Source organism: Ptychodera flava, chromosome 20, assembly GCF_041260155.1.
Source record: "Ptychodera flava strain L36383 chromosome 20, AS_Pfla_20210202, whole genome shotgun sequence".
In the NCBI taxonomy this organism is placed as follows: domain Eukaryota; kingdom Metazoa; phylum Hemichordata; class Enteropneusta; family Ptychoderidae; genus Ptychodera; species Ptychodera flava.
The window spans coordinates 5,494,597-5,638,775 of NC_091947.1; the positions used below are offsets into that span (position 1 = coordinate 5,494,597).

Consider the following 144,179-nt stretch of genomic DNA (forward strand, 5'->3'; position numbering starts at 1 on the left):
CATAACATGCTATGTACATTGATGATTATACCAGGTTATACCAATATTGGAAGTCATTTGGCACTTAAGTTTTCATGTCAGCTAATTTATAGTTTGCATATCTCATGAGCTTTCAAAGTTTGGAATATATAGTTTGAAGGACTTGAACAAAGGCAATTACACTTGCTATATAAAGTGGTGATACAATGATAGCAGTCAAAGAAATTAATTATTTTTATTTCAGCTAATTATTTGAATACTTAATGACCTATAGAGTTAATCTGTGGTGAATATTGTTTATTATGTTAACATAATACTTTCAATGAAGTTGTAAACATGTGGCAAAGGTTCAAATTTACACATAACTGCAATGTATCATGAAACATGTGAGCATTTACAGTTCATATCTGGTTAGATGCTTGGGTCAATATGGACAAGAACTACATGTAATGGTCCATAAAATGGATCCATGCACACCATGGTATACCTCAAAATTGCAAATAAAAAAGTAAAACAATGTTTCAATGAAGAAATTCTTGATTAACTTGACATTAACATGTGAAAATGTGTGAAAAAACCGTTTTATAGGATACTCCTAGGGATGTGTAAAGTGAGGTTAGGTACAATGTACAATGGTTTAGTGTTTTCAGCTCAACATTCTATCACTTGTCATCTCACACACTTCAACATTTGTATAGACAACAACAAGGGCTAAACTGTATACTATATTATCAGTCAAATTTATTGAATATTGATATGAAAGTGCATTGGTGTCCCAAGAAGCACAGAAATTGGTTTGCTTGAATGGTTGGTTGATCCAAGTGCTGCACCACAAGGTGAAAGTCAAGTGTGACTGCACTCTGGTGTATTTTACAAATGTAAAAGTGAAATTGACATACAATTCAGCTGCTATGATTCGAAGCATATATATACAGTCAAAAAACAAAACACGACTCCTTTGAAGTAAATACTGCAGTATTTATAAAGTAAAAAATGACAGTTTGGAACTTCATTTTTGTTCATGCTCATTAAAAGCTTAGCATACTCTCCAAAATCAGAGTTCAAAATATTGTTCGTTTTTAAATTAGAAAAATGACCTGGAAGCTTATATCAATGTTAAATTTAACAAACGGAGACTAAGATTGTTAGATTTGGCAAGTTTCACTATTATTAAAAATATATCAGATATTTGGATATCAGTTGAAAATATCTGAATATAAAGGGCTTATTAAGCCCTTGATATTTTTTCAGGTTTTGATTTGTTTGTATGAAGTGGGTGACACAAACACAATTTTCCAATTATAATGGTAGTACTCCCAATGGCAGAGTCATATGGCAGTATACAATTATAGGTTTGAAGGGAAATAGTTTTTGACTAAAAATAAGAGAAATATTCAAAAAAATACAATAGTTGAGGATTTCATCAAAAGTAATGTAAAACACTTTGAATTGTTTGCATGCTTTATTTGCGATTTTGGATTTCCTTGACATTAGCAAGTTTTTAATTAAGCTGAAATGATATCTTGAGCACATTAAATGTTGAGAAAAATTTGAAATAGCTGCATGATAAATTAGTGAATTTAAACACCGAGCTAAACAAGCTATATATCCAAGGAGTTGGACAGACAGTTTAGATGATTTATTGACAAAAAAAGGAAAATTACTGTCAAAATACAGTAAAACAGAATCCACCATAATTTGAACAGTCCAAAAGATGAGATTCAGTCAATATATCATATGATCAATATGGGTTGTTTCATGGTGATTTAATTTTGGGGTCAAAAGTTACAAAAGATTTCAGGTAGACTGCACCTAGGGGACAGATATTAGGACTAGATTTCAGGTAGACTGCACCTAGGGGACAGATATAAGGACTAGATTTCAGGTAGACTGCACCTAGGGGACAGATATTAGGACTAGATTTCAGGTAGACTGCACCTAGGGGACAGATATTAGGACTAGATTTCAGGTAGACTGCACCTAGGGGACAGATATTAGGACTAGATTTCAGGTAGACTGCACCTAGGGGACAGATATTAGGACTAGATTTCAGGTAGACTGCACCTAGGGGACAGATATAAGGACTAGATTTCAGGTAGACTGCACCTAGGGGACAGATATTAGGACTAGATTTCAGGTAGACTGCACCTAGGGGACAGATATAAGGACTAGATTTCAGGTAGACTGCACCTAGGGGACAGATATTAGGACTAGATTTCAGGTAGACTGCACCTAGGGGACAGATATTAGGACTAGATTTCAGGTAGACTGCACCTAGGGGACAGATATTAGGACTAGATTTCAGGTAGACTGCACCTAGGGGACAGATATAAGGACTAGATTTCAGGTAGACTGCACCTAGGGGACAGATATTAGGACTAGATTTCAGGTAGACTGCACCTAGGGGACAGATATTAGGACTAGATTTCAGGTAGACTGCACCTAGGGGACAGATATAAGGACTAGATTTCAGGTAGACTGCACCTAGGGGACAGATATAAGGACTAGATTTCAGGTAGACTGCACCTAGGGGACAGATATTTGGACTAGATTTCAGGTAGACTGCACCTAGGGGACAGATATTAGGACTAGATTTCAGGTAGACTGCACCTAGGGGACAGATATTAGGACTAGATTTCAGGTAGACTGCACCTAGGGGACAGATATTAGGACTAGATTTCAGGTAGACTGCACCTAGGGGACAGATATTAGGACTAGATTTCAGGTAGACTGCACCTAGGGGACAGATATTAGGACTCTGAATTCTTTTCTTTATCTATCACTTGTCTGTACTCATTCTCAAGCTCTCGATGTAAGAAAAATATTTCATCATCTTAGTTTTTCAAAAATCAAACATTTTATTTTATCAATAAAATTATCAAAAGGAGTCATCATTTTGAATATAAAATATCTGTAACTCTTGGGTAATTTGTTTCTCTAGTAAAAAAATTCATATGGTGATCCCCATTTTCTAATTGATTTTGAAAGAGTTTAAAGATTCCTTGATGAAAGTTAAATCCTTTCACTTTCCAGGCACACACAACCCTTAAAGGAACAAAATTGTAGATTGCATCACTTTCAAAATATCCATCTAAACCTGCACACTAAATATTAATGTTGCTTCCACAGCAGTTCTTGAGAAAATGATTCAAATTTCTTAACTAAAAATTACAAAACTCAGCGGTCATAAATTAAGATGCACATTTCAGAATAATTTTAACAAAGTTCCAATTGCTCTCTCTGAGGCATTGGACCAATGGTTTGAAAAACAACTTTTCACCCAAAAATGAAAGAAATCTCCTTAAAAATAAAATTTTGCAAAATTTAATTGTTATCATAATACAAACAATCCTTAAATCACCCCTAGGCATCTGTGTATCAAATATCAAAGCAATTGTACGGCAGTTTTGGACAAGAAGCTTGGAATGTAAAAAGTTGGTAAATGATAGCAGATGACAGAGGACAACCACTGATTTGACAAACTCTGTCTTGTTGACAAAGGAGCTTAAAACAAATGTCTTTTATGTATGTCAACAAAATAAAAATGTATGTGGCCCTCTTAACCAACACGAACATAAATGTATGAAACAAATCACTGCATATGTCTAAAACCTTGAGGAATGCTTGCAGCGCGAGAAATTAAAATTCTATTATGGTGCTTTAGGTACACCTCCAAAATATATTTGGTGATCGGATAAAATCTCTGTGTAAAATATTAGAGTTGAAATCATGGATATCCTCTTGTTCAGCACAGGGGCATAGTATCTTCTTAACATATATCATCTGCAATTCTTGAAGCATATTCAACAAGAGTCCTAGTAGGTCTCCCTGAGAGTAAGATATAAGTTCATGGGTGATAAACACTGCATTAAGATGATGGTTTGTATCCCCGAAAGAAGTGTTCAACTTTTGATTTTTGAACAAAATAAATGATTTTGCCACAATGTAGTTTCTCTTTTATTTCTATTTTCAAATGACTAGATTTGGTTTCATATTCAATATCTTTGAAAAATTCCCCTTCTTTGGGTTTTTGTAATGAAAACAATGGATAAAAAATAGCACACTGTCATCAAAATGATGGAGTTGAAATTATTTCAGAGAATTCTACAATGGACAAAGTGGCTTTTGTGACACATTACTTGTATTTGACTGAGAAGTTAGGCCTGTTTGATAAAATAGATACTGACACATACAAAGTTACTAGTGTCCCATAGAAATGATGCACTAATACTAAACTATACAACAGAAGTCTTTGACACCAATCATATAAAATGATAAGTGAATGATTGGTTTTGAGTGCTTCAACAGTCAATGCTGTAACTGACTCTGAGTGAACACACTTCATGTACTGAATCATAGAATGTGTGGAGTGACCAGCGCCCTCAATGTTCAGAGTGCAATATCAGAGACACAACACTTAGGACAAAGGTTACTGACCTGACATGCCTTTGCCAATGTATGGCACTTCATCTTTGTTAGTCATAACACCAGCAATATCTAGATGAGCCCAGTGTGAGCATGTTACAAACTCTTTGAGAAAAGCTGCAGCTGTGCAGGCACCACCATCTCTGTGAGAACAGTAATCATAATTATCAACTACTCAATACATTAATAGTTACACTTATAGAAAACTGCAAAGATTGCGTTGATTTTAACTGAAATCATGATGGCAGGTGTACCTTTTTGCCATCTATATTGGTATCTGTTATAACTATATACAAGTTTATTTGAGCTGTCTATATTCTTGAGCTGCTATTCCACAATATGGAAGTCAGAGGTTGATCTGTCTTTGGATACTGGTCAATTGGCACAAATATACACCTCAAATGATATTTGCTAACAGTTCATCTTAACCTGTGTGCACCAGAATGCAAAGATTGCATTTTATAGTTAAATTAATTTACTTTGCACAGTCATCAACTAATTCAAAAATATTCAACCAACATAAAATGTCACATGACATTGCTATGAAAGATTAAACAACAATCATACGGAAGCGGAATTGGGGAGAACATTGGATTAGTGTTACCAGAAACAGGAATTTTTGGTGCAATTTTGTAGACATGTGAAGGACTTATATCTGTCTTAGAAAGTGAATACATTACAGGTCAGGGTTTAAAGTTGTAGTCCCCATTAATCGTTGCTTCTTGCATATGTAACTGTTGATGTTGACTATTTGTTCTACTTCATATTGCGTCCAATTTATCAATTTCAGGATAAGCCATGACAAAACATACGGCCACAGTCCCTGAAGCTACTATAGACATGGATACAAAATTAAGTATTTCCTGACTGTATGAAATTATCTCACTAAGGTCATCTTAGGGACCTGTAAACTAAATATTAAAGCAGTTTGACCAGCGGTTTTGAAAAAACAAGCGACCCAACAGTTGACAGAGCTCTGCTGTGTTATGTAAAGGATAACTTTTTGTGACACATGTATTGATGAAGAAGGTGGATATCTTTGATAGCTCATTTCAGGATGGCCTGACCAAAAATGGCAAAATTAGCTGCAAAAATTCAAAATTGAAGATTTCATCATAATTTCAATATATTACATTAAGATAAAGCCTAGAAACCTTTATATCAAATATCAAAGCTATCAGATGAGTAACTTTCGAAAAACAAATATTTTGACCAAAAATGGCAAAAATTAACCCAAAAATACAAAAATTGAAAATGTCATCAAATTTCAAGATATCACACTAAGACAACCCCTAGGAACCTGTATACCAAATATCAAAGGCATCAGACAAGTAGTTTTAGAGAAACACTTTTTTTGACCAAAAATGGCAAAAATTTCACCAAAAATACAAAATTGCAGATTTCATCATATAAACAATACATCATATTTACTTCATCTGTAGGAACCTGTATACAAAATATCAAAGCTGTCAGACGAGCGGTTTTGATGAAATAAAGTTTTGACCAAAAATGACAAAAAAATTCCTTAAAAATACAGATTTGCATATTTCATCACAATTTGAACAAATCTAAGTTGGGGTTATCTCTAGGGACCTGTATACCAAATAACAAAGCTGTCTGACCAGCGGTTATGAAGAAGGAGATTTTTTACCCAAAACGCCTTTTTTGGCACTCATTTGTATATTTTCAACAATATCCTCACAATGCCTCACAAACAGACATACATACATACATACATACATACATACATACATACATACATACATACATACATACAGACTGACGCTGGACGCATACCCATCCCAACAGCTTCTATAGGCTATAGTCTATAGTAGCTAAAAATGTATTAAATGTAAAGAATGTAAAGAATGTATTAAATGTAATGTAAAGAATGTATTTCATGCAGACCTTTCATGTAATAAATGTAAAAAATGTATTAAATGTAAAGAATGTATTTCGTGCAGACCTTTCGTGTCAAAAATGTAAACATAGGGCCAAAGTCCCTGAAGCTACTATAGACATGGATACAAAATTAAGTATTTCCTGACTGTATGAAATTACATGTATCTCACTTAGGTCATCCTAGGGACTTGTAAACCAAATATTAAAGCTGTCTGACCAGCGGTTTTGAAAGAACAAGCAACTCAACAGTTGACAGAGCTCTGCTGTGTTATGTAGAGAATAACCTTTTGTGACACATGTACTGATGAAGAAGGTGGATATCTTTGATTAAAATTGTAAGTGAGTTCTGTTGAATAAGTTGAGACTGTACATACTCAGAGAAAGCACACTGAAGAGACAAATGTTTGAAACTTAAGAAGTTCAAGGTCATCAAAAGCATTATAAGGAATCATGTAACTTTCATTGCACTGTTTACACAGATTGCATAATTGCTATAAATAGCACATGAGGAATCTTACAGCCCAGCTTTACCATAAAAACCCTATCACTTTGACCACTCTCTTAATTGACCACTCTATTTTTTTCCTCAAAAAGTAATTTTATTTTATCCTTACCAAGTCAACCATAAATGGAAATTAGAACTTTCTCTATCTCTATCTCTATTGACTATTTTGAGCAATTTCTTTTAGATAACATACAGGGCACAATAAATGACGGTTCAGAATATGTCAAAGTTGGGATTCAGGAAAGTTGCCTTTACAAGTTTTAATCCTCCAAGATGGAAGCATTTCACTATGAACTGTCAAAAAAAGTTGAACTTTCTGATAATTCTACACTAAAATTATTTTGGCTTTGATGATTTCCTAATTAATTCAATTATTTAAAATCATATTAATTATTTTTTTTCTGGGTGAATTGATAGGGTTTACACAGTACAAGAATTACATACAATGTAAGTCAAATTTTGACCAAAAACAACAAAAAAATTCCTTAAAAATACTCATTTGCATATTTCATCACAATTTGAACAAATCTAAGTTGGGTTACCTCTAGGGACCTGTATACCAAATAACAAAGCTGTCTGACCAGCGGTTATGAAGAAGAAGATTTTTTACCAAAAACACCTTTTTTGGCATTAATTTGCCTATTTTCAACAATATCAAAAAATTAAAAAAAACAGTTTCTCAAAATCATATTTTTCATCTACACAACAAATATCAAATCAGTAAGTACAGCGGTTCTCAAGATATTTGAGTGGACGGACGCCTCACAAACGGACATACATACATACATACATACATACATACATACATACATACAGACTGACGACGGACGCCGGACGGATACCCATCCCAATAGCTTCTATAGACTATAGTCTATAGTAGCTAAAAAATGTAAAGAATGAATTTCGTGCATGGATAAATGTGAAAAATGTAAACGTGCAGAATTCTTGACTACTGGCCATGGATGACAGACGGACGCCGGATGGATACCCATCCCAATAGCTTCTATAGACTATAGTCTATAGTAGCTAAAAAATGTAAAGAATGAATTTCGTGCATGGATAAATGTGAAAAATGTAAACGTGCAGAATTCTTGACTACTGGCCATGGATGACAGACGGACGCCGGATGGATACCCATCCCAATAGCTTCTATAGACTATAGTCTATAGTAGCTAAAAACCTGCCCTGCATGAGTCCAGGAGAGCTTAGTCTGGTTCCCTGACCCATTTCCCCGGTAGAGGGCGTGGGGAAATATAGGGTCAGGTACCGGCTAATGTAAACATGGACGCTATTGGGTCATAATAAAACAAGCTGTGATTGGATGAAAGTAACACTTGTAACTTTTTCTCATGTTTCTTGTTTTTTGCACTTTCAGGCTCACTTGACACCAACTTCTTGTTTGTACCACAAAGCCGTGGAGGTAGAAAGAAAGACTTTTTACCTCCATGATTTAGCCACTGTGATTTAGCACACCTCTTGATACTTTTAGAACGTCGACATGATGCCTGGCATTTTTCAGGAAATTCGGACACCATTCTATCCATCGAAATCAATCGTCGTTCACAGTTCCAACGAAGTTTGCTTTCAATTAGCTGTGATATCGCAGCAGTACTTGTGGCGTGTATCGAACGTGCTCTGGTCATTGGGGTCACGCCACTGTCGGCGATGACCTCCGAGTCAACGACCCTAGTTCGATACACGCCACAACTTGCACAAGTACTGCTGCGATTTCACAGCCAGCCTTCAATCATCTCTATTTCCCCGTACTTCTGGATTAATCCTTTCAGTTTCTGTTTCCCGTCTCGTGTGCCAATGTTTTTGGTTAGGATACCATTGTTCGAACATAATTCTGATCTAGTCGAATTTTGACCGGCGTTTTCATGGTAGCAGCCATATTTGTTGTAGCATGTTCTGTCAGGTGACTAACCTCCGCCATCTTGAACAAAATTCTGTTCAAGATGGCTACCCGGTACCTGACCCTATATTTCCCCACGCCCTCTACCGGGGAAATGGGTCAGGGAACCAGACTAAGGAGAGCTCACAAATATTTAGATACAGCGCCCTCTAGTGATAAGAATGTTGCTCAGTGCCGTTAATAAGAGTTTGAAGGTCATATGCCAACCTGGTAAATGCTAAGTCTCAGCTGGTTACAGCCTGTATATTGTTGAAATATTTGTTTACCGTGCTGCCTTGCCAATGTTATTCAGATCAGCAAGCTGACTGTCTGTAATTTGTTTGGTATAATGCTCAAACAAAGGCATTCGCCAAAGTCGATCTCCAGTTTCTATTCCTGCCTGTCGTTTGAAAAAAAATGTGACGGAAATTAGAGAGAAACCATTCATTTAACAAATGAGAATTGAGATTAAAATTCTCAGTCTTGCAGAACCAGACAAACATTACCAGTTATCAATCTGGTTGAGACAAGCCCTGGGGAATAAGATAAGCATTCATGTAGAAACTCCAATTTGTAGAAATTCTAATTTTCATTGATGATTGATGCCTCGGATTGTTTTATTATCTTATACGCATGAGTATACAGACACAGTGCACTAAATTAAGTCTGCATGTAACACTCTTAATTGTGAGAACTTCTGTAACATATCTACACATCTGGCATTGTCCTGCTATATTGTATTGCAGTTAACTAAAAAGTGTATTGGTCTGTAACTGGTATTTTGACCATTTTCAACCTCAGTAGTATAGAAAGTTTCTTGTTATGCTGTGACTCTTAGAAGGGATTACAAAGCATGCGCTGTGTTTAAAATAAATAGACTTGTTGATATAATTGGAAGAAACTGTAAAATGAGTTCATCAAACTTTGTGTAAATTGGAAAAAGTGAGAAATAAGTTGGTCAAACCATGTATAAATTGGTCCACAGCTTCCTAGAGTTTGTAAATACACCAGTAGCTGCCGAACCTAATGCCACTGCCATAGCACCTGCATAAAAATTTGAAGTGGACAGAATTTGATGTATGATTGTCAACTTCATAAAATGATGGATATATCATTAATTAAGTCTTGTATCAGCACTACAAAATTTTTGACATCAAAACATTCCATATTTATTTATTGTAAAATGAAAGAATCTAGAGATGTGGCCACATGAACACCAAGAAAAACTCAATGCCCTCTCATCTCACTGAACTTATCACATCAATGAAGGAAAATCTGCTTGAAGTCAGCCATTTACCGATACATGAAATTATACTTTCTTGAAACAACATTCAGTGGTACATAAATCAACTAAAAGGACACCCTTCCCATAATGCACTGAATTTACATGTATGCAGCTGTAGAACATTGTCATTCTGCAAATTAAAGTACTAACCAGTGTCCTGCAGGGTGCTCCAACTAACCTTTATTGACTTCCTACTTCACTGGGACAGCTTGATACATCAATAATCTAAATCAAACTTCTGTAGGTACTTTGGTAAATCCAATAAGAAACCTATCAGTCTATCAAGAGTTTTATCACCCTTATGTGATCCTGATTCAAGGAATCTTTGATGAGTAGTTTTTTCATTAAGCCTATATAATGACTGAAATTTTGAAAGCTTTCTCTGTTTCTGTGTAATACTATCTTACCTGTGAGAGTTGCTGCATTGATAATAGCAGTGGGATGGAATGATGTACACCCATAATGCAATGCATCAGCCAATAAGAGGCGACCCTCGGCATCTGTATTGTCAACCTGATGTATTAAATAAGGCAAAATGAGCTAGCTGACTGATAATATTATTGATGGTATTGTTTACATGGAAGACTATTTGAGTTTCTTCACTCCCATTCTGACAGATATTTGCTCCTTAAAAACATCATTTACTATTTTTGCACCTTTTTTGAATCAAAATCTCCACATGATATCACATATATCATTTACCAAGGGTCAGGGTTTAAAGGTTAATATCATTCTTATCAATTTCATTTCATTGGTCACTGTTCCCTTGTGTATGTCATCGCAACAATGCAAATAAAATGCACTAAACATTTTAACCATATCTTCAAATATTGGTAAATACAAACTCTGCTATCACTAATTGGTTACACTAATAGTAACCTGAAATGGATGTGGGAAATATATCGTTACTAGGAAATCAACTAAATTTTAATTTTTTTTTTGACCCTGGGTGAATTTAAAAATTTCCTTGAGTCAGCCCTATACCATAACATGAATAATATCCTCCGAGGTCAAAGGGAACAATCTTGAGTTGGTGGAAATCCAACTTGGCTTGAGGTAGTACATGTTTGATTATAGCCACTGATATACTGTAACTGCAAGTTGGATGAATCAAATTTTGTGTCCAGGTTGGATGAGGGTAATGTTCCAAGTAAAGGTTGGGTTGGATAGTGTTGTGACTGTAATTTGGAACTACAATTATGATGAGCATGGACTACTACGTGAACACGGTCTCAGACAGAGTTAGGGGGAGGATCAAAAGGGACATCAATCCCATATCATACCACGAGGTGAAGTTATGAAACCATAATTTGTGAGTAATTTTTCGCTATTTCTGGTCAAGTTCAAAGGACACTATTTTCAAGGCACATTGTTACTAGCTACAAGTATTTGGTAAAAAAATGAAGTAAATAAAAACAGATTTTATGTAAGTATACAAGTGTATCAAAATGAGATACTGAATTTTTAAACAAACTTTATTTTCTTGTGGAATGAAAATTTCCCGATGCGTCATTTATGTTTCACAGAAAAAGTTTAGTATTTTTTTACAGACAGAAATATCCTGAATGGCATGACCACTAACCTGTATGGATTTTCCATTCATTGCTGTCACGACATCTCCAGGTTTTACTGCTTCTCCGTTGATTAAGTTTTCACATAATGGAGTCAAACAAACAACGTTGATGGGTATCTTGAGAGTTGCTATAGCAAGCAATGCTGCAACAACCACGGCAGCCCCACCCATGTCACCTCTCATCATGTCCATTTGTGCAGCAGGCTTTATAGAAATACCGCCACTGCAAAAGATGCAAATAACATGGTTCAATTTTCTACACCTGTGAGCTAGTTAACATAGAATGAAATGTTCATACACGAAATAATCTCTCATTAACACTTTTCAGGCAAAGACATTCAAAATAGCACAAAACTTGAAAGATCGCAGTGACACACACACACACTATTGAAGGTACAGTGTCAGTAAATTTTATCATAAATATAATTTCAGAAGTCAGAATGTAGTATTTCCTTGGAACATAGTACAAACCAAAGTGCAAGTTATCGGACAAATGGTTCTGAGAAAAGGATTTTTTGACACAGACCCGAAAACTCTGCCATATATATTGCTATGTAAAATTCTCAAGCCACATTACCACATACAAGGGGGGTTAATTAAGCATATTAAGTGACAAGAAAGGTCATGACAATGATTAAAAGCAGAAATAAATACAAAGATCCAAAACTGCAGAGATATATATATAAACTGTCTCCACTAAAATTGAATCGAAAATTTTACTTCCAGACCTAACTGACAGAAGGTATTGAACAGGGTGACAAATTAGAATTTTTTGAGAACTGACTGATTTTGTATCGTAGATAAAAATTATCAGTAATACCATATCCACAAAGATTTCTACTGTTTTAACTGCTTACAAAAATTATCACTCTTACAAGACAAATTACCATGGTGACCATTACACACACTTATGATCAAAGATATCATAAAGTAATAAAATACATACATGTCCCTGAATTTGCTTTGCCCTTTCACACTCATTAAAACTCTCTACGGGAATGTTTGTCAGGGAATCTGATAATTTCACACCTGAATATCACATCACCATGGTTACAAATTTTATAAAGCAAATTGAGTAAACTCTTGATCAGACTGAAAAACTATCAAGGGACCCGCTGGTAATTCAAATTGATTTCCTAAGAATCAGGTCATACAACAAATGTCTTGACATCAAAAAAAATCATCTAGACTTGAAAATTCTGTCGGTGAAGATTACCATAAATTATTACAAAACTTTTCATGTAAGAAAACAGTCTGATGATTATTGATCAGTTAGTAATCATTAGGTTACATGTAGGATTATAACACACATCATTCACAGTCTGTGTTCTGATTGGTCAAATGATAGTCACATGGGATGCATTCTTTTTGTGCTGATACACATAAACAACATCATCGGGCATCATTTGTTGGAACTGTTGCCTGCCAGGCATCACTTCCGACAACTGATGCCCACTAATTCAAAAACAACATTTGTGCAACAAACAAACAAAGATGTTGTCTGCAGAAGAGCAAAAGGATAGTCAAGAAATTTCTAGGTTTATCCTACTTTCTTAAGAAGAACTGAAAACTCTGGTTTTAATACGGACTTGAAACGGATGAAAATGATAATCAAAGGTGCAATGAACGTCTGGCAGAAGTATTGCTACACTGTGGGGAAAAGGTTCACTCAAATGCCGAACCACTCCAAAACCAAAAGTTTAACTTATATGCTAGCTTACATCATGATGATGGTCAACTGTTTGCTGTGTAGTTTGAATTTCCAAGTTTGAAGCATGAATTTATTATAATGCTTGAATTTCATGAAACATGGTTTGAAGTTTGAATTAACAATGAAATGTATCTGTTACATATTATATCTATAAGTTTTGTGTATAGTACATTCCTATGTATGACTATGACTGAGGTGTGTTATAAAACACATAATGACTGGCCATGAGGGTAACGGCATACATGCATCACAAGGACTATGAGTTAATTACCACTGTTTCCAGAGGCCAAAGGCCGATCGAAACAATTTGTGTTTGGGGGTGTCAATATGTGTGTAGTGACCTACCAGTCAAATGTTACACCTTTTCCAACAAGTACCAATGGAGGTGAATCTTTATTACTGCATCCTGAGTATTGAATTTCAAGAAATACTGGAGGTTGGTTTGAACCCTGAGCAACACTTAGAAAAGAAAACATCTTTTTCTCTTCAATCCATTGTTTGTTCCTAAATACAACAAAATAATGATATCAGAACATGATGTGTACATATATGTGTGACTGTGTAATCTAAACTATTAGGGTGATGGAACCATTGGCTACATCATCAAACATGAAACCAATGGAATGAACTCTATGACATTATCCTACATTCAATGTAGTCATCCACTGAGGATAGGGTACGTGAATTAACTGTTATTGATGTCATTCTTGATTGTGGTAGGAAGAGCTTCAAAAAGTTTATGGAAATTTCATTCACTTCCAAATCAAAATTTATTCTCTTTTCTGTCCAAGTATTCACACCTTCTTCCTTTGAGTGAACCAGTACTACCATATTGAACTTCAGATCCCCTGCTTTTTGAAAATGTAGTATGTTGGGTTTCATGTCATCTATGAAGAGAAATATAGCTTTGAAAAATTGAAGGTAACATACAATGCCATCTTATTTGGATTTGTACAATTTGAGGTTAGCTTTTGAAGTTATTAGATATTTCTATAGCATTGGACACATGGAATAAGTTTCATATATACAAGAAAATTTTGAAAACAATTTAGCTGCATGGTAGTAATATTCAAAGTCATATACTAAAAATAAAACAAAGTGGTTATGTGTGTATTATGGCATCAAAACAAGCTGTACATCTCAAATCCATAATGGATTGTATCATAAAAAACATAGAGGTTAATATGACTGCCATAAAAAACTGTCCATCGACAAAGATTAAACGAATGTCTTTAGGCATGTTTGAGAAGAGACTACATAGTTTCATTAGTAAAATGACATCCAGGAAGTGCATCAGATTGTCTCACAAAAATACCATGCACACACATGTCATAGCATATCAGCTTTGACATAAATTTGACTGCAAAGAATTCATTTGTATCTGAGCAACCATTCTACATTAAAAATAATTATGAAAAAGTGGCTACCTGGTCTCCAAAGGTAGACTATATTGTAAAACAAATCACAGTTGGCATAAACACCATATTGTAAGACAACATCCTCAGCCCAATATTGTCCCTGGCAGCTGTATTATATTATTTTGTGAAAAAATTGACTTGCATATGTGATTGAACAATTTTCTTGTGCAAAGTTTGCCTGAATTTGTTCAAGAATACGGTATTTGAGTAATGATTTGAGATGGCAAAGCTTGAGATAATCGACAGTTCACAAAACTTGTTGTTATAAATACTCACTTGCTTGGAGAATATTGACTGGTACATGTAGCATTTAATTGGCTACGGAGAATGTTACACTGTAGCATAATGGAGAGACTGTGATTGTTGCATTGGTACTGTTAACTGGTTTAGGGGAATGTTAAAATGTTACATTGTAGCACTGGTGGCATTTAACTGGTTGGAGAAAATGTTACATTGTAGCACTAATGTAAACTTTAACTAGTTTGGGGAATAAGCTACATTGTAGTAGCACTGGCAGCATTTAACTGGTTAGGGGGAATATTCTTTTATTGTGTCAGAATTTTTAAAGCTTTATCACAAGATCTTAAAAAGAAATGGATAATTACCGAATAGTAGTTTGAACATGGTCTAAATCAGTCATTTTGCTGACCACCTGATTTGCAAATTCTACAGGTGTAAGTTTGTTGGCTGGCATCTCCATAAGTTTCCTTGCAAAGTTCTGACAATCTCCAAGCAAAATTCCCTTCTGCCACTGATCAAGGCTACAAAAAAATCAAATATGAAAACAATGAAACTCATTTACAAATCTTTAAAATTTTTACATTGAAATTCCATGACACTGTGTTGAATATTAATACACTCACTCAGGAAAACATGCACAGACAGATTTGGTTTTCAGTCAACAGAGAATTCATGTGTTTCTGGCATATGACTGCATTTTCGACATATGATTACACTATAGGTAATTTGTGAGTCTACTGCAGAGTTGTTTGATTGCAACCTTGAGACCATTTGACCTAACATACATCTATAAATGCAATTCTAAGTTTTGCCGACATTTTCAAGAATTAATGAATGAATATACCATTTTTTCTGTAAGTTCTCTGTTGTTCAAAATACATTAAAAGGTCCAAACTGACTTGTCTCATTTTACCAACCCATTTAACAGTAAAAGCACACATTTTCTATTTTAGCTGTAATCAAAATATAACCATAGAAGGCTCCACAGAAAATCTGCAATGTATAAATTTATACATTTGTATATATCTATTTAGCTTTTATTACATTGACCTAACCAAAGTATCCTTTACAGCTTCTGTTTACATCTAAAAAATCTAATTTCACATATACTAGTACCTGTCTTGGTTGCCATGGAGACTGAGATTAACATGAGGCTTGCGTTTAGATTCTTGTTTGAGTTCATCATATGCAAATAGTCCTAGAGAAGCGCCCTCACCGGCAGCTGTGTATCAAACAAGGATTGCAATAAGAAAATATTAAATGCGATTCAGAAAATAGTTTTTAAATGGTACTTTAGGAAAAATGTTGATGTCCATTTTACAAGAAAACTTCCTACTGTAAAGAACAGCCTTGAGAAAGGTAATTTTAGAATATGTACTTTCCATTTTTTTTCAAAAAAGTATAATTTATAGTTCATTGAAAAAAGTTGAGAGAGATTATTGAAGTAGCATTAGAACAAGTGTTTTGTACTAGTATTTATTATATGGATCTCCTGAAATCAATAATAAAAATTAATGATGTTTACAGAGAAGAATTGCATTTTGACAGCACAATAAATTTTAAGTTCAGAAGATTAAATGTTAATGACAGAAACTCCAATAATCCAAGCTAGAAATTACAGAAAAATTCTGAATACAGTGAGCACATGGCCCAGCAGCATAGTGTTGTGACACAGGCCTTCTTGTGACCTGCCCAGAAAAATATCAAACAGGAAAAGGTCATGAGCTGCCAGGATTTCTATTTAAAACCATAGTTGTTTTCTAAATTTAAAATTATTGGCTCACTTTTTGAGGATTAAATATGGAATGGTAGCAACAAAATATTATTTCTAAATTTCAATGTTACAGAAACACAATGTTTAGAGATACTAGTGATCCAATTATTATCATTGTACATATGTAAATTCTTATTGAGTCGCCATGTAGCTCCAGTACACCAAATGACATAGCGTTATATTGATATAAACATTTCTTTTCCAAATTATGACATAATTTATACATGTGTGACAAATATGGTATTATTGATGACCGCACACTAATCGATGACATCACTGGTACCTCAGTGACATCATCAATACATCAATTTGGGCTAATGAGCAGCGTTGAATAAGCTGTTATCAAATACCTACATTCACGTGCCTGTGTAAAGCTATGGGAGAAAGCACCCTCAGATCCGTGCAATTTTTTACGTATCACACCCCGGCCCGGTGCCCTAATATCGGCAATCGCGTGCATTTCTGAACTATCTCGATTCTGGTTACTACGCGCATTGCTATCCGCAAATGTTCCATTCGTACACAAAGCCAGCGCTCAGATCGTAGTTGTGCGTGGCGACAGTGGAGCCGCGCTGGTGACATCGGCTTTTATTTCTAAATTCTAGTGAAATCCTGTGCATACTAAGTGCGTGCCTGTTCAGTATAAATTACCAGAAACTGACATCACCCTTTTGTCCTTCTTACACCTCGATTTCAGCCTTGATCTCTGTTGGTCCATTCTCGCGAGCCAGAGCAATAATTTCCGCTTCGCTGACCTACGCAAAAATCAAGCTCTGGTAGATTACGCCGGGAAAGTGGGGAAGTATGAATGGGGGTTAATTAATTATTCATGAGAACATATAATCAGAATTAGCCAATCACGAATCCATTTTAAAAAGTCATGTCGGGTCGTACACAACAGACAAGCTCCTCGTTGTCTGTGTGTACTCAATCGAGCTTTCAGGGTTTGAGATCCTCTGGTTCCGTTGCATCTCTTCCGATATATGTTGCATTAAATCTGACAGCTTTCAAAATTTTGAGAGTTTTTCTGTCATGATTGAGAGCAACGGCGACAACACATGAATACTATGGCTTCGGTATGAACACAAGAGACTACGGCTAACAACGAACCAAGCCTGGTCCCACTTCAAGGTCATCCCGTACACTCAGTGTGACCATGGAGGTAGTAGACATGCTGTTCGTTGTACTGACTTCGCTCCGTATTGATAGCGTTTTACAAGTCATGATACCGCAAATTAAGTCAGGTGACGCTGCTGTCCCGTTTTGAATAGTCAGTTTTTCGGTAGAAGCTATTTCGGGCGCTACAAACTTGGCGAAGTTAACACACCGTACGATACAAGGTGTCGAAAGCAACACACAGAGACAGCCCATGTCTGATATGTAAGCACCATACACATCGAAATATAGTTGCGTCGTCCATGGATTGAACGTAACTAATTTATCACAAAATTTTTACAAACAGTTTTCTAAACACATTGAAATTGAAAATCGGGGGTTTGAAGTTTCAAAATATCAATATTTAACCCCTATAATCACATTCCAAATACGACTTCCGATTACTTCGATAGCAGTGTATGCATATACGTGTTCACACCCGGCTGAACTGCAAACCCATGGAACAAACTAAATCTCTCTTGGTTTGATTCCGTTGTTAGCGTAACTTTTGTGAAGAATTAATGAAACATGATCGGACTTGAACAACTGCGCAATTTGCCAAGGTCTGTGATTTCGGCAGTGTAGAGACGATCGGGAGCCTAGCGTACATTTGTATCGCGGAGCAGATGCACCACCAGCTTGAATGAAAGGGCCCCAATACTACCATTCACACATCTTCTAGTTCCGTGTATACCCACAGCACGATAAGAAAGCTTTCAGTGTGAACCTAAATGAAGAGATCGATACGTAAACATTTATACATAACTTGTAGTAAAGTAAATTTATGATCAATAGTTTTGACCAACGGGTTTTACACAGCGGTGTTTTTCTACGCCTGGGTCGGCACTGTGCAGAGCGAGGCGTGGGGCCAGGTGCTCGAGTTATGCGATACCCTTCGATATAACGCTCGTGAAACACGATGGGGACAGCCTGCCTGGTAGCATACAGACTTGCCACTGCTGGTCCTCGTGCAAAGAAACCCATCTTTTCCTTGTAGAATAATTATCAATTACGTCTTTTTGGTGTGAATAGAGCTGTTGAGTCCAAAAACATTAAATATTTACACATTGCGCGCTCTTCGTCGACAGTGAATGCTGGTGTGGTGGTGAGCACCAAGATCAACCACGTCGTTGTGTATTGCTAAGCTGTTGCCGTAAAGAGGCGCGTGGTTTACGACGATGTGTTGGTCACATACAGTACAGATGTTGCTTTGCACGTTCTAGAATTCTGAAGGTAAACAAATGACGTCATTATGTATGTCAACCCGCGACGGGAAGCGGCCATCGTATTTCTGAAAAACTGACACAAATGGCGATGAATTTTTGATATGGCATGCATTTTTATCTGCTAAACAATGCTGAATATTATGTAAACTACATATTTATCATTCCATAAGGTATATGATAAAACCTTTACGGCCCTGATATGGCTTTTGTGGCCGTTGGTCATATGGCATACAGGCCCTCGCACGCTCGGGCCCTTCCGCCATACGACCTCGGGCCGCAAAAGCCGTACCAGGGCCGTAAAGACTATTATCCAATTGGGTAGCTGAATCTTACCAATATAACTAAAACAATACAAATAGACTCCCTAAGTCGCTGTGAATAGTGACAATGGACCAATCAGAGAAAGAGCTTATTCAACACTGCACATCAGCAGATCAATTTAAGTGACACACAATATTACCTTGGGCATCAGTGGAAGGATCAATCTCTATGTCTTTGATACCAATATCTCTAAGTTGTCTCGCGCCAACTGCTGCTGCTGTTCTAATGTTTTCTTTGCTTTCATTAATCTCTTCAAGTTCATTGACCCCAGCAGACTGCTTTCCAAGTCCAACAACAGCAACACTTGTGTACTCCTTATTGAGGAAATTTTGAAACAAATATACCAATGCTATCACCGCTTGTCCAGATTCTTACCATGCATGATCATTTAAGGATTATAATGTGAGATTCTGGATGAGACATCATTTACATTCAGAAACTGTAAATCTTTATTAATTACGCTTCAATATTCATTTCACAACTCAATTAAAATGTAATGTTCTATCAATCTTTATAAAGCTTTCACAGAAAACATATTTTCGTTGATTAAAGAATCTATTAGTAAAGCTAGAGATATTTCATTGGTGTATTGAGCAAGTCATCTATCAGTACGTCTATCAATCAGAAAGTTCAACATTTAATGAACTTTGTAGACCAAGGCTACCTTCAGATTTTATGAGTCAAAATTCAGTTATGGTAACAATTACAGAGTTGTTTATGGGTACAAAACAGTGATATAAACAAGGAATACGGTACACTGAGCTACATAAATTGCTAGTTTACTAATCATAAACTTATTCAGTAAATTATTGATTTACTTACACAATATGTGAAAACATAAGTTCTGAAATCTTCTAAATTACTTGATCTTTTGATTACATTGTATTTAATATGATACTGCCTTGAATTCATTGGGCAGGCTGTGACTAGATTTTAATACAAACCCCTGGTACTTGTAAGTTCATTAAGTTCAGCTTTCTGACCATTTTCCAAATTTTTCTTCCATATTATTTTTCCTGTACACGGTTTCATTATTTGGTGTACCAACATGTTCATTTGCACTTCCCTATGAAACACTGTTTGTTTTATAATTGTTATGTAAGTGTTTATGCAAAATATATTTTGTTTTACCATACATGTCCTTCCATTTTGTCGTTTATCTTGACTGTGTGCGCTGTACATGTACATTGTTGAAGGGTGTTGAATACTGAATTTGACCATAGAAAAAGTCTGGCTTCTACTGTCTATGGTTTTCCTACCTGTTCATTAGTTGAACATTATCTGTAGCATTTTATCACATCAATTATGTTGCACTCATCTTGCTTTGAAATCTCCTAAAGTGTTCAATTCATCTGAATACATAGTAAAAGGTTTACCATGGCTGGTAATTTGAAACCTGTAAGGTCATAGTTCATCAAAGACATACTCTGTCTAAGATTAAATTATCAAAAGTGTTTGAAATAATTTCCTACCTTATCTATCCCATAAAACAGTCTACTTTTACCCTTCTTCAATGTTTGACCAGACCTACAAATAAAAGTCAACATTACAAATTAAGACACATGTACCTGCTGATTGTTCACATGTATTCCATCACTTAAAATAAGTCATGAAACTCAATCTGAAAATTTTAAAACATCTTTTCTCATTTAAAAGGCTTTGTGCACAAAATTACAAAGGTTTAAGACTTCTGTAGAATCTGACCCTAAACTACCCTATTTCATACATGTACCTCAGTTTAAAAAATCTATTATATTTATGTTTTGAACAGTTGGATCACAAATAACGTGGAATAAAACAAAAATGATAAAATTACAGGCTGGTCTGCACGTACTTGGGAACACTGACTGTTCATGGAATACTACATGAAGTACATGTAAAAGAGGAGGTCTTAGTTTTTGAATCAATCAATACCTCTGTAAGTCTTGAAGTGGTAAGTAAATTCTCTGCTATGATACAATGTACTTACCTAGCTAATTCTCACAACCTGAAGAGGTTACTATTTCTGGTTTAATCTTGACAACAAAGTTCTCTAAATGCGGCGATTGCCAAGAACATTTCTTCCACACTTGAATGTGAATGTCATAAGAAAGCAATTACATAAGAGTTGATAACAGATACTTGTTGTGGGAATGGGTACAGCCAGCCTACTGGCACATTTAAACCTGTAAAATGTCATTTTCTCCTGACAGCATACAGTACATGTACTATGTGTACAGGAAAACAGTCATTGTTGATGACACAGTACCCACTTGTTAATTGGTACTTTGATTACAAGTCCTTGGAGAGGATAGAGTCCTGTTCATTAATTGGGTCTGTGATTAAAGATGAGTTCCATGGTGGTGAAAACATAAAACCAATGTGGGTTGCCACCTTAATTTACAAATGGTCATTAAATAAGTCAATTAGTAATTAATTGACACCACAGGATATTGCCAAACATTTTTGCATTATCACCCGTTAAGTGTCAATGAATTGTACTACAGCACTGTTAGATCAACATGGTATATGTACCAAGTTTCATCAAATTTGATGTAGTGTTTCTGAACATGTCACTATAAGTATAATTAGGAAAGTTCATTAAATATGTAAATTAAAAATTTATTAATATGACAGTGCTAAGTGTCTTTATTCAATGTTACAGCAATGTGAGCTCAACATCTGTACTAAGTTTCATGAAATTTGATGAACCATTTCTTGAGATATTAGCCTAATTACAAAAATTCATTAATATGCAAATCAGCAGTTAATTGACATTATACGACCACATATCTATGTATGCCATTACACTACGAAAAGATACACATCTGTGGTGCATTTCATCAAATTTGATGCAGCATTTCAAGACATATCAAACTAGTCATGAAAGTTCATAAAATATGTACATCAGCAATTAATTCAAATGACACATGTCGTCATTCAAATGTTAAAGCAATGTGTGAGCTCAACATCTGTACCAAGTTTCATGAAATTTGATGAACCAATCTTTGACATATCAACCTAAAACTTGTCAAATATGCAAATCAGCAGTCCTGTTAATTAACATGATACTACTACATGTACATATCTATGCATGCCATTATACTACCAAAATGTAAACATCTGTGCTGCATTTCATCAAATTTGATGCAGTACTAATCATACTAATTATGAGAATTCATCAAATATGAAAATTAGCAATCAATTGACATGATACTTCTTAATGCCTTCACAGTATTAGAGTAACGAGAGGTTAACATCTGTATAAAGTTTCAAGAAATTTAATGCAGTATTCTGGAGATAGCCCACTAATTAGGAAAGTTCATTAAATATGCAAATTAGCAATTAATTTGCACAACACTGCTATATAAAGTGTCTTTGTACACTATTATGAGACAGTGTGCTAAGGATCTGTACCAAATTTCAGCAAGTTTGCAGCAGTATTTCTAAACATATCACTCTAATTACAAGAATTCATAAAATATGCAAATCAGCAATGAATTGAAGCAATACTGACATATCTCATTGTGTGCTATCAGAGCTTTGTGTTAAAAACATCTTCACAAAGTTTCATTAAATTTAGTGCTGTCGCTCGAGAAACAGAGCACTTTTTCAAAACGTCGTTGTCAATGACATTTGCCTTTTTAATAAAATGGCCGTCACACAGCCATATTGAATCAGATCACAAAGCAAAATTCACATGCATATGCACGATATATGGAGTAATCCTTGTACCAAGTTTGAATGAAATCGCTCAAGCAATCTCTGAGATATCTGTGTGAACAGACGAACAAATGCATGCACGCACGTATGCACGGACATGACCAAACCTATAAATCCCCCTAGACGGTGTCATTGGGGACTAATAATTTACTACATTATTTTGAGCTGACAAATTATTAGAAAAAACAGAGTATGGATCACACAGGATAAACATATGCTAGGTTACAATTTTAATAATGAAGAATGAACTTACAAATGTAATAATTCTGACAGTTTTCCAGATGTCCTCTGATTGAAGTTCTCAGCACTTGGAGTGAAAGCAATTCCATCAACATCATTGTCTGTTTCAAAGATCCCAAGAACAATTCCTTTCTGGAGAATTTAAACACAATTCAATGCATGTTTATGTTATATATACCGGTGTATTGTATATATATTTATCACATGAACTGGCCCGAATTGTCACCTGTGTGACATACAGTAGAACATGACAGATAAGAAATCCGATTTACCCCTAACTAAATCATCAACTTGAACTTTTTTCCTGCATGGTACCGTTCAGACACATGCAGGTCCGGTTTGTCGTGATCGATGCCATGCTAGCTCTCGTGACTTTTTACAAAAAGGTGACCCGATAAATCCAGACATGGAAACATAGAAGTTATATTTGTCCAACGAAATTTTGAGTCGCTAAAACTATAGCTATTCCCGAGAATCAAACAGGGATACCGTCAATCGTTTTATTTTAGTGGCTCAGTAACACCGCGGCTTCAGTCGAGTCATAAGGCTCAATGTGGACATCATACCTGGCGATCTAGGTTGGCGAAACCCGAAACCTACACCTCAACGTAAGGTCAACTGAATAAATGAGTACATAGGAGGCACAAGCATAAAGTCATTTGACTAACAACGATAAGTTTCCTTCATCACACAAAAAAAATTCTTTAAATTTTCACTCGGAATCAAACCTGCAGTGCGGCGAAGCTCTGCACTGCAAATAAGAAGACTGTTCATGTGATAAATATATAATCCCATGATATTCATTGAATACTTGTGTTTTTCACAGAGCTGGACAACTTCTCACCTTCGGCTAAAAAGATATATATATGTTTATTGCATTTCAAGGCCTCCAGGCCCATTGCAAAGAGTTACATTACACAAGAGCAGTTACAATTTGGTATGAAATAAATACATGTATGGTATGAAATAAAGTATTTACAATCGTTAGGAAAATTATTTACTGAGACATTGTTTTTGGAAATTAAATGCCTTATAAATAAATATACACAGCTTACGTATCGTTCCTTCATTTGATGATTATAGCAAACACTGTAAATTTACAATAATTTGGATGAGTATAAGTTTCACTTGAAATATAAAGTACATGAAAGTCTTTATAGGCAGGACATTCTAATATAAGAAGTGAAATTCATCCTCATCTTTGTTAAGATTGCATAAGGTTCAATATCTTTTGATCGACTTTGATCGATACCTTTGATCGAGTATATCCGAGCAATATATCCCTTGTTCAGACGACCAGAACACTATTACCTCGACAGAGGGTGCTCCTACTCATAGGGATATCAACAATAACAACAACAACAACATCGCAATATTAACGCTGCAAGCACATGTGTTCTACCGGTACAGTACGTAGCCGAGCATATTGTTTTAAGAAGTGAGTTATTTAAAGCTAGGCGGCCTACCTTTTCTTTTTGTGCTGTTGTGCACCGTCGAACAAGTAGCAGAGTGAGATAATTTCTACGGACTGCGTTAGAAATGTGTGAACATTTGTATGCAATGAGCGCAGCCATCTTGGAAAGTACAATGCATTCTGGGCTACCCACAATCCACTTACAAAATGGTTCCCTCCAGTCAAAACTCTGCCGGTCGGACGTTGTGCCATTCAAATCCGTAATTTCCCTAGCTCAGGTTCACTTTCGTGGGGTTCCTAAAATTTGTGGAATGTAACCTTTATGTGCGGCAAGAAAACTTTAAAACATCTCTCTTACGATTTACGTGCTGAAGAACAACTTCGATTGCCGCTAATGTTGCCGGGAATTGTCTCAACAACGGGAATCGCCATACATCTCTTGACAGTGATGTCACTTTCCTCGATTAGGATGATGGCAGGCTTATGCGAAAAATTATATCGATATAAGGACGTTGTATGTCTCATAGCAAAGTCTTTATTCTACAATAATTTCACGTCAGGCTCTTTATTCCTGGACACCGCTATGCAACCTATATTTTTTCTCGTCGATAATATTGTCAGACGACTAGGACCTGTGAGTATTCCTATCATAAATCATTAAATGTACACCCGATTATAATAATTTCCATCATTTTGATAGGTAGCGATACAAAGCGATATAAATTTTCCATGAACTTCATTCGTAAACCATGTAAACTGTGCGACATGTGTAGGTATCTCACTCTTGTGAGATATTGATAAATGGCTGACCCATTTACATCCATATCTCACAAGAGTGATATTCTGTTAATTTCACCCCAATTGGTCTATCATCACAGTCCCTGAGCCCTCCAACCACAAGTGCGACGTACTTACACAAAAAAAAGTATTTAGGAAAGATCTTTTCATTCCATTTGTTTAAACAGCTTGTAACAAACTAACTTCCTACCAAACTATTTATTTATTTATTTTATTTATGTTGTTTATTTTGTTAACATGTTGTTTATACCTGTAAATGCTCTGTTATTGTTTACATTTGAATTCTAGTATACACCATTGTCACAATAATTCATTTGTTAACAATAACCGCTGCCTGTACATGCAAAGACTAATTACATCTCCATGTGCTTAGGCTAGCACAGTAGGATCTACTACAGGATCAACTACAGGAATCTGTAGTTGACGTACAAAACATAACTTGGAAAAATCATCAAAGTTACAGCTACTGTCTCTTTGAACAGTGATTGTTTTCATCTTCTCACATCTTATCAATCATAATTTCCTCATGCATCTTTAGCTCAGTAATGATATGTGCATCAAAAATCTCTATTATTGATTGTGTGTGTGGCGGAAGAAAAGAAAAGCCCCCAAATTTAAGGTAGCATACACCTCCAAACTGCCAGACTCAAACCTTTTTCTCAAACTTTCTGTAGGTAACTTTCAACCATAAACCTACCAAATCGGAATGAAAATCAGGGGTCACTGTGCAATTTATGTTGATACAGTTTACTAGAATAATAAAGTACCCCATATTTACCAATATTTGAATTTCAAAATGTCGGCCATCAGTTTGTGAACTTTATGGGCAAAAAATAAAGTTTTGATTTTCACAAAACTAAGACTATAAACTTTCCTATCCAAGAGCTTTAAAGTGAGCCCTCTTAATCAGTGTCTAAGATCAGAAAAAAGTATTGTAAAACTTTTGAATGTGCATATCTGTCCCTGCATGAGGTGCATTATACCTTAATTTATCTTGTCAAATCCATACTGGTATGTCACATACTCATTAGGTCAAATTTGCTAAAACTAGTGAATCATTATATCATATGATGTATTTTACCAAAAAATTGAACTCTGACAATATTGGCATTAAATCCCTAGGTGAACAGATAAAAAACACCCAGGTACCAAAACTTGTAGTCTACTACTCTAAAACGGCTTGGCCATGGCAAAGGCCAAAAATGCCGTTTAGGGTACTAGACTACAAACTTTTTTTGATATTACTTCATAAATCCCTGTGAAATTATGTAGGCCTTTTGAGTATTCTGTAAGTAAGTAGATTTGGTCAAGATATACATTCTTTGTTCCTATGCAGTGTAGAATGAATTTTGTTTTTGAAATATTGAAAATATACATCAACTGCGTTTTAATCATAATGATTTAATGTGTTATTTTCTTACAGATATTTGTAACACTAGTGGTAGGCCTAACGACTACAGTGGTACTTATATTCTACATTTACATTTTACCATATCTGTTTACATGTGGTGTCCATTGGATAATATTTCATCTAGTATTTGGTCATTGGCTATTGATGAATATAATATTTAATTATTATAAAGGAGTTTGTACACCGCCTGGCTACCCTCCAGAGGTAAGACACTCTACTATCGGTACAGATGATCATATTGATTGTATAGATATATTGGCTGAATGACCATACCAGTACAGATAATCATATTGGCTATATAGATATATTGGCTGACTGACCATACCAGTATAGATAATCATATTGGTTGTATAGATATATTGGCTGACTGACCATACCAGTATAGATAATCATATTGGTTGTATAGATATATTGGCTGACTGATCATACCAGTATAGATAATCATATTGGTTATATAGATATATTGGCTAACTGACCATACCAGTATAGATAATCATATTGGTTGTATAGATACATTGGCTGATTGATCATACCAGTATAGATAATCATATTGGTTGTATAGATACATTGGCTGACTGACCATACCAGTACAGATAATCATATTGGTTATATAAATATATTGGCTGACTGACCATACCAGTAAAGATAATCATATTGGTTGTATAGATATATTGGCTGACTGACCATACCAGTACAGATAATCGTATTGGTTGTATAGATATATTGGCTGACTGACCATACCAGTACAGATAATCATATTGGTTGTATAGATATATTGGCTGACTGACCATACCAGTATAGATAATCATATTGGTTGTATAGATATATTGGCTGACTGACCATACCAGTACAGATAATCGTATTGGTTGTATAGATATATTGGCTGACTGACCATACCAGTACAGATAATCATATTGGTTATATAAATATATTGGCTGACTGACCATACCAGTGAAGATTATCATATTGGTTGTATAGATATATTGGCTGACTGACCGTACCAGTACAGATAATTGTATTGGTTGTATAGATATATTGGCTGACTGACCATACCAGTACAGATAATCATATTGGTTGTATAGATATATTGGCTGACTGACCATACCAGTATAGATAATCATATTGGTTGTATAGATACATTGGCTGACTGACCATACCAGTACAGATAATCATATTGCTTGTATAGACATATTGGCTGACTGACCATACCAGTACAGATAATCATATTGGTTGTATAAATATATTGGCTGACTGACCATACCAGTATAGATAATCATATTGGTTGTATAGATATATTGGCTGACTGACCATACCAGTATAGATAATCATATTGATTGTATAGATATATTGGCTGACTGACCATACCAGTATAGATAATCATATTGGTTGTATAGATATATTGGCTGACTGACCATACCAGTACAGATAATCGTATTGGTTGTATAGATATATTGGCTGACTGACCATACCAGTACTGATAATCATATTGGTTGTATAGATATATTGGCTGACTGACCATACCAGTACAGATAATCATATTGGTTGTATAGATATATTGGCTGACTGACCATACCAGTACATATAATTATATTGGTTGTATAGATATATTGGCTGACTGACCATACCAGTACAGATAATCATATTGGTTGTATAGATATATTGGCTGACTGACCATACCAGTACATATAATTATATTGGTTGTATAGATATATTGGCTGACTGACCATACCAGTATAGATAATCATATTGGTTGTATAGATATATTGGCTGACTGACCATACCAGTATAGATAATCATATTGGTTGTATAGATATATTGGCTGACTGACCATACCAGTACAGATAATCATATTGGTTGTATAGATATATTGGCTGACTGACCATACCAGTATAGATAATCATATTGGTTGTATAGATATATTGGCTGACTGACCATACCAGTACAGATAATCATATTGGTTGTATAGATATATTGGCTGACTGACCATACCAGTACAGATAATCATATTGGTTGTATAGATATATTGGCTGACTGACCATACCAGTACAGATAATCATATTGGTTGTATAGATATATTGGCTGACTGACCATACCAGTACAGATAATCATATTGGTTGTATAGATATATTGGTTGACTGACCATACCAGTACAGATAATCATATTGGTTGTATAGATATATTGGCTGACTGACCATACCAGTACAGATAATCATATTGGTTGTATAGATATATTGGCTGACTGACCATACCAGTACAGATAATCGTATTGGTTGTATAGATATATTGGCTGACTGACCATACCAGTACAGATAATCATATTGGTTGTATAGATATGTTGGCTGACTGACCATACCAGTATAGATAATCACATTGGTTGTATAGATATATTGACTGACTGACCATACCAGTACAAATAATCATATTGGTTGTATAGATATATTGGCAGACTGACCATTTCTCATACTACACCATCCCTGTGGCAGAATGTTGGTCTCACAGTATTGTATCAAAACAGCCAAGGCATCACATTCACCACAGTTCCTCATTAAATATGTATGGGTCAAACCATCCATAGCAACCAATTGTTTTGTGTTCAGTTTTACCAGTTTGTATTCTCTTAAGACCATTTAATGGGACAAAGGCACTCTTTTCCAGAGCTTTATTCATAAAGCAGTGATATTGATAGGAAACATTAGGGTCGCTTGAGGGCGTTTGAACGGTCAACCTCGTGGTACAACTGCTCTGTTGTAAATACTGAATTTTTCAGTATTTTTGGAAACTTTTATCGCTCAATACTTACTACAAGACAGTTAAAGTACAAGGTAACTTTGTGAATAAGTTTTATGGTAAGCTGAGAAATGCAACATGGAATATCCACTCCAAAAGATATGCGATATCAGTGAATGGCAAGTCCTCTACCAATATGGCCGTTGGATGCTTCAGTTGCTGCACGCTACGACTGGGGTACAACTTCTACCAGTGAGTCTATGGGTGGTAGCAGCGTTGGTTTCCCTACATTTATTACTATCTGGGGATATAGAAGAGAATCCTGGCCCCAACAAGAAACAGGGTGAGTCAAAAAGCGGTCAACCCAGAAAGATAACTGAAGTTATGAATCTGAGGAGCTCATCTATACCATCGCACGAGGACAAAACGTCACCTGAACGTAGTGGCGGCCATATTGGTATGGATCCTGATAACGAAGGAGTGACTTTAGCTGATGTCATGGTTGAAATTCGGGGTCTGCGTAATGACATTACAGGTCAAATAAAGGCAGTGGATGAACGAGTGATGAAACTAGCGGAAGAGATGAAGGATTTACAAAACGAAATTCATGAAGACCGTGAAGCTATTGGTAGTCTCGTGGAGGAGAATAAAGAATTGCGCAAGAGATCTGCTAAGTTGGAAGAAGAGCTGGATAAGACACAGTCACAAATGAAACGTAATAACATTGTCGTTTATGGAATAGAGCAGCATAGTGAAGAGAGTTGGGATGATACAGAGGCAATATTAAAGACCTTCATCCAAGAGAAGTTGGAAATCAGGGAGGAGTTGGAGTTTGAGCGTGTCCACCGCCTTATCCACGCACGTAGCCATCCGAAGCCAATTATCGCCAAGTTCCTTCGATATAAACAGCGTGATAAAGTTATGCGTGTTGCGCCGAAACTGAAAGGAACTCCATATCGCGTTAGCGAGGACTTTACCCCGAAAGTTCGTGAAACTCGAAGGATGCTAGGTAGATTTGTGGAGGAAGCTCGGTCAGCCGGGAAAACGGCGAAGATAGTCTATGATAAAATTAAAATTGACAACGTTGTACACGTGTATGATGAAAGCACAAGGAAGATTCGCCCGTTGAGTGGTCAGCGAGACGGAGAGCGAAGTACAAGAGCGGTATAGGAAAATGGCCAGGGTCGGACAAATATTGAAAGGCAAGAACATGAGATTGTTGATTCTGAACGAGTTGTTGACTCAGAGTTGTCGTTTTTAGTTTGGAATGTCAATGGTTTGTTGAACAAGCTCGGTAACAGTGACTTTCGTGAGTATATTAGTTCATTCGATGTAATATGCTTAACGGAAACGTGGTTGTATAAACAGTCTGATATAAGCCTTGATGGCTTTAAAAGCATGCATGTAGAAGGAGCAAGATCGCGGAAATACGGAAGAGCATCTGGTGGTATTTCAATCTTTTTTCGGGAAAATAATGTCTGTAATTTTGAAGTGAAATTTTTCACTAGTGACCATTCTCAGAATATTTGTTGGACGTTAATTACAAAAAAGAGTCAACCTGTGTTACTGATTGGTACTATTTATAGACCCCCTGAGGGATCAGATTTTGCTGAAAAAGACTTCTTTGACAAGCTTGAAAATGATATGATCAGATTGTCTTCTTATTATAACTGTGGATTGGTGTTAGCAGGAGATTTTAATGGGCGAACCGGAAACAGACCTGATTATGTAGAAATCAGTACTGATTACTTACCTCTAGGAGAAACACAGAGTAATATATATGACTTACCTAAGAGAAACTCACAGGATGAGGGGGTAAATAACTATGGTTTACAATTATTAGATTTTTGTTCTCGTACTGGATTTAGTATAGTGAATGGAAGGATTGGTCAAGATAGGGATGTTGGAAATTATACGTATATTTCAAGTGTTGGTACAGCTGTTAATGATTATGTTTTAGCAACTGGTGATTTATTTTCAAAATTTAAGGATTTTAGTGTTAGCAAGCGCATAGACTCAGATCATTTGCCTTTGGAATTTGTTTTTACTTTTCAAAGTATCTCACATGTTTATTACCAGAACATCCAAACCCATCCAACTGATACCTTTAGGTTGAGATGGTCTCCAGAAAAAAAAGACAGTTTTTATTGTAATTTCCAGTCAGATACAGTTGGTCAGTTATGTCATACTTTTTATGACAGTATAGCTCAAGGAAATCTTGAGGATGCTGCAATGTGTTTATCTGAGATAATACATTTTAGTTGTAACGATATGAAAGTTAAAGATATAAGTAATAATAGATTAAAAAGGGAAAACACTTGGTTTGACAAGGAATGTTTAACAACTAAGAAAGAAGTTTACCGCTGTCTCAACCATTTCAGAAGCTTTCGTGACAGAGATAGTCTAGATAGTTATTTACAAGCCAAAGGAAATTATAGAAAGTTAATCAGAGAGAAAAAACAACAATATCAGAAGCATAAAAGGGAGGAATTCATTCATTTAGCTGCGCAGACAAATAGTAGGTCATTTTGGCAGAAAGTACGTCAGAGGACTGCAGGCCCATCTGATAAAATTAACAAAGAAGACTGGTTTGATTATTTTCAAAATTTATTTAATCCAGAGATGTCAGAGGCAGAAGACATGAAAGATTTCTTCTCTTCTATTCAAGATTATATTGATGGTTTAAATTTTGAGGAGGAAAATACTGCTGTGGATTGTTCAGTTTTGAATCAACCTATCACTATGGCCGAAATAAAAAGTAATATTGCAAAATTAAAATATAATAAAGCCCCAGGTCATGATGGTATACCTACTGAATGTTGGAAACATGCACCTGTAGAAATTTTTGATATGCTGCATATACTTTATAATGAAATCTTTGAGCATGGAATCTTTCCTCAGGAGTGGGCAATTGGGTTAATAAGTCCTATACATAAGAGGGGAATAAAGACCTCCCAAGTAATTATCGTGGAATTATGCTTCTTAATGTGATAAGTAAAGTGTATACAAATATTTTATCTGATAGATTAACCCATTGGCTTAATGAGTATAATGAGATCATTGAACCACAGAGTGGCTTTAGAAAGAAGAGAAGCACTCTTGATAATATATTTATTTTACGTACCCTTATTGAAAAGTATGTTTTTCATTTAAAAAGTCGTTTGTACTGTGCATTTATTGACTATGAAAAGGCGTTTGATAGAGTCCATCACTACTCGTTGTTCTATAAACTAGCCAAAACAGGGATGAGGGGTAAATTTTTAGCATCTTTATATTCTATGTACACACATGTTAAAGCTGCAGTTAAAACCCCACATGGTGTGACAGAGTTTTTTGAAATCAATATAGGAGTGCAGCAGGGGTCAGTTATCTCCCCGCTTTTGTTTTGCTTTTATATAAATGACATTGAGGAAGCCCTTAAACAGGGTACAGAAACGGTTGTGTATGCAAATATGATGAAACTTTTTTATTTGTTATATGCTGATGACCTTGTCTTATTTAGTAGCTCTCCAATTGGTTTGCAGCGTCTTCTAAATAGATTGTCTGATTATTGTAAGAAATGGAGAATGACTGTGAATCTTACCAAAACCAAAATTATGGTGTTTCGTAAAGCTGGTGGCCTAAAGAAAAGTGAGAAATGGTTCTGGAATGGCCAAAAAATTGAAATTGTTTCAAAATATAACTATTTAGGTGTAATGTTTTCCAGCTCTGGTGTTTGGTTTCAAGCACAAAAATTTATTTCAGAACAGGCTAGAAAAGCTTTGTACTCTCTTGAAAGTAATCTTTATAAACTGGATGGATTACATCCAGACATTGCTTTTAGGGTGTTTGATTGTAAAATACTCCCAATTTTACTCTATGGTAGTGCGATATGGGGAACACATGACTCTTTAGATGTGGAAAAGATTCATCATAGATTTTGTAAGTTTGTTTTAGGAGTGCGTACAAATGCTACAAATTCTGCAGCAAGAGGTGAGCTAGGGAGACACCCTGTTCGAATGTATATTTGTTTAGATATTCTTCGTTTTTGGTTTAAATGTATTCACACTGATTCACCAGAGATTGTCAAAGATTGCTATAGATACCAATATGATAGGGCAGAAAAAGGGTATAATTGCTGGGGATATTTTGTGAAAAACTTGTTATGTAAATTTGGATTTGCAGATGTATGGGATAATCAGCATTCAGTTAATCTCAGTCTTTTTTTACTACAGTTTAAACAGAGATATTTAGACATATCTAATCAAGATTGGCACGCTGAAGTTACTAGTTGTTCGAAACTAAGAACGTACTGTAAATTTAAAAAGGATTTGATATGTGAGAAGTATTTAAGTTGTATTAATGATTCCATTTATAGACTAGCCCTGTCTAGATTTAGATTGTCATCACATGACCTTAATATAGAAGAGGGAAGGAAACATGGGATTCCATATGAACAGAGACTGTGCCCATTTCAATGTAGCTCTATTGAGGATGAATTTCATTTTCTTTTAATTTGCCCAAACTATCAAGATATAAGACACAGATTTATTCCAAAATTCTACTACTCCCCAGCATGTGAATGGAAATTTATTTTGCTCCTTCAAACAGATAAGTCACACACATTAGAGAATCTTGGTAGATACCTTTTTTATTCTTTCAAAAAACGAAAACAGCTTTTGATCGATATTACTGAGTCTGTAACAGCCTAGATAAGACCTCAAGTGACTGTAAAACTTTTGAAATGTATGTATTGTACTCGAAAGGCCTGTGGCCTATTATAGTACTGAATAAAGTTGATTGATTGATAGGAAACATTTGTGTTGTTTCAAAACTTGAAAGATGTTGAAATTCTGTTTACAGTGCACCTCTACTCTGCTTGCCACCAGACAAGATTATCATTGTTTAAAACATTTAGTGAAATGTTTTTATTGTCTCTACCATTTATGTAAGCTTTTGTAATGAGATCTTGATCTGTAGTACCACTACCATTCACTTAGATAATGATAGCAGCATTCACTCACCAAATATTATGGAATGTTTATTTGTCATAGAAAACTAAGTTTGAACGGGAGGAGTTCATTTTGTGTTGATGTCACATACAAAATCATCTGTTTGTATTCAGCAGAGGGGCAAATTTTGGCACTTTTTGAGTTAGCCTGTCTGTGACTTTATGCAATTATTTTGTGTATTCTTGATAACACAGATATGTCAATAAGGTAAACCCCTACGTAGACTTGACCCAACTTTAGAGGCTTACTGACTGAACGTCATCAAAATTTGTCTCAAGCTTAATAATGAGTGGACCATAGAAGCCTACCCAAAGCAAATATTTTACACAGCGTAACAACAATTTAAACATTGGAACAACTGAACTACCGGTACATGTACTTCAGAATCTTTATGGAGACATGAAAATACAACAAAGCACCACGCAATTAGTGGACAATCATAGACTATATTCCCTGTTGAAATTTGTTTCCCTGGTTGAAACCTACTGTGGTATGAAAGTTATGGAAAAAGCTGGACTAGTCCATGAAAATTTCAAGAGAGATGCATATACATGTAGTTGCATGACAAGTGTTATGCTCACTTCAGTTCAGTTTGATTGGTGTTGCCAGTTGGCAAACCGGTAGAATAGCAAATTTTGGCTGACATTTAGTCTGCATTTGCACATCATTCTATGGACTGTTTTCCAATGCAAAGCATTGTGTTCTGCAACTGGTATATCAACCTGACTGGTGCACATATGTATTGTTTACAAAGCTATGATACCAATAACTGCTGTTGTTCTTCCATTTTAGGGTAATCTAAAAGCAATAGGAATTACATCTGTGTGTAAAAAATGCCTGTCACCAAAACCACCAAGGACTCACCACTGCAGTGTGTGCAATAAGTGTATTCTTAAAATGGATCATCATTGTCGTATCCTTTTCAAAATGCCAGTAGGTGTAACCACTGTATTTTTTTATGCATTTCTGTGCCTTGAGTCCTGTGACCATGTTATTACATGCCTGGTATATTGAATGTTTCACACCATAGGATTCAATGGTAACTCGTTGATGACATCGCAGGCCGCATAGTCATCACTTGATCGAAATATGGCTACCACTAAGCCCGAGTCTGCCTCTGTAGTCATCGTGTAAAATACAATTCTAGGTTTCGGTGAATTAAAGCAGGTATATGACCGTACTTCCGTAGGCGGCTTTATTCAATCGGAAAATATGACGACAGAAGTTCTAAACATTTATACAGGTCCTATATTGTATTACCATGTACCGTCCCTCCACAGTTTGTCGAGAGTTAAAAGCATAACATTTTTTTTAAGTTATATCGATGTTATACGTACATACTAAATCTGAGACTCTTTCTGTCAGTTTTGGGCTGCTAGTCTTCACAGCAACTTGCGTCTTTCGGCTTTAAAAAACGTTAACAATTTTCGGGGTAGACTCGAGTCGATAGTGTCTCCTGCGTGAACGTCCTTGGACCAGAACTGCGACCTTTGTTTTATGACGAGTCAAACATACATTGAAATGTAAATGTACCAAAATTTACAAATTGACGTGACTTGACTGAACTTATTTCGTGGTCAACATGTATTTGACATTCAGAGGTGACAGATAAAAACGTGAATAATTCCATTTTGGCGAATTGAAAGCCCTCTGTGGGACGGTGGTCTGACAAAGTCCCATGGGAGCATAATGCTTTGAGGAATTCGCCCGCTATTCTTGGAAACTGTTGGTTTCCATAGGGACCATACGACATTTAGACCATTGATCGATGCAGTGCCGTTTTTAATCAGAAGCGGCGAACTTTTTCAGTAAAACATTTTACATGCCGAACTTTCACTTTGAACCAAAGATTCGAGTCAAATAAAATGCTGGAAATAGCAAAAATTACCTCAAAAGTTGTCATTGGCGCTGTAAAAACGCACCATACATTTTCCCATACATGTCAAGCCTATACACTGTCAACGTTATTCAATTCTGCAAGCTCAAAGACAATGAACATGTACTTCAGTAAATCGCATAATACGTGTGGAGAATGTGTTATAAGCAATACATTTCTAGAAGTTCTCTGAATGGTGAAAATTGGTGTCATACATCTCTGCGTTAGCGCCCACCCAAAACTTTTTATTGCAGTTTTAATTAGGTGTTATATTCAGACAATGCCCGGTTCAGATTTTTTAACTTTAAGGGGGTGCAAATAACAACATAATCTTCGAAATCCTTGTGTGAGTCTCATTCATTCCAAACTTAAACTCGTAATTCCTTCTCCAAATTTGGTGGCCCTTAAAAGGCCGACCTGTTATGAGGCACAATAGTCATTGTTGACATTAAAAACTGCGTCAAACAACGATTTAATCGCAAGTATGTTAAAATCATACCGACTGTAACACGAACCTCGGAAAGTTCCATTCATGGAAAGTTAGAGAACTTTTTGGTGCTGATGTATCCGTGGATTAAGGCTGATACCAGCATGCGTTATTCTCAAAAAACAACCACTACCGGTATGTTTGCTTTTCTACAAGTAATGATTATACGGTACATCTGCTTGTTAATACTTCAACACTAAAATGTCGCGTTCTTTGACACGTTGATGGGAGAAGCGACGTCGTTCTTTCGTTACGACTACCCATTGCACTGAAGTTGGTAGTAGAAAGTGCTGCCAACACGCACATTTCAGCTTGGTTGAGTTCATCTAAAGGATAACCCAGTTGCAGATTCGGAACGGCAAGTTCATGGATTTATGATTTCTTCAAAAGTTTACGGAATTATTTTTGTGAAAAAAAAAACATTTTTGTTCCTGTAAAAGTATATCCGAACTTGAAAAGTGTACAACAGTAATGTGATCGCAATTATTTAAACAATCATGCTGACGCGAATCATCACTGAAAATTGTTGCATAATTAAACATTCAGATGACCTTTTACCCATTGCCTGATTAGTGGGTATGACGCGTTTAATAGGCCGAGGACAATGTCTGCTGTTCACTATTTGCTCTCGCAGGTAGATTGCAATCCACGTCAAGTCTTCAAGGTCATCCGAACGACAGTGTAGCAAAATTTGAAGCAAAATTTGATGTGTTTCCCGGGCAACGTTTCCCGTTTCGGCCCCAGGCTTTTGTTCACAATGTAATGTGCCCGCATTGTGCTGGCAATGATGCTCGTTTCATGCGCGCACGATGCACTTTTTATGCGGGCATTGTTCCCACACCAGTGACGGGTTCTGCGTGGACTGTACTGTATGTCAATGCACCATTCGATGATGAATATCGTTCCATTTTTTAACGGATTTTCATCTAAGATCATAAAAAAGCATTTGATTATCATCTGCCAATAAACGTAAATATTTTAAGTGAAAACTGTGTAAGAGAGGCATGTAATAAAAAAATTATAGCCCAAACAAAGGACTATGTACCTTCAGGGCAGGAGACCATTTGCCCTCTTTATGTCAGAAAAATGGTCCCCTACCCTCGAGTACATAGTCCCATTTTAAGGCTATAATATATACTATGGATTCACACACAACCTTTTGAATCAGAATTGGAATATTTGAATATCTATCTAAGCATTATTATGTCGAATTCCAGATGTTTTGAAGACATGAGATTTGTAAATTCTATAAATTCCTTCAGCATGAACTGAGCAGATTGTTTGGTCGTACCATGTATCCATGATTTAATTGCCTTCATTGTGTTCAGCAAAAGTGGTAAAATCAATACATATCATTTTATTTAATTTTTGGTTTTCAAAGCGGCCTTTCAGTCTCAACTCCAATATTGATTGGCATTGAAATGCCACATCTTTAAATATTTTATGTTTCTGGTTACTGAAGTCCTATACCATCTAAAATGTATCTTTATGACTATGTGGCAAATTTTGCCCTGTAAATCAGTTTGTATTCATAATATTTAAGAAAATATCATTCATGTATATGTAATAATTTTAAACTCCAGCAGCTGCTCCAGTTTAGCCTAAAATACTGTAAACTGGAACTTTGATTTTCAAATCATTATGAATGCTGCCAAAGCTTATGCAAAGAATTTTAAGAAGTGGGTTACCTTAGAAGATGAAGACATTGAATGTCTACCAGACTGGCTACACACAGTCTGGGATAAAGTTATATCTTGCATTTTACGTCTATGGTCTTCACATACTGTCACCAACACTACATCTGCCTTTGATGACTTTTCCAAACATGAGTGCTGAGATGCATTACATGATAAGTATGTTGCTGTGCCCGCAGACAAATCTTCAAGTGACATAATTTTGTATACAAGCAGTATATACAAATCTACAGCTCCAGAAAGGTCACAAGGGGCAATCGTTCCATTTCTAAAGAAAAGTCACTGCAAATTCAAGCTGAACCTCATTTGACGTCAATATTAAAGTTATGGCCCAAGAAAAATATAGTGTTGTAAGCGCTTCTCAGACTTGGAGTCTAGATCTTACAAAGTGTCCACAATAATAGAGGTATTACATACAGTATATGCATACATGCAGTGGTCAGAGAACAAATTCTGAACTTTACCATATGCTTCAAGAAGAAAACACTAAAAACTCATCACCGACAGCACAGAAAAAATAGACGATGTTCCGCTGATTGCGAGATCTCGCGAGACTTTAATACATGCCCGTAGAAACAGGTTTCCAGCTTAGTAATACAAGTCAAACTTTGTATGGAACTAGAAAAAGTGCAGAACTGAGCAAAGATTGCAACTTCATATATTTTATGCAGTGTTTAACGTAATTAGTGACTTGTCCTGTTTTACGCAGTTTGTCCTGTGTTGCGAGAACACGTCCACTGCGAACCACATATTCTCGCGATATTTCGGAATGTCTCGCGCGGTTCGGAACATGGTCTATTTAACAATGAGAACTACATATTTGCTGGGATCATTTAAAAAAATTCCAAATTTGCTAAAGTACTGTAGAGGCAGCAATTCTGTAATGTAATTATTCTTCCTGGCCTACATACCGGTACATCATACTTGAAAATTCCCAGTTGTACCATTATGTTTCATGTACATGAATCACAGTTCAATATGCTATTAAAATGGCACTTTTTCATTGACTAGCATTCACATAATCATGGACCTCTTGGCCTCTTGACCTTCCACTAAACCTCTACTGAAATGCGTAAGACTTTAGTGTAGATTCGTGTATTGCATTCAATGCTTAATGGATGAACTGAAAATTAATGCAAATGAGAGTAATACCATACACTCTTTAAACCTTATCTAAGGCGTTGATATTTCTGAATCATCTATCAATTTTTAATGAAAGTGTCCAATTACTTAAAAAATTTGATGTGCAGGTTCATAGGGATGATGTAGTTCAGAAGATTTTCAAATTTTGACCAAACTTGCAATATTGCATATTCTTGCCCCCCAAAATGCCAAACATTTCATTTTTACCTCCCATTTGCCATACATATATGGCAATGGGGAGGTTATATGGTTGAAAAAAGTCTGTATGTGAGATGTCTGTCTGTATGTATGTATGTATGTATGTATGTATGGATGTCTGTCCGTCAACGCAAAACTCAAAAACCGCTGCACGTATTGAGCTGATTTTTGGTGTAGTGATGCCATACATGATGTAGATGTGCCGTTGTTAAAATGAACTTTTTAGTCCCATAGATATGCTAATGAGGTAGAAAAAAAAGCGAAAATGGTCAAAATCAATAACTCAGGAACTACTCATCTGATCATTGTCATATTTGGGTTTTAGGTACCTTGGGCCCAACTCATTTAAACATATAGATTGGATGTCAATATTGATGCTTTCTATTTTTAATGAATTTTTCTTTCTTTTTTTGCCATTTTAGTAAAAAATCTTTTCTCTTAAACCAATGGTTGGATCGCTTTAAAATTTGGTGTGCAGGTACCTTGTGAAAACTCAAAATAGAATTCATCAAAATTATGGCACAATTAGCATATTTGTATTTTTGGGCAATTTTTGCCATTTTTGGTTAAAAAAATCTTCTTTGAAACTGTGTATGCCATTACTTTCTAATTGGGTGTGCAGGTTCCTAGGAGTGACCTGAAGATGACTCTGTGAACTCAAGCTGAAATTTGCAAATTTTGTGGTACTTTTTGTCATGCTTTCAAATTTGGTACATAGGTGAAATCTAGTAGGTCATTCATTCAAGTCAAGTACTGCCTGTGTGAATGAGCAGATTATGATTGTGCTGTTGCAGGCTGAGGTGCTATTTATAGGAATGATGCAATGTTAGACAGTAATTGATGTTTTAACTGAATTTGACTTACATTGTATGTAACTCTTGTACTGTATAAACCCTATCAATTCACCCAGAAAAAAATAATTAATATGATTTTAAAATAATTGAATTAATAAGGATATCAACAAAGCCAAAATAATTTTAGTGTAGAATTATTAGAATGTTCAACTTTTTTGACAGTTTATGGTGAAATGCTTACCATCTTGGAGGATTAAAACATGTAAAGGCAACTTTCCTGAATCCCAACTTTGACATATTCTGAACCGTCATATATTGTGCTCTGTATGTTATCTAAAAGAAATTGCTCATAATAGTTTGTCATGATAGGGTGGTCAAATAAATAGAGGTAGAGAAAGTTCTAATTTCCATTTATGGTTGACTTGGTAAGGATAAACTAAAATTACTTTTGAGGAAAAAAATAGAGTGATCAATTAAAAGAGTGGTCAAAGTGATAGGGTTTTTATGGTAAAGCTGGACTGTAAGATTCCTCATGTGCTATTTATAGCAATTATGCAATCTGTGTAAACAGTGCAATGAAAGTGTTACATGATTCCTTATAATGCTTTTGATGACCTTGAACTTCTTAAGTTGCAAACATTTGTCTCCTCTGTGTGCTTTCTCTGAGTACCTACAGGCTCAACTTATTCAACAGAACTTGCTTGCAATGTTAATTTGAAAGTTAAAATGTGCTTGGTTAATAGGATGAAATACTGATAAAGATAACCAGCTGAAGACTCTTTATAACCTGACAGATATGCTGTTTTTTTATGAAGTAAATGTTGATAAGCAAGTCTTGTTTACTTTAATTAGAATGTAATTAACTCTCATTTATATTATTATAAGCAGTAGTATCAAGTTGATCAAGCTAATATTGACAAGTTGGTCGGCTGTTGGAAGCTAAAAGCTGTAAAAATAAATGTATGCATGAATGCATGTCTATCTGTTTGTCTGTCTGTCTGTCTGTCCATAGACCCGTGTTTTTTGGAGGGTCTATGGTCTGCCTGTATGTATGTATGTATGTATGTTAGTTATTATGTGCGGATGTATGTCTGTCAACATTAAAAACTCCTAAATCGCAGCACCTACCATCTTAGTATTTGATGGACAGGTGCATCGAGGGGTGGAGATGTGAATTTGTTGAAATAAACATGTCAAAGTCAAAAATATGCAAATGAAGGGGAAAAAAGGAAAAATCCTACAAATTGCTAAAACTTTGTAACCACTGGCCAGATTTGGTTAAAACTTGGTATGCAGGCTCTTTATGGTGACTTAAGTTACGTTTCTTCAAATTGTGGTGAAATTTGAAAGTTGCATTTTTTGGCGATTTTCCCATTTTTGTCAAAAAATCTTTTCTGAAAGCACTCATTCCATTGCCTTGAAAACTTGTATGTATGATCCTAGGGTTGACCTTTGTCAGATTTGTTCAAATTGTGGTGAAATTTTCATATTTGTATTTAGGAGCAATTTTTCCCATTTTTTGTCAAAAAATCATTTTCTCCCAAAGTATTTGTTGGATTGCTGTAAAACATGATAGTCTTGATCCTAGGGTTGTTTTCTGTCAGACGTGTAAAAGTCATTATGAGATGGAGCATTTCATATTGCTGGGGTATAAGATTAATTTGGACTTGCAATGGAATTTTCTCAGTCAACCTGTAAGAATGGAATGTCATGTGTGTACTAGTAGTTAGTATCACTGCAAATGGGAGGACAGTGTCATTGACACTATTTTTTGAATTCCTGATCCAGTTGCAAAAACTTGAGAGCCGCTGCACATTTCACCTTTGTATTTGGTGTGTATGTTCAACTGTAAAGTGGAATTTGTTGAAATGAAGTTATCAATTATTCTCTTTCTGAATATTTCCATAATGTTGAAATTTTAAAGAACTGGTGCATAGATAGCTTTTTAGATATGAATATTAGTAAAACAAAAGAGCTCGTAATTGGTCGTAAAGTTTGCTCGGATTTTACTCCTGTCACAATCAACGATGAATCTGTTGAAGTCGTTTCATGTTTCAAATACTTAGGTTCACTTATAGATGAAAAACTCACATTTGATGAAAATACTGACTTTATAGCGAAAAAGTCCCAACAAAGATTATACCTTCTCAGGAAACTCAAATCGTTCAATGTGAGTCAAAATATCTTACAAATGGTGTACAGATCCCTCATTGAGAGTGTTATAACCTATAATATCATTTTGTGGTATGGTAATTTGACTGTCAGAAACAGAAGTAAGCTTTCTAGTATTGTGAGGATGGTAGAAACAATTATTGGCTGTCGTCAAAATTCCCTTGTAAACCTTTACCAGCTGGCAGTGAAAAGGAAAGCGCACAACATTGTCAATGATTCTGATCACCCTCTTCATGGTTACTTCCAGAAGCTCCCGTCAGGGAGACGTATTCGGTTTCCTCGTGCAAAGAAAAACCTCTTCAAAAAGTCATTTCTTCCATCAGCAGTTTCAATTTTAAACTCAAACTCAATGTAGTTGTTTTAAACCTCAATTTGGTCCTTGGTTGTTTCCGTCTATGTTTCAATTTTTTGTATCTATGTCGCTACCTTGTGTGTGTTTTTAACCATTTCAATGTGTAATAGCGTCCCTTTTTATAGAATGTTCTTGCTAGTTGTACTATTTTAATTTGTATATGATGAGCCTGAAGGCAAATTTCTACATTTATTGTGGATAATAAAGTAATTGAATTGAATTGAATTATCATAAGTATGCTAATGAGCAGTAAAAGGGTATCTCTACGTAAATTTCTCAGAAAATAACAGCAGAGTCTACTGGCCACTAGGTTGTTGGTATTGAATCCTGTATCCCACAGCAATACCTAACAGGGATGCAAAATGTCATTATGATTCATGTGTATGAGAGTTTTTCAGGAACCCTGGCAGTGGGCAAGTGTACTGTATTTATCTGTACTCTACAGCTTTACAGGAAACAGTCTGTAATTAGGTCAGACTCAAATGAGTGACAGCTAGGAAAGGCAAAATTCATTCTGCTAGCAGAGGACTTTTTCACAACAAAGGCAAAATTGACTGGCTGTTGTCTCCCAAACAAGGCCCTAATATGTCACCATATAGTAAGATCGTTATGGCTCTTAAATTACACTGCAAATATCTGAATTAGTGAGAAACTCAGGACTTTTTGATGCAAGACCATAACTAGTACCGGTTATTTGCAATCTTTCCATGCGATTGTACAAGTTTCAAACCCTTTACAGTGCAGTTAGCTCGAATAGAGTTTTTGGTACATATTCTGTTTGTAGCTATTCTGTGAGCACTCTACTGTGGTAGACATAAATGTACAGTACTTGTACCTACATATAGTGGTCATCAAATTAGAATATATATACAGAAAGCAAAAGATCAGGTTTAGTTTGACTGTTTCACTCATTTTCATATCCAAAGTACAATTACAAGAATGTAGTTTCAGAAATGAAACATCACAATTTCTACATAGTAGTCTTACACTCAGTCTTATTATACACCTGCATCTGTAACCTATGGAGTTTCATCATACAGTAAGTTTAGGTATCAGAGGACGAGAATTCCAATAATTTTGATGTGGAGTTACAATAACTTTAGGTGTTATCGGACGCTGTTTGACCTTTGACCCTGTAACACCTTTACGTCAACATGGGGGAAAAAGGAGAGATGATTTTGAATTTTTAACCAAAAATATACTTCTAAACATTCAGTACTTCACGAAGTTAATAGCGGCCAATCCAAAACCTGTGACTTTGAGTGAAACTATGCTGCTGACCTACAATTTCTACCACGTGCACTGCGCTGCGCGGGTTAGAATTTCATTCTTAGCACTTAGCGGACTTGGTATTGGATGACACGCTACATGTCTTGGACAATACCTCTGCTGCAAGATGTACTGAGACATAAATCCCAGTATTTTGTGAATAACCTTATACTATTTCATATTTATTATTCAGTGTATCACCGACCAAAAATACTCCACACAGTTGTAGTTTCTTTTCTTTGCATCTGAGATGACCTCTATACAAAGGTTTTAATGTTCAAATTTGCAAGTTTGTTTACAATTGAGGATTAAGGACATTATTGTTATTTCTACTTTTATTATTATTATCATCTGTTTTTTTCTGACATTATGCACATTACAAATAATTGTATCTGGCAATATTGCTAAGCAATTTAAGTAAACACTGTAGTCAGACCTGCACATGTGTCAGTAGAGTGTTCAAAAAAATTGTATCAGTCATAAAGTACTGTGATACCGCACTAATACATATGCTTTATCCGATCTAGTCCTGGTTGTACGTTTTTGCATTTGATTCTTATTATACCGGTAGTTCATCTCTTAGAATTCTCCTTGCTGATGACTTAATTAGGTATTTTGTTTTACACTTTTCAAACTTCAAATTTCACAGATAAAATTCTATATGCTATCTTCCATAGTGTACATAAAAATGCTACAATGAGCCTATAGTTCAAGGTATATTTTGGTAATGGCAGATTTTCCACTTTCATGTGATATCCTAGAATGTTCAGCACTATTGTCTAGTAAGTGACTTCCTTAACTGTACCTTGTTAATCACAGCATGGCTGAACAACTGTGTAGGCCACTACAACCACAGATACTTCTTGCAATTTTGTGTATTTATGTGGATGGGCACAGTGTATGTTAGTATATCAGTGTGGCCTCTATTTTATGAAGAATTTTTTGGGGATGCGGTGAGTACATATTTTCATGTCAATTTTATCAGATGTTTTCAAAAATCATATTGTTTATATTACAAGATGATAAATATCATTGAGTAAATAAACTCTGTATCATAGTTATTCATAGAGTTGACGTTATGAAGTCAAATTTGTTCCATTGTAAAGTAAAACATTGGTGACATACAACGTATGTACATTCTCAGTCACACAAGGCAACTTATTGAGCAATTGACAAGCAATGCCACAGGCAACACAGTTGGGTGACACACTTGTCAGGTAGAGTTACAGAAGGCAACTCTTTTGGCAACTCATTGCCACTGTCTTCCTAAACATATTTACCTGCATGAAAAGCTGATGATATTTATGGGTCAAAGGTCAGCCTACTATCTTATTGTTTGATCAGCCAAGGGCTTGGAACTTGTCTCATGAAAAGCCAAAGTGTCAGTCACAGATCGTTGATGTGAAAAAGAAAGCATACAATGAAATAAAAATACAAGATTCTTTTGAATTTTTACCAGTAGTTCAAGTGTTGCAAGTTTTAAGACATCATTCACTGATTACAATACCATAGGAGATCAGACCATCTATGAATTTATGAAACAACATGGTATTTTAATATCATGCAAAAATTATGAGTCATTTTTTGCTCACGTGTTGACACACGTGAGCATATGTCGCAGCGATGTCTGTCTGTCTGTCTGTCTGTCTGTCTGTCTGTCTGTCTGTGTGTCTGTCTGTCTGTGGGCTCAATATCTCAAAAACGGCTCATCAGATCAGAATCAAATTTGGTACATAGATTCAGTTTGCAAATGGCAAGAACTGATTAGTTTTTGGTAGGTGTGGCTTGCTTACTTTTTGCTCATTTGCATAATTAATGATTTTAGAAAAAACGGATATATATTGACAACGACTGCACACAATTTGATGAGATATGCTACAAATGTTGATCTTACCAAGATATATCAGCTGTGAAAGATATTAAGGGGTGACATAAAAGATAATGGATAATTTGCATATTTAATGAACTTTCCTAATTAGGGATATATATCTGATTTGGCTTGATCAAAATTGACAAAACTTGGTATGTATATTGAAGATACTATGACTTAACATTATTGAAAGTCATTAAGCATTTTTACTTCATCAAACTCTTAATTTGCATATTTAATGAACTTTTGAAATTAGGGATATTTATTTGAATTGACTTGACCAAAATTGATGAAACTTGCTATGTACATTGAAGATACTATGATATAACATTGTTGAAAGTCATTAAGCATTTTCACTTCAGCCAAATACTTATTTGCATATTTAATAAACTTTCCTAATTAGATATATAAATCTGAATGGACTTTACCAAAATTGATGAAACTTGCTATGTACATTGAAGATACTATGATATAACATTGTTGAAAGTCATTAAGCAGTTTTACTTCAGCCAAATACTTATTTGCATATTTAATAAACTTTCCTAATTAGATGTATAAATCTGAATTGACGTGACCAAAATTGATGAAACTTGCTATGTACATTGAAGATACTATGATATAACATTGTTGAAAGTCATTAAGCAGTTTTACTTCAGCCAATTCCTTATTTCCATATTTAATGAACTTCACTAATTAGGGATATATATCTGAATTGATTTGACCGAAGTTGATGAATCTTGCAACATATATTGAAGATACTATAAAACAACATTATTAAAAGTCATGAAACTTTTTTACTTCAGCCAATTCCTAATTTGCATATATAATGAACTTTCCTAATTAGGGATATTTATCTGTATTGACTAGACCAAATTTGACAAAACTTGCTATGTACATTAAAGATACTATGATACAGCATTTAAATTTAGCCGATTCCGTATTTGCAAATTTAATGATTTTTCCTAATTAAGGATATTTATCTGTCTTGACTAGACCCAAGTTGACGAACTGCTTTGTACATTAAAGATACTATGATACAACATTATTGAAAGTCATTTAACATTTTTACTTCAGCCTATTCATAATTTGCATATTTAATGAGAACATTTCAGTCAATTCCTAATTTGCATATTTTAATGAACTTTCCTGATTGGGGATATATACTTGGATTTAAAATTAATCTGTGTGAATATTATATATTATGTTGATCATAACACTTTAAATGAAGTTGCAAACATGTGGCAAAGGTTCAAATTTACACATAACTGCAACATATAATTAAACACGTGAGCATTTTCAGTTCATATCTGGTTGAAAATATATAGTATGAGGGGGTTTTCTTGAGATCTTAGATGAGAAAAATTCCTTTGAAAAAAACTGTTGGCAACATGCAGCTCCATGTTAGTGCGAACATTGAGATTTTTAACCCAAATATGGATCCTATTCATAACTATTACCACCATACACAGTACTAAACTTCAGATTCTCTGCTTTTTGAAAATATGTAATGCGAGAGGGTTTTCTTGCTATCTTTGATGAGAAATGTTGCTTTGGTAAAAGTGTTGGCTAATTGTAACACCCCTTTCTGCTAAATACGGTACATCATGTGACACAACTCTTCATTTCCACAGAAACTGTGCATCCATGATTCTTCCATGTTTACAATCAGTGTAGATCTGGGTTTACTACTGACCTTGAACCCTAATGGCATCAAATGCTAAATTCTTTCTCATATTTGATTTTAAAATAATGTAACTTCATCAAATTTGGGTAATTGATGAACTCATGAAAATAAAGGATGTGGCATTATCTTGTGGACATACGATGATGATATTTGTAAATCAGTAGATTAAGTAATGAAGTAAATATTCTATGCTGTCTGTAATTATAGTTTACTTTAATTTTGTTCACAGGGAGTTACTTATTTACCTCAGGTGAGTGTTTGTAATTACTGATTTTTAATACTCAGAACTTTCTGAAGTAGTTATGAAGTGCTTATTGATTCCATCACCAGTACGTGTCAAACAGATTCCTTTGTATACCAAGTCATCTTAAAATGTATATTTGTAGTTGTAATGTGAGAAGACCTTTGCACCTAGATTGGCAAATAACATCACAGGAGATTATGATTTAATTCTTTGTAAGTTTCCAAAGTTCGTCCATAATTTATTGAGTCAGTGTTAGTTTGAAAGTACACATTGGTTATACATGTGCAGCCAAATTCTCTTTCAAAAATATCAAACAATTCATTCTCATAGCTTGTGGTTCCATTCTTTTGTAAAGCTATATTGATTCACCTTTGATTTTGTTTTAGTGAAATTTAAAATTCAAGCCAGCAAACGGAGGTCTTGAATATTTTTATTGCCTCTGTGCAGTTACGTGTATTTACAGAGAATCTGGTTTCAAAAGTTTATCAGTGTGATAAGAAATCTCTGCCATATCGTTGTATACTGGATATAAAGAATTTTCTATTGCTTTTAGTAAATAAATGTGTAGGACTTAAAATTGTACATCAGCATTGATTCCTGACTGCCCTACATGTCTAAAAAGTCATTTATCTCAGACTTTTAATACTTTACTCATGGAAAGTACATTATTCTCTTCTATTGCATTTAATTAGATAATCAAATTAACAAAATTAATGAACAACATTTATAAATGAAGTTAAAAAGCTGGAAATGGCTGTTAATAAGTGTTGACTCTTTGAGACAAAATGAAAATGAAATTTCTTAAAATGGTGAGCACTCATTTCTGTTTGAACTTTCAAATTCTCTAAAACATGCATTTGGCCAATGCCAAGATTTAAAGGCTCTAAATTCCTGTGAAAGGTTTGTCCCGGAAATGCATCTTTTATTATTGATTACAAGCTGGCTACAGTTTACCAGATTTCTAGATTAACGTGAATAACTGTATCGTATAATGATCTGTATGGAAAATACGTGTACAAATTAGTGTCTTTGATATTTAAATTGTAGTTTTGATTCTAGATGTTATATTTCATGTGCGTATGATCCAAGTGTAATTTCATTTCTTTGTTAATGAAACACAATTTGTAACTGTTTCTGCATTGTCTGATGTCTGATCGTCTTTCAGTGTGAACTCTACAACACAAAATCCAAGCATATTAAAGAAATTAGTAATCCACTGTATGTGAAATTACTCTGATTTATTGTTAATTAAATTAAGTGTATTACAGTCAACAAAAGAGACACACAGAGTGTTTGCTTGGAAACACTTGGTTCATAAGGCATTCTGTGGTCTTCAAGCTCTATTAGCTGTAATTTTGGATATACTTTGCAGTATTTTTGTTCTGTTGTGTCTTGTTCTACTCTAAAAGTGATGTCAAATAGCCATTCAGTGTGTTAATACTGCCCGAGACTTCTTATGTGCAATGCCCAATGTAATTGTTGAAAGCTAAATTTGAGTCTCGATTTGAATACGCTGATGAACAACAACAACATCACATATTGTACATGATGCAGTGCTAATTATTTGTATTGTGACAGATTTTATAGAGAAGAATAAAAACATGTCGTTATTTTACGGAACAAAAATAATGAAAATATCTAAGTTACAGCTATTGTGCCTTGGAATTGATCTAGGGTATACCAGTATACCCATTCTAATGAATGTATCCATTCTAATGTACATACCATTATGTGTATTGGATATTGGATATGATTTTAATCTGTGAGGTATGTTTGAGATATCATTCCTAGTATCCCAACCTTCCCTTCCCCTTGCCATTAATGCATGTCAACTTCAATATCATTAACAGTATGGAATGGAGTGTGTACCTCCTAAGGCAGATCGCATGTTCAACTAAAAGCTTTCCTGAGAACAAGATTAAAACAAACATTAATTATTTTGTTGTAGATTTCACCCTGCTACTTTTTCAGTATTTGCGTCAACTCCCACATTCTACTTTTGTGTAAGTCAATTATAGCAAGTTTGAAAATATAATCTTATTTTTCTGATGATAGTAGACTTTCAGGCATTTAGTAACAATATCAACAGTACTAACAATATTAAAATCTTTCACAAGTACTGACACTTTCATATTAAATTTTGATTCATAGTGTAGTCTGTCTTGAAAGACGATTGTGCTTTATAACAAGTTCACCCTTGAAAACCTCTTCTGTTACAAATTGGTGGTGGTTGTTATCTTCGCTGCTAAGCAGTAAAGCTTTCTAATGATCCAATCTCTTCCTGGCTTCTGTGATTTTTCTTTTCTATTACTAACTTGCTCCAGGCTCAGGCTTTCTGGCAGACTTATCAGCACCCTGGAGGTCTCCTGCATGGAGTTTGGCATTTGAATGCTGTCCCCAAACATCAGTTAGAGGTATCCCTGTTTTGAATTGTTCTGTTTCAGCCGAGAATACTTGTTAATGTGAAGACTGTAGCTTGCCTCTGCCTTAGCTTGCCTCTGCCTTACAATGTGTGTATTTCACTCACTCACACAATTCTGGACACAGATTTCCATGCTTTCTCAAGCAGAGTAAATTAATGTAACATCAGTTGCAGTAAAGCTTCTAACTACCAGTATGGACACAATGTGTTACAGACTTCCATAAACATTTCCTCCAGTGAGGTTTCATATGGTCATACAAAGGTGTCCACATTCTTACACATAATCATATAAACACTCTATTTTGCATGTTAAAACTCAAAACCTAACAAGATGCTCCATCATACTCTTTTTTGTCACTTAGAAATTAAAACACCATGGTACATATCACTTACGTTTCTCATTATGTGCTTTGGAAGACAGTATTTCATCAATGAACGTCCCTTTCGGAATACTGATTATTATACTTTCAAATTCACATCAGCTTTTTAGTAAACAATTCGTAGGTTGTCCATTCAATGCCATCATAAGACAATGATGTTATTGCTTAGGATGTTGTCAAATAGAGATGTGTAAACTACCGGAAGTCGAGTGGACTTTCTCTGCCTATGCATAGGAACTGTCCTCTTATAAATGTACTTTGCAAATGTCTTTGACAGAAGGCAATGTCAATTTATAGTAATGGTAATTTGTAGAGTGAGTAAAACCATAAAACTTTTGGGTTGCAATTCAGTCAATCCAGGGGGTTCATTTATTCTGTTTAGCAGACATGGATTTCAAACATATACATTTTATATTGCACACAACTTTTAACATCGTTATTGAAGTCACAAAATATAATGCTGGCAATGGTTGGTGAAGGAAGAATATCACGTTTTGTGTATGCATGTATAGATTAGAATGACATTCCAAAGCATGGTAATGTGTCTATCATGTCATTACACTGATTTGCAGAAGTAATTTTACCAATATTGTATGTTATTACACACCTGTTGCCATAACCATGGTCCCTCCACTGTGCCATAACCTATGGGGCTCTAGCATTCAATAACTTTCCATACTTGCGCAGTACACAGAGTTGCAAACTTGTAGCGCTGTATGTATGTTTAACCTCTGACCTACCAATTTATCCGATGTAAGCAAATTTATGGTGCATTGTAAAAGTTGCATTAACTTCTCCAAAAAAACCTATTCATAAATAATATCAATAAATAAAATCAACAGCAAACTCTCAAAATAAATTTGTCATTACTAAACTCAATTTAATGTAAAGTAATCCATGCATCTATAGTACTATCTGGCACGGTACATGTACCTACTACGATGCTAAATCATAGTTTTAAAGATGAATTTCTTACCATGGCAGATGTGTCTGTGGTTCATGTTGTGTTGCAAGTCGTCAAACTTCTAAAATAATCCTAAATGATGCAAAAATGGATGTTTAATGGAAGAAGGAGTTCAGTAATAGGTTTATTCACCAAAAATACAACCCAATATGGATGAGAGTTCAGTTAGTTACATATTGTACTCACATACTGCTCGTTCAATCTGCGCACACTAAACCCTGTTCCATACAGGGCCATATGTTGGAAGAAAACTTCACCGATGTAATATATTCAGGACAGTATTGGCTCCATTTTACCAATATTGTGTAGGACAGAATAGGCAGAGTAAGATTTGAGAATGGATCATGCAAGATTTAGGACTTCAATAACAGTGATAATTTCATTCTGTAAATTTACACCAAATTTAGAAAAGATTTATGTAATTTTTAGTACTATAGACTATAGTCTATAGTCTATAGAAGCTATTGGGATGGGTATCCATCCGGCGTCCGGCGTCAGTCTGTATGTATATATGTATGTATGTTATGTATGTATGTATGTATGTATGTCCGTTTGTGAGGCGTCCGTCCACTCAAATATCTTGAGAACCGCAGTACTCACTGATTTGATATTTGTTGTGTAGATGAAAAATATGATTTTGAGAAACTGTTTTTTTTAATTTTTTGATATTGTTGAAAATAGGCAAATTAATGCCAAAAAAGGTGTTTTTGGTAAAAAATCTTCTTCATAACCGCTGGTCAGACAGCTTTGTTATTTGGTATACAGGTCCCTAGGGATAACCCAACTTAGATTTGTTCAAATTTGTGATGCAATATGCAAATGTGTATTTTTAAGGAATTTTTTTGTCATTTTGGTCAAAATTTGACTTACATTGTATGTAATTCTTGTACTGTATAAACCCTATCAATTCACCCAGAAAAAAATAATTAATATGATTTTAAATAATTGAATTTTAGTGTGGAATTATCAGAACGTTCAACTTTTTTTGACAGTTCATAGTGAAATGCTTACCATCTTGGAGGATTAAAACATGTAAAGGCAACTTTCCTGAATCCCAACTTTGATATATTCTGAACCACCATTTATGTTATCTAAAAGAAATTGCTCATAATAGTTTGTCATGATAGGGTGGTCAAATAAATAGAGATAGAGAAAGTTCTAATTTCCATTTATGGTTGACTTGGTAAGGATAAAATAAGATTACTTTTTGAGGAAAAAAATAGAGTGGTCAATTAAAAGAGTGGTCAAAGTGATAGGGTTTTTATGGTAAAGCTGGGCTGTAAGATTCCTCATGTGCTATTTATAGCAATTATGCAATCTGTGTAAACAGTGCAATGAAAGACTTAGTGTAACATGATTCCTTATAATGCTTTTGATGACCTTGAACTTCTTAAGTTACAAACATTTGTCTCTTCAGTGTGCTTTCTCTGAGTACGTACAGTCTCAACTTATTCAACAGAACTTACTTACAATGTTAATTTGAAAGTTAAAATTTGCTTGGTTAATAGGATGAAAATACAGATATAGATAACCAGCTGAAGATTCTTTATAACGTGACAGATATGCTGTTTTATTATGACGTAAACTTGATTTGAGCAAGTCTACTTTAATTAGAATGTAATTAACTCTCGTTTATTTGCTATTATAGACTAATATAGTCTGATGAAATATGCAAATCTGTATTTTTACGGAATTTTTTTCCATTTTTGGTTAGGCCATCCTGAAATGACCTATCAAAGATATCCACCTTCTTCATCAATACATGTGTCACAAAGGTTATTCTCTACATAACACAGCAGAGCTCTGTCAACTGTTGAGTCGCTTGTTTTTTCAAAACCGCTGGTCAGACAGCTTTAATATTTGGTTTACATGTCCTTAGGATGACCTTAGTGAGATAATTTCATACAGTCAGGAAATACTTAATTTTGTATCCATGTCTATAGTAGCTTCAGGGACTTTGGCCCTATGTTTAACTTCCTGATCATGAACGAAAGTTTGCAGTGATAAAATGCTATCCAAGATACATTGGGAACTACAAATACAGAGGCTTATTTGTTGACAAAACATTGCCTAACTCTTTTCAAAATTACAGAGTTATTGCGATCTGTCTGAGGATAATTTAGTTTACTAAAATTGATGTGAATATATGTGTCCCTAGACAATTGAAGTTCAGCACTGCAAATCTATCAAGGGTGGACTTGAATAGTTTTCATCAAATTTGGAATTATCTTTAAATAATATATTGTCAGACAGGTGAATATTCCTTCACCATTGTTCATAAATAATGATTTTTGTCAATGTTAGGAAGCTTGTTGATGCTTTGTTGCTTAAGACACATGAAATATTCAAGGTATATGATGAGATCTGTCGACAATATGTTGCAAATTTCAAAATGAATCTGTGTCTATTGATTGAGACTTTATTGAAATGTATTATCAGTATGATTGATGATATCATCTGTTTTCAATTGGTGGTTTTTCATTGCTTTTGTATTTTGAGTAACGTCATTGTTTTCCATTATTTGTAGTGGACATTCATTAACTCTTCATGGCCTCGTAACTATTTCCTAACCATTTCTTGCTGTTTTTTCCTCAGCTTAATCCTGTAATACCACTTCCCCCTACTCATGCCACAAAGTTCCTTATCAATTGCAAAGCATACAGGTTGTAATTTGTTGGTAACTATTGTAGTAACATGTCTTGGAGTAGAACTGGTCATACCCTACACTGTGTTCCTTGTTTACCTATGCTGTGTTTCACCTGTTCTTTTCAGCTGATTTGAATGTTCTGACATGATTGGTGTCATCCTGTCTACCTTGCTCTGTTGTCAAATCATGCTATTTTTATGAATGATACTGATCATAGCAAATGTTGGTAATCTAGACTTGTACATTGAACTGTGTCTCTCTATCAAATTGTTGTTTTTGCATTTATTCCGGATGCTCAAAAGAATATGGGAAATACAATTGTACAATGGAACACATTCAATTTGACTTAATTTGCATAATGACTGTCAGTATATTATTTCAAATCGATGGAAAATTGATTTTCCTTTTTCAAGACACAGCTATGTACATTCTAGTGTTACAACTTTGTTTCTTTATGTTTCTAGATTAGTTTTCTGTTGTACATATTCCTTCCATCAATGTCACAGCTCGATCACTGTCTAAAACCCATAGAGGTCTTGATTCACCAGTAAATGATATCAGCAGTGCAGCAATAGCTGCAAGAGTGATGCTAAGCCTTCTAATTCAATACAAACACCAACAAGAGAATCTGGCCAAAGTTTCTTCTTATCATTTATTTAATTATATCTTGCTGAAATGTAAAAAACTATGAATTTGACAGATTAAAACTGAGTTTGACAGACTAAAAACCATGAATCTAACAGACTAAAAAGCATGAATCGTACAGATTAAAATCTATGAATTTCACCAACTAAAATCTATGAATTTCACAGTCTAAAGCCTATGAATGTCTCCAACACTTGTGTACCATATATGTCAAGTATTTCAAGGCAAAATTCAGTATGACAAGTCCAAATTATGTCATTTTTAATAACTAATTTTCAGACATCCAGACAACTTTCAAGTAGTCTTGGCTGCTAAATATTCCCAGCAGATGGTCTCTTTCTGTCAATTCTATCATGGAGGATTAAATAAAAATTCAATGCAAAATAAAACCTGTATGTAGTAAAGTTTTTCCTGAAGTTTTCACCAACCTTCCAAAGTTAACCGGTCAGTATCAAAACTTTATTAAATAATGAATATCAATACTTCTGAATGAATCAAGTAAGTCAGAACACCATAAGTTCAAAAGATATTCATTCTAAGAACAAACTGATCTTGACGTAATACAGGGAGGTGTGATAGTGATTATTTCTTGATCTCTTCATCACAGTGACAAATTTGCCAAATTTTTGGCAATATATTTTGATGTGTTCATTAGATCATCAATTGTGTATATGACTGGAACCTCATGATACATGTATTTCATACTTTGGACACCTATTTTAATTATAAGGCATTTTCTTCTGTTACAATTGTTGAACTGATCAATTGGCAATGCCTCACTCAGGAATTAATCTGTCATGAGAGCAGATGTAAATTGATTGTTTGTAAAACACTAAAAAGGCAAGCAGAATACCCTGTGGTGAGGTACCTGTATATAGAATTTTTATTCAACTCACAGGTTGAACTTTTCTGATTCTTACAATTGATATATCTAAATAAGGTAAAATGGTCATAGTGCATGTAATGTAACTGCACATATTGGTCCGTGCAAAAGGGTTTAAACAGAAAATAAAAGCTAAAAAGATAGAATATTTTTCAAACTATCAAAAGGTTGTCTACACACTGTCTAACATAAGAATCAGTTGTAAAATTACATCACAAAAGGTGAAGTCCTGTGAATTCAGTTTGAATTTTTCACAATCAGACATGCCAATGAATACAGATAGATATGCCAATGAATACAGATAGATATGCCAATGAATATAGATAGATATGCCAATGAATATAGATACATATGCCAATGAATATAGATACATATGCCAATGAATACAGATAGATATGCCAATGAATATAGATAGATATGCCAATGAATATAGATAGATATGCCAATGAATATAGATAGATATGCCAATGAATATAGATAGATATGCCAATGAATATAGATACATATGCCAATGAATATAGATAGATACGCCAATGAATACAGATAGATATGCCAATGAATACAGACATATGCCAATGAATATAGATAGATATGCCAATGAATATAGATAGATATGCCAATGAATATAGATAGATATGCCAATGAATATAGATACATATGCCAATGAATATAGATAGATATGCCAATGAATACAGATAGATATGCCAATGAATACAGACAGATATGCCAATGATATAGATAGATATGCCAATGAATATAGATAGATATGCCAATGAATATAGATACATATGCCAATGAATATAGATACATATGCCAATGAATATAGATAGATACGCCAATGAATACAGATAGATATGCCAATGAATACAGACATATGCCAATGAATATAGATAGATATGCCAATGAATATAGATAGATATGCCAATGAATACAGACAGATATGCCAATGAATATAGATAGATATGCCAATGAATATAGATAGATATGCCAATGAATAGACAGATAAGCCAATGAATATAGACAGATATGCGAATGAATAGAGACAGATAAGCCAATGAATATAGATAGATATGCCAATGAATACAGATAGATATGCCAATGAATACAGACAGATATGCCAATGAATATAGATAGATATGCCAATGAATATAGACAGATATGCCAATGAATATAGATAGATATGCCAATGAATACAGATAGATATGCCAATGAATACAGACAGATATGCCAATGAATATAGATAGATATGCCAATGAATATAGACAGATATGCCAATGAATATAGATAGATATGCCAATGAATACAGACAGATATGCCAATGAATATAGATAGATATGCCAATGAATACAGACAGATATGCCAATGAATATAGATAGATATGCCAATGAATATAGATAGATATGCCAATGAATATAGATAGATATGCCAATGAATATAGATAGATATGCCAATGAATATAGATAGATATGCCAATGAATATAGATACATATGCCAATGAATATAGATAGATACGCCAATGAATACAGATAGATATGCCAATGAATACAGACATATGCCAATGAATATAGATAGATATGCCAATGAATATAGATAGATATGCCAATGAATACAGACATATGCCATGAATATAGATACATATGCCAATGAATATAGATAGATATGCCAATGAATAGACAGATAAGCCAATGAATATAGACAGATATGCGAATGAATAGAGACAGATAAGCCAATGAATATAGATAGATATGCCAATGAATACAGATAGATATGCCAATGAATACAGACAGATAAGCCAATGATATAGATAGATATGCCAATGAATATAGACAGATATGCCAATGAATATAGATAGATATGCCAATGAATACAGATAGATATGCCAATGAATACAGACAGATATGCCAATGAATATAGATAGATATGCCAATGAATATAGACAGATATGCCAATGAATATAGATATGCCAATGAATATAGATAGATATGCCAATGAATATAGATACATATGCCAATGAATATAGATATTTATATTGAAAAGACTGCATTGGCTTGTGAAAGCCTCTCTCTAAACAATTTATTGACTTGAGATATTGATTCAGTGTAGTATAGTAGCTGATATGCCTTGTGAGAAATAAGACCTTGGCCATGGCTTGATTCTAAGCATTCAAAGTTTCTTAATCTCCTACACAATTGCCATGATCTGCTACACAATTGTCTTGATAGCACACCGAGAGCTAAACACAGTAATATGCAGGTTCTTTGTGATAAACACTTTACTTAAAATTGTAAATTTGTATTAAACATTGATGGAAGGAAGATTGTTGTTAATTGATTGTTATCTGTTGAATTGAGTTCTTCGCTGTTCTTTGATTGATGGTTTTATTTACTGTTTTCTTCCACCAGGATCAATCTCATAACCTAGAAGATACACGGGGTCAGGGCCAGGTCACAGACTTTGGAAGGACGTACCATAATTCAATTCTGCTTGAGTTTTTCCTGTGTTCAGGTGTAGTTGTTGCCTTAGGTGCTCTCACACTCTGGCATATCAGACTCATTACCCGAGGAGAAACAAGTATAGAAGCTCATATTAACCGCAGTGAAACGGCAAGACTTAAAAAATTAGGCCTTGTAAGTGTCCAAACATCTATAATGTTTTTAATACCTCACTGTACAAAATGTTGAGTTGTTTCATCATTTTAATATAGACAGTCCGTGTTGTTTTTAGCAATGTACAGAAAATATAAGTATCTTGATTCCAAATGTGCATATGGTTAACAAATCATGTGCTATCTCACAATATGAAAGCTATTCAATGCAACTTTCTCATCAAAAACCTTCTGTTACACCTTACTTCTTGGTTTGTCAATGATTCAACATTGATATTACCCTGACGTGCTCTTAGATTGAACCAGATATGAACTGAAAATGCTCACGTGTTTCATTATATAATTGTAGTTGTGTGTAAATTTTAACTTTTGCCACATGTTTTCAACTTCTTTGAAAGTGTTATGATCAACATCATGAACAATATTCACCAAAGATTAATTACAAAGGTCACTAATTATACAAATATGTCATTAGCTGAAATAAAAATACTAAAATTCTTTGACTGCTGTCATTTTATCACCACTTTATACAGCAAGTGTAATTACCTTTGGTCAAGTCCTTCAAACTAACTATGCCAAACTGTGAAGGCTCATTAGATGTGCAAATTATAAATTAAAGTGAAATGACTTTCAATATTATTTTAACTTGGTATCATCAATGTACATAGCATCTTTTGCAAACTTTGATCAAGTAAATCCCGGTATATATCCCTAATTACGAAAATTCATTAAATATGCAAATTAGAAATTGGCTGAAATTAAATGCAAAGTGACTTTGAATTATGTTGTATCAAAGTATCTTCAATGTACATAGCAAGTTTTGTCAACTTTGGTGAAGTCAATAAAGGTATATATCCTTAATGAGGAAAGTTCATTAGATATGCAAATTAGAAATTTGCCTGAGTAAAAATGCTTAATAACTTTCAATAATGTTGTATCATAATACCTTCAATGTACATACCAAGTTTTATCAACTTTGGTAGAGTTGATTCAGATATATATCCCTCATTAGGAAAGTTCATTAAATATGCAAATTCGCAATTGGCTGAAGTACAAATATTTAGTATCTTTCAATAATATTGTATCAAGGTATCTTCAATGTACATAGCAAGTTTCGTCAACTTTCGTCAAGTTAATTCAGATAAATATCCCTAACTAAGAAAGTTCATAAAATATGCAAATTAGGACTTTGCTGAAGTGAAAAAAGTTGAATGACTTTCAATAATGTTATATCATAGTATCTTTAATGTACATAACAAGTTTCATCAACTTTGGTCCAGTCAATTCAGATATATATCCCTAATTAGGAAAGTTTATTAAATATGTAAATTAGGAATCGGCTGAAGTAAATGTGTTTAATGACCTTCAATAATGTTAAGTCATAGTGTCCTCAATATACATACCAAGTTTCGTCAATTTTGATCAGGTTCATTAAGATATATATCCCTAATAAAGAAAGTTCATTAAATATGCAAATTAGCAATTATCTTTCATGTCATCCCTTAATACCTTTCATGGCTGATATATCTTGTTATGATCATCATTTGCTACAAATCTCATCAAATTTTGTACAGTCGTTCTCAATGTATGTCCATTTGTTCTAAAACCATTAATTATGCAAATGAGCAAAAAGTAAGCAAGCCACACCCACCAAAAACTAATCAGTTCTTGCCATTTGCAAACTGAATCGATGTACAAGATGTGATTTTGACCTGATGAGCCGTTTTTGAGATACCGGGCCAACAGACAGACACACAGACGGACAGACAGACAGACAGACAGACATCGCTGCGACATATGCTCACGTGTGAACACATGAGCAAAAAAAGCTGACATAAGCAGCAATATCAATTCATTTCCTCTCTTGTACCCAACCAAGAGTCAATCATTTCTGCTTCTGTGAGTCGTGTCCTCATGTTGTCAAGAAATTTCAGAAATAAAATACATGAATTTGTAAGTGCAATATTTCACCTCAGAGGTGACTGCTTCATGATTGACTGATTTTACATGGTCAACTTTTCTTTTTATCACAATATCTCAATGCAATAGGGCTGATTCCTAATGACATCAAATTTCCATCATTAATATTCAAAAATAAATATTTTGTCCTAAAATGTTGATAAAACTTGAGGAAATCAATGTTACAGGATCATCTTTTATTTTTATCACAATATCTCAATGCAAATTTTACTTTGATACCAAAAATGTTATGAATGAGAATTCAAAGCCAAGGTATACAAGAGAAGCATAGGTAATAGAGACCCGTGTACCAGATAAAATTTGTCAAAATTTCTGTCAGCAGCACCAAATGTTACAAGTGCGTTAGTACATTTACTTGACACACCTAGAATTACAATCAGTGCAAATAATTGATTAATACACACTGGTTTTAGCATACACAAAGCAATGTCAAATTTCTAATTCCATTCAAGTTTGTGTATACCTATCAGGTACATTTGTCATGTTTATACAATCTACAGTTGCAGTTTAGTTGAATTTAAAGTATCGTAGCAGCTGCATGATATAATACATTCCTAATTTTATCTTTAGCTTCCTTTTCTCACTTCCATCTTTTATTTCAGGTATATAAAAATCCATACAACTTTGGTCCTCTCGAAAATTGGAGGAAATTTTTAGGATTAAACCATAGAAGGTAAGTGTTTTGCATTCTTTACTGTAATAAACCACATGATACATTTCAGAAAATTTTGTACATCTCAAATGTAATAATAGATGTGACCTGCAGCTGCAAAGAGTGAATACATTAAGTCATATAACAAGATTAGAGTAATGAAATACATAAGATAATTAGATAAGTAATAAATAAATATCATTCAAATAGAATTTCACCTATCTTCTCCATTTTATTGAAAAATTACCATTTCCTGCGGTATTGTTATACATTCATATAACAACAATATTTTGATAGTAATCCTTCTTGAAGATAATTATCTTGTAAAATACATGGCCAGTTGCCCTATATCTCCATGGTTACTATTGAAATCTTTCTATAGTCATTCTTTAACTGATATCTCTCCAACATGTTATGTATCATAACACTCTTCAATCTATTATCCATCATGGCCATGTACTAGTTGCTAGACATGTATCAAGTAATCTTAGTGTAGTCCTTTTCCAAACGTGAGTCATATCAGGTCAGAGTACCTTTGATGTTAGTGATATTGGTCCAGATTACCGCCCATGTTCTGTACAGAACAATATGGGTGACATTTATGTGCATTCAGACGACACTGTGAATCAGCAGTCTTTTAATTCACTACAGAGGTTGTTGAAAGTCAGCAATTCACAAAAATTGTGAACTGATGGTTCATGCTGTCATACAACTCAAGTAGATATGAAAATATGTAGCAACATTTCAGGCTGTGTATGAGATACATGTAGTGTGGAAAGGGCAATATGTAAAGCAGCATACCGGGTAGTTAGGGTCAGTTTTCATGGTGCATTGCATGTGATAGCAAAACATACACCTTGTCATCAAACTGGCTTTTACTTGATCATTGGTTGACAGTTTCATGCGTGCAGCTATTAATATCCCTCGTTTATTTTTATGGAGATAAGTTTTTAGTAGTGCAATTTCCTTTTATGTGGAAAGTGTTAAAAATAAGCTACGCTAGTAAATCATATGTTATAGGATTTCATATTGGCTATTTATAATCAGACTAGATACTTTGTCAAATTGGATACCACACATCACTGATTAGGCCTAATCATCCACTAGGATGATCCTTTCATCAGTCCAGGTTACGTCCATATAGAGGATATTACGATTTACCACTCAGCAGACCTGCCGTTGCTACCTCATGAATAATTAACCATGCAAACGTAGGCTCGTAGTTTGCAACGAGTTCGGAACTTTTCGGCTAGATTTCACCCGTTATTTTTAGCACTCGGTAGTTTTTAGATGTACCCATTACACAAAATGTTCAGTACGGTCGAGATGGTAACACAAGTAGGTAGTACATCGAAAATTACTTCTTTGGATGGTTTTCCTAGGCTAGTACCGCTCCTAGAAATCAGGATTTTGACCCTTGTAACTTTACAGTAAGTTATTTGTCGCCAATATCGCCCATTTTTTGTCAAATTTTAAGCTTGCCATCCGTAATAAGGAGAATGTTTTAAGCTTTGCAACAATGGGTCAACTGTTCTTGTCACTCATCAGAGCACAATAGAGCACAAATTTTTTTCACCATGCATTTCCTGGTACGACTGACCGAAAGCTGGTAAAGAGAACGAAAAACGTCCAATAAGTCTTTGTCAAACACGGTCAAGGGGAAAGAAACTCAGAAAACTATTCCTGAAGAAATCCTTGTAATTTTTGACACGGTAAAACGTCCCAAATCTACTCAGGCTGAGACGCCTCCGGGTAGCCAACCGTTTCATTGCATCGATGGATCTGTGAGGTCAGTCACGATCTCAGCATAACATTTCTTAACTTTCTCAACTTAACCTTTAACCCTCGTTACATATACAGTACGTGATTGGTTCTTGCCTTAGCCTCATTTCACATACAGTATGCCATTGGCTCTTCGCAACTATCCTTTATATGGACATTACCCATTACCCGGACTGTTCATTGACACATGGCAGCCATGAATGCCAGTTTGAGCTCTTCTGTGAAGGTTATCAACTGAATGACTGATTGGTAGTGTCTGTTGTCTGACTACGGTATACTTTTCAGTATGGGGAACTACTTCTCACTAACTGCTGGTCCATTTTCTTTTGTGTTTTCTAAGGGAAGCCCACATTAAGATTTACATAAAATTTATATATGTTAATTTTGAGGACTTTTTCTTCAAAACTCTTCATCACTTTAACCTGTTGTCCAATTGCTTTTAAGATTTTTATTGATAAGTCAATATGGGTGATGTTATTTAGCTTTAGTGAAATGTTCATGGCATTTCCATTTTATATTTTTGAAAAAAATTTTCTTCATTGTAGTCCGTATGCAATCTGCATAATGCCAGAATGCCATCACCCATAGATGAAGATATTTGAAAAAACCATTCAGTAACGTGTTCTTAAACTTAGTATGATGCTCACTCGGGAAAATATCTCCAGATGATTTTTAGCTTCTCATCTATTTAGAGACAGAGAAGGTATTCGAGTTGAAAACAGTGTGAAAGCAACTTCCGTCTGTCAAAATTTCTTTTTTATTTGAGGAATCATTTTTAATGTAATTTTTAAGGATTATAGTTAAACTTTATATTTAAACTTTTCCCCAAACATTGTTATTTGATTGCAATGTTAGGCACTTGTAATCTCTTTGTTGAAGTAGAGTCAGCATTGTTCATTTTGATGCAATTCATGTCTTTTTATCATAATATTGAAATAAATATTTTTATTCATAATTAGTTCATTTTTCACACACTGCTAAAAAATGTTTGTGCCACAATCTATCATTATGATGATATTTTTATTGACTTTTTATAGTCGCGCCAGCGGCTTACTGACTACGCATGCGCTTATTCATAATATACTATGCGAGTAACCGGAAGTGTACCCTTCTTTCTTGGGCGCTGCCATGTTTTTTTTTTGAGTACTCGTAAATAAACAAATATGAAACAATTACTATTATATAACATGCCTTTTATAAAATGTACCTCTTTATTAGCCAGTAAATGTTACTATGCACCTTGTCGCTGATACAAAATATACATATTTGTCCATAACTCAGGAACCACAAGTGGTACACCCTTCATATATGGTATGATGGCACAGCTTATGACGCCACATATTGTACCTCATTAATTATGTGCATATCTAATTTTGAGCAAGCCAATAGAGCTAGAGGTCTGATTTTTGGTATGTAGGGATAACTTAGCAATAAAATTTTTTGACAAAATGTTACGTGACCTTGGTGACCTTTGACCTCAAATATACATATTTGTCCATAACTCAGTAACCACAAGTGCTACACCCTTCATGTATGGTATGATGGGACACTTTATGATGCCACATATTGTACATCATTAATTATGTGCATATCTAATTTTGAGCGAGCCAATAGAGCTAGAGGTCTGATTTTTGGTATATAGGGATAACTTAGCACTACAATTTTTTTGACAAAATGTCATGTGACCTTGGTGACCTTTGACCTCAAATATACATATTTGTCCATAACTCAGTAACCACAAGTGCTACACCCTTCATATATGGTATGATGGGACAGCTTATGACACCACATATTGTACCTCATTAGTTATGTGCATATCTAATTTTGAGCGAGTCAATAGAGCTAGAGGTCTGATTTTTTGTATATAGGGATAACTTAGCAATAAAATTATTGTGACAAAATGTCACATGACCTCGATGACCTTTGACCTCAAATATACATATTTGTCCATAACTCAGTAACCACAAGTGGTACACCCTTCATATATGGTATGATGGAAGACCTTATGATGCTTCATACTGTACCTCATTAATTATGCATATATCTAATTCTGAGCAACCCATAGAGCTGGATGTCTGTCATACATATGCACATAGGTTTGATCTGTGATAGGATCCAATAAGGCCGCCATGTGGCCATTTTATTACGATTCTTTCATGTCCTGAACTACAGCTCAGACATGTATCAAGCAAATTTATTCAAAAGTATTTGTATCACAGACCTAATGAAGAGGCCTCTATCCTCTCTGAGGACCTGTAATCAAAGTACCCATTAACAAGTGGGGACTGTGTCATCAACGATGACTTGTTATCTCGGTTTCTATCCCAGAAGTATTTTACTGCAATTCTGTCATCCTGTACAAAAACCTAGGGAACCTATCGACATCATTTACTTTTGAGCATTGTACAAATAAACCCCATGCAGTTCACTCGGAACGCAATGCAAGCTACTCTTGCAAGATTATATGTGCTACTGCTTTTTCAGAAAGTAAGATGTTCACAGCTGCAAAAGCTCCACCAGCTGGTGAAATTAACATAACAATGATTGGTGTCAGGAAATTGCTTGCTAATTTAAATGCCGACAAAGCTGCAGGCCCTGACAATATCAAACCATTTGTTCTAAAACAACTCGCTAATGAAATTGCACCGATCCTCGCCATAATTTTTCAGAGGTTGTATGTTAGCGGCGACCTACCTGACGACTGGCAACTGGTGACTCCAGTATGCAAAAAAGGCCAGAAATACAATGCTGAAAACTATAGACACATCCCATTGACGTGTGTATGCTGTAAACTGATAGAACACATAGTAACGAAACATATTATGACTCATGTTGAAACACATATTATTATTTACCCGTTGTAACATGGATTCAGACAGAATCACTCTTGCGAAACCCAGCAACTTGAACTTGTACATGGTCAGTCAACATGTAACATGGTAAACAAACAGATATCGTCATTATGGACTTTATCGTCATTATGGACTTTACCAAAGCTTTTGACTGAGTTAGGTATTGCTTGCTGATACACAAGTTACACCATTACGGTATTAGGGTAAAACTCTAAAGTGGATACAGTCGTGTGGTACATCAAAGCCAGAAGGTGAATGCTCCAGTGCTTAACTGTCAAGTCTGGAGTTCCACAAGGGTCTGTACTGGGCCTGTCTTTGTTCTTATTCTACATCATTGACGTCCACGAAACTTTTCAATCTACAGTTCATTTGTTTGCAGATGACACAATTGCCTATCCTACTATTACATCAGAGTCAGATTGTCAAAATCTTCAGTTTGATCTTGATCGTCTAGCTATCTGGGCAGAGAAGTGGCTGATGTCCTTTCACCCTGATAAGTGATCACTTTCCGTTACTAGAAAACAAACCACTTATGTACGACTACAAGCGAGATGGTAAAGTATTCAGGCATAAAACATCAGAAAAATATCTGGGATGTATTTTGATATCTGAACTTGGCATGGTCATATAAACTGCATTTGTAACAAAGCTAATAGAACTCTTGGTTTCCTTCACAGAAACCTCCACATTAGCTCTCTCTCAATAAAAGAAAAAGCATACAAAGCTCTTGTTAGACCATCCGTACATTGGAATACGCACCCACTGTTTGGGAATGTACAGGCAGATTGATGTCATTAATGTTGAAAACGTGCAAAGACGAGCAGCTCGAAATGTCTTTAATAGGTAACATACCTAATCCAATGTTATCCAATGTTTACGACGTGTTGAAAAAATTAGATTGGAAAATGTTAGAACAGCATAGAAAAGAGGCAAGGTAGCTATTCTTTATAAAAATTAGTACACAATTGGTAGCACTCGACACTTATAAATTTCTGACATTTCCAAATAGATTTACTAGACACATGCACTGTAAATCATATCAGGTTCCCAGGTTTAAGACAGATTACAGGAAAGGATCTTTTTTCCCGTGAACTATTAAAGGGACAAAGTCGGCCATTTTTCATGAATTTTGTTTGATGCAAGATACTTCTTATATTGCTTGACATGTTGAAAGATACTGAATAAATGGGTGACCATGCATATATTCGCCCCAGTTTTAGACAAATGAAACCATCGCGAAAATGAATTAATGGCCATGACCATTAATTCATTTTTACAATGGTTTTGTGTATTGTGTCTAAAACCGGGGTCAAATATATGCATTGTTACCCATTCATTCAGTATCTTTCAACATGTCAAGCAATATAAGAAGTATCTTGCATCAAACAAAATTCATGAAAAAATGGCCGTCTTTGTCCCTTTAAGGACTGGAATAATTTACCTCCAGACACTGTGACAGCTGAAACACTTGACATCTTCAGAGCCACTTTGAATCTTTAACACTTTGTAAAGTTTAGTTGTGCACAACTCGCATAATCTTCAGTTTGACGAAGTTGGCTAGGATAGGAAGAAGAAGAAAAAGATAGCACCCTCTACATTCAGTTGACTTTAAAAACTGTCCTCCACTACTTGCAAGATTGAAGATACCTGCCTCAATTTCTATCCTGGGACTATTTCACTACCGCCATTGTCATCTACAACAAACTTGACTTTGCCAAAGTCCACCACATTCTGTACACTTTGAACATAAGTAATCATGAAAGAGTGTGTGATAGTGCCCTCTGCAGCCATTTGTGTATTTTCCATGTTCTGATCCCATTTGTTTATTAGAACACAAGTCACTTTCAGCATATGTCACCATTTCTATTCAAAGAAAAAAGAGAAACAGATTCTTTCGCCTATTTGCCACTTCTGGACCTGGAAACTGTATTTACAATCACGTTCGAACACTTTTACTGTTGCACATTGACAAATTTATATTTGGCGGGGACTGTGTCATTAACAGTGACTTGTTTCATGAATATTAAATTCAGGTCTGGTCACCAATCACAGCTTCAATGCAGTGGACCAGGTACAAGTAGAGCCTGAAATTTACGGTAGATTTTATTGACCAACATCATGAAAGATAGAAAAACTAGCAAGGATTTTTGTTTAATCAGAATCTGATACTACCTTGATTTTTAGCTCATATTTGGTTTTGTATATAAATACCAAAAAGAGCTTATATGATGAGTCGGTGGCGTCTGTATGTCTGTATATTTGTGGGTATGTATGTGCGGATGTATGTCCGTTACACACAAAGGCTCCCATACCGCCAGAGCTACCATCTCAGTATTTGGTGTACAGGTAGATGCAGGGGTTGAGATGTGAATTTGTTCAAATGAACACATCAGTGTCAAAAATGTGCAAATGAGGTAAGAAAAAGTGAAATCCTGCAAATGTGCAGGAGTGATGGCATGCCAGTAAGAAACAGGCCAACTCCACTGATCTTGAGTCATTTCCTATCATTGTTTATGAACTGTTACATATTAACAGACCTGCTGAAACCATAGACAGTAGAGGGGGGGGGGGGGAAGACCGTCTATACTCAAACTAAGAGGGGCTTGTTTCTGCTATGCATGTTGCTAAAGTTGACCTCCAGTACCTAAAGTTTCAGACCTTAATTACTTTTGTCATTCTTTTTTGTGGTTTAAATATTTCTTGTTGTTTTTCTGGTTGTACTGTGCAGAAATCATTGTCATAACATCAACGTAGAATTTTCCTCCACTGAACAGATAGAAACAACATTTATTGTTGATCATTGGTAAGCCATACTGGTATATACCAATTCTGATCAAATTTGAGCGACACCGTATAATTGCGGTATTTTTCAGCGAATTACAATTGAAAAAACAGCTGCAGCAGCCATTGCAGTCACTAGGTTTGTTCACAACATGTAAAATATACAGGATGTACCACATCACGAACAAAAATGTGCATTTTTAGCCGGTTTCCATCCTTAATGTGTAAAATCAAACATTTCAATGTTATATAGATCTTCATTTTTCTGAGGTTTGAAAATTGTAGTGGGTTATTACAGTTTCTTATTGAAGGAAATTAAATGCACCAGTCCAAAAGAAATTGCCACTTGTTGAGATTTTTTGTTCAAAAAGTTCTTGGTATGTGAATTGGATTGAATAGAAAGTCTATGGAACTTCAAGGGCCACAACAAAAAATGAAGATGTGCTGTGATATTATGGCACTGACTAGTTGCAATTTGCAACTTCTGGTTTGAATGGCTACTTGTTGGAGTGATCAAGGATAGATATCCATGGAGGTTTTTGTATGGCCGACCGTGTTGATTTACCAAAAGATAGGTCATTGGTCTGGAGGAAGAAAAAATGACCAAGTTTGTTGCCAGAACAGGGTGAGGCCTGTGCTTACTTATCAACCCATAATGCATTGGGGCTTCCAGAATCTATAAAGTGCACGCAACTTTGCTGCTGTCTTGTTGGTGATGTGTCACATTGTCGGCAATATAACTTTTGAATTTCTCCTCTTGTATTGAATAAATCTTGTAAGCTATATTATGATATTGATATTATTACTGACTCTGATCAACAAAGGGAAGTTGTAAAGATAGTTAGATGGTGATAATTTTTATATTCGAGTCAATGGAGGCTTCTTTGTGTCGTGAGAGACTATTAAGTACAGTAGATTGGATGTCAATGACTGTTTAGTTTACCAGCAGACATGTCATCTGTGTCCAGGAATTAACATATGGGCCCACGCTCTGTATACCGGGTATGTTTGTGTGTTTGAGAATGGTCACAAAATGTTATGCTACCTTTCGTAATCACTGCTGTTAATGTATTTTTGCCAAAACACCTTGTGTATTTCCTCTCAAGTGTTTTAAATAACGTCAGGTCTTTAACAGTATTTTTTATTGTTTTAAATATGGGCATTTATGATTATGATTCAAGATTTCTATGAAGCTGTAGACATTAATTAAAACGGTCATGGTATGGTAGAAGTGAGGTGTGGCTTTTGAACATGTTGGCGTTTGGTGCCCACTCCACATTCTAAAGAAAATACATACTTCGGGCCTTGTACACTAACACAGAGAAATATATGGTTATCATTCGATTGTCAGTTTCTATAAGCTGTATCATGTAGAACGTTAGATAAATTGTTAATCTTTTTGAAATATTTAGAGAAGGGTTCTTTCTTTTATGGCTTGTAGACAATAATGCAAATTTACTGAAATTCAAATAGTTTAACTTACAAGAGCTATATTGAAACGATAAAATTCCCTGACTTTTGCTGTGCTTACAGTATTTACCGAAATTCTGTCATGCACAGTACCATATGTGTCTCACATCATGGCAGTAATTTCTTGAAGGCATTACACCGGGAAAACATTTCAGTCAGACTTTAATGTTTACTTTTGGCTAATCTAATACATTTTGTAGACGTCTTGCTTGGAGCCATGTCGGCTAATTATGCCTTCTCTAGGCAACATGTGTTCACCCAACCTGCAATTCCTGGCGTATGACTCCAGGCTATCCCACGGGGCTATGTATCTGAGTGCTTAGTTGAACTTGTTAACCCTCACGCTGACTTGTAACAAATATCCAGTCATGCAAACAGTGGGTTACTATTAATAATTCTAATGCCAATTACAGATGACATACTGTGGCTTGTACATGCCTCTACTGTAGGTTACTTCATTAAATTGCTCATATATTTGATACTGACTCCTCTGTTTGTGTCAATTTGATTAATTGATCCAGGACCAGTGCTTCACAAATGTTGGACAAATTTCTTGTGTTCACAATTTAAGTACCAAGGAGCAACATCACATCAAAACATTGTGTCAGCTGCATTAGAGTTCAATATTTGTTGCTGTAAATTTTCCATGATATCATGAGTAGGCAACATGTTTGTTTTATTTTTCATGCTTTAATCACCAACTTGGAGAATTCAATCATTAGAGACCATTCAAGACATATTTAAAGTTTTATCCAAACTTCCAGAGCAATGTCACATCACTTTATCCAAATATCCATGAATTTGTACATTTTTCTAATTATGAACTATAGAACATGCTGCTAGGGAAATATTTGTTCAGTAGATTACTCATTTTTATCCATTTCTGTCATAACTTCAGTCTGCTCAGGCTGTTTGCTAACTTAAATACAAAGGTAATTTGAACCTGTAGTGCATGTTGTAATCAGATCTTGTCGGAATATCAATTTTATGGCATTAATTTGATCAAGAGCCACCAAGTGGCTAGATATAGAAATCCCCTTGTTCAACCTCAATTTTGTGCAGGAATTGGCAAGGTCACCATTGATTACCAATGTTCAGTAGTACTTGTAAAAATCAACAAGATTTGTCTGATCTAGTAGAGGAATGCAATGTTTGTAAATTACCAATGAAGATCAGCTATTTTGTAGGATTCGCAGATATTTATGTTGCTCTACAATCAAATTGAAGAAAGTTCCCCTGCTAGTTGTAACCAGCCATGAGTGCTCTGCTTGATATATAATACAAGACTCTTTAATGAATCAACACTTGTAGTTTAAGTTTGAGAATTCAAAGTTACATATGTACTGGTATGTATTACACTGTATCAGATTTAATATACCACAGTACTAAACTCAAAAAGCTTAAAATTTTATTTTGTTTTTAAAACTTATTTACAAATTGTGTCATATTTTAGTTTGTTCTGACATCTGTACGAATAGTTTTGATTAAATGTTCAACGTACAAAGTTTTCTTTCTACTTGAGAACTTTCTGAACAGAGATCTGTCAACCCTACAATGTCACAGAGATTTTCAAACCCTATGATGTCACAGAGATTTTCAAACCCTATGATGTCACAGAGATTTTCAAACCCTACAATGTCACAGAGATTTTCAAACCCTATGATGTCACAGAGATTTTCAAACCCTACAATGTCACAGAGATTTTCAAACCCTATGATGTCACAGAGATTCCAGAGATCCATTGCACATCATGGTACCCAGACATGAATAGTAGATAAATTAGCGTGTGACTTTTCAGCTTTCAGATGGAAAATTACTTTGATTCCTACTTCATTAATGGAATGGGTTTTGAAAAAGTTTGCTGTTTCCATAGATATCCTTACAAATTAGTTTCATGTGTGAAGTACTTCAACATAAATATGGGTTGATTTCTTCTACAATGTGAATATTCCTGTTTAATACATGCATTGATTCAGAGAGTGCCATCTTCGTGTGAGGTAGTCTTTAGTCCCATATCAGTTTTGGGATACAAATTTTAATCAACAGTCAAAAGTATATTCATTGTCTGGTATATTCCGTGTGACCTGTGACCTCAAATGGTGGGCGTTGTTTATTGCCACTCTTGACAGTAGCATCACCATGGATCGTTCATGCAGAGAAAAGAGCCTGCAGGTATTGCGTCAAATGAATTAGGCCTCCCCGGGAACATACATCAGCCGAAACCTTCAGCCAAACAGGATTGTTTGATCAAATATTTATACCATCTGGTTAATATCAACAATGAAATTCCCAGAAATCATCCGTGGTAATTAATTATAAATATTCACATAACCTGATGAATAGCATCTGGGGTAAAAGTTGCCCTGTCATGGGACTAAATGTGATATCAATCAGAAATGCTTATTCACCTATGTAAAGCCCATCATATGGAGTATTGTTTCCAACACATTGATCACCCCTCTGAGAGAATGTACATTTACATTGAAAAAATACACTGCATTCGCACTTGACTATAACTAGACGGTGCGGCGCTAGGATCAAGCAACCGACTGTAAAGGGGACGTGCTTTCTTTTAACCTTTCAGCTTTGAACCAATCCAGCTACCTTGTCGGTAAATGGTTTTCTAATTAAAGATATTACTCAACCGTCACAGCTTCAAAGCTTTATTAATGTCTACTTCAAGTAGAGTCTCAAAGATCCAACACCCAACCCCAACAAATTAAATTTCAGGAGTTTATAATCCCTGTTTGGCTTAATCATTATCTGGGCAATTCATTCTGTCATGAATTAAACATCATTGTTATTTTGTTCTTCAAAAGATGGGCGGACTAGTCAAGTTTCTAAATTATTGAAAGTTTTGTTATTAAAGCCTTGAACATTCATGAAGACATTTTTGCTGACTGACTTTCATTGCAAAGAGAGTTTTTCATTAGTATAAATATTACATGCAACTTTAATATTAAACATAGATTTTTCTCTCTGTATGCAGTTTCCATCTTTGAATGTAGATTCATGCTGAGATAATAAAATCTATCTGTGACTGACCAGGGAGTCAGCAATGAATATAAGTTATGGTTGAATTCTATTTATAGGATATAAAATACTTAGTAGGGAGTCTAGTTGTATTTCAATCTCCTCTGTTATTCAGTCTTTCTTAACTACCATATGTATTCATGAGTTCCGTGTCCCTATCTGTAGCTTTAAATATCATTTTTCATCCAAAGTATAAATACTTATGAGTAGGATATACCGGTAGACCTATTCCCACTATGTGAAGGTAGATTGAAACGGTCCCATTGAATGTTTATTTAAAGTGATAGATGTATTTTTTGACGCAAACTGTAAAAATGTTATGTGCTAACTGTCAACAAAACTTCTAAAAAACTGACAAGTGAGAATTGTGAAGAGGTGAAAAGAAGGCAGTATGCAGTTGATACTAAAAACACTTTCACCTCATACTATGGTTGGTCTTTCTTGTTCTAAACCTTTTTTATGAAAGGAACTGAGAGAGCTTCCAAATTGAATTTATTTTGTAGTGAGTCCATAGAGTCTTTGAAAACATTTGATAGACTTTGCATGATTCATGTATGTATCTTTTACAATCCCTGTTAATAGAAAAACTGTAATAGTATGCACAAGGTAACATATACCAGTCACCTTTCAGGTTTGGTATCCATTTACATGCATTGATCCATAGCCTTGCTTGTCACTGACATGTTTCAGCTTTCAGTGGCAATTGTAACCCCTGGCCTCGTCTAATGTAGATATGACAAATGTAGGCAGTCTTATTAACTACTGCGTAGCAATTGATCACAACATCTCCTATAAAATGTAGACTCCAAGGTTTGTACTGCTAACTTGCCATATAATTCTGAGCATGTACAAATATTTGCATGAATGTCTGGGAATTGTCGGTGAATTTACACTGCTTATAATTTGAGATGAAAACTTGAAAAGGTGTATAAGGAACTGATTCACAAATTTTTAACCCTTTTGAATTGGCTTTAAATTGCTAGGCTAGGTGTCTTTCTGGGATAAGGACTGACAGTCGCTGAGACAAGAATTTACTCACTTTTGTTTAAGTTATTTATTATCTGCTCTCAAATTAAGCCAGGTTCTTTACACTGGACTACATATTACTTTAGCAAATGTATTCATTGAAGATTTTGCAGTGATCCTGAATTTCCTGTATGAGACAAACCTACCTGCACACTGAATATTACTGAACAGTAGACAGGTAAACATACCACAAGGTCTTCTCTGTTATTGTGATTTTTGTTGTGAGATATTCACTTGCTTTAATATTTATTAATTTGTCATCCATCACACAGTAAATTATTTCATTGATATATTGTATAAGCAGACAGACAAGGGTTTCAATGAAAATTAATGATGAAACAAATAAAAGCAGATGTTCAGCTGTTTGGAATATGTCGTATTTCAATATTTTAGAGGTTGTTGACAGGTTTCTGTCACTCAAGTCTTATTAATCTCTGAGACCAAGGATGAAAAGAGGATATTATTAAAAAAAATCACAAGAGCTGTTATCTCAACATGTGATTTTATTAAGATGGAGGTCATGTTTTGTGGGTATTCATATCTGCCAACAAAATAGCAACTGTCAATCACAAGAGTGTCAGGCTATTACTGAAGAGAGTATGCAGTGTAAATTCAATGTAACACAAACAGTTCAAGTTCATAAACACTGAATGTTTCATCAGTGCTTAATACTACTGACACATACTGTCTTGCTTCATTTTAAATTTTTATGAGTTAAAGTATAATGTTCCTTTGGGACAGATATTCAGACTCTCAAATGTGTTCAATTCTTTTCTGATCTACCACTTGTGAGTACTCATTTTAAAGCTCTTACAGAAAGATACACTTTCACTCTCTTAGTTTTTGAAAATGGAAAATTTATTTTTCCTCAATAGAGTAAACACAGGGATGGCGGCCATTTTGAATTTCAAATATCGTAAAAGGTTTGGTAATTTGTTTCTCTAGTTCCAAACTTTATATGGTGACCCCCAATTTTTATTGTTGATTTGTTAAGAGAATGGTTTTAGGAAAGTTTGAGTAAAAGTTCAAGTCTTTCACTTTTGAGATGCATACTCCCTTAAGTTGTCTCCCAAATAGTTTGTGAGGATGAGATAATGTTGATGTATCATCTCAAAATTGTTACATTCATTTCTTTAAAACTACAATATTGATATCCTGTAGCTGATTGACCTGACCAGAAGTTACAAGGTACCCTTTCAATCTAGGATGAGTTTGAAACCAGAAAAGTACAATCTTGCCATCAACATTACAGCACAAGATTCTTTATAAAGAAGAAAAGTGTAGTTGTTCTCTAGAACAAAACTAATGAAAATTTTTTCAAAAATTAGACAGTTGATATTCCTTTGTAGTTAAATCCTATATTATTATAATAAACACCAATAGAGAGGCAGAGTATCTACCAAGTATCAGTGTTCTCCCCAGAAATTTCTGACACATTGTTGGCCAATTTACATAACAAAAAGATATGTAAATTTTATGCTTATTTAGGTATGAAGATATTGCACAGCCAATTGTAACAATGAAGATGTTGCCAGCAAAGTAACAAAGCAAACAACCAATCATTCCATTGGTAGGCAAAGCATGACTTTCAAAATTAATTAAAAACAAAAAAAAGCTGAACAAGTCAATGATTGTGATATTTTCATTATTGCACAACATGTATTTAGCTCGGTACTCCCAGCTCTGTTTTACATAAACACAAGTATATAATGGCTTTTCGTGCACTGCAACATTGTCAAATCACACATTGAACGGGTACAAAAAGTCATTGTGGTTTGAAATTAATTTAATGCAAGTCTTGACTTGCTGAGGAGTATACTGATATTCACTGTTTTGTCTTTAACTTGAATGTCAAGGTCACAGGGTTATTTTAGTTTTTCTATTAGAAAAAAAAAATAAACCCATTCTTTATACAATTAGTTTGAGAATCAGTGTTCTGAGTACTTGAAATACTCTATCAACTTTTTCTAGAATGTTTGCCTCTGTGATATGTTTGTGATGTTTTGTTAATAACATATTCCATTGTCAAATGAAATGACATTGTCATGTTAGTATTTTTCAAATTTTCTGTTATCATTTCCACTCTTTCTTAACACCAAATCTTTCTGGAAGCAATGTTTGCATTTTGTGAAACATTTCTACAGTTTCCGTAGTATCCTGTTGTCTCCAAATGAGTATGCTCTACAAGTACATTGTTGTGTGACAGTCTAAAAATAAATGCTGAACTATCTGAGTATCAGATCCTTGGATACCACCTGATATGCTGCAAAACATACTTGTATGGTTTTCTATGATGTGACTACCAATTTGATATGCATACAACTGTGATGATAAGAACAACACTACCAGTAATTTATTAAGATGGAGGTCATGTTTTGTGGGTATTCATATCTGCCAACAAAATAGCAACTGTCAATCACAAGAGTGTCAGGCTATTACTGAAGAGAGTATGCAGTGTAAATTCAATGTAACACAAACAGTTCAAGTTCATAAACACTGAATGTTTCATCAGTGCTTAATACTACTGACACATACTGTCTTGCTTCATTTTAAATTTTTATGAGTTAAAGTATAATGTTCCTTTGGGACAGATATTCAGACTCTCAAATGTGTTCAATTCTTTTCTGATCTACCACTTGTGAGTACTCATTTTAAAGCTCTTACAGAAAGATACACTTTCACTCTCTTAGTTTTTGAAAATGGAAAATTTATTTTTTCCTCAATAGAGTAAACAGGGCTGGCGGCCATTTTGAATTTCAAATATCGTAAAAGGTTTGGTAATTTGTTTCTCTAGTTCCAAACTTTATATGGTGACCCCCGAATTTTATTGTTGATTTGTTAAGAGAATGGTGTTAGGAAAGTTTGAGCAAAAGTTCAAGTCTTTCACTTTTGAGATGCATACTCCCTTAAGTTGTCTCCCAAATAGTTTGTGAGGATGAGATAATGTTGATGTATCATCTCAAAATTGTTACATTCATTTCTTTAAAACTACAATATTGATATCCTGTAGCTGATTGACCTGACCTGAAGTTACAAGGTACTCTTTCAATCTAGGATGAGTTTGAAACCAGAACAGTACAATCTTGCCTTCAACATTACAGCACAAGATTCTTTATAAAGAAGAAAAGTGTAGTTGTTCTCTAGAACAAAACTAATGAAAATTTTTTCAAAAATTAGACAGTTGATATTCCTTTGTAGTTAAATCCTATATTATTATAATAAACAACAATAGAGAGGCAGAGTATCTACCAAGGCAAAGCATAACTTTCAAAATTAATTAAAAGCAAAAAAAAGCTGAACAAGTCAATTATTGTGATATTTTCATTATTGCACAACATGTATTTAGCTCGGTACTCTCAGCTCTGTTTTACATAAACACAAGTATATAATGGCTTTTCGTGCACTGCAACATTGTCAAATCACACATTGAACAGGTACAAAAAGTCATTGTGGTTTGAAATTAGTTTAATGCAAGTCTTGACTTGCTGAGGAGTATACTGATATTCACTGTTTTGTCTTTTACTTGAATGTCAAGGTCACAGGGTTATTTTAGTTTTTTTATTAGAAACAAAAAAATTAACCCATTCAAAAAAATAAACCCATTCTTTATACAATTAGTTTGATAATCAGTGTTCTGAGTACTTGAAATACTCTATCAACTTTTTCTAGAATGTTTGCCTCTGTGATATGTTTGTGATGTTTTGTTAATAACATATTCCATTGTCAAATGAAATGACATTGTCATGTTAGTATTTTTCAAATTTTCTGTTATCATTTCCACTCTTTCTTAACACCAAATCTTTCTGGAAGCAATGTTTGCATTTTGTGAAACATTTCTACAGTTTCCGTTGTATCCTGTTGTCTCCAAATGAGTATGCTCTACAAGTACATTGTTGTGTGACAGTCTAAAAATAAATGCTGAACTATCTGAGTATCAGATCCTTGGATACCACCTGATATGCTGCAAAACATACTTGTATGGTTTTCTATGATGTGACTACCAATTTGATATGCATACAACTGTGATGATAAGAATAATACTACCAGTAATTTCCACCAAACTATTTGGTTTTGTTATTTTTGTTGGCAGTATGAAAACATTGTACATATACTGTTATACGATGCCAATAACATACTGCGTTTTAGTTTTACACAAATCATTGTCTGTATCTGGTTTGAGTGTTTTTAAATATTCAGTTTGTGTGGCATGTAATTTTACTGCATCAGATATGAAGTATTCAAAATTATTCACATTTTTGTAGTTTTCAGTTGCAGCATTTACACAAACAAACCATTCACGGTATTTTTTGTGTCACGGGTGTATGGAGGATGTGTGTTCATGTGAGTGTACAGGGGTGTCATTAATAATAGTCCAACCAATCCTTTTGATTTCAATGAACCATGTCAATTAAAATCGCCCAGTGGAAAATGAATAGAGGTACCAGATATTCCTATAAAATTTAAGTTTAGAACATGACATCCACCTTAGAATGATGGAAGAAACATCAAATTCCCATCAGGGATTCATTAATAATACTTTGTGTATGAAGGCATACCAATGACAGAGCCATCAAACATACCCTGACAGCTACATTAGCGTTTGCAGAGTCTGAGGGTCACACACGGAACACAACCATCAAACATAACCTGACAGCCAAATTAGTTTTTACGAAGTCCAAGGGTCATGCAAGGATGATGAACCGGCCAAGAAACTCTGTCAGTTTGCTTCAGCTTATTTAAATATAAATACACACTATGCAAAGTGATTTTTTTACTCTGTGAAAAGTCGGGCCATGGCCTTGTTAAGCAACCATGGTTGAGGAAGTTGTTAAATCACATTTGTGTAAATCAATACAGTGCACACATTCTACTTGGATTATCACATAGAATGCTGACATATACTCCGTAGCTTTTCATCCTTCTTGAAAAGCAGCAACACTAGTGTACGTATTCAGCTATAATATACCATACACAGCATATCTGAAAGATTGATTTACAAAGATAATATAATTTTAATACCTAGTTGCATGCTGATGTGCAGATCACATCTGGTCCAAGAGTCATCATATTTTCTGTGAAAATCTTGTACTTAAAACCTCAGATGTATAATCAATAAACACAAACACACACACAAACACAAACATACACACAGCAAATGCGATGTATGAAGTAAAAATTATAAAAAATCTGTCAGGCATTATGAGCAAGTGTCAAGTTTGAAATAGTTGCAAGTAGTGACAAGGAGTAAAGAGTCAGTGTGTGGTTAGTCTTTGAATTTTAGCTGTGATAAGGAGTATAGAGCCAGTGTGTGGTTAGTCTTTGAATTTTAGCTGTGACAGGGAGTATAGAGCTAGTGTGTGGTTAGTCTTTGAATTTTAGCTGTGACAGGGAGTATAGAGCCAGTGTGTGGTTAGTCTTTGAATTTTAGCTGTGACAGGGAGTATAGAGCCAGTGTATGGTTAGTCTTTTAATTTTAGCTGTGATAAGGAGTATATAGAGCAAGTGTGTGGTTAGTCTTTGAATTTTAGCTGTGACAGGGAGTATAGAGCCAGTGTGTGGTTAGTCTTTGAATTTTAGCTGTGACAGGGAGTATAGAGCCAGTGTGTGGTTAGTCTTTGAATTTTAGCTGTGACAGGGAGTATAGAGCCAGTGTGTGGTTAGTCTTTGAATTTTAAGTGGTGATAAGGAGTATACCGGTAGAGCGTGTGTGTGGTTAGTCTTGAATTTTAGCTGTGACAGGGAGTATAGAACCAGTGTGTGGTTAGTCTTTGAATTTTAGCTGTGATAAGGAGTATACCGGTAGAGCGTGTGTGTGGTTAGTCTTTGAATTTTAGCTGTGACAGGGAGTATAGAGCCAGTGTGTGGTTAGTCTTTGAATTTTAGCTGTGATAAGGAGTATAGAGCCAGTGTGTGGTTAGTCTTTGAATTTTAGCTGTGACAGGGAGTATAGAGCCAGTGTGTGGTTAGTCTTTGAATTTTAGCTGTGATAAGGAGTATAGAGCCAGTGTGTGGTTAGTCTTTGAATTTTAGCTGTGACAGGGAGTATAGAACCAGTGTGTGGTTAGTCTTTGAATTTTAGCTGTGATAAGGAGTATACCGGTAGAGCGTGTGTGTGGTTAGTCTTTGAATTTTAGCTGTGACAGGGAGTATGGAGCCAGTGTGTGGTTAGTCTTTGAATTTTAGCTGTGATAAGGAGTATACTGGTAGAGCATGTGTGTGGTTAGTCTTTGAATTTTAGCTGTGACAGGGAGTATAGAGCCAGTGTGTGGTTAGTCTTTGAATTTTAGCTGTGACAGGGAGTATAGAGCCAGTGTATGGTTAGTCTTTGAATTTTAGCTGTGATAAGGAGTATAGAGCCAGTGTATGGTTAGTCTTTGAATTTTAGCTGTGATAAGGAGTATAGAGCAAGTGTGTGGTTAGTCTTTGAATTTTAGCTGTGATAAGGAGTATAGAGCAAGTGTGTGGTTAGTCTTTGAATTTTAGCTGTGACAGGGAGTATAGAGCCAGTGTGTGGTTAGTCTTTGAATTTTAGCTGTGATAAGGAGTATACCGGTAGAGCGTGTGTGTGTGGTTAGTCTTTGAATTTAAGCTGTGACAGGGAGTATAGAGCCAGTGTGTGGTTAGTCTTTGAATTTTAGCTGTGATAAGGGAGTATACCGGTAGAGCGTGTGTGTGGTTAGTCTTTGAATTTAAGCTGTGACAGGGAGTATAGAGCCAGTGTGTGGTTAGTCTTTGAATTTAAGCTGTGACAGGGAGTATAGAGCCAGTGTATGGTTAGTCTTTGAATTTTAGCTGTGACAGGGAGTATAGAGCCAGTGTATGGTTAGTCTTTTAATTTTAGCTGTGATAAGGAGTATATAGAGCAAGTGTGTGGTTAGTCTTTGAATTTTAGCTGTGACAGGGAGTATAGAGCAAGTGTGTGGTTAGTCTTTGAATTTTAGCTGTGACAGGGAGTATAGAGCCAGTGTGTGGTTAGTCTTTGAATTTTAGCTGTGATAAGGAGTATACCGTAGAGCGTGTGTGTGGTTAGTCTTTGAATTTTAGCTGTGATAAGGAGTATAGAGCCAGTGTGTGGTTAGTCTTTGAATTTTAGCTGTGACAGGGAGTATAGAGCCAGTGTGTGGTTAGTCTTGAATTTTAGCTGTGACAGGGAGTATAGAGCCAGTGTGGTTAGTCTTTGAATTTTAGCTGTGACAAGGAGTATAGAGAGCGTGTGTGTGGTTAGTCTTTGAATTTTAGCTGTGACAAGGAGTATACCGTAGAGCGTGTGTGTGGTTAGTCTTTGAATTTTAGCTGTGACAGGGAGTATAGAGCCAGTGTGTGGTTAGTCTTTGAATTTTAGCTGTGATCAGGAGTATAGAGCGCAGTGTGTGGTTAGTCTTTGAATTTTAGCTGTGACAGGGAGTATAGAGCCAGTGTGTGGTTAGTCTTTGAATTTTAGCTGTGACAGGGAGTATAGAGCCAGTGTATGGTTAGTCTTTGAATTTTAGCTGTGACAGGGAGTATAGAGCCAGTGTATGGTTAGTCTTTTAATTTTAGCTGTGATAAGGAGTATATAGAGCAAGTGTGTGGTTAGTCTTTGAATTTTAGCTGTGACAGGGAGTATAGAGCAAGTGTGTGGTTAGTCTTTGAATTTTACCTGTGAAGGGAGTATAGAGCCAGTGTGTGGTTAGTCTTTGAATTTTAGCTGTGATAAGGAGTATACCGGTAGAGCGTGTGTGTGGTTAGTCTTTGATTTAGCTGTGACAGGGAGTATAGAGCCAGTGTGTGGTTAGTCTTTGAATTTTAGCTGTGATAAGGAGTATACGGTAGAGCGTGTGTGTGGTTAGTCTTTGAATTTAAGCTGTGACAGGGAGTATAGAGCCAGTGTGTGGTTAGTCTTTGAATTTTAGCTGTGACAGGGAGTATAGAGCCAGTGTATGGTTAGTCTTTGAATTTTAGCTGTGACAGGGAGTATAGAGCCAGTGTATGGTTAGTCTTTAATTTTAGCTGTGATAAGGAGTATAGAGCAAGTGTGTGGTTAGTCTTTGAATTTTAGCTGTGATAAGGAGTATAGAGCAAGTGTGTGGTTAGTCTTTGAATTTTACCTGTGACAGGGAGTATAGAGCCAGTGTGTGGTTAGTCTTTGAATTTTAGCTGTGATAAGGAGTATACTGGTAGAGCATGTGTGTGGTTAGTCTTTGAATTTTAGCTGTGACAGGGAGTATAGAGCCAGTGTATGGTTAGTCTTTGAATTTTAGCTGTGACAGGGAGTATAGAGCCAGTGTATGGTTAGTCTTTGAATTTTAGCTGTGATAAGGAGTATACCGGTAGAGCGTTGTGTGGTTAGTCTTTGAATTTTAGCTGTGACAGGAAGTATAGAGCCAGTGTGTGGTTAGTCTTTGAATTTTAGCTGTGACAAGGAGTATACCGGTAGAGCGTGTGTGTGGTTAGTCTTTGAATTTTAGCTGTGATAAGGAGTATAGAGCAAGTGTGTGGTTAGTCTTTGAATTTTAGCTGTGATAAGGAGTATACTGGTAGAGCATGTGTGTGGTTAGTCTTTGAATTTTAGCTGTGACAGGGAGTATAGAGCCAGTGTGTGGTTAGTCTTTGAATTTTAGCTGTGACAGGGAGTATAGAGCCAGTGTGTGGTTAGTCTTTGAATTTTAGCTGTAACAGGGAGTATAGAGCCAGTGTATGGTTAGTCTTTGAATTTTAGCTGTGATAAGGAGTATAGAGCCAGTGTATGGTTAGTCTTTAATTTTAGCTGTGATAAGGAGTAAACCGGTAGAGCGTGTGTGTGGTTAGTCTTTGAATTTTAGCTGTGACAGGGAGTATAGAGCCAGTGTGTGGTTAGTCTTTGAATTTTAGCTGTGACAGGGAGTATAGAGCCAGTGTGTGGTTAGTCTTTTAATTTTAGCTGTGATAAGGAGTAAACCGGTAGAGCGTGTGTGTGGTTAGTCTTTGAATTAAGCTGTGACAGGGAGTATAGAGCCAGTGTGTCGTTAGTCTTTGAATTTTAGCTGTGACAGGAGTATAGAGCCAGTGTATGGTTAGTCTTTGAATTTTAGCTGTGACAGGGAGTATAGAGCCAGTGTATGGTTAGTCTTTTAATTTTAGCTGTGATAAGGAGTATATAGAGCAAGTGTGTGTTAGTCTTTGAATTTTAGCTGTGACAGGGAGTATAGAGCCAGTGTGTGGTTAGTCTTTGAATTTTAGCTGTGATAAGGAGTATACCGGTAGAGCGTGTGTGTGGGTGGTCTTTGAATTTTAGCTGTGACAGGGAGTATAGAGCCAGTGTGTGGTTAGTCCTTTGAATTTTAGCTGTGACAGGGAGTATAGAGTCGATGTGTGGCCAGTCTGGGAATCTTAGCTGTGATAAGGAGTATAGAGCCAGTGTGTGGTTAGTCTTTGAATTTAGCTGTGATAAGGAGTATAGAGCCAGTGTGTGGTTAGTCTTTGAATTTTAGCTGTGATAAGGAGTATAGAGCCAGTGTGTGGTTAGTCTTTGAATTTTAGCTATGACAGGAAGTATAGAGCCAGTGTGTGGTTAGTCTTTGAATTTAGCTGTGACAGGGAGTATAGAGCCAGTGTATGTTAGTCTTTGAATTTTCCAGCTGTGATAAGGAGTATAGAGCCAGTGTGTGGTTAGTCTTTGAATTTTAGCTGTGATAAGGAGTATAGAGCCAGTGTGTGGTTAGTCTTTGAATTTTAGCTGTGATAAGGAGTATAGAGCCAGTGTGTGGTTAGTCTTTGAATTTTAGCTGTGACAGGGAGTATAGAGCCAGTGTGTGGTTAGTCTTTGAATTTTAGCTGTGACAGGGAGTATAGAGTCGGTGTGTGGCCAGTCTGTGAATTTTAGCTGTGACATAATTTTTCAAAACTATGTCTGTAGTAACAATTTGCTAGTATACTGTGTGCTTTAGGAAAATAACAATTAATAAGTTTACTTGTCCATCAAGAAATTAGAGTGAAGGAGACATGGTAAGATAGTGCTACCCAAATAATTGATTTGTTTCTATAAAGCCATGCCTTTAGCATCACAGATTATTTTTTATTACAGTCTGAACATAACAGTGGTTTATATGCACTGTCAAATATTATCCACTCAGACACAATGTTTCTTTTCATTTCAGAAAATTTTGGACTCACATAGCAATGCCTTCAGGACATTGCCCGGAAGGTGATGGACTGAAATGGAACTTCAACTACGACACTAAAGTGAACGGACAATCCAGCGTCTGACCTTCAAACAATTACATCAAAAAGGCATTTTGCCATTCATTCATTATAGAAGTACCGCTGATAGCATTGTATGCGTAGATAGTTATGAACTGTTCTTACATCAACATCAGTTGAATAGGAGAATTTCGGATTTTGTATTTTGATATTTTTTAGAACACAGTAACGATATAAACCTTTATGTAGTTGTTTGCTGCAAAGCTGCTCAGCTCTATGCTGCTTTATGTTTATCTGTTGAAATTGTACATGGTACTGCATGAAATGTCACCCGTACTGAAAAAGTACATGCTATAGTTTCTTGTAACTGCATAGATATCAAGCATGAACATTTTATGTCAGAACAGAGTGTTAAATTAACTGAAGCAAGCTACATGGGTGTCATGCATGTAAATTTGTTCCGGCTCATAAAATTTCAAAAGATTTAGTGATGTGAAAGCTATGTTAGATTGATGTATTCAGTTTTTATTCAAAGTGAAATGGGACTGTGATCTTAAAGAGTTTAATTCATTTCTGAATCTGCAGATACCTTTGTTGCCAAAATGTCTTCTCAATACTATATAGAGCATAGATTTATCAGTTGGATGGGGAATATCTTCTCAGTGTTATGTAGGAGCATCAATTTATCAGCTGGATTGGGAAGTGTATGTATTGCGGCAGCTAAACATGACTTAGGGAACAAGCACATTTAGTGGTGGGGAAAGCAGAAGAGAAAATATTTGGTTTATTTTTGGGCTTGGGATGTCGTGGCCCCCACGTTGTTAGCCAAAATTTTTAGAGCTTCCTTCTGTTGGCGAGATCATAATTGTTCGAGGCCCTCTCCATAATAAAAAATGTAGAGCTGACCTGTGCCAATGTATCCCTATTGACATATAGTGTGTGTACATCTATCTACTTATCTATACACACATACACAAAGCCGGAGCTAATAAAGGTATACACACATATGAAATTAGCCACTATATATTTTTAGTTTTAAACATAAATCTCTTTGAGAATGGCTGTTGAAAGCGTATTTGTGTACTAGAAATTTGATTGTGTGAATTTCACCCAAAAGTGTCATGTCAGTATGGTTGTCTATGGTGAAAAATGTCAAGAATGTTTTACCCAAACAAAACTAGCTATATCTGTGCATTTATATATGTTTGACAATTGATATGAGTGTATTTATGTTTGACAATTGATATGAATGTATTTCACCAGAATATGGTGATTAGGAGTGCATTTTTGCACAAATTTAATTTTGGAATTTCACTGAAAACATTGATTCACTATACATGGCAGTCAATTTGACAAACCATTATTGATTTGTTTTTAATACAAAACTATCTATATCTATGCATATTTTTGATAAGTGATATAAATTTAATTCAAAAAAATATGGTGATTAGAAGTGCTTATGTGTACAAGTACAATATTGAAATTTCACCAAAAAATATTAAGATGTGTTATACATAGGAATCAATGCCCACACTTTGACAGTCTGCATTATAGTGTTCACAAACACAAACTATTTATAATTGCCAGTCATTGAAGCACAGCTCTGTCTTTGAATAATCTCAGAAAGCTGCTTTTAAGAAAGAATTGTTTTCTGCACCATTCAGAGTGATTTATCGGTGTGATTTACATAAAATAAAAAGTTGGAGGCCCTAACATGGTACTCCGGAATTTTCAAGGTCTCCCTTGAACACTCAGGTTTTATGTACATCCAATTTTCTCTTCCATTCCCCACCCCCCAACTCCCCATTAATTGTGCTCATTCCCTTATCAATGTGATAAAATTGGTATGAGAGATGAAATTCAAATTATCAAGTAGAGTGGCCTATTCAAAGAGGTTTCCATCTCTTGTTAAGTTTCCAACATCTCACAGCGTAATTGCTGTGTCAGTGACCGTTGTCTGCATTGATGGTTACGGAACACACACAGTAAAATCTTTGTGGATAGACCTACACAGAAGTCAGGACAAGACATGAAACTAGTTTGAGATAGGCTTGTTAGTGTAGCTTGTGATTCTTGAAAACTGCTTGAAGAAACTAGATGATAGTAGACCTGAATCTGCAAAATGATGCAAGGTTTAATCCAGCCATGAATTTCTAGTGATTGCATGACATGATTAGTTTGATCAAAGAGACATGGGCCACTGATTGTGACTCTAAATTTCATACAATTACACTAGTATAGATATCAAATGGTCAACTCTTTCATCAAGATTCTGTCAACTCTTTTGATGTTTAAATTACGGTTTTCAGCTTTGTTAAGCTTTATCATAATATTCAGTGTAGCCCTCTGATTCTGTAATCAAAGTTGGATGGTGAATTGATCAAGCAAAAGACATTCATGTAGAAACATGCTTGCTATCAAATATCAGTTGCAACTCTGTATCAAAGTGTAATTATAACTGTATTTTCAGCCAATCCAACAGCATCTCTTGTGCATTTTTCAAAAAAAGGCACCTTTGAAAATTTGTGTGAGCCAATCCGTCTTTACATTATTTCCAAGCTGTAGTTATTTTGAAGATGTAATAATTTAATTTGAGCTGATAAGTGTATGCTATACTCAAATAATTAAAGGGAAACCTGTCATAAAAACTATTTTATAACTGGTATTATCTTTTGATAGATCATGAATATTGGATAATTGCTGCACATATATAACAGAGGTTTCACACATTGTATGAATGAATTGAAAGACAAATCATAAAGGCTACTTGTATTGATTACTCAATATTGTCACACTAAAAGTAACAATTTATAAATTGCCATTAATTGATATGCTTATTAACTGCAATAGAAATTACACATCTCAATATGAAAAAAATCTTATTCTAAGTCATTTGAACTCATCAAAAATTACCATTTACTGTTGCCTCCAGCATTAAGAAGGAAATTGATTTGTGTATGCCCGTGACAAATCCATTATAAGCTGTACTTTCCTATAATGTAGTATTTGCAAGGAGAAACTCAATCACCAATGTGTGTATACGTATGCACTGTCCTGTCATACTGCTTCAAATTGTTATCCTGTGTAACTGAGTGAAGATGATGTCTTCCAGATCCTCGTAAATGTGTTTATCAGTATTTTACTTAAAGAGTTGAACTTTTTCACATAACATTCCATTCCATCAAACGTTTTATTGAGTATTTAGATTAGAATTGACTTGAAGAGGAAATGTGTAGTTGAGATTTGACTGTCAGTAATTCAAGATCTGAAGGACATCCAACCTATACAGGTCATCAAGGTCCTTATTACATTTTCTATGCTCATTGACCTCAATGACCCATGACCTAAACTGACCTACTGGTATGTTGTGTGGGTGTGTTTAATCAACCTTTACGCTGGATTATTGTTTTCCCTTTCCTAGATCTCATAGAATGTCCACTTCATCAAAATGGCAGATCTTTGAAAATATGAAATAAATGACTTTGATTTGTTAAACAGCATTTTGCTTTAAGTATCTACATTTAACTTTGAATTGTGCTAGATTCATATGTTAGTAAATAATTGGTTAATGCCAATTATGTAACCGTATCTGAGTTTTCTGAATTAACTTGCTCTGTTTATGATCTACTATAGAAAGAAAAAGTGTACCTGTATTCACAAATTTGTCACAAGAATTTTCTAGCACATGCATCTCTTTAATGACATAGCAATGCCAAGCATAGATACATATTGTAGGTTTGATACTTGTTTTGATATGATTTACGTACAATATGTCATTAACCTAAAATCTTAAGAGGTGTAAATTTTGTCCACTAAATTCAGTTGGGAATAACACAAAAATTATCCAATTTCAGCAGAATTTGTACAGTAAAGACAGCAACCTGCAGGGGACTTCATTTTCATGAATATCTGATGAAACAAGTGTTATCCCAATACCCTTGTGCAATCCCTATGTAACACAATATTTCTATTGTTTTCTTTGTGCAGATGAGGTAGACCACAGGGGATTTATGGGGTTAGGAGGGTAAAAAGGTAATAAACAAGATTTGTTATTTCAAATTGATAAAAGATAAATCTTTACCCACAAAACTGACAAGGGATTTCCATCCGTTGTATCGCTTTCAGTGGTTGTTTGAATGGTGTATTTAGAATAGCTGACATCAGGATGTTCAACAGTAATCAACGTTAAAGAAAAAATCCTCAAGCAGACAGCTTTGCAATGACATCCAAGAATCAAGACTTATTTTGATGTCGACAACTTTGCTTTCGTCCGTTGGAGAGTTTGTGTAAAATAGTGGTGTCTTGGCACAGTGGCTTGTTATAAAATGAAAAGTCAAGGTTATCATGCAATGCTTGCATTTCCAAGGACATTAGCATATCATTAATATCAACATTTCATGAGTTGTGCATACCATTTAAATTTGGCATTTCATTGAATTTGTGCATACCATTGAAATTTGGCATTTCATGGACTTTGGGCATATCATTGAAATTTGGCAATTCATTTGACTTGGGCAAATCTTGGTACATCATTGGAGTTTAGCATATTGTGGGATGCCTAGGCATATTATCAAAGTCTTATACAGATCATGCTGGGAGTTTCAAAGGCAAAGCAAATATTTTAGAGTTTCACAAAACCAAATTCAAGCTACCGGGACTGTGTTGCTATTCTTTAATTTCAAGCAAGTAATTGTAGCTGTTTACTGTACCATTATTCATTTTTTGTCACGCTTAAAACACGATATGGCAGAACTGAATAGCTTCAGGATTGGTGAACCTTGAGTGCGTGAGTGCTTCACGAACTCTACAACGTGTTGAGCGGTCTCGGTCAGAAAAATGTAACAACTTAGCCGGCTATTGAACCACTCTTTTTTGGGAGTGGAGATTTAGCCGAGCGGTTCTGTCTATGGCCTCTCAGCTAGGCGACTGATGCCGTATGTTGTGGGTTCGAATCCGATTGAAAACTAGCCGTATTATATCACTCCCTCTCCTTTCATTTGGAATCTTGGTGTTATTCTCAGCAGGGATGGTTTCATGTGTGATCATATCAGTCAGCTATGTAGGAACGCATATTTCTCTTTGTCAAGAATAGGTAAAATTTGTAAATTACTGGACAAGCCCACTACAGAGAAACTCATCCATGCATTCATTACCTCCAGAATTGACTATTGAAACAGTCTGTTCTATGACATTTCAAATGACCAACTAAATCATCTGCAGTCTGTTCAGAATGGAGCAGCCCGTCCAGTCACAGGTACACGCAAATACGAACACATCACTCCTATTTTCATTGATTTACACTGCTTACCTGTGAAAGCTCGTATACATTTCAAAATTTTATTGACTACTTTTAAGATTGTTAGAGGTGATGTACTGCTTTATATGAAATGATTTAATTGACCTGTATGTACCGACAAGAAATGTACAATCTTCTGAGAAATTGCGTGTAACTCCTCGTGGCTATTTTAATAAGTCTTACAGTTATAGAGATTTTTCAGCATTTGCTTCTTTGCTGTGGAATACACTGCCTTCAGAAACTCTTTGCGTGAGAAATGGTACATCTTAAAAACATTGTTTTGAAGACCAACCTTTCGACTAAATTTTACTCACAATTGTAGTTTTTAGCTCATATTTGGTATCGATATAAATACCAAAAAGAGCTTATATAGTGAGTTGATGGCGTCTGTATATCTGTATGTATGTGGGTATGTATGTGGCGGATATATGTCCGTCACACGCAAAGGCTCCCATACCGCCAAAGCTACCATCTCAGTATTTGATGTACAGGTAGATGTAGGGGTTGAGATATGACGTTTTCAAATGAACATATCAGTGTCAAAAATATGCAAATGAGGTAAGAAAAGGGGGAAATCCTGCAAATGTGCAGGAGTTGTGGCAGTAACTGAAACAGCCCACACATCTGAGTAAGAGGTTTTTGACCTTTAACCTATTTGTATGCAGGGTACCTATTATGTGTGGGAGTGGTGGCAGTAAATGAAACAGCTTATTAGTCATTTCCTGTCATTTTTTATGAACTGTGACATATTAATAGATCTGCTCAAACCATGGATGTCTATTTTTGTATATCATGGTTGAAACATTCTCTGCTATGCATGTTGCTAAAGTTGACCTCCAGTACCTAAAGTTTCAGACCGTATTTACTTTTGTCATTCTTGTTTTTAGTCCCCATGGACATCGTCCGGGGGGACTTATAGGTTTGGTCATGTCCGTCCGTCCGTCCGTCTGTCCGTCCGTTCACGCAGATATCTCAGAGATGCAAGGAGCGATTTCATTCAAACTTGGTACAAGAATTACTTCATATGTCACATAGATGCACGTCGATTTGTTTTGTGATACGATCCAATATGGCCGCCAGGCGGCCATTTTATTACGATTTTTTCATGTACAGAGCCATAACTCATACATGTTTCAACTGATTTTATTCAAAGTTGGTACAAGGACATTGACCAATGTCATAGATATGCACGTTGATTTGTTTTGTGATACAATCCAATATGGCCGCCAGGCGGCAATTTTATTACAATTTTTTCAGGTACAGAGCAATAACTCAGACATGTTTCAACCGATTTTATTCAAAGTTGGTACAAGGACATTGACCAATGTCATTGATATGCACGTCAATTTGTTTTGTGATAGGATCCGATATTGCGGCCATTTTGCTACAATTTTTTCATGTACAGAGCCATAACTCAGACATGTTTCCACCGATTTTATTCAAAGTTGGTACAAGGACATTGACAAATGTCATACAGATGCACGTTAATTTGTTTTGTGATACAATCCAATATGGCTGCCAGGCGGCCATTTTATTACGATTTTTTCAGGTACAGAGCAATAACTCAGACATGTTTCAACCGATTTTATTCAAAGTTGGTACAAGGACATTGACCAATGTCATAGATATGCACGTCAATTTGTTTTGTGATAGAATCCAATATGGCTGCCATGTGGCCATTTTGTTACGATTTTTTCATTTACAAAGCCAAACTCAGGCACATCTCAACCGATTTTATTCAAAGGTGGTATAATGACATTGACCTATGTCATACATATGTCCATCGATTTGTTTTGTGATGCGATCCAATATGGCCGCTAGGCAGCCATTTTATTACGATTTTTCATGTACAGAGCAATAACTCACACATGTTTCAACCGATTTTATTCAAAGTTGGTACAAGAACGTTGACCAATGTCATAGATATGCATGTCAATTTGTTTTGTGATATGATCCAATATGGCTGCCGTGCGGCCATTTTGTGTCGATGTTTTCATGTACAGAGCCATAATACTCAGACATGTATCAAGCGAATTTGTTCAAAGTTGGTACAAGGAGATTGACTAATGTCATACATATCCATGTCAATTTGTTATGTGATACGATCCAATATGGCTGCCGTGCAGCCATTTTGTTACAATTTTTTCATGTACAGAGCCATAATACTCAGGCATATCTCAACCGATTTTATTCAAAGTTGGTACAAGGACATTGACTTATGTCATACATTTGTACGTCAATTTGTTTCATGATATGATCCAATATGGCTGCATGGCAGCCATTTTGTTACAATTTTTTTTTATGTCCTTAGCCAAAACTTGGGCACATCTCAACTGATTTTATCCACCGATTTTATTTAAACTTAGTACAAGGACATTGACCTATGTCATACATATGCACATGATTGTTTTGAGATACAATCCAATATGGCCGCCTTGTGGCAATTTTTTTCCGATTTTTCATGTCCAGAACCATAACTCAGACATGTATCAAGCGATTTATTCAAAGTTGGTACAAGCACATTGACTTATTTATACCGGTACATATATATGTCGATTGGTTTCTCGAGATGATCCAATATGACCACATGGTAGCAATTTTGTTATGGTTGTTTCATGTCGAGAGCCATAACTCTGGCAAGTCTCAACTGATCTTATTCAAAGTTGGTACATGGACATTGACTTATGTCATACATATACGTGTTGATTTTTTAAACAGTAAGATCAAATATCGCTGCATGGCGGTGATTTTGTACAGAGCCATAACTTAGACATATTTCAACCAGAATCATTCAAAGTTGGTACGAAGACATTGACCTATTTCATACAGATGCTCGTCAATTTGTTTCACGTCATGTAACAGTAACATGTCAATTATTGAAGTTTCGTAAGTAGGCTGATATGTCAAGAAATACTGCATCAAATTTCATGAAACTTTGTACAGATGTTAAGCTCACATTGCTTTAACATTGAAAAAGACATTTATCAGTGTCATTTTAATTAATTTGTAATTGCATATGTAATGAACTTTCCTAATTAGAGTGATATAGCCACAAATTAATACAACGTCAAATTTGATGAAACTTGATACAGATGTTGATCTCATAGTGTTGTAAATACTGCATCAAACTTTATGAAATATGGTACCAGTGATAATCTGTTAGTGTTAGGATTGTATGCAAAAATGTTTGGCAACATCCTGTTGATTAATTCCTGGGTGACTCATTTAATGAACTTTAGGATGCTGGCCTACATTGGTTTTATGTTTTCATCACCATGGAACTCATTCTTGGCCGTTGAGCGCCATCTGTATCAAAGTATTTTTATCACAGACCTAATGAAGAGGACTCTATCCTCTCTGAGAACCTGTAATCAAAGTACCCATTAACAAGTGGGGACTGTGTCATCAACGATGACTTGTTCTGGTTTAAATATTTCTTGTTGTTTTTCTGGTTGTACTGTGCAGAAATCATTGCCATAACATCAACGTAGAATTTTCCTCCACTGAACAGATAGAAACAACACTTATTGTTGATCTTTGGTATGTACCAATTCTGATCAAATTTGAGCAACACCGTATAATTGTGGTTTTTGAGTTTTTAGCTGTCTTTTGTATCTTTTTAAACAGTTGTGTACAGTACACTGAGACGTTTGTGGAGTGCGTTTTTTAAAGAATTAAATATTATTATCATTATTGTTGTACTTGGGCTCAGCCCAAGTACATTTGTTTTCATTCCGTGGGAAAAAACTGTAAGGTATAACCATTTCTGGCTGAGACCAGGGGAGGGCAAAATGTATTGGCTTCATCTTTCTTGGCATAATAAATGGCGTAATGATGTTAACTGAATGGAAGTGCTGCTCTCAGCAGTCTTGAATAAGTGAGATGTGAATATAAATGCTTCTCTATTTGAGTTTTTGCCACAAAATCTTCTGAATATAATCAAAATGTGCATCGAAATGCAACAATTAATGCACCCTCCGTTTCCTAGGCGATTGCACGACCCTTGCTACACCCACTGGACGAGCCAAAGTGGAGGGGTAATTTCGGTTTGGTCGAACAGGAGGGCTCGAGACCAGAATTTAACATTTAAACTTGAAACATGTTTAATCACTGACAAGATGTGGATTAGTGTTAATCAAAGACAAATTTTAAAAAGGAAAGGTTTTATATCCCGGACACAATGAAAAACATTACGACTGGAAACTGTACCCCCGGTTGAGAATAGTAATGCCCACAGCGATGGAGAACACTTATCCTTGAGCTGAGAAAACCAGACCATCATTTCGAAATAGAGCTGCAGATTCGAGAAGCTCGTTAAAAATAGCTAGGTACACCCCAAAGGGGTGGTTTCGAGTCTTGAGGGCAAATTTCGCCTCCTTCATTTAGAAATCGTACGTTTGTTTTTCCAGGGGAACACATCATTTGACACAAAATTTGCATGAAAAGGGGTCGCCAGTAAGCACGTGGTCAAATCTGGCATAAGAAACAATAGAAATGTTGGGTAAAGCCAGTCCAAAATAAACTGATTGAACTTTTGTGTTTTGTAATTTATACCACTGCAGTAACATGACTTTTTTTGACAACATCACACAATGTAATACGTTTTGAGACTGACTACTCCGACGTATTCTGTGTCCCCTTTGCTAAAAAATACGGTATGCCGATTACCATGTAAGGAGATGATGACGTCAAGACAGATTTGTAGTGCGTTTGGTCTTGGATGGTGCACGAAGTTTTGTCGAGGTAGCTTGTGTATTTATTTCTAAATGGGAGATATTAGGGTCGATCTAAAAGAAGGCCGAAAAATGTTATGATACTCTAAGCGAGCTGAACTCCAATGCGAATGGTTGGATAATTTGGAGGATGTCTAGACTGATCTCGTCTCATTAAGATTATTTGGCGGTCAGTATTGAATTTCAACTGCGTCACAAGTTTGTGTCGAACGGTCAACGAACGATATTTTAGAAATCTGGAGACATGGCACATCGCAGTTTTATTTTAGTATAATTTTATATTTTACAAAAGATGTAAGAAGCAATGATTTTGTTGAAAATTCTGAAAAAAATATAGGAAGATTTGATCGCGAAGACATTTTCACTTGGGGGTCAACTAGCCCTGCGTACGATGCTGTGTGTTCCGCTACAGCTAACCGCCCGCTCACCACAGCCCTGCAAAGACCCGTACGTTGGGTCGGTGACTTCAAATCCATTTTGAAACTTGACGTAAAAAGCCAAATTACTGCCGAAATTCAGCGTTCTTGGGCCCAAGTCGTATCCCAGCCTACCTCAGCTACTCGATCGCTTCCAAAAATGACAGTCTTTTATTCACTTCTCGTAAATAACCGTCGATGTCGGCAACTCTCTCGCTGGCCCTGCGTACGATGCTGTGTGTTAGCTGTAGCACATAGCATCGTACGCAGGGCTAGGGGTCAACTTGGAGTCACAGCCATGTTGCCTCAAAACTTATTTCTGTCTGCACTCAAAACTCAAAAATGTCGCATATGAACCTGAAAAATCGATGTAATTTTGTCAAACTTCGGCGAAATTTCAGCCTATAGACAAAATTTCATCTAGGTAAGGTAAATTTATTGAAATTTGATCGACAAATAATCCTGAGCTTGAACGTGACAGCTCGCCTTCTCCGGGAAGTCATGCATCCGGCCAGCTGCCCATATGGCCGGGTGCATGAGATTGTTTTCAAGCGACGGCGGCAGACCGTACGGGGCTCTGGATATGAACCTACCGCCGGTGTAGCTGTAATAACTGTTGCGTTGTTTTTAATCACCACGGACGAAGTCCGAGGGGACTGTCCGTGCGTCCGTCCGTCCGTTCACGCCTAGTACCCAACCCCATACAGATGCACGTCGATTGTTTCACAATGCTATCAAATTTGGACGTGTTAGAGGACTTTTAAGTTTACACCTCCATAGACTACCATGTCTAAGGCAGTTCTCCATAGACTCGCATGTATGATGCCAAGAAAAATAAAAATTTAGTTTCTCATTGTATTCATATTGCCTAAAGGATGCAGTGACACAGTTTTTTTGTCCCCACGGATAAAGTCCAGGGGGCTTATAGATTAGCTCATATCCGTCCGTGAGTCCATCAGTGAGTCCATCAATTCACGCAGATATCTCAGACATTTTGACAAAATATCATGTGACCTTGGTGACCTTTGACCTGAAATATACATTATTGTCCATGACTCAGTAACCACAAGTGCTAAACCTTTCATATTTGGTATGATGGGACACCTTATGACGCCACATATTGTACCCCATTAATTATGCGCATATCTAATTATGAGCGAGCCAATAGAGCAAGAGGTCTGATTTCTGGTACTAGTATATAGGGATAAGTTAACAATATAATTTGTTGACAAAACTTCACGTGACCTCAATGACCTTTGACCTCAAATATACATATTTGTCCACAACTCAGTAACCACAAGTGCTACACCCTTCATATTTGGTATGAAAGGACACCTTATGACACCATATATTGTACCTCATTAATTATGTGCATATCTTATTTTGAGCGAGCCAATAGAACTAGAGGTCTGATTTTTGGTATATAGGAATAACTTAGCAATACAATTATTATGACAAAATGTGACGTGACCTCAATGACCTTTGACCTAAAATATATATATTTGTCCACAACTCAGTAACCACAAGTGCTACATCCTTCATATTTGGTATGATAAGACACCTTATGACACCACATATTGTACCTCATTAATTATGCGCATATATAATTTTGAGCGCGCCAATAGAGCTGGAGGTCTGATTTTTGGTATATAGGAATAACTTAGCAATACAATTATTTTGACAAAATGTCACGTGACCTCGATGACCTTTGACCTCAAATATATATATTTGTCCACAACTCAGTAACCACAAGTGCTACACCCTTCATAAATGGTATGATAGGACACCTTATGACACCACATATTGTACCTCATTAATTATGCGCATATCTAATTCTGAGCAAGCCAATAGAGCTGGATGTCCGATTTTTGGTATATAGGGATAACTATAGGGTAGAAATCTAAATATGCCCATCTAAATATTAGACATCTACCATCGAGAACAAAAGAAATTTGCTGTAATTTGAATATTTAAGGAGTTTAAGCAATTCCCGCTATAAATAAAGAACCCCTGCCTCAAACTCCACAAAAGTTGCTGACATATTTTGCCGTTGTCATGCCATTGCTTCGTTAATAACCAGTTAATTAAATGCCTCATTGACAGGAGGAAATTCAAGACCATATTTGAATAGTAGTATATATTGTCCTCAAAATTACTCTATCACGGCCCAAGTACTCATTGCCTTCAGCAATACTGCCTTGTTATTATTATTTTTATTAATATTACTGTATCTTCTGCCAGCAAGAGCTCAGTCGGACAACAAGCAGATTATAATATCAAGTTTAGCAGTTTAATAACTTCTAATCACAGCTCCAAAAGTACGTAAATATAAGCCTCAAAATAATCATGCAAAATAAGGCCATCGTCAGTATTATAATATTACTTGCAGATTACACACAACACAGTCGACTCATGAGTGCACCCGAGGTGACCCGCAGCACGTAAGAATGTGGGACAACAGTTTCCGTTTCCGTTTACTATAATCTTGTTACCAAGGAGACTCCCTGTCATATGTAGCAAAAAGTCTCATCGCCTTATAGCCTTGGAAAAGTATCTTGATTTGTTACATGCAGTTTTAGATAATAACTTCTGATATCATTCTGTAGTTAAACCATAGCCAATTTGCCCTGTTTGTCAGTCATGGTATACCCACCGACAGCGATCTTTCCCAAGCGTATCAATAGTCACTGTGGTGTACTAATGCTCAAAGCTTAAAAATATCTGCAAATTATGGAATTCCAAGAGGTAACAGCTGTAATGTCAAACGAACACCTGGTAGAAGGCTTCAAGGATAATTTGAACTAAGGGACCTTTAAGTTTTTGAGTTTTTGTTGCCTTTCTTGTTTTTGTTTTTTGTTTTTGTTTGTTGTTTTTTTGTGGGTTTTTTTTTGGGGGGGGGGTTTAGGGAAGGGCAAGGGGTCACCTTAATTTTGGAATCCGAGACAGGTGGTAATCTTTCTTTACAAGCACCTAGAGAGGGTCATTGCATTTTCAAAACTTTAATACTTGAACATAAATAGTTCTCTCTGTTGTGATTGGTGGCAAGACCATGTCTCAATATTACCAATGCGACCACACCACGCATCATTGTCATCGAAGCAACTTTGTATTCAATGCATAAGTTAATCTTGACCTTGAAAATATAAAGACAGACAGGATATATGTCAGGTTGTTACTCTCAGGCAATAGACTGTCAACAGACCCTTGTGCCTTTTCTGTCTATTATTGGTGTTCTTCCTCGTGCCTGGCGGTACTGGCAGTCATGTCTGCAGCTTTCCCAGCTTGCGCCGTTGGTACTATGCTTGCGAAACCCAACCGCCCCACTCCCCCACCCCCGGTTTGTGCAAGAGAATATACCAATAAGAAAAAAGGCACAAAGGACTGTTAACAGTCTCAAAGGGATATCAACGTCTCAGACCGTCTGTGTGTCCTTTAACGCCAAGCTTGATTTTATTTTATTCAGATTGCGTTTTTATTTGCACATCGCAACTCCGGAATCACTGTTTTTCAACAAAAGTTGTATTTATTGTACAACATGAAAGAAATCTGTACACAAGGATGAACTCTGCTTTTAAAGTACAACACATCACCTGAAATATAGTAAATATATAGGGCCTGGCTTATGACATAGGTTTGAACAATAACAATTAGAGAAGAACAAGCATTTCTCTGCTGTCCTTTTCTTTAGATACAGAGAGCTATTAACTCTATGTAAATGAAAATCTTGCATCAAGACCAAGGCAAGTGTTTACATGAAAATGAGACATGGTTTTAGAGTGATTTTTCTGGAGGTGTACATACATGGAAAAGATTATAATGGTGCATATATGGAAAAGATTATAATGGCATACAGGCAAATGGAGTGAAAAGTTTTTACTGAGTTTGTCAGTTTGAAAAGAACGTCATGACTTTTTGACCAAAGATTAAAATTGACCACAGAATTCTAGTTTGTCGAAATAAGAGAACAAATTTGAATATGGGTCACTTAAGGTATGTGCCTGAAAAAGCTATCTACCTTTGGCCTATTTTTTTCATCAGAAATGTCACAAAAAAGTGTATACACTAAAATAAAATGGAAACAGTGCATATTGCAACATCTTGATAGCAGGCAAGATCTTGGAAACAAGCACTATTTTAGTCATTACTTGCCAACAAGAAATGAAGACTAATATTACAATGGAATTGACTTACTTGGATTTGTTTTGTTTGTACACCATAGAAATGTTTATTGGTAGAGGATGTAAGGCGGTCTTTATTTTTTCAGCCTATAGCACGAATTTGTCCCCCTAGCAGTAAAAACTGAACTGGCCCTAAATTGCCCATTTCACCATCTACTCCTGAGTCATTCTTGCAGTATCGTTTTCTTTATAGGAGCGTGCATTATTGATGTAAAGTGCTTGTCGATGTACAGGATTTTGCCGGTACCTGTGATGGTCAACCTGACAGGAATTTACCAAAATTACATGACTGATCCAGGATTAGGTAGCAAATTTTGTATGGACAGAATAACAGATTATTGATGATATCGACAAAAGTGATTTTGCATGACCTTGGAATACTACAGGCAATTTGGATATCAATAATGTTATCAGATGAAGATGCAGTGTTATTTAGTATCCAGCATTTCAAAACAAAAATAATAATAAAGCTCATTAAGAGGTGTTGCACTTATCAACTTTAGGCGATACTTCATGTATATCAACATGGTTTCAAGATAGAAACATTTAAACTTGTGTATACAAGTACTGCTAATTTTGCGCTAAACCTAGATGTTTGGGAAAAATTCAAATACAAATCCTGACAACTGCATTTGGAAGTGTTGTACATTTTACCGTTCCTGCAGGCGTATAGGGATGTACCAAATTATTTCATTATGCTTGAATTATTTTGGTGGCGTGAACGGAATTTTCTAACAGTTCCAGTCATTAACAGTCATAGCATGTGAGATGTTCAGATGTACAGTAATTAAAAGTAATCGTGATTGTAATTTTAGATAGGAATAAAACTTCTCAGAGTCACACCTAGATGAATTTAGTCTGTTAAAGTACCTTCATTGGTATTTGGTGATGTTCTCTATCGTCATTACCTTTGTGTCCCTTTGAATAATAGGAGTAAAGATGTGTCCAAACCATGTTTTATTCGTACAAAGTGTTTATGAACAACTGAAGTTGTTCGCGCAAAGAATTGCCGTGTATTCAAAGTCCTTGTTTCCATTTATTCCTGTGTTGCATATGAAGTGAAAGCATGCAGTGGAATGATCAGATACTCATGGTGTTTTACGAGGAGACAAGTTTGTCTAGCCCATACATCAATGTTTAAGAGATATATGCAGTGCGCCTGTGTGAAACTCATCAAACTAAAGTCTATACCTGAAGTTCACTGCAGTTGTATGTTAAATTTTGCCATGGTTACTTAGTACACGTATTCGGCCATGGCTTGTTCACTAAAATTTAATCCATGTATTTATCTGCTCTCTCAAGAAAATGTTGTAAGTGTAGTTGTTGTACATACTGAAATATTTATTATGAAACTCAAATCTTTTCTTCCACAGAGGCCAGTGTCACATTAAGCTTACAGTTGATTATGAGTTGGCCAGTTATGTGTGTTTTGTTTTTGAAAATTTTACATTTTGCTACGGTTTTTAGGATATACACAAAGAATGGTCAGTACAAATCAAATTCAATTATGAAAAACTTGCTGGAACATCAACTGCCATCACTTTACATTCATCGGCCGTCATGAAATTATACTCTGATCGTTAAATTATATGTTAATGGAACTAAACATGGGTCCAATAACGCAACCAAGACGTATTATACATTAGCATCTGCACACTTGCAGGCTTGAAAATTTCGATACGAGTATTCGGACTTAATGTTTCGGAGCAGAGATATAACAGATTTACTTGACTCCGTAGCTTCTTGACTAAACATTTGCCTACAGGCAACTCACTATTGTGTTGTTGTGCTGTTACAGTGTCATTTTACGTGGCTTCTAGGGCATAGTGACCTCGCGTCATTGATCTGTTGGCTAATTGGGATTTTGTGGCATGTTTTTACGGTGAACCTTTCAACGGTTCTATTTCCACGGAAGTATTTCGGAAATCGTTTTTTGAAGTCTATCTATCAGTTTGACACACATGTTTACTGTGTTCAAGTAAATGAAAAATCTAGATACGTTGCTAATCTTCGCAATATTCACTCATTTGTAGTGTTGTTTCTTTGCGATATGACAACTCCTTTGTAGTGTTGTTTGCACTACAAGATTATAATAGTAAACATACATAAAAACTCTCTGGAATATGAGGAATACTGCCCTTAAAAACTCAACATTGATTTGTGTTTAAAGATGGACTCTTTTTCCTTTGCGTCTTCTTGTTTGTGTGTGTTTGTTTTGTACTTAATGTCACTGCTTTTTCTGCAGTTTTTGCTTTTTAAACCGTTTCAAAGGTAATTAAATAAATAAAATAAAATAAATAAAATAAAATAGTACACCATTCTCTCCGTGAAGAAAATGGTGAAATAGATTTCGCTGGGCAAAACTAGGTTAATAATATCATGCTCTGTCTTTACTGCCTCTGCATTTCCTACAATTTTTCCATATGATTAAAATATTTTTCTTGAATAGCATGTACCGATGTTATGGTCCAAAAAGTCTCATCTCATCTAAAAACACATTACATGTATAAATTCGATGCTTGTGAAATTTGCTGCGGCAAACATACTCGTATAGTAGGAGCAGATCCGGGAAACGTTTCTTTGAATCCAATTTTCTTTGTGCATTTCCTCAGGACAGAGTACTTAATCATGATGAAATGATATCAGCTGAAGTGTATATGCCGTGGGATCAGTTGCCTTAGACATACAGTCTCTGCCAAATGATATCTTGCATCATAAATATGTATCAAAGGCAGTAGACAGATTGATGGACCTTACTGTACATTGTAGGATTCACTCCGTAATTTATAATATTGACCTAATAACTTTTTTGCAGAATTTGCGTCAATTTTCGCCAGATTTGTGGATTTGCTGAGATACTTGAATAAATTTTACATAAACTGTCAAATTTCAAGTTCAAAAGGTGAAAGATATAAATTAGGCTTCTCAGTTCTCTGTTATTCAGAATATGAACAACTTTTAAGATTAGGTTGGACTTGAAAGTTTTCAAAACGAGTACCAATCGGGATGTAGGAACTTTAGAAGAGGCAAACCTGCAGCAAATTGTAATTATAGTAACATAACATGATTTCTCATAGATATAGATGTTTGTACCATACAAGAAGGAGGTTTGTTATTCCTTCAAGTTATTGATAGTCACGGCCATACTCCATTCTGTGTTACATGTACATGCACTCCTTTAATTTTCTTAATGCATACTTTTGCATGAACCTTTCCAATAATCTTTGATCAGTGAATCACGCTGCTGTGTGTGTCGCCATCTCAAACCGAGATGGAAAATATGTCTGGCAAGTGAAGGAACCGACACAAATTTCTCTTCGGTAATGATTTAATCAATAGAATGAGAAGATCGTATCAGATGTACCTGCCCTGTCGATGCCGAAACACAAAAGTTCAGCTGTGCAATCTGTGTAAATACCACGATAGCGTTGTTTGGACATGTTCAATTAAACTTGGCCATATTCCCTCTGAGCGGTATTTGTAACTCCGGGTATTTTTCCAATCACTTTGTCACATTTGACATGTAGCAACCAACCAATATTTGGAAAACCATAATGAAATTCAAAATCTTTTGACATCAAGTGGTAACCAAACAGTCTGAAGTCGTAAATTAGAACTAATGTATGTCCTACTTCATTCATTTTGGCGTTTATATGCTGTGTATTAACTAGCCTTGCTAAAACAGCGTGAGACGGTCATAATTACGGGTCAGGTTATCATTTTGCCCGTCGAAAATCTTATCATAGCTGGGTCTCTGTAATCACAGATTTTCTTCACCGCTCATGTCTTGCATTTGTTGACAAATATTGCAAAGCACACCAAGGGAGCTTGCAATTATTAAAAAGGGAGGAGCTGGGGTAATAGGGCAGTGTCATTTTTTACAAACCTGTCTTTGGGAGAGTGTCGTATTTTGCAAACAGCCTGGGGAGGGTCATTTTACATTTCCCAATTTTATAATATACACAAATTTTCAAAGTGTTGTTTTAGTTGTGAATAAATTACCATAACTTTTACAGTTTATTCCTGATTTTTACTCATTTTTCTTTTAAAAAATGATTCTCTGGAACTGTTTGAAAAGTAACAATCAAGTTTGGTATATACTTTGGGAAATACCCCTATTCAGTTTTGTCTTGGTCTCAGCGTAGGTTTCTTCTTGCTATGGTTTATTTTATTTTAATACGTTTGACTATGATATGTATTGCCAATAAAGATTTATACTGCCAACATATGTTGTCTTTGTCTTATGTTAGAACTGGTTTGGAACGATTTCTTTTTCTCCGTCCGCATCACTGTGTCACGTATTTGCCCTTTGACAATCGTATGAAAACTTTTATTACTGTGCTGCGACTATTATCTGATGTGTTTGATTGCCTGATTCGCCAAAGCAAGCAAGGGTACATTACTAATCTGTGGACACTGTCACTAGATTGTCACAGGATTAACTTTGACAAAGTCAAGAACGAACGCACCAGCAAGGTATAACCTTTTGTTATACCTTGGTTGAGTTATGCGTTCACGCACGGTAATCCGCGCCGACTCGGATTTCGTGTCGGCCCTTGATCCCCTCCGATCACAACAAAATTGGCCCGACGGTAGGCCAACGTTGAGCGTTCGGATTGCATTTGTAACACCTTCACTAAAGTTATGTCGGTGTAGCGGAGACGAAATTTTGTCTGTCTGAACGCGGGAATTTAGTCTTAAACCACGCTCGTTATATTCTGTTTTTCATCAATTTGCAACCCATCTGTGTTATGTAACCCAGATCCATCTCATCATTAGACCCTATGAAAAATCTGACATTTACCTGGAATTCAGAAAATTCAGAATGTAACACACCGATGGGTACTGAAAACATCCACCAACGATTCATTAAGACCCGTTTGGGACATCATTAACTTGCCCGCTGTTCTGGTGTCTTTAAGGAAAGTAAAATGATGAACAATCTAAACTGATTTTGCCACGAGTACTTCTTATCTCTGGTGATATCATTATTTTCGCTGAAGTAGTCGTGGAAATAAAAAGCGGTAATCTTGAAGATGTGGTAAAGTCACTACATTTCGGAAAGACGTCACTTTGTTACTAACACGATTGGAACTAATTTGGGATAATTGGATTTTCATAATTTTTCAAATTTCTCAAAAGTGTTAGGTGCCGTATAGCTGAATGTTGCAATATTACAAATTACTCATAAAAACAAGTGTGTAACGTAAAAAGAAAAGCAGATGAGCTTACATTTGTAGATGAAATCGACATTTCTTCACCATCCAATTATCCCAAATTAGTTCCAATCGTGTTACTTTCTTTGCTGATCAATATCACTAGGTACCTTAGTAATTCTCAGAGTTGATCATTGGCGGTTATAATTTTGTGATAATGTTGTGTTCAGTAAAATATTCACAAACTGAGCTATTTTAAAGTATAAACTATGCCTACACGGCTCATTGTGTCTACGATATTCAAATTTATTATTGACACAACATGAATTCTAGTACGTACAACAATTGAGTACTCAACATAACAGTTGAATCAGATATAATACACAGCTGGCAGACAGTATCACTTCCCCATCAGCCAAGTCAGTAAAAAGCGGTATTGAGCCAAAACTTGACGTATTTTCACCCACTTGGCTTGGTCTGTTATTGCATCTTTAGTCCAAGAAAATCAAGTTTACAGTCACTGTGTTTATTTTAAAAAGTTTCCTTAGGACCTAACCTATTTCCTAACGATTACGATTTGGTAATAGAAACATAATTTTTTGTTACGTCTAATGAAGCTTTAATTTATGTTTATACAAGAAATCGGCAGGGAGATTACATAACATGCAATGGGGAGATACTATCACAAAACGGTTGACCGCCATTTAGCCTTTTTCACTGTTCAGCTAGCTAAAAGTACATTTTAAAACTTTGTCTGTGTGGAATATATTATTTTCCTAAATGCAGATTTTTTTATTGGCTTTATTACAAATTGACTGACTAAAAACACGATTGGAACTAAGTTGGGCTAATTGGATCTGTCAATTATTCAAATTTCTCAAAAGTGTTAGGTGCCCTATAGAATGTTGCAATATTACAAATACTCATGAATGGAAGTTTATTGCAAGGAAAGAAAAGTAGATGAGCGTAAATTTGCTGAGTAAAACAACATTACTACGATATCCAATTATCCCAAATAAGTTCCAATCGTGTTTAAACATAACTTTTAAAGGAGAATCACATAAAGTCAATGTCAACTTGCTCTACGGCCGCAAGATCCTCGCCTTTTAATGTAGTAGAGCTACCACCTCCGTGATTATTAATACTGTGTTAGCCTCAATATTTGCTTGAACTACTGATGTTGAGCTGCTAATCCACAGCCGGATAACTAATTTAGTGGATCAACAACTGATATTATCCTATCCTATAATATTTATCTCCACTTTATACACAAGGTTTAGTTAGGATTAGAAATATGCGCAGTACGCACGAATAATTGAGGAATATTCTTTATTCGGATGGAATAGTGAAAACGATGTGTACTTGTGTCATTTGCCTGTGAATAAGCCTGCAAACAGACCCAGGGTATATTTGATAACATCAGCCGAAGTGTGAAAACAGCTCGTCCCACTTTCTGACTATTAGTGAAGGGCCACAGAACAAGAAAATGTATCTAGATAAAAAAGTTGAAGCTTTCAATGTACATGTGCAGAACTCAAAAGCATTAAACAATCGTCCATGTATTCTGAAAGATTGTCAAGTTTGCACCAGACTTGGCGTTGAGGTGAAGTAAAATTCAGAATGCTCCTCTGCATACAAGTGTTGCTTATGCTACAGGCAAATTTAAGTTGAAAGATATGATTCTCATAGAATTATTGTACGCAACTCGCATAGCATTCATCTGTTTTACACTATAGTAACTCCAGATATTCAGGCAATATACACTGTACATGAAAGCTCTGAAAAGAACATTTTTAAGCTCATACGAACAATGACTGAAGTTACGGATAGTTTGCCCTGGCATAAATACACTTCAGCCATCTCTGGATATGGTCATTTCCTGTAGACGATACCACGTAGCCCAAATACCTTTTTATTTTTAACAAACGTGAGCAACTCTCCATATAGAGATACACTTTCGGGTTACTTTCTAATTTCCAAGACTTTGGTAAGAAAATCAGCATCGTTTACTTTGAATATTTCGTGTGTGAAAATGTTCGGCCACATTTTCACTCTTAGCATTGTCTGAATTATTTGGCTTCATTGGCTTGACCTGTAGTCTGCCTTCAGGATGGTTCCTCAATAAACTAAACTTCCGTCCGTTGGCAAAGAATTCAATTCAGCTGTCACTATGACGTGACCTGAATAACACTCAATAAACCGACCCTTCACCCACTGTGCTCAATATTAGCATTGAATTTAGCCCTATATAAATATCGTTTAGTTTCCTCTCAAACAAATAGTCCTATCACCAGGACAGGAGAGACTTTGTGAAATGAAATTTTCCCATATATGGACATCTCAGTATGGAGTGGACGGGACAGAATGAATAGCACCATTTCACAAGGGTAAATTTTAGAGTTGTATTCAAAACCTCATCCAATATTGAAATGGCAAGTAACATTGGCCCTTCACATGTGTCAACAAAACGATGTCATTAACAAGTATGGCGTTGACTTTCCGCCACCTATAACCCTACATCCGGGACTCTCCCTGTCAATCCATCCTTTAATAATTAGTTTTGTAGTTTGCCCTTGCCTCTACTTTCCTGTTTCTGTGATCTACTACTAGCACTCTTCACATCGGTATTCTCCGCGGCAGGTTACACGATTGCACTTGTCAGCACAATTAATGTCTTGACAGAGATTAAGTCTCAATGATCTCGTTAGTTTTTCTCTTAATGGTGTTTTCAGGTCTAAACAAGTTTCGTTTCTGTGGTAACCAAAAGAAGGCAACTGGAAGGATATTGCGAGGATTGAGAATATTTCAAAGCTGACTTTCAATTTTACAATAGCTAGAAATTTTACCGTCTACCACCAATATCGTCATATACACATGATCCCAGTAACTTCTATCTAAATGGATGCTCAATTAAACGGCGTCACATAGCTGAGGTAGACCTGTGCCTACAGGACAGATACCCGGCCTCTCAAACGGGACAGACACTCGGACTCTCAAACATTTACAATTCTTTTCTGGTCTGCCGCTTGTAGGGGCTCATTTTGAAGCTCTTGGAGTGGTTAAAAAGTTTTCACTGTCTTAGTTTTGTGAAAATAAAAAACAACAGCATATTTTCCCCCATAAAGTTGTCACAGAGATTGCGGCCATTTTGTATACCAAGTATTGGTAAATATCACGTAATTTGCTTCTCTTTGCAAAGTGACGATTTTTATTCCTGAGTTTTTAAGAGATTGGTTGAAAGGAAAGTTTAAGCGAAAACGTTGAGTATTTCAATATCGAGGCGCTTACTACCTGAAAAGCGAGAACACATTTTTGACAATGAACTTGTGCCTTTAGCAAAAATGGCAGTTTAAGACTATTTGCGAAGAGAAATTTGAAAATTCCACATCGAGACAGCTGCGTATACACTCAATACTTGGACTGACATGGCAGTTCATGATTTGCAAACGTAAAGTCTCCCAGACCCTAGATTTTGTACATTATAGCTAATGTCACGGTTGTGAGCCTGTCCACGATGAAATAAAATACCGACTAAATTAGCACCACGCGCAAAATCGGCCACACACATGCAGCTGAGTAACTGATCGTGAGTCAGACGACGCGCGAATGACTGCCGTTACCTTAGCAACTGAAGGAAAAGAGAAGTTCGTTCTTCCTGCGTAGGCGAAATGGGTTCAGTGACTTGACACGGAGTTTAAACTGTTTCATATCCGACCAAACATGGCTGAGCTTAAAAAGGACAATGAATTTGAAGTTAGATTCAGCAAGGCGATATTAAGGGTCATTATAGTAAGCCTCGACTATCACTGGTCAGCGATGGTTGTTTGTTAAATGCTACTTTCTACACCCACAAATGTAGTTATTTCTCTAGAGAGAAATAATGAACTCAAAAAATATAGATATTGCAACAGCTATGGCCCACTCATTTCTCAAACATGCACTTACAGTTACACGCACTCAGATACAATTACACATCGCTGTATGTAACATCCATACATGTAACACCAACCATATTTGTAATAAAATGCAACCATTATTTTAATCAAAACAACAACAGTAATTGTAATAACATAACCACAAATGCAATAATAAACACAACTATAAGTACTTATCAACCATAAAAATAACATAATCAAGATTTTTATCGATATTGAAGAACTGGCTCTTAAAATGTACTCATTAAAGGTATAATTATGTATGTAGTTTCCATTTTGTCAGTTGAGCAATATATAGACTTTCCCAGGATAACTTTCAAACATTTACTTAGGGCTTGTATTTCGTTGTTTGTCAATGGTTGATGTAAAGGATTTTAAAATAAAAAGTGTTATATCTATTTCATGTGCTAGATGACATTCTCTTTGGTGTCAATAATAGTTCTCTGTGATACCCTTGAAAAAACAATTTCCTTGAAAGAAAGAGCAAACTTCGTTTTTTTTTAATGGGACAGTACTTGCCACTCAAAGTGGCCCTACGCTTGAAAGGGACAGTACATGCGACTCAAAGTGATCCTACGTTTTCAAGAGACGATAGATGCAATTCAAAGTGACCCTTCCTTTTAAAGGGACATTACATGCAACTCCAAGTGGCCCTACCTTTTAAAGGGACAGTACATGCAACTTACTCGGGTTAGATTCTTTATTGAATGAAATGATATATTTGTTATATCTCAGACTCAGTTCAAAACTACATTTGGGAGGTAGAAGAATTTGCACAAAGAGCTCATTTTTCTGATTCGCCTGACACAGTCACAGTTTTCAAATCTCCATGCATGTCTGATATATTTAAGGTAGACCGCACCTCGGTGACAGATATTCGGACTCTCAAACTTTTGCAATTCTTTTCTGATATACCACTTGTGGGGGTTCAATCTAAACCTCTTAGTGTAGAAAACTTTTCACCGGCTTAATTTTTCGAAATTCGAAAATTTTATTTTTCTCCCTAAGCTTAGAGTTAACACAGGGATGGCGGCCATTTTTAATTTCAAATATCGGTAAATTTTAGGTGATTTATTTCTCTAGTACCAAAATTTGCACGGTGACCCCCGATTTTTATTCTTGATTTTGAAAGAGAATAGCTGAAAGATCCTTTAAGGAAAGTTTGAGCAAAAGTTTAAGTCTTTCACTTTCGAGATGCATACTACCTTAAGTCGCCAAAATACCCCTCTTTGGGGATTGACACCATTTTCTATAACTAAGAGTTCCGTTTCGTATATTCAGAAAGAATTCAAAGCCCCACGATTTAGTGACATGTAAGGTTGAATTGTTTGGCGCAACCACCGAAAGTTATTTTTCCAAATTATCGACAAGACTAAATGTAGAAAAATGCCGGCAAGACACCTGCGGTATGTTCAGAATCTCATAATTCTGACACAGAAAAAAATTACTGGTTAAGTCTATGGTGACATGACAATGATGGTAATTGAGCGGACGGTATTGATACTGCTTTATTGACACACTTTATCGTAAGGAAAGCGTAAACATCGTCATACATAGAGACTTCAAAGAAGCAATACAATAAGTAGCCAAAAAAGACAAAATCAGCAATAAATAAATAAATAAAGGTACATACATAAATAGATCACAAACTGGAAAGAATATTTGTTTGTCATTGTTGTTGTCTGTTATTGATCTCTCAGAAGTAGACACTTGTTAATGTACATTGCTATGGGAATGTAAAATTTCTTGTTATTCATCATGAATTCTAGTTGACTGTTATGTGATAATGATTGGAATGTTGGATGTACTGATTGAATAGTATTGTATAATGTATCTTGTTCTGATTATAGTATTCACAAATAAATAAGAAATGAATCTCATCTTCAATATGATTATGTGTACATGTTTTGCAAATTCTTTCGTTGATGGGGGTTTTAGATTGTCTGAGCCTGAATTTTGTTAATGTTTCTCTTAGCTGTGGGTTTTTTATTTCTATAAGGTATTTTTCAAGTGCTATATCCTTCTTGAATATTCTATATGTTCTTAACTTGTTTCCATTTCCTTTTTTATTTTTGGTGTCACAAAATATATCTTCTTTCCATTTGGACTTAAAGATATTACACAACTTGTTTTTGACAATTGATAATTTACTATCTGTACAGATGTCGTGAGAATTTAATATTTGTGATTCTTCCATTTTAGTTAAGAGTGACTCAATTTTAGTGTACCAGTTGCTTTTGTTATTTTTATTTACTATGACGGCTTCTTTTATCAATGGATTTTGGCTATTTAGCACTCTATTATAATATTTGATCAGTTGAGTTTGTACAAAAGTTTCAATTGGGTATCTCCCTAGTTCACTGTATATTGCCATCTTCGGGGTATGCCTTGGAATTTTTAAAATAAACCGGCAAAAACTTATGTGCACATCTTCAATAGACATATTGTATTTACTTTCATCAGCCCATATATCACTACCATATGTAAGAATCGGTCTGATCAATTTGTCGAATAAACTGAGTTGTAGGGGAATGCTTAAGTTGATACCCGGGCCTATTTTTCCCTTCAGGGTAAAGAGAGCCTTCATACCTTTTTCCTTTAATATATTCATGCCTGTTTTAAATTTACCATTTGGTGTAATCGTGACTCCTAAGTAGTGAAATTGATTCACAACATTTAGTTCCCTTCCCTCAAAAAATTAAGAATATATTGTTATGTAGTAGCCGATTTGTGTTATTAAAAATCATTACTTTGGACTTGTCTGTATTGACATGTAATTTCCACTTTTGGGTATATGTTGATAATTTGTCTAAACAATTGTGAAGGCCTGTCTTTGATTTTGATAGAATTACTATATCATCCGCATAAAGTAGACAGCTAACTACTGTATCAAGCAATGTAGGAGAGTCAGAGCTGTCATTGTCAAAAATATTTATCAAAATATTAAAAAGGGTTGGGCTTAAGTTACATCCTTGTTTTACTCCTGTGGTAGACTGAAAAGTTTCTGTTAATCCCTCACTCGTTTTTATCCTGTAGTTTAAATTATTGTACATATTTGTTATGATATTAAACATATGACCGCTAATATTATTATTGATTAGTTTTTGATAAAGTCCCTCATGCCAAACACTGTCAAAGGCTTTCCTGAAATCAATGAAACAGGCATACAATTTATTTGATTTTGGACCTTTACCATCCTTGGTGTGTTTACTATGTAAATATTTGTTGATAATTGTTTTCAGTATAAACAAGTTGTCTGTTGTTCGACGGTCTTTCCTGAATCCGAATAGTTTGTTAGTCATTAGATTACTCATGTTTAAAAAAGTTACTAGCTTAGCATTCAATACACTGGTGAACAATTTACCAAGATGTAACGCAATTTAAAAGATGTAACGCAGCTCCCGTTTTCATATAAACGTGAATGTTTCAAGGTATTAATGATGATGCTATCAGCTTTTCCAAATAAACGTGATATTACTGGCGATTTACTTACTGTTACAGAGCATGATAACAGAATATTAAGGAAGCGTTCGATATTTTCGATTCAGACAACAAACTGCCTCGATTTCCACCAATGATTGAATGTGACAATGGAGGCCATTATCTGTATTCATTTTGAAGAAGATTTTCGAAAAAATCGATGCTTTTGATTCGTTCCGATGTAGCATAATTGACCAGACTAGCTTTGATTAACTTTTTGGTTCTAGTCGAGCAATCATGATGAGTCGTTCGATGAGAAAATTAAAAAACTGATCTAAGTGAACGGTATGTATTATTTTGTTGTCATAAAGCATTTTTCATCAATAGCAATATATATTGCATATGCAATGCAGGGTTTCGGAAATAATGTAGGACACTAATCAAGAAATACCAAATGTGAACATTTAAAAGATGTAACGCAGCTCCCGTTTTCATACAAACGTGAATGTTTCAATCGTTAAAAGATGTTTATGTTCATGAAAAGTATTCTTGCAAAAAGGTAAATGGCTAGAGATACTGGGTTTTGCGCCGTCTTGGCATTACAGCCAAGGAGAGGCTTATTGTGACATCAAAGATAAATTAGTATGAGTACTTCATGTTGCACTGAGTGCTCAATTTGCCTCATCGCAAGAAGAGAAAGAGCACGAAATTAACATTTTTTAAGAAAAGCGAGCAGAAAACGCAGTTTATTCGTAGAGCTGTATCTTTCCCAGTCAGTCCTAAACAAAATAAAAATATATGTAATCTTATCGGTATAAATACTCGGCTGTATTGTTTGCCGTTGCTGAATTGCAATTTGTCAGCTACTATTTATAAAAGCAACAGACGTGCACATTAATTGAAATATGTCGCACAACGTGTTAGTAACGGACACTAATACATGCACATTCTTTATATTCGAGGGTATTTTATGATATTCAGAATGGGAAAGTGCTATTGTACGCCGTCGGACAGTACGACCGCACCGAGCACCGAAAAACATAATACCGTTCCTTCAGCGAGACAAATTCAACACATTGATGATACTGACATTACATTTCTTTAATAAACTTACATGAAGTGATCTTCTTAAAGAAAATGTCATCAGAAATATTTCAGGACATTCTTTACGGAAATGTCACGTGCAGATGTCGATAAATATCTAATTATACTGCGAAGCATGGGCAGTGTCAAATTAATAAATAGCTCATTTGCATATTTAATGAAGTTGGTAATTAGTCATATAACTCCGAAAGAAATGCACCAAATTTGATGAAATCTGCTGCAGATGCTGATCCGGTAGATATCGGACTGTGTTGTAAAGCATTTAGTAGTGTGAAGTTAATTAAGGGTTCATTTACATATTTAATGAACTTTGTAATTATTTATATAACTCTAAAATTACGGCTCCAAATTTGGTGAAACCTGCTTCAGATATTGATCTGATAAATATCTAATTGTTCAATGAAACATGAGCAGTGTCAAGTTAATTAAGGGTTCATTTGCATATTTAATGAACTTTGTAATTAGTGATATTACTCCAAAATTACGGCATTAAATTTGATTAAACATGCTACAGATAATGATATGCTAGATATCTAATTGTCCCATGAAGAATTCAGAAGTGTCACGTTAATAAACAGCTCATTTACATATTAAGTAAAGTTTTGTAAACAGTGATTTAACTCTGAGAGTACTGTGCGAAAGATGATAAAACCGGCTATATATAATGATATAACAGATATCTGATTGTTTTGTGAAGCGTGATTCTATTAATGAACCTGTTGTTCAGTTCACCTCTGGTTTGTGTGTTTGTGTGCAAGGGATGTGCAAGGGTCGTGCCATTATGAATGTGCAGGGAAGTGTTATCGTGAGTGTGCCACGTTGTACCATTAATGATGTGTGGGGTGTGCCAGTATATGTTTGAAGAGGTGTACCTTTATGTGTTCAGGGGTCTGCCATTATGTGTGTACCGAGATGACGTCACATGAGCATCAAACTGTCTATGCTTAACTCTAATTGCATTGCTGTACCGACAAATTTACACTCAGCAATTTTGTGCCTAAGCCGGTAGACTGATTTTTTCACCTGAACTATTCGAACACGGTAACAACATTATAGTGCCTAATGTCTTAATAATCTGGAAAAACTCGGTGTGTCTTAATGGTCGCTGACCGGTAATCGGCAACAGTATGATTGAATTAGATTGTGAAATTTTTGAAGATATTTGAGATGAATGTTTGGTGCTTTCTTTCTGTACCTATCATTTCGTCAAAAGCGACTGCCTTCAGTTGTATTTGTATTGGTGAAACTTCTAAACGTAAAAGTTGTTTTCATATCTCTAACTCACCAGAATAACTCGCTAAATCACATGAAAGCCTTACAAATCACTCTAAATTTTTAGATTTGTTATTCGTTCGTTGCATTCACAAATGTGGCATATTAAAGTGGTAATAAAAAAGTACAGCATTTCATCAATGTCGTTAAAATATGTATTAATTGAAGCTTTAGGTAGTGCGTGTTCCCACAAGCACACATGAAAGGCCGGCCGAATGTGCTTTCCAAGTAACCTAGCATTTATCATCGTAATACATGCAGCGAACAAACATTTTCAATTGATTTACTTTGAGAGTAGCCTGACTCAACTTGTTAGGATAATACAATTTATTCTTTCGGTAGCATGTGAAGCAAAGTACATAATGCTTCTAAATTTCAATTCCCTCATAAAAGATTTCGCGATGAAAAATAAATGACAGATCAATAAATGTGTTATTACTGGCTTCCCGCTACTGTGATTTGCATTTTGTAATCCACTGTACAGAATGATTTGCAGACATATAGAACATTTCGTTCACATAGTTATGTATTACGACAGACATGCTACGCAAAGTAAAAGACGAGAATTACTTCATAAATTATCACTAGCAAATCTATCTGATTATATCACTCTGATTTTGCCTCTTTAATAAGCCATCACTTGAAGAGCTAGTTTGTCACAAGTTATTATGACTAATGGCTTTGAGTCGCTGCAATTTCTATTTTACAATTCAGAAAACAAATTTGAAGGCGTGATGACATTAAAGCCTGGCAAAATGAAGTGAATTTGCTCCTCAGTCCCAGTCAACCGAACAATTTCGAAATGAAAAGTTGATTGGCTGGTCTCTCCAACAGTAGTGGTGAGAGCAGTACCGTTATCTATACTGTAATAACATTTCGCCGAAATCAAAATTTCAGAACAGCAGCTCTTTCGAAATATTTCATTAATTTTGCTACTTTGTTTTTCTTATCCACCGAAACCCAAAGCCTTTACCTTTGTATAAATATCACCGATAATTGATGTAGTAATGATTTATTTGAATATTTGCATATCTAGATATATTTAGTTCAATGGAACGAAATACCAGTCAATGTTTACCACTTGCCAAGCCCATTATTACTCTGACAGATTTTCACATGAAATGGTTCACAAAATAAATTCGTAAAGAGTCTTATCAAAGTGCAGTAAAAATTAGTACTGACTCAATCATTTAATTAATTTGAAAATGATATCAATATAATACCTTTAATAGGTGTATAAATATTTCTATTGAAATCTGTAATCGTAATTGTCCAATTATTGACCGCCGAGTGAAGCATTCTAGAATACGTGCCTGGTTAACCACTGAGTTTCTGAAAGCCATAAAAGAGCGTGATATTGTTTTCAGGCGTGCCGAATCTTGTTCCTCATATGCTCAGTGGAGCGAGTTTAAATAAAAGTAGATAATGTCGTGCATATGCGAAAAAAACAGTACTTCGAGAATACATTAGTTGATACTAATTAAAAGGCACTAGTATATGGAGTGTTTATAACAGTTTAAAGAACGCAAATACGTAAATAAATCTTGTGTTTACAAAGGACGATATTTTGTACACAAAGCATTATCATTACGAAAGCCTTTAAGTCTCTTTACACGTTTTTCTCAACTGGTTTCAAATACACCTATTCACAATTTTGGTGATCTTGAATGTTCACAATAATTTGCACAGGTATTATAACATGGTGTACCTCCATTCGAAGTTCCGCCTACAAATGTAGATTTTGTATACACATCGTTATCAAATGCCAAGTCTATTGATGCTGGCTGTGAAAACCATAAACTTTTAAGAATTGATGCTCCTGCATGTCATCAATGACATTTTGACATTCTTATTTAACATGAGTATAAACTCTTCTGTTTTCACAATGCTTTCAAATGTGCTAGGGGTTATTCCACTTTACAAGACTTCATGTACTATTAATGACATGTCGAATTATCAACCGTTTCCCTTTTTTACCAGATCCTTCAAAAAACTTAAATGACATTTTTATTTTCATGTAAACTTATTTCTCTAATATTGGGTTATTTCTAGAAAGGCAGTCAAGTTTCAGAAATCAGTATTCCTATCGAATGGGCACTGCTTTACTGACGAATGGGCACTGATTCGCTTTACTGACCAAATTCTGTCCAGTTTTTTTTTTCGGAGGCTTTTGATTTAATCAACAACCGTATAAATTATTTCATAAGTCGTCAACATGTGCGCTATTGGTTACGGTAGGCCTAATTGAATGAATAAGATGATATCTTGCTAATCGGCAGCAATTTGTTAATTATCTGGGTTTTAATTCCAATGGACTTGACATTAATGAAGGTGTACCATAAAGCTCGTTTTTGGGTCCACTTTTATTTATGATTTTTTATTAATGATTTTCCTCTGTGTATGAATTCGTCTTCATTGCATATGTACACAGATGACCGTACACTACTGGGAAAGGGTCTAACTATTGAAGCTGGAAATGATGCTATTAATAATGATGTTTGTCCGATTTCAGTCGGGATCAGCTCCAACTCTACGCGTTTAAACGTGTCTAAAACAAATGTATTCTTGAAACAACTTTACAGAATCGTATACGTGCAAAAAGGGAATCTTTATCTGTATATTTTCAGACATCGCAAGTAGACTATGGATCCATTTTAAATGTACTGCTTGATGCAACTTCATCATGGATCGACTACATAGACAAGTGATATAAGATATTAAGTCAATGAAAAGGCTTGATTCTTCGGTATATTCCCAGAGGAAATCGTAATCCTTTATATTATTGTCTAATAAAGACTTCAATCGATTACTCTGGTTTGGTGTAACACAACTAATAATAAACACAGGGTCTCTATTTTGCATAAAAGAGCGTTGAGTGTTCTATTTGAATTTCCTAGCGATTTTCCATCAGCAAATTTTCACTGTGATTTATGTCTTATCGGTCAGACAACCACCTTTATTTATTTGTTTATTGTTGTAACAGATTAAACTGTTTGCCAAATAATGCTCATGGTTACCTCTGCAGATTGGTGACCTTTCAATATAATGTAACCCCTTATCGTACTCGCTCCACATCTCAGTTTAATCTTTATGTCCCATGAGGAGTTTTCGTTCCCGAGCAACACACTTTGGTATAGTTGAGTAAAATGTGTATGTAATGAAAGAAAGTTTGAATTTTGTTGTGTGTTCATCAGAAAATAATGTTCACTTGTAGCTGAACAAGGAGTAGTACTCACAAGGATTTGTATAAAAGATAAAGAGAGATTTTCATAATGACTTGGTACATTTTTGCGCTTCTCAGTATATGTATTTTGTGCTCATTATGTGAGCCTCGAAGAATAGCTCTTGCGGAGTAAATATAATAAAAATAAATATACTACATAACCATGTGAGCTATAATGTCAAGTGTTTCAATGAAACTACATGTAATAGCTTGGCTGCATTGTGACATCGATGCTAAACACGATTGGAACTAATTTGGGATGACTGGATGGTAAAGTAATGCCGATTTAATTTACAAATATAATCTCATCTGTTTTTCTTTTTACAGTACGCACTTGATTTTATGAGTAATTTGCAATATTGCAACATTCAGCTATATGGCACCTAACACTTTTGAGAAATTTGAAAAATAAGATAAATAAGAAAATCCAATTACCCCAAATTAGTTCCAATCGTATTGCTATTAAAGCCAAAAACGTGTGAACAAACTGTATAATGAATAGTAAAGATACATATTAGGCATTAAGTATCTTCAATTTACAGTGACATAGAAATATTTAATATTCGAGTCAGGATGAAACAAGGTAAAGAAATACAGCTAATGTCCAAGATAAAGATATTAACGCATTATTTCAGATACAAATGAAGAAAAGTATGATTTATTTGGAAGGAATTCTTCAGATCATCCTATAGAAGATACTTTAGGATTAACGCACCATCGCATTCTTAAATGTTCTATCGCTGCAAACGAAACTATTATATATTGCCCAACTCATGAAGATACTCAGCCTGTATTAGAGTTATGTTGTCCAACTAGTAGTCAACGATGAAGATACTCAGCCTGTATTAGAGTTATGTTGTCCAACTAGTAGTCAACGATGAAGATACTCAGCCTGTATTAGAGTTATGTTGTCCAACTAGTAGTTAACGATGAAGATACTCAGCCTGTATTAGAGTTATATTGTCCAACTAGTAGTCAACGATGAAGATACTCAGCCTGTATTAGAGTTATGTTGTCCAACTAGTAGTCAACGATGAAGATACTCAGCCTGTATTAGAGTTATGTTGTCCAACTAGTAGTCAACGATGAAGATACTCAGCCTGTATTAGAGTTATGTTGTCCAACTAGTAGTTAACGATGAAGATACTCAGCCTGTATTAGAGTTATATTTTCCAACTAGTAGTCAACGATGAAGATACTCAGCCTGTATTAGAGTTATGTTGTCCAACTAGTAGTCAACGATGAAGATACTCAGCCTGTATTAGAGTTATGTTGTCCAACTAGTAGTTAACGATGAAGATACTCAGCCTGTATTAGAGTTATGTTTTCCAACTAGTAGTCAACGATGAAGATACTCAGTCTGTATTAGAGTTATGTTGTCCAACTAGTAGTTAACGATGAAGATACTCAGCCTGTATTAGAGTTATATTGTCCAACTAGTAGTCAACGATGAAGATACTCAGCCTGTATTAGAGTTATGTTGTCCAACTAGTAGTTAACGATGAAGATACTCAGCCTGTATTAGAGTTATATTTTCCAACTAGTAGTTAACGATGAAGATACTCAGCCTGTATTAGAGTTATATTTTCCAACTAGTAGTCAACGATGAAGATACTCAGCCTGTATTAGAGTTATGTTGTCCAACTAGTAGTCAACGATGAAGATACTCAGCCTGTATTAGAGTTATGTTGTCCAACTAGTAGTCAACGATGAAGATACTCAGCCTGTATTAGAGTTATGTTGTCCAACTAGTAGTCAACGATGAAGATACTCAGCCTGTATTAGAGTTATGTTGTCCAACTAGTAGTCAACGATGAAGATACTCAGCCTGTATTAGAGTTATGTTGTCCAACTAGTAGTCAACGATGAAGATACTCAGCCTGTATTAGAGTTATGTTGTCCAACTAGTAGTCAACGATGAAGATACTCAGCCTGTATTAGAGTTATGTTGTCCAACAGTAGTCAACGATGAAGATACTCAGCCTGTATTAGAGTTATGTTGTCCACAAAATAGTGAAGAATAGTATCATAACTGATGTGCAAACAACAAAGTCAACTGTCATTGAGCTCCTATCGTCTCTTCGATATATCAACAAAACAACAAAAACGTAGACATTATGTACAATGCGTTGTAATAGAATCCAAAGTTACAGGGAATAACATGTTTTTAGCGGATGATTAATGTTTATTCGATAAAATTCAGGAAAATTCATTTAAATTCTTAACACAAGTCTGGTTATGAACAGAGCCGATCTTAATCACAACAGCTGCCGTAAATTATATGCGATGCCTCCATTAAATAAAGAGAACAGTAAAGTGTTGTAGAAGATTTAAAATGCCACGGATTGAGTGATTATTAATAGATGCATTGTTGCTAAGCGTCGTCCAGTCTAGATGAAGAGTTAAAACGTAGCAGGCTATCCTTTTTTGATCACTTTTATTCCTGTTTGCTAGTTTATACAAGCTAGGACATATGTTTGCATAATGCATCAAAGTGAAATTGAAGCAAATCCAGATTGGTCAAAATTTCCAATAAATGTCTATACAAATTGAAAGCAAGTCAGCATCTGACACCATTCAAATGTTATAGGTTTTTAGCTTGGTAAGAAACACATTGTTAAAGAAGAGGAGAGTAAAATATGAATTTTTTATTGATCCATAAGAATTTTATTCGAAAAAAGCTGATCTGCCATTCCCCATACCACTTATATCTCATCCTTACAATCTGCCCTGAGGATAGTAACATAATAAGAATCACTCACATCAATCATGCAAACTCTTAAAAATTTCATCGAAGCTGGAAAAATCGTCCTCCCTCAAATGTAAACACGTAAAATCTTCTCCGTTGATCAATAAGAATCTTCTTCCTTAAGATCAAGAGATTACGTGTTACTCTGTTGCCTTAGAAACGCATTTTTTCTCCATTCATCATTGAGTCTCCTGTTTCTTCAGGATCACTCATTTTCTTTCAGATCGATGTAAGATACGAGCAGTGAGCTTATATCATTTACACATATATTCTAGATTAAATTGTTACTTCTCTGGTGCCATATATTCTATTGAAGATGTAGATGGTAAAATGTATATATATATATATATATATATATATATATATATATATATATATATATATATATATATATATAATATTACGTTCAGTTTCAAAGTCGTTCAGACGACGCTAACACATTATAAACAGACATCTATTTCGATTTGCTATAAAGCGCTGACTGATTACAATTCTTCAGGTAGTTATAAAAGTTGCTGAGTAAAGCTCTTGACACTTCGATCACTATATGGGTTTCGATGAGTACGCCGTCGGTTGAGGCGAAACACAAAACTCTCTTTAATACACCGGAATTAGTACAGTGTTCAAAGTATGCTGATTACATAGTGTGACGAACGTCGTGTTTCGATCCTTTTCAGTAGTCACCTTGTATAGCTTTGTAGATCAACTCCCTAATCACATTTAATGATGATGATGATGATAATGATGATGATAATAATGATGATGAGGATGATTACGATGATGATGATGATGATGATGATGATGATACGAGTGAAAACTCATAGGGTTTTGTTTTTACAAATGGAGTACAGTACATTTATCAAATGCTGGTCTGCCTGCTACAATCACATACAACCGAAGCATTGACGGGAAACATTGATGCCCTTGAATACGGAATGGGTGATATGAATGCCAGTTTAGTATAGCTTAGAAGTGGGGATTGTATTATATTATATTATTGTATTATAGGTTAAGGACATTGAATATTCAGCGAGGACAGCTTGGTATAATACACATTTCATTTTCATGGAGGCTTACTTACCGCGTTCGGTAAGCTAATCCGATTTTCATTTTTTCTGTCAAATTGAAAAGATTTGGGTTTGTCCTAAATGTCAAAAAACGATACAGAAAATGACGGAAAAAGTAAGGGGAATAAACTACACAATCAAGCAAGCGTCGATGTGGATGACCTCATGGTCTACGCCATCTTTTTGGATGGGATCATGACATGGGACGGGTGACAGCTGAAGTGAATGACAAGCTGAGGTCACATAGATAATATCCCGTGACGGAGACCGGTGAGAGATATACCCGATTTCATGAGTAACGTCGTGGTTCCTGGGTAGTCAATGAACCATATGGTGACAATCTTCCCTTTTATTCTGTTTGTTTCGTCAATCAAACAGAGTGAAAACGAAATTGATAAATCAAGCAGGCATTGCGAATGGACACATGACCAATCAAGGGGGAGGGTGCAAATAGAAGTTTAGAGTGAGGGGGCCGAGCGAGAAAGCTAGTCAGAATGAATAAGATAGGTAAAAAAGAGAGGGGTGACTCTAAAAATTTTGCAGAAGTGTCAATAACTTGTGAGGAGGTACGAAAAGGTCGGGGTCGTATAGTCAGGGGTCGCATGCCGAAGCTAAAGCACGTGGAGAGATGGCTCGGAACATGTGAGGGGTTGAGAATAAAGAAAAACACTCTTAAATGACATGGTTCATTTCTAGGTACTAACGCTGGTCATAGACAAAATTCATAATTTACCATTAATGGCAGTTTTGAAATGGTTTTCATTGGATTAAAATTCAAAAAGTGTGGATTTTTCAGTTACAAAAATTAATTTCAGAGTTCCAATTTTTTCGGTGTTTATAAGTCAAAGAATGACCAGTCTTTTCAAACAATAAATGTGAAAACTAAGCTAAAACACCCTTAAAACTTTTTCATATTAGTTTAATTGTAATGCCTTCCTCGTCCCTTACCCATGATTTCAAAGATTTAAATGTGGCCTGCAGAAATCAAGTTGGCCGATGGTAACCTCCAAGTGCGTGGTATGTAAACGATAAACCAAGAATCCCCGATGGAACCGGGAACATGGTGAAGTTGATGATTAACATTTGAAATGTTTGAAAGTAAATTGATCTCGACATGTACGAGTCTTGCCTCCAGAATGACATTTATCAAGAAATTGTGTGATAAAGTACATATTTATAGGGATCTCGTCAGAATAACTGGGTGAATTTTGATAGTGGTGTGGGTTTATATTGTGATCTATTTTAAAGAGACTAATGGAAACAAGATATTCTGTGTGTGGAGTTTGGTTCCATAGTTTATGTGTTTACAGTCTCTTGATTCATTAGACACGATACAGTGCTATGCTTCGACTATCCGACCTAAATCACGAAGTTATCTGTTAGCGTAGCAATCACAGATTTCTACCTCAGTTGAAGAACTCATCTCCAGGCAGACAGTTCTTGTCAAATCGTTCCTTGTTATTAGTTCTTAATTTCAAGTGATTTGTCTTTTTAATCTGATCGATTTTCCCAGACAGCAATGGTCCTTTACGATCCCTTCTCCGCAATAATGCGCTGCTCTACTGGAATACAGAATCCTTCACAAAGCTGTCACTGAGAGATATTTTATATGCTCCTGAAAACTGTTAGAATAAGATTTGTTGACGAATCTAATTAACTAGATATCATTTAGAAAATTAAATGTAATAATCAAAATATGTTGATTTATCTGATAACTGCTGCCGATCACTGCAGGTTTTATTATTGGCAATTGACATTAACACTTGCTTATGCGAGGATATATTGTAAAACATTAAAGCTGCGAGCAGCGTTGGTGGGGCCCAAGCGGTTGCCATGGTTGCTAGGATCAGCTGGGAAAAATAGAATGATATTGAAGCTGTGAATAGTATTTGAAATAGCCACGTTTCCTGACATGCGTAAAAGTATTTCAAAGTTCACTGAAAGTCTTCCAAAACACTTTACAAAACATTTACGAGCATACTTGTGAATATGAAGAAAACCGTAATGTCCTCGGTCTTTTAGTCGCCAAGATGCATGACAGAATGTCAAAGGTCATCTATGGTCAATATCCAAGAAAAACCAAACGTATAGTCGTAGTAACTGACATACAATAATGTAGGTCAATGACAAAGCAACCTCCAGCCCTTGTTGTAGCTAAAATACATGAAAGACGATTTAAGGTCATCCGAGGTTATCATGTTTGAATATTCCTGTATGGTTTTCATACATTTTTATGCAAATTCCATTATGGCCGAAAAACCATGTGACTGATTGGAACGCCTTTCACAAATTTGCAAGTACTTACACAAAAATGGCATAGCATCACATTTGATCAGATGTGGTTGTAGGTCAAAAATGAATGATATGCCATATGGTAGTGTTTGGCTGTTTGTGATTTATTTCAACCATGGTGAACAATCTGGTTGTGCTAACAATGCTCTCAAACCTACATAATAATGGTATGCGTCAAACTACTTGAAAGTTAGTGAACAAGGATGGCAGTGTCATGGCCAAATGGGAAAATGTCCAACACAAACTTTAATCTATCACGAAGCGTCAAGCAACAGATATGTACATGTATTGTATGACCCTGAAAATCAAAATTCAAAGCAATTTTAGCATTGTCTTCCAAATATATTTGACATAATTGCATCAACATAGATGTAACAGGATCTTACAATGTTTCAAATTGATTCATATTTACTCACCCAAATTTCTTTATTATTTGGACATACGATAATCAGTTGATCCTAAAAACCTTAAAAATGAAAATTTGACATCTATCTGCATGACTCGTGTTTTCTGAAAAGACATTTGACCAAAAAGAGACAAACGTTGAAAAATACAAATACGCCAAGCTTATGCTAATTTAAACAGATATTGCAGAAATTGTGCCTACCAACATATGTACCAAATATCAAATTATTTGATTTCTTATTAATATAACCGTTGCAATTGATAGAATTATAATGTTTTTTTCTTATTCTGCTCTCAATAACTACAAGATTACATTCTGTTCTGGATAACATCTAAATATTCCACATGCCAAAGCTATTCCCATTTGATGCAGTAAATCTAAGTTATGAGGTCTACAGACTCGGTGTAAAGACAGACAAACACACACACAGACACACACACAGACGCACAAAGACCGCCAGAGTGATGACATTGTTCATAAAGGTATCTATTGGTGGGCTTACCATACTGGATAAACTCAGAATGCATTACTAGGTAGTTTGTAGCTGTGAATAGGAAAGTATGTTTGGAGACTGCCTCTGGACACTGTCATTAAGTAATCCTTCAGTGTGAGATGTCAGTTATTGGGCATTTCACTTACTGGCTCACCGGGACCATCTAAGCTGCTACATTTGTTTCCAACGGACCATCCGTCTAAGAAGTAAAGCCTTTCATCCGACTTTGCAAATCTTACCTGCAGGCCGTGTTTTTTGAAGATATCTTTCTACGCGTTCGCCTGGCAAATGAAACTCGTGTCAATTTCTGATAGAATATTTCTGATTGTAATTCACGTACATCTTCCCTTGAATTTAATTTGCAAAAATCTTTGTTTTTTCAACCATAGTGGAAATACAGCAATATATAACTTTGTATGTAAACTTATATTTATTTGACGTATATAATTTGTTTGTCAAAATTAAAGTTACTTCGAAAACAAAATTGGAAGTAAATTGGGACAATTAAGCTTAGATAGATAGAAGTATTTTTAAGGAAAGCGCAATGAATTCGACATTTTTACAGCTTGAAAATGGAACTTTGTTTTTCATCGAACAAAACAACAAAAATACATCGAGTGATATACATAAATTCAATCGGATTCATATAAAAATGTCTCGTTTTTAGCTTCTCGTCTATTTATAGACAGAAAAGATATTACAGTTGAAAAATGGGCCGAAAGCAACTTCTGTACGTCAACCTCCAACTTCCGTCAATCCAACTTCCTTCCATCAATTTCCGGGCATCGTGATGGGTCATATCATAAACTTGTAGAGTGTTCATAGTTCGGTGGAGTTCGTCATTTTCAAAGGACTCTTTGGAACTTCCATTAAAAACAGTTAATAGTGACTTAGAATGTTCACTTGGTACACATTTAATTTACAGGCGCCAGGTTGTGTATATTTCACAGCCACTCAGGTCAACAAGGAAGTGCGTCATTATTTCTGAATTATTTAACTTCTTTCCACATTGAACTATCTTTAGGCAGTTTATACTGTAGCTCAGAGTTTTTCTGATTTATTTAGTCATCATTTGGGTTCCTTTGGTCCATATCCACCTCATGCTGCTACATCATCAATTATATGCCAACAACTACATGCCAACGAACAATTATCTGACCTGGCCACACATTGGAGAAGCTACAGCGTCATTGACGGTATTTTATAAATTTTCCACTCCACAACATTGAACAAACTGCAATGCTTGAATGTGTGAAACTCATATAGGATAGATTTCCTTTGGTCACCAATTAAAGTATTTTATAAAAAATCACGTTTAGCATCGTATTCTTCACAGGGTCATATATTTCAGGGAAAACATTCCTTGAAAACTGTAATTTCATCACTTTTTTGCATTGTATAACAATTTTTGGCTGCGAGGTATCTACAAACACAAAACATCTTAACGTTTGAATGAGTGAACCAATTTTGACCAGATAAGCCCTTTTCATCATTTTCAAAGCATTCTTTGGAAATTACATTAAAAACTAATTTTAATAGTGACTTTAAAATTTTCACTTCGTATACATTATATTTACAGACACCAGGTTGTGCATTTTACATGCACTCAGGTCAGCACGGAAGTGCGTCATAACTTACTATTTCAAGATTGTGATTTCTTATTTTTGCATTATTTAACGTCTGTCCATCTTGTACTATCTTTGGGCAGTTTACTGTAGCTTTTTCTGATTGATTATTTATATATTTAGTCATCCTTTGGGTTCTTTGGTTCCAATCGCAGCTCATGCGCTACATAATGAACTACTTGCCAACAATTCCATGCTAACAACCAATTACCTGAGCTGACCACACACTGGAGAAACTACAGCGTCATTGATGGTAATTTATGTTTATGTTGTTTAGAAACAATACAAAATGCATAAAAGCTTTATCCATGATGACGTTTGAGTCAGAACACTTTTGAAATGTCCCTGATTCTTCGTTAGTTTTAGACTTAATAAGCACTAAATATACACCAGATATAATCCTGATTATACACCATATTCTAGTGCAAATTCTTATCAGTTGTAATAGATACATAAATGCACGGATATTGTCAGATTTGTATTGGAAAAAATTGTTCACAGTTTTCACCATAGACAACCATGTATAGTGAAATCGACACCGGGTGAAATTTCAAAATCAAATTTCTTGATCTCATATACACTTCTAATCACCATGTCACCATCCTGATGAAGTACATTCATATCAATTTCAGAAATACAGGTATATCAAGTTTTATTTGTTCACATACATACATACATACATACATACATACATACATACATACATACATGCATGCATGCATACATGCATACATGCATGCATGCATGCATGCATGCATGCATGCATACATACATACATACATACATACATACATACATACATACATACATACATACATACATACATACATACATACATACATACACTACAAATATCATTACAAACATCTCTTCTATCCACACTAGTCAGAGTATGGCCACATACTTGAAAGGTCCCACCTTTCTGTTCTATATGAATGCTGACGTGCTGTACTGTTGTAATTTGCAAGGAAATTCACCTTTGTAACACCTTTGTCCACCGCCTTATTCGTTTATAGGTAAAACATTTCCATATCAGGCCTTTCAATGTTCTTCCAATAAATGCCCATTTTTCTCACGTAATCCTTCATCCCAACCTTGATCATTTAGTATTTTTTGCTCACCATCCAGAGGTCCTGATGATACTCAGATTGTCATCAGCAGTCGTTGTCTTGTTTGGCGTCCAGGCGTATTGCTGAAGACATCGGTCACAGTCAGAATATTACATCTAATCCCTCTATTTTCCTTGGCAAACTCCTGCGGCTCAACCACATCTGTCTGGCAGTTTTCATCTATCTTTGTCACGTAATCTTTACAGTTCATCCAATCGTGTGTCGATTGTGTATGTAAACATGTTTTTATATGCTTACAGAGTACGCACAGTCCCTGATCTTTGGCTTTTCTGTGCACTATTTCAGTCCTATGAAAACCTTTCCTTGATTGTAATAGATATCTTATGGTTGCTGTTTAAACTTTACCACTTCGTCTGCACCAGCCTCATCGATTCCGAAGGTAGAGGTCGGTAGTGTCAGTAAGAAAAGAAAAGAGAAACTCCAGCTACCACAGATAAGAAAGTATACTAAACGTAGGGCTCAAGTTATTGCTGCAATACAATGCATTAAAGCCCTCAATTGTATCTGTACTCACTGGTTCTATATATGCGTATTCCAAAACCAAAAATTAAAAATTTCATGTTATGGTCACAGGTCTTTTCCTTTCATCTTCATCAACTTTTTGTGATGATCATTAACCCAAATTTACCCTGATTTGCCTGATTCACATACTTATATTACTGCATTCAATTTTTACACCGGAACAATCATAATGTATTGCAGACTTGCCCTTTGAAGATATATATTTGTGTAGTTTGTTGTATGTCATTTTGGAATATTTCCCGCTTTAGCACTGGTCGATCGGGCACCAACACAGGCAGCACATGCTTCCACGGAAGTATTGGTTTGAGTTCTATACAAGTGCGTCAGAATCTTTTGTTGTACACCAGACTGTAAGAAATTAATCTTCTTCTTCTTCTTCACTTTATCAACACCCTTCAGATTCTCTAAATTACTCCATGTTATAATCTTGGGCTTGAGTTCTAGTGTTTACTCACGACTATTGAAACATTTTTCCTTTATTCATCGTGTGCTCAGCTGCATTAACATCTTTGAGGTGCCGAGGTCACTCAGTGCGAGGTTTTGTACCATATTGCATGCATATCCATATAATAACTCATGCATAGTATTTTTCTTCATTACTCAGGATCTCAGGAAAATAAACGATTTCTGTAACAATGATACTTTGAGAGTAAAGACAGCGACGTCAAGTGTTGCTCACACTTGTGTCGTCGAGTGGCAAATAAACGATCAATGTTTTCGCCTTTGAAATCAATTTCTATGTCACTCTGTCCCTCATCAACATTTATGATAATAACACATGTAGTAGCCTGCTCTTCCCTAATACTGATTTTTTTAATCCATCGGCCATGCCCATCCTCAGTTCTTAACTTGGTACATTTGATAACAATCAAGCCATGTTTTGTTATCGTCATAAATGCACTCATTGAATTGTTGAATGTCGACAGCAGAATTTTACTTGGTTCATTTTCAACTTTGAGGCCCATGGTGTGGTTGACATAACTGCAATAGAATTCACCACAATTTACCCATCTTTGTAACTAGGTTTGTGTATCCACTAATACCCTGAGCAATGTGACTTTTAGATGTTTGGGAATTTTCAGTAACTTAAGCCTTGGATCCATCCTTAGAAGCTAGCTACACAACTTAGACTTCCTGTCAGTGCCGCCGTGGTATATAATATGTAAGGAATGCCAGATTGGGGCTCTACTGCCTGCAATGACCCCTTCAGCTAACAACTCTCATAGGTTGAAGGGAATATTGTAGACTAGAAATGTTTGCTGCCCCTGGTTTAACTGAAACCTAAATTGGATTGTTTGCGACAGCTCCCTGTAGGTTGGCCGTGTCTAAATATTCAAGCTCACCCGAGGTAGTAGATACTGCATTTTGGTTTGGTGCAAACTGTGTATTGCAATACGCGTGTCTATTATGTATCATATAGTTTGTGATGTGTTTGAAACATTAAGAGTTGACTGGTAGAAATGTAACGTCACTTGATGCAGTTGTATGGTTTATTGGAAGGTTGGCAACTTAAACTATAGTCCATTACGAAGGCTAGGGAAATGGCTGAAATTCTATGTAAGGCCAATTCCTGCCGAACAAAATGTTAGCTGTCTTCGGATAATTGCTTTAATGCATCGTCGAAGATTGCAAGACACGTTAAGAGAGAGGCAATTATAGTTATTGCTGGGAACTGATTATCTGACAACAATCTTGCTACAACTCAATCAAAGTCCAGAAGAGTAGAGAAATGCGGGGGCTTTCTCACTGCTGAAGCAGTTGGAAAGAAATTGAAGTAACTCTCATTGGTGGATTTGTTTTGAGTATTACTTTCAACCATCAATTTCAAAATACAAGCTGTGGATATCGTAATGGCTTTATGGTCACTAAGTCTAACGTGTTTGGTTTTACGATTAATCTTTAAGAATAAGCGTTCGTTTATGTTGATGCCCACCGAGAATGACTCGGAATATTTTGCTTAAGCGTAGCAAAATACCATATAACTTGTAGCTTTTGCAAGTGTATAAGACCCATGCAAGTTGACGTAGTTTCTTAATTGGTAGATCGAGTATTCGATTGTCGATTTGATGATGCATACAGTCAATATCGACGGGAAAAATAGTTTGCCCCATCTATTACTCCGAAGTAGTCACAATGTAAAGCGAAGAAAGGTTCCATTCTGGCGATAGCAATTCAATGCCTTCGTTGTTAACAGTAAATTGTTTGAGAATTTATTGACAATTTGCGTGACCTGTTCTGTAGCATGTACCATTAGTTTGGAGCAGTGTTCATCGTCGGACGTGACATGTAACATTGAGTAGCTAGACATTCTTCAGTCTCGATCAAATTCTGTTTACTATCAAATAAATATATTATATAAAATGCGAAATCGGGTTTTTGTCCTGTGTATAATAGATGAGTCAGGAAACAGTAATGGAAAACACTGAGGAAGTATGTAGCATCATTTCCCACTGTCCCCTTACGCTCTCAAAGACAAGTCTCTCAGACATTGCAAAGTAGGACAGTAATGAATTCGATAAATAACCAAGTATTGGCTCCGTGGGAATAAACTGGAAACGTTCAATATTTAAACTAATCTATGAAGCACAGTGTTTAAATGATAACATCCTACACCTTACCTGTTATGGTACTATCTGTGACGGAAGCACAATTTTCATCACTGTGCAGATATTAGTGTTAACACCTGTAAAGATAAACATATCGATTCATTTTCAAAGCTACAGGTTATTTGCGCAATGCTTTGGCACTAATATCGTAATATTTATTTAATTTAGAATCTCTGGTATCAACCTGGGAATAGGTACGAGTTTCAATCTCCATATATTCATATTCCATGGAAGTAACAGGAATATGAACAATGCCAGGTTCTATACGGTTGATATGATGAATCGCCTTCATATGTCTGATCCACATACATTACTCCTACAACCAATTGACAGCCGTCAGCGGTAAGCCGATATGTTGTTCTTTTTAGTGGTATCGTTTCTAGACTATCCCACTCTCTCATTTTAAATCTGTTTTCTTCCTCAGAACGACACATCAATGTATAAACGATGTCGATCCTATATTTAAATGCCTATTCCATGCGCCAATATTTGCATATTTATTTACCTGTGTATTTGCATATTTATTTACCTGGACCTACTGTGTCCCAAAAACGTGTAAATAAAAAAGTAGGACAAGATCATGGTGTCTGTACTATGCATATTTTTGTCTGTAATCGTGGTCCTACTGGTTTTCCTATGGTGACGGCAGCTTAGTTACATCGCCTTTGGCCTAGTCTGAAAACAGAAAAGATGTAGTCAGCTAACTTTGCTTCACGCTTTGATTGAATAAGCAGCATAGAACGATACCCACAGCAGCAGATGTTATTTTTTCTGCTTTTCGCGATTTAATGACAGTTTCTTCATCACTATTGCCCAAAAGTCTTCACTCTATATCTGTATTTTTAAGTATTATTGAGGATAAATGAAATTAAGTGTGGACGTAAATTGAGTCTTACAACATTTTATCTATTACCGTATGCTTACGAACGTTTTACACAATTACAGTAGGAACGATTGTGTGTCAATAAATGACGGTAAAGTATTAAATCGTTCACCAAGAAAACTACTGAAAACGTCAAAAGCAACCTTTGTTATGAGGAAGATCGACAAACCAATCGATACCTACCTCAGCAGCCATCCTGGCTTTGCTCTCAAGTTTCCGTACCGTCATTGAGTAAATAACTGACTTACATTCATTATGTTCTGTAAATGTTTGGAGAATTCTAATGTATTTTTGTTGTTCCTTTTTTTCTGTTTGGCGTGACAGCATTGAAACGTAATAAAAGAGTGCTTATTTTGTTCACCTCTATGCACTGTCTATTCTATGACCTTAAAGTTTGGCGCCAAGATCCAACTATTATTGATGAACCTTGCTTTCCCTGAAGACAGACATCATATTCATACTATTGTGGATATTGATTCCTTATCTATCAGTTTATATTCTGAAGTGAAGTTCCATCGAGCAGTTAGCTTGCGCAGTTGGTTTTTTCTGCCATAAACAAAGCTGACTTGAAAATAAATATAATATAACCTATTTTTGAGAAATATTCGGTGTTCTTGTTGTCAATTGAATTACAGCCAGTTCTACATTTGAACAATAGTGTATCGTGTCTCCAAGTCTTACGTTCTTTATTTTCACATATTATCGGTAGGAGAAAAAGAAAATGCACGTTTTATAAAAAATAATGACAAAATTTTCAATCGTTATTGTTATTGTCAGATGTTTATTATTGCTATTTTCACTTTTAATTCCACATCCCATTTCCTTTGATACAAGTTCGCATCAAATGAGTAAGTCCATATGCAATGAGTTAATTGTTGAATTCTGTCTGTCTCTGTATCTCTCTGGGCACACAGTGAGGCAGCCAATTATAGTATGTGCGCTACGCGAGCCAAGAAAAGGATACTTAAAGTGTTCACCCTATTCGTAAATACATATCGTAGATATTATATTTACAATATATCCGTTATGAATAGATTTCATATCAGTAGAATGAGTTTGATCGATCAAATTGGCAGTATAACATTTCCTGTTGCGATCTTGGTTGTATGTTAGTGCTCTATATTGCAACTGATTCCCCGCCAAGCCTGTTAATGTGGCGGAAGAGTTCGAAACGTGTTGCTATTTATCCAACTGAGAACGTTATGTGCCGATAGGGGCTTTTTAAGGTTATAAAAAGTTAGCGAACCTTTAAGAATCATCTATTCCTGGAAATAAACTACCGAAGATTTACACCGACCCGACGGCCAATCTGATCAATTCGTTTTGTCCAACCACGACGGTTTATTGGTTGCGAAATTACTCATAAATAAACAACGGGAGTGAAATATCAAAGGCGTAATCATCAATTGCTTATCAGCAACGGTGTTGTCTTTTGGCATTTTCAAGGATTGAGGCGGTGTTCTGTCGGTTTGAATAAGTGCTGGTTTGGGATAGCATGCAGTAAATACTGTACGCTGGCATAAAAAAACAAGCTAACATCGAATTCTTCAGCAGAAAGAAAAAGGAAAATAACGTCAGCTTGCTTCTACTCAATTTTTTTAAGTTTCTGAAAAATACAGTGGCCAATAAGACTCAGGAAAACTGATCAGTTAATCACATGACTAAGCCAACTTTGTATTGGAGTCTGTAAGGCTGTGATTACAATCAAACTTCTACAACTTAAATAGTGTCCCGAAGGAAATATCATAGAATCGTCGGTTGACTTTGTCGCAAGGGATTCAAAAGTCGTAAATATACTGCTTGTCCGACTAATTGATGTTGAAGATCACCTTCCATCATTTCAAGACCCGCCGCTGTACTTCAAAGCAGTAATTTTCTGACGCTTGAAGAAATTCTGAATTTCATAACTACCGTGAATTTGATACTTGTTCAACTTGACTGGATAATTTAGTAGGCAATTTATCAGATGGAAGTCTCTTCATTCCTTAACTGGTTTAAGGTGTTTACTTTTTAAATTCCCTAATGTATCACTTGAAATTGAAACAAAAAAACGAGAAATACTCTAACTTATGAAGGACATGGACTTCTGAACTCAACATTGACTCAATGGCTTTCAGGTTCTAAAGAACGAAAAAATCATTGGCAAGTTTTTCTCCAATTGACTATTCCACTCTACAAATTAAGTTACCTACGTCTATACAGCTTTCCATATTAACTAATTATCAATACGAGCTTCAGTCTGCTTGCCATTACCAACAGCCAACGGAGGCCAAGATCAATGCCATGCACGTAGGCTAGTAACAAGCCAGTGACGTCTTCCTGACTGTATGTTACGATTCAACTGAATGGACAGTGTAAGCTACTGTCGCGAGCGGAACAGTCTGTAAGCTGCTGTCGTGATCTGTTCACGGTGATAAATCTTAGCTGTATGCGAGAGCTGCGTGGGTGAAAACTAATGCAGATCTCTCAACCCTGGTAATGCTTATCAGGCGGACAGGGACGATGTCTGTGTGTGAATGTACATGCTCAGAAACGGAAGACAACGCCGATACATGTGAAGGTCATTATGCACGGAGGATGACAACAGTATTTTATTCCTCCGAGAATAAAATTCCCTGATATAAATAAAAAGAACATTCTGTGTTGCAATTCAATTTTGCATTATTGTGATATCTCGTTGTCGTCACAATGCATTGTTCAAGATAACGGGGTTTAATGCGTTCTAATTCTTAGCGTATTAGCTACATGTTTCAATGCATTTCCAACATGCTATGTGGTTTTTGCTGATGTGCCCTGTAAACAGAGAAAGCAAAAAACCAAATTCACAAACATAACATCTTTCTTAGAGACCCGGGTCACATGACTAGGGTCAAAGCACTATCGATTCACCGACACCGGCTTCTCTGGTTTTATTTTCTCGTGGAAATGAAATCACATTGATCTACTGGATCTACTCACCATACCATATCACTAACGAAGGTAGAACCGATTTGTGAAGTTCCCTTTACTTCCTTTATATCAATTCATTTTTTAAGACAAAGACCATTTTTAAATAGTCAATATTCTTCGGATAGTTTGTTACTTGTGTTGAGCTTGTAAATGGGCTATTGTACTAAGCATAATATACTTCATAATCATCCATTTTGTAATTTGGGGTTGCCATTTTGTTTTGTGACGTCATCATAATAATTATGTTGCACAAATTGTATCTTTGTCTTTAATTTGAAGTGTTGATTCTAGTTAAGGTAATAAAACATTGAATGGAGACTTAATTACCAGTATTGAAACATTATCACACATTATAAAGGCGAACATTTTGAATTGGGTGGGCCACTTTGGCTTTATGACGTCATCATAATTGATTTTCATTAATATAATGTTTCATTTGTAAGTTTGGATGTTTGTGGCAGTTTATTCAAAAATATATTGAAAACTGCCAAAATTAACCGTTTTTCTAGAACGAAGCATATCAAGCGTCTAAAGCAAAGGAGATATGTAAAACAAACTAGCAAACAAACAAACAAACAAACTAAGCTTGCAAATAAACATTAGAGAACAAATTAATTAGTCCCCACGGACATCGTCCGGGGAATTTATAGGTTTGGTCGTGTCTTATCTGTGCGTGCCTGCATCCGTCCGTTCACGCAGATATCTCAGAGATGCCTGTAGGGATTTCATTCAAACTTTGTACAAGGATTACCCCTTATGTCATATGCGCGTTGATTGTTTTGTGACACAATCCAATATGACCGTATGGAAGCCATTTTGTTACGATTTTTTCATGTCTGGAGCCATAACTCAAGCATTCTCAACCGAGTTTATATATAGTTGGTACAGGGACATTGACCTCTATATATGTGTACATATGCACGTCGATTTGTTTTATGATACAATCCAATATGGCCACGTGGCGGCCATTCCATTTTGTTTCGATTTTTTCATGTCCAGAGCCATAACTCAGTCATGTATCAATTGATTTTATTCAGAGTTGGTACAAGGACAAAGCCCCATTTTTTATACATATGCACGTCAATTGGTTTCACGATGCGATGCAATATGGCTGCCTGGTGGCCATTTTGTTGCAATATCTTCATGTCCAGAGCCATAACTCATACAAATTTCAACCAGTACAAAGTTGGTGTAAGAACATTGACCTATGTCATACAAATCAACATCAATTTGTTTCACGACATGTGGTAGTATCATGTCAATTATTGAATTTCGTAATTAGGCTGATATGTCAAGAAAAAGTACATCAAATTTCAATAAACTTGGTACGGATGTTGAGCTCACATTGCTTTAGCAGTGAATAAAGACATTTATCAGTGTCAAGTTAATTATTTTAATCGCATATTCAATGAACTTCTTAATTAGAGTGATATGTCTACAAATACTGCATCAAATTTGATGAAACATGGTACTGATGTTGATCTCGCGGTTTTGTAATTACAATTCAATAACACTTAGCGGTATCGTTTTAATTAATTGCCGATTTGCATAATAATAATTTTTTCTTTTTAAGTTGAATTTCCAGAAGCACTGCATCAAACTTTTTGAAATACGGTACAGATGATAATCTGCCAGTGTTATAGCAGGATGCAAAAATGTTTGGCAACATCCTGTAGATCAATTACTAATGACCTTTTGTAATTAGGATGGCAGCCTAGATTGGTTTTATGTTTTCTCCACCATGGAACTCATTCTTGGCCATTAAGCCTCATCTGTATGACAGTTTCTTTAAATCACAGACCTAATTAATGAAGAGGACTCTATCCTCTCAGATGACTTGTAATCAAAGTACCCATTAACAAGTGGGGACTGTGTCATCAACGATCACTTATTTACAATTTAAATGTGTACAATCTGGTCAGCCTGTAATTGAAGTTTTGCGTTTGCGAAGAAACATAAAAACATCATCATTATTTATTGTTAAATTAGAATAGTGTCTCAGTAATTGGCCCGAAAAGACAAGTAAACCCCTTGGGAAAATTAAGACTGATCATTGAAATAAATTGTAATCCCCTTTAGAACCGAAAATGACACTTAATTGGTGATTATACGCCGTTTTTACATTTCGTAAGGCACGACGTGTGGGCATTGTCGCTGGCACGGTGTAAACAGAGACTTGTTATCGTCTCATCTAATGAACCTACAATTAAATTCAGCAAATCTGCTAAGCCTTGCAAATTAATAAGAATTCAGAACAGAGTATCAGCCGAAGAAAAACGCCTCTCGGTGTCTTCAGTGACTTTACACCTACGGAATATTGAATCTATTTGTCGCAACAGCTGCTGTATCTAATTATAAGACATTTACGTGCACACAAGCCCACGAGTCATCCCCCATTAAGGTAGACAATTTTCATGGACACGTACTGTTTTTGCGATAAAATCTAAGCTTCTGGACCAGACAATTCGTGAACATTGCCAGAATAAGGGTTTGTTCAACGTCAACTTCGCCGTAGGTGTGTACAGCTTCATCGTAAGAGAATTTAGAAACATAGCGTACAGCTAAATGCGTTAGATGCGACAATCTAAGAAAACTAACGACTGATAAGAATTAATCTCATAGGTGTTTCATTCATTATCAAACTACGCATCATTTACCAAGTTTCAATCACAAGATTTAAATTAGTGTATGAGCTTAAAACGTCAACCCCGCCAGATAGTGGAGAGCAATTAAGTTGAGAACTAGGAGAAAATGACGTTATACTGCAGATGGTGTAACTCTTAGCGCTCTGGAAATGTCAGGAAAAACATCACGTGACATTGATGGAAAAACATCGATAATATCGGGTACCGGTGTGCAGATAATTATCATTTCATATTGTTACACAGCTTTAAACGCTTTAAGCAAAAAATGAAAAGGTTCAGTGGATAGCAAGTTCAATCAATTTGTTATGAAATTGTTGTGTGGTGCGTTTCGTTTATAATAAAGACACAGATGAGTTTATATGCCTACACTTCCCAAATTAAAGCTCTGTATAATTTTAGGAAGCCAAACAGATTTCACTTGTGATCGAAATGAAATTCCCTTTCCATTATACACATTTTCCACAATAATGAGAACAGGTCATACCATACAATAAAATCAATGAGAAAACTAACGCTGCATGACAATGATGTTAAAAGTAAAGTGTGATCGAATGTATCTGTCACAGCAAATTAGTGCCAATTTTCAGTCTTACTCTTAGTCGCTTCGTCTGTGTTCTTTCTATTATATGTCGAATCGTTTACAGCTGTTGTGCTACAAGAGACATGCCAACACAAAACTATCCTCATGGTCTGTAAGACTCTCCTACAGATATCTCAAACATAACTAAGTTGTGAAGTGTATTGATAAACAATTCCGTGAAACAAACTGTAGAATTGAAACTGTACTCAGGTATCCGGTCTGAAAGAAGTGCGTGGAAATCATATCAGACACTGTGCATCTGCCAGTGATTGCGCCTTTACAGAGTAAATCACAACAGACACTTTGCATTAGCTAGTAATTGCACCTGAACTGTTTGAAATGATTTGCTTAAAACTTGGACTTGCGGGAATCGATGTGTTCCACCGTACTGGTAAATAAAGCTGGCAGACGGCCCCTAGAAAGAGCTGAGCCAGTTACTTTTAACGTTTATACGGAGACAAAAACTCATTAGGCGCATTTCGTCTTCCCAAAATTATTCAAAGAACTCCCCTAATATCCATGTCTACCCGTCCGGTACAACCTCTGCAATTAAAATGAAGAGTTTGTCTAGATTGTAAACGTTTCTGTCTGTCTCCGATAGTTAATTTGAAATTTTCAACGTCGCTCTATGTGTACGTGTGTATAGTATGTACTTATGTGTGTATCATGTTTGCCCTGTATATTTTTGTGTATGTATGTATGTATGTATGTATGTATGTATGTATGTATGTATGTATGTATGTATGTTCTAAAATAACATATTTTCTATTCTTGATTTGTGTCCGCTTTTATCATGTCATCCCGTATTGCTTTGAAGTCATTATGTTTTCAGTCTGCACACATGTATGTTTTCAAACGCAAGCGTCTGTAAGATGTCAAGGTGGGCATTTCATGAACACTGAAACCACAGAAAATGAAGCGAGATATTGTCCTAGTGTTAGTCGTAATTGCAGATAGGACAAGATAAGATGGTGATCACGTAGACAATTCCCTTAGTACATGCGCAATTAAGGTCAGCAGATTGAAAAGTCGATATAGCCTGGTGATAATAACTCCTCAGTGAGAACGCAGAGAACGAGAGACGCAGGTTCCTTTCCTTTTTTCGAGCATAGCGATGACATGTGCAACAGATGTCATAATCTCTGTTGTTGTCGGATGAATATTCCCTCCAGAGAAGATAAAGCATACTGTCGGACAGCATTAATTTAACATATGCTTGTCAAGCTATAATTATTGTAAAGAAGAAATGCATTGAGCTTATAAATAAGCGTGAATTTTGACATCGACAAACAAATCGGAAAGATCATTTAAGAAATGTCCAGGTTGGATGGAATAGCTTACAACGACAAAAATGATCTTTATTGGTGGAACAAAACAGAACCAAACCTTTTGTAAGCCAAATGTAGCACATTATTACAACAAGCAGAGTCTCAAAACTTTGCCCGCAAATTGTAGCAGATTAGGGAGCTTTCAGTAATTACAGGGGGCCGGGGGAATTGGGGGAGGGTCACTTTTTAGAAAACAGTTCAAGGGGGAGGGTCACTTTTTATAAACCTATCTTGGGGGAGGGTCACTTTTGACAGAAGCAGGTTTTATGGCCAAAACAAGTTGATTGTCCATGTGATATTTCCTGAATAGGAAATCACCAACAAAATACGTACACATTATAGACCGCCATGCATAGTAAATTGACATTTCAGTGAAATTCCAAAATCAAATTTCTTACACAACCATTGACTTGTAACCACTCTAGTCTAATCAAGAACAATAATCTAAATAATCAAGCATACATAAATGCACAGATTTATCCGATTTTGTACTTGAAAAAAAATATTCATAGTTTCATCATAGACCGCTATGCATAGTGAATGAACATTTCAGTGAAATTCAAAAATCAAATTTCTAACACAACCATAAATGCACAGATTTATCTAATTTTGTACTGAAAAAAAATCATTCATAGTTTCATCATAGACCCCAATGCATAGTGAATCGACATTTCAGTGAAATTCCAAAATCAAATTTCTTACACAACCATTGACTTGTAACCACTCTAGTCTAATCAAGAACAATAATCTTAATAATCAAGCATACATAAATGCACAGATTTATCTAATTTTGTATTGGAAAAAACTATTCATAATTTCATCATAGACACCATGGATAGTGAACCAACTTTTTAGATGAAATTCAGAAATCAATTTCTTGTACACAAATGCACATTTTACTTCCCTATTCAAGCAAAGTACATTTAAATACATTATCAAACATATATAAAATACAGATATAGCATGTTTTGTGGGGGTGAATTGTCAATAATTTGCCTGATAGACTCCATGTATTATGATTTGATATTTTTGGATGAAGCACTAAATCAGCTACATCTTGCCTTCTTATAGTTGCACAAAATATGGTGACCCTCCCTCAAATGTATGAAATACCATATCTCTTCAAAAATTCTTGCGTGATAAATTGCGACTGTCCCTCCAAAAACACCAGCCCTCCCCTCTGTAATTTGTCCCTAACATAACAATTGAACCAATTGTTATGTAAATTGGCTGATACTGTTTTAGTTATTCCTGGGGACAATACCGCAGTGGTTGGGGGGGGGGTCAAGTTTTAGAATGTCGGACAAGGGGGAGGGTCACATTTTAGACAGGAGGATAGGGGAGGGTCACATTTTACGGTACAGGTGTGCACGAAATTCCCCCGGCCCGCCCCCCCTGTAATTACTGAAAGCTCCCTTACTAAAGCATGAGGCTCGACTCGTTAATTAGTTTCATTTTCCGTAATATGTGAAACTATTTTATTTTACTGTCAAAAGCACGTGATCTTGATTGCTATACAAAAATACGCACCTAAATTGAGAAGTTTAAATTACCGTTTTGGTGTAATGCATTCAGCAAAAAAACAAAAAAACAACAACAACAACAACAAACAAACAAACAAACAAACAAAACAGATCAGCACTCCAAAGAAGAGCATGTAAACTAAATTCAAAATTAGTTGGAAAGGAAAGTGCCGAACTTTAGAAGTCATTTATTGTTTAGTTTCGGGAGAGAAACACATACTCTATGTAAAGTGATCTACACGAATTCAGCAAGAACAACAGCGGGTCAGGTGGGAATACATCAATAGGTCCGCTTTGGTTTTACATCGACACCTATTGGGACGTCTTCTCATGTATAGTTTGAGGAAATTACTTACTCATTCTGTTCATTCATAATGTTTTATCATTGTACCCTCACACAACAGTAGAAAGAAAAGATCAAATTTTGAAAGGCGATGCATGATAAAGTAGAGTGTACAGCTGTACGTGCTAGTCAACTGAGACTGCCGCATGCAGTTTGTCAATGTTCGGTGAAAATTCGAAACCAAACCGAACGACGTGATCGTCGATTTGCAAACCTTTTGAGATGAAGCATTTCAATACAACTCAGATAAGGGCTACGGACCACGTGACATGGTATTCATTCAATCTCTTAAGCATTGGCACTCATGACCGCTATAGCTGTGTGGTATGTTTCTGAAAATGGCAGAACATTAACTTCGCTGACAAAGTGTAACATTTTGAAATTATCATCTGTATAGATCCCTTGCCTTTTTCTTAGATTCAAGAAGTCAGACCGATTCATTTTACAATGTTGTAGAATTTTGAGACTCATTGCAATATAGTTGTTGACTTCGAAAACGTGAGACTTGCTTTAGATGCAAAATGTGAAGGAGAAAATCTAAATCATCATTTTATGCTTCCGTCAAGGCCGACTATGTTATAATCGATCAGTTAAATGTCATAGGAAACTCAAACGTTTACGGTTAAAGTCAGCTGAAAACGAAAGATGAAATTGATTTAAGTTATAACTCACTTGTGTAATTCTCGCTACCTTAAATAGCCTTTGTCTTATGTTTGGGGGGGGGGGGGCAAACTACATGATATTGAAATGCATTGTGGGTAAAACGTTGACTTCTCACAACAGTAAGATTTGAAATATTGATCTCTTTCATACTATTAAAGACAAATGTAATCGCTGTCATGGCAACAGTTCTATTTGTTCGTGAAACTAGCTAAACAAATCTATCTTTTCATCTTTTTAGGCTTTTCTGGCATTCAGTTCATATAAAAAGCTAAAACTTTACTTGTGCTTCTGTTTTCGTCATATGTTTTTATGTACAGAAATCCGCCATATTGATCGCGCGATACTTTTATTACTCAGTTAGAGAGCAAAATCTACCAAGAATTGGCCTGTAATGTTGTTTCAAATTTTATACTACAGGACCTGTACTTGCAGTGAAGTTGTAGCAAACTACAGATGGATGGCAATGTGTTTTCGAAGTAGGCTTCAACTGGTTTTATTCAGATATAGCGATAACACCTGTCAGCCAGCAGAAACTATTTAGCATGTTTGTGAGTATTTTCTGAGAAAAGAAACTAAATGGCTCAAAATATTTTACCTTAGGTAAAATACTTAGGTCTCTTTTCGACTTTAACTTTTTGGGGCAAACAACTTCAAGAATTACCAAGGCGAATTCCGGAACAGCTTCTCAAAGTGTGATAACATTAAGATATAGTTCATTGTCCATTCTCAGCTTGTATAAGAACATTTAAATAACGTTATTAAACTTGTACAATGTGTAAGCATCCAAAATTGGAAGATAGTTTGTTTTTTCTATACATATTAATATTTCAAGCACTAATACACCAAAATTGCGAGAGGAATATGAAGAAATATGAACTTAAAATAGATTATTCATTAATGGAGATCACAATACATACTGGTGTATTTGAACACACTAATTTTCCATTTAGTATACGATTCGACGTGGAGCGGAATCTATTCCGAACAAGATTCAGATTGTCGCGACAAAAGCTGAGAATGGTTACTTAATCTGTACGGTGCAACGATTTGCATTTGCATTTGTGCCGGTGCAATTTAAGTGGAATTGAAAAATGTAAATTTCCATGTACTCTCTGAGAATGCATAGATTTAACAACTATCTTCTCCCGTAGAGTTTTGCCAAACATTCTCGATGTAGTTGTAGTAATAGGGAAGCAGTTACTTTTCATCGCAGAAAAGTATGGATTTATGTTGTTCATTATAACTTAAGCGGGTTTGTCACTCTTTATACCCTCACATTATATTTTATATCGGCAAAATTACATTCGAAATTAGATCGCAGAATCGAAATCATAAATAAACATGCCGGCAATCCACTTGATTTGTGATTATGCTGATCAGAGCATAATCACTACCTGCGTCATTTCAAGCAGAATTTCCAAGAATTTGTCTCGTTGAACACTAACCTCCTGCATAATTTATCATGTTACAAAATAAGAAGTGGTCGAAATTGAAGGTATTCTAATGTTAGTTACATTACATCGTAAGATAAGTGTTTAAATGGTGGACTCGGAAATAGGTATCGATTAATGTTAACAAAAAACACAGAGTATGAGAGCACTTTAAATTCTTAAGTACTAAGTTGATCGATATGTTCGGTTCGGAGACATTCAAAAAAAGGGCTGGACATTGTTATGGGTATAGCTGAGGAGGTGATATACCTAATAGATATATCTAGAAAATAATAAAGTTGATAGGGATATTTACCATGCAGGTTTGGTTAAACTGAACCAGAGATATACAATGCATCAACGCATTCAGGCTGGAGAGCGTATTGACAGATTGTGCATTACTTATTATATATCAGATATTCAATGCAAGAGAGATGTTGAATTTACCGGCTCTGATGATGGTGGTGCAGGATGTTGTAGTGGTTATGTCGGAGAAGCTAATGATGATGATGATGGTGGTGGTGGTGGTGACTGTAAGATAACGAAGTGTGATAAATGAATTGAACTTCACCCAGCGGCAGCCATGGAAGGTGAACAAGTGTGAAATAAAGAGGCGAAAATTATCAAAGTTGACTTATATTTACATTAACATTCAGCAATATTTCAAAAACGTTATAATGAGTAGCTGCGAGTATATTGTACTATTGCACAGTGTCACAGCCAATGAGAAAGTTTGCTGTCAACTGATGTTATTTAATGTTATCGTTCTAATGTTTAACTTTTCTCTGTATATTGTTTATCCCTTCCGTATTAAGTTTCCACTTTATACGAGCACATAAAAAGAGTAGTCCTACCAAACTACTGGGGTTGAAAGGCTACATAAAGTTAAAGCTGCGCTGAATTTGACGAGCAATCTCTCCAAGTTTGATTTGATATCACTGCGCATTATTGTTACCTTGACTACATGAAATTTAATGACTCTCTCGTAAACCCTTGCACGAAAAATGTGACCATAGCAAAGAAAATTGACAACCTTCTATCTGCACTCTCTCATTATCGACGGTTAAAAATTTATTATACACACTACTCGGCTTTCATTGCCGACACCACAATCCGTTGTCAAATCAAGGCAAACCATCGTGGTTGTCAGTGACACTTAGCATTTTGAAATCAGTTATTCTATCATTATTCCAGGGACCTTTGAAAGGAACCTTTGACGGTTGATAACGGAAATGCAGGGACGGTTTTTGAGTGAAAGTCACTTGACTTAACATTGCATATGACAGAATGAGAAAATAAATGCAATAAGCAAGTGTCATGAGTAAATCACACATATTCTGGTGTTCTTATTGAATGTGTAGTATTTCAAATAATATGAATCTATTGGATCAGTTAACTTGATCAAGCTGGTAGACTTTGCAAGGTGTTTTGTGAATACTCATGCAACGACACAATATT

At 35.5% G+C, this 144,179-nt stretch overlaps 2 protein-coding genes across 5 annotated transcripts; one reads left to right on the forward strand and one right to left on the reverse strand.

The window, feature by feature from the left end:
* Positions 1 to 700: 700 nt before the first annotated feature.
* LOC139119831 (cytosol aminopeptidase-like) lies at positions 701 to 24,968 on the reverse strand. The gene is made up of 13 exons (XM_070683745.1): positions 24,817 to 24,968; positions 23,364 to 23,482; positions 20,881 to 20,935; positions 19,548 to 19,722; positions 16,049 to 16,154; positions 15,298 to 15,453; positions 13,620 to 13,778; positions 11,573 to 11,786; positions 10,398 to 10,503; positions 9,670 to 9,749; positions 8,993 to 9,105; positions 4,417 to 4,547; positions 701 to 3,807 (listed from the first exon to the last, which is right to left on the reverse strand). Exons 1-13 carry the CDS (start codon positions 24,922 to 24,924, stop codon positions 3,749 to 3,751), a joined length of 1,581 nt encoding a protein of 526 aa, XP_070539846.1. The 5' UTR covers positions 24,925 to 24,968; the 3' UTR covers positions 701 to 3,748.
* On the forward strand, positions 24,946 to 88,251 carry LOC139119833 (palmitoyltransferase ZDHHC16-like). 4 transcript variants are annotated; one of them, XM_070683746.1, is made up of 9 exons: positions 24,946 to 25,398; positions 26,986 to 27,177; positions 35,484 to 35,604; positions 45,496 to 45,629; positions 48,460 to 48,480; positions 50,799 to 50,888; positions 58,818 to 59,042; positions 61,603 to 61,673; positions 84,712 to 88,251. In XM_070683746.1, the coding sequence occupies exons 1-9, from the start codon at positions 25,087 to 25,089 to the stop codon at positions 84,818 to 84,820; spliced, it is 1,275 nt and encodes a 424-aa protein (XP_070539847.1). In that variant the 5' UTR covers positions 24,946 to 25,086; the 3' UTR covers positions 84,821 to 88,251. The 4 variants fall into 4 exon arrangements, with proteins under 4 accessions (XP_070539847.1, XP_070539849.1, XP_070539848.1 ...); XM_070683748.1 differs by lacking the exon at positions 84,712 to 88,251 and adding an exon at positions 75,758 to 76,129; XM_070683747.1 differs by lacking the exon at positions 50,799 to 50,888.
* Positions 88,252 to 144,179: the final 55,928 nt, after the last annotated feature.

What these genes read in the sequence shown, in the direction of transcription:
- LOC139119833 (XM_070683746.1), top strand. Translation starts at nt 25,087, where the DNA reads ATGTGCGGCAAGAAAACTTTAAAACATCTCTCTTACGATTTACGTGCT. An exon ending in CGCCTGGCTACCCTCCAGAG is followed by an intron (nt 27,178 to 35,483) that starts GTAAGACACTCT and finishes CTTCCATTTTAG; the next exon opens with GGTAATCTAAAAGCAATAGG. An exon ending in GACTTAAAAAATTAGGCCTT is followed by an intron (nt 59,043 to 61,602) that starts GTAAGTGTCCAA and finishes CTTTTATTTCAG; the next exon opens with GTATATAAAAATCCATACAA.
- LOC139119831 (XM_070683745.1), bottom strand. Translation starts at nt 24,924, where the DNA reads ATGGCTGCGCTCATTGCATACAAATGTTCACACATTTCTAACGCAGTC. An exon ending in CTGTCAGAATTATTACATTT is followed by an intron (nt 20,936 to 23,363) that starts GTAAGTTCATTC and finishes TTTTATTTGTAG; the next exon opens with GTCTGGTCAAACATTGAAGA. An exon ending in CAATGCAGCAACTCTCACAG is followed by an intron (nt 9,750 to 10,397) that starts GTAAGATAGTAT and finishes ATTTTTATGCAG; the next exon opens with GTGCTATGGCAGTGGCATTA.